Below are 144,179 nucleotides of genomic sequence, written 5' to 3' on the forward strand. Positions count from 1 at the left end.
TGTCGATGTTGTGGTGCTGCATGCCTGCAATCCTAACATGTGGGAGGCAGACACACAGCAGGTATTCAAGGTCATCCCCAGGACACATGAAACCCTGTCTCAAAACTGCCATCACAACCAAACCGAAAGAATAAAAGCCATTTAAACCCCAAACAGAAGGGTGGCTGGCTAGCAAAGGATGAGGAGTTAGAGCAGGCAATGGCCACAGTGCACAGCCAGACGGAGAATGATGGGCATTATTATTATTATTTAAATATTTCACTCCATTGTAAGTACAGTAAATAATAACATATTATACATTTCAAAAATCACCAAATTTCAAACATCCTCATGAGACATCGATGACCATTTGAGGCAATAGTTATGTTAACTAGTTCCACCTTGGATTCATAAATCACATCACTCTGTGCTCTATATGCAGATTCAAGTATAATTTGTCAACTTAGGAAAAATGAAGAAGGGAACACCCACCTGCTGTAACGTCTGCTAGCTCATGGAAGAAGGAAGCCAGTGCTGAACGCTGTGGACTTGGGACGGTGAGTGACACCAGGACACATGCTCCTGTTCTTCTAACTGTTTTATTGCAGCAGGAGGAGAACCAGCACACTTTGCAGACTTAAAGGCTGCGACAAATCATAGACGCCCTTTGCAGATATCCCCATTCCCTAAAACCACAGTAAACATCCAGGACACAGCCAGGAGGTAATGTTACAATAGGTAGAAAGAGGTACCAGGCACAGTATCTGCAGTCACTCTAAATGCCATCCCACCCCACCCCATTTCTTTTTTCTTTCTTTCTTTTTTTTTTTAGGGTGGGGAGTGCTTGAGATCAAGCCTCCAGCCTAGAGCATGGCTAAGCAAGTACTCTGCCTTTGGGCCACAACCCAAGCCTTCTACATTTTTGAGAGAACAGTCCAAATTCAAGAACTGTTTTCACGTGGCTTAAACCCCTTGAGGGAATCCCAACAGGGCACAGCATCCTGGGAGACCGAGGAACTCAAACAACCTGCCAAGCTCCACAGCTTTAAGGCAACAGGCCTCTCTGTGGACCTGGAGAAGCACACAGAAGACTCAAGAACTTATAGATGACTTCATTTTGTATCAGAGGCCATGAATTCCCAGAACTGGACCCATGGCCACTAGGAGCCCAACTGGCCCTCTTTGAATAGCCCTGGACACACAGAGGTGAATTTCTGGACTCAGGAGGCACCAGAGTGGAGATGCTGTTTACACAAAAGTGGTAAGAATGGGCACAGAATGGCTGGCTACTGGCCCAGCTTATTCTCTCTGCCATTCAGTCCCAAGCAGGCCATCAGTAAAATCCCGACAGACACAGCACAACCACAGTGGTACTGTGGTGGGCTCGGTGCCTGAGGGGGTTCTGGGATTATGTCAAGTGCCGCCCTTCCAGAAAGCTCAGACCATGCCTATACTTCAAAGTGAGTGAGTGATGAAGACACTTTGTACTTCCAGGCGTTTCTGAAGTCCTGATGTGGGGTGGGGGTGGAGGTGATGGGAAGTGCTGGCAGCGCAGCCTGGGATGCTGCAGGCAACCGTTTGGAATCCTCACTCCCCATGTGCTGGGTGTTCTGTTACTTGAGGGAATATGTGGCTGAGAACGCTGGGAGGAGAAAGCTAGTCAGGCCCCATCTCCATGGCAGAGAAGGGGTGCCGTAGCCACAGTACGTGTTCTTCTGAGGCAGCCTCAGGATCTAGAACTACAGAGGCTGGGTTACAAGTACCCACCTGTTTGACCAATGGCCACTGCGGTCTTCAGGTGGTGAGTATGTGTGCATGTGTGTGTCGGGAGGAGGAAGCTGTGCATGTACATCATGTGGGCGGAAGAACATGGGGCTGGAGGGAAAGACGCATAAAGACCTTCGAGGAGAAAACTATTCTCATTGTATTAACACACTCTGCCAGCCCCTTTCTCCTCTGGGAGGCAGTCTGGATAGTAATATAAAAAGAACCGTTAAGGGACGACACAGCACCAGTTGATCTGCTCCCAGCTGCCCCCATCCATCCATTTCTCCTTCTGCACGCCAGAATCACCACAGTACGCTTCCCACTGGCACAGGGCAACGCTGTGCGTCTGTCTGCACGTGTCTGCTCTCACGCTCCCCGCACGCCAGCTAGCTTTCAGCTCGGAGCCTCTCCCTTGTCCCCCTCGCCATGTGGCTGCTGCTTACAGGTGAGCATGAGCAACAGGAGCAGGGGCAGGTGCCACAGGCTGCAGAAGAACAGTTTCCTCGAGCTCCGGCGGTCTGCGTCCACGTAGAAGCGGAAGCCGAGGTAGGAAATGTACAGGTTGATGGGGAGGGAGATGATGGGGAAGGCCCACGTGGTGATGTCCAGGGCGGGGGCAGCAGTCGACAGAGCAATCAGGGCCAGGCAATGGCGCAGCGCCACCCGCCGGCAGAGGGCTGGGTGGGTGACGGACATCATGCAGTAGCCTCCTCGGGAGTAGTCTTCACGGAGGCCCCAGCTCAGCGCATTGAAGTGGGGGAACTGCCAGGAGTACAGGATCCCTCCCAGAAGAAGTGCTCCTGTGCAGAGGTGTGGGGAGAAAAGGGGAACAGTCAGGCGCCAGCAGAGATTTCCAAAGGCAGGGTCTCCTGATCCTAAAGTCCTGCTGAACTTTGGAGGCCTGTATCCAAGTCACCAGCCACTCCTATCTCAGCCCTTCTAGCTTAGTGAGCTTCCGATTGCTGCGACAGGACATCAGGACCACAGACAGCATTAGGAGGAAAGAAAGGGCTTGTTTCTGCTCACAGTTCTCATGGACAGTCTGTCACTGGGGGAAGGTGGGGCAGGAACACAAGGAGGAGGAACCGGATGGAGCAGAGCCCACGGAGGAATGATGCTTAGTGGCTTACCCAGCCTGCTTTCTTCTATAATTCAGGACTACCTTCCCAGAGGTGGCACTGCTCCCTACCATGTGAATCATGAATAATAATAATAAAAAAGAAGCCCCAAGAGACCTGCCTACAGGCTAAACTGATAGAGTTATTTTCTCACTGTGGCGCCTCTTCCCAGATATCCTATCTTGTGCCAACTTGAAAGAAAACTATGCAGGACACCTTTGCTCTCCTGGGTCTCACTCAGCCTGGTAGGCAGGCCGGGAGGTGGGGGTCCTCTCAGACGCTCCTCTGCCTTAGGTGGGATGGGGAGGGAGGGCTGTGCTGCTGCCGGGCACTCAGTGGCTTAGTGCACGTGGTTCCTGACACCTCCTGCCCCTCATGCTTCCCAACACTGTGACATCAGGGAAGTCAGATCTGAGTCCAGTCCTGACTCTAGCTTGGAATCCATAGCCAGGACATGGCCATGGGAGCAGCGTCACCACATGGAGGCCACTCAGGCCTGCTGGCCTTTCCTCCTGGGTAAAGTTCACTTCCCTGTGTGGCAGCTAGAATGCCCTGTTGGCACCAATGCAGAACTGAGCATCTCTGACTTCTATCTGTGCACCTTCTTCAGCAGTGGACAACCCGGGCTTCCAGGACACTATTCCCCAGAGCCCAGCACAATGACATTAAGTAGGAGACACCAACATACAGTGTGTTAATGGGGCTTGAAATAGGACAATGCATACAGGTGAAGATGCAACTGTTCAGAGAGAGCCTTCCTCTGAGCAGATTCAGGCCATGACCCAGCTAGCTGGTGGCAAGCACCCTCTGGTCCTGGAATAGTCCCAGGGTATCTGGAACAGCAGAGGCGAGAGTGGGGAGAACAGAGCTGCAAGGGAGGGCTGGACAGGCATCTGGAACCTGGGATAAGGAGTGGGATCTCCCCACAGCACAGTAAGAATGGACTCAGGGGACTGTGAGGAAGCAGAGGGTTAGGAAGAGAGCAGGGTGCTGGACACCCGTGGATGTGTGCATGGCAGAGAAATGGAGTCCTATTCTTGGTCATTTTTAGGTTGGCCATGCTTATTTGACACCCTAGCCAGAATGCACTGTGGCTATTAGACCCAGGTACCATGGAGATGAACTACACATGCTCACCCAACCTACAAGTTATTACCATCACCTTACAAATGAGGAGGTTTATCACAGCTCCCTTTATCTAAGGCTTCAACTGCAGTACAGAAGTATTCAATGGAAAATTAGAGAAATAACTAGTTTATACGTTTTTTTATTATTTTATTTTATGTGTATGGGTGTTCTGTCTGTCTGTCTGTCTGCATGTATGTCTGTGTGCCACTGGCATGCCTGGTACCCATGGAGGCCAGAAGAAGTCATCAGAGCCCCTGGGGCTGGGGTTAGAGCTGATTGTGAGAAGTTCCAGATGGTTGTGAGCTGCTATGTGGGTGCTGGGAATCAAATTCAGGTCCTCTGAAAAAGTAGCCAGTGCTCTTAACTGTTGAGCCATGCCTGCAGCCCAATAATCACTCAGTTTTAAAGTGTGTGTGTCTCTGAGCAGTGTAATGAAGCCGTCTTGCACAGTCCGTTCGACCTTGCCTAGGATGTGAACCATCACTCCGTCCAGTGTGTCCACAATGTCTATGCTTCCTTCCCACTAAGCACTTAGCAGTTAATCTCAGCAGGTTTCCTGACAAGGGTATGGTAGGCATGCTCTGAGGCTTCAGACAGCAAGCAACCTGGGTTATTGGGGGTTCTTAGAAGCATTTCAAGGGGGGCAGGGGCAACTGGAATCAGTATGGCCCAGTGATTCTTGGCAGTACTGCATGCAACCAGATTGGGGTGGGGGTGGGCAGCTGGGATCGGTATGGCCTGGTGACTGATCCCTGGCACTACTGCATGCCATCAGATACATGCTTTAGGAAATTGATGCTATCCAGGATGCCCAGTAGCCCCCTTCCCACATGAGGGATACTGAGGGAGCAGGCTTGTTGGAAATAACCACAGAGGCACTTCCTAGTTCACTAAGAGTCTGGTACCTGTTTCGGTGACAGACATGGGCACGCACTTTAACAGGAAGTCCTCTTGGGAAAGTAGAAGGCAGGCTGGGAAGGCTGGGCCACCTCGAGGAGCAAATGGTGATGGACTTAGACGTCTTTGTGTTTTGATGGAAAATACAGCTGACTCTGTGACTGTTCGATGGAGAGATTCTCAGGGCGCAGGGTGACTTTAAGGCTCCTGAGTACCACACATGGGAAAGCCCTAGTAGAGCTCATGAGCTTCCTTGGACCTGAGTATGGTATGTAGTAACGACAGCCACAGCATGCGGTGTGGGTATGACAAGGGCATGAAGTGTCGGTCCTGTCAAGAAAAACTTACTGTGGCAAGAGACACAGGGAATGAGCAAGGAGAGGCAGGAGGATTCAGGGGAGGGACGGGAAAGCTCAGAGCTCCAGGTGGGTGTCATTCTAGAAATGACTGAAAAAGAACAAACTGGACGTGGTTAAAACGGCAGCTGCAATGGGGACTCTTTCTTCAAGCACTCCCCCTTGCCCCCCAACTTTGGTGTGCCAACTGCAGAAGTCTGTGTTGTGCAACAGAAAATTCTGGCTGTGCTTCTACTTAGAACAAGAGAGCTCAGGCAGAACCTCAGTTCTTGAAGGGCAGCAAGCGGTTGTTTTCGAGAGGAAACGGGTAGGGGTTTGGCTCCTGTCTCAAATGAAATCACTTTAGGATCCACAGCTTAATGGACTGCAGTCAGAAAACCACCCACAGTTCTGTCTGCTGTGCTTCAACTGCTTCTGCTCACAGAGGAGAAGGCAAACAAATCGCTTTCTTCATCAAGATAAGGTGAGTTGGGGCAGGAAGGCCTGAGTCAGCTCGGGGCTGTGGTGGGGCCCACCTTCCTGGTGGGGCGAACAAAGCACCAGGCTAGAGAATTCAAAGGCTCTCTCTGAACATCTCCTTGGCCTCACTCCCCCAAAGACACCCGTTTTTATTGGGCCTGTCTTTCCCATACCAAGTGCCTGACGGAGACTGTCTGCTCTTGGGGGCAGGGAAGTGGCGGAATCTTCCTCTGCTGGGCTCGGGCCAGGGAAGGAGACAACACAAACAGAGTTACAGTGTGTGCTAATACCTCAGGGACAGACAGGGATGCATGCCATACACAGAAGACACCTCACTTGGCCTAGGGGAGCACGGGATGGCCCTGGAAGAGGTACTTTACAGAGCAAGCTGTAACTCTCTGTAATTCTCTTCCTTTTCACCTTTTGGTTTTTGGAGACAGGGTCCGATTCTTAGCCCAGGCTAGGCTGGAGTTCTCTATGTAGCCCAGGGTGGCCTCAAACTCAAAGCAAACCTGCTTTAGCTCCTGAGTGTCAGGATTTCAAGCCACTACGCCTGGCCTTCGCTTCTTTTTATATGAGTGTTCTCATTTTCTTAGACCTCCCTGGAGAAACATCCACTCTCTTCCCTTTATCAGAGTAGAAATCTATGGGACAGCTGTGCATCTGTGGGCATGGTTCCCTAGGACAGTGACTCCTGAGACTGATGCTCAGTGCCGGCAGCACTAGAGTATATCCAGGCACCCAGCACATTACTAATCCCCTGCTTATGTGGAAGACAGAAGAGCATCAGCAGTGCGTGTATGGACAGAGGAGAGAATGCCGGCCCAACCAGAGTTCTGATCTCATCAGTGTCTTCCCAGTGACAGCTGAGGAGAGTTTTCAGCTCTCTTCAAAACTCCTATTTATTATTTCTACAAAAAAGAGAAGGGGAGCCTCTTCCTCATTTCTGCCTCTGCCCAAGTCCAGAAATGCTCTTCTATCATTGTTGACAAAGAAGGCTCAACAATCCAGCTGCACAGTACCTTCCTAGAAAGGAGAGGGATCCTCAAGTGGGAGCACTGATCTCAGGGATGATTCCTTTTGGGGATGCCTGGTGGGTACCTACTGTCCTTACTGAAGCCCATCACTGGCATTCCCTATCCACACATGGCCTTGGTAAGGATAGGAACCCCGCCGCAGTGCTGGTCGGGGTTGGGTTTGGTCCTCCAGGCTCCTTTCTAAATGTGGCCCATGAAGCTCCTCTGTTCCATGGCTGGTCAGACTGGTGCTTTCAGGGTCTGGCAGTTGCAGAAGCTGGCGGAAACAGAGCCGTCCAGAGCTTCATGCTCACAGGTTTTAAAGCCTTTCTTTTGAGGACTAACACAAAGGCGCTTGTGAAGTGGTCAGCCACACTGCAATAGACTTGTATGGAGAGGCAGATAAAGGGAGCAGGAAGTGAGGCCAGTTTATCAACTGCGAAGGAGAGACAAAAGGGCAGATTAAAGGTCCTCTGGAAACAGGAGGAAGAGTGGGCATTTGCAACTCGGAGAATTCTTTGCAAGGCACTTGGGAATGATGAAGAGGATGTGTGGCAGGAGTCTGAGGGTTCTCTCTAAACTTTTGTGCGTCCTACCTTCAAGCACAGACACCTGGAGAAGCTGCATTTGAAGGGGAAAAGTACAAAGCTTTGACCCTTCTCTAACCACCTCCCTAGAAGTTTGAGACGCACACAGATTCTCTCCGGAATTCAAACTCCCCTTAGCTCACATCCGCCAGTGTTCCCTGCCATCACCAATGCTGATTCTATGGGCATTCTGCACCAGGCGCTGTGTACATCTGAGGCTGGCCAGCCAAGGCCTGCTCCATCATCTCACCCAGGAGGCCCTGGCATGGCACCCTAAAAGCTAATACCACGCACAGTCAACGATGATATCAACAAGAGTTGAACCAACACAGCTAGTCTGCGATTACAATTGCAGATGCTGATGCTACAACATCAAAAACACACCTACAGCCACTTTCTTTCTCAGCCTTTTTCTGTTTTAATGTTGGACACTGCGTAAAGTATAGGGTTCTAAATATTGTTTGCTAGTATTTCCACAAAAGCCTTCCTTGTTTTGTCTTTTAAAGAGCATTTATCGATGGTTGTGGTGGTGCAAGCCTTTAAGCTCAGGACCCGGGAGAGAGAGGCTGGCAGATATCTGTGAGTTCAAGGCCAGTCTGGTCCACAAAGTGAGACTCTGTCCCACCTCCACCCTCCCACTAAAAGAAGGAAAAAGAGAAGCTGTTTATCTTAGTTTAAGTTGTGCTCTAGACCCCTTAAGGTAACATCTCACAGGAACAGACACTCATTTTTGAATCTGACTCAAGCACAGGCAGGATTTAAAGAAAATCTCTACAAATGCTTAGTTTCAACAGTACTGGGTATTTAGTCAACCTTTCATACATATTTGTTGAATAAACGAGTGAATGAATCCCCTCTGGCTCCGTTCTCTCATCTGGGACTAAAGGAGGTAAATAAAGTAGAAAGGGGGTTAAGGTTTTGCAGTTTACCAGGCGAGAGGCTAAAACAACTCACTCTTTTTGTTACTAAAGCCATCCATCTGCCAAGTGTCACCTCCTGATAAGAGCCCATTTCTGAGTCCTCATTTGTAACTGAATGTTGGCTGACATAATTAATGTTTACCACACAACACCTGAATTACAAACCAGACTGACAATCACCTCTAAAAGACTGTTCCGATCCTCAGGTCATCACCGAGGCAGAGACTGCAGTGAAGACCCCAAGACAAGGGGTTTCTTTAGAATCAGGAAGATGACAACACAGAATCCCAGCATCTCAAGGAAATGGGGCGATGCAGGGAGGTGGTGCTGGAGCCGGGGAGGGAAGGGGGCAGGGAGCAAGTCTGAGATAAACAGTCTCTGGAGATAAACATTGCTAAGAGGCCTAATGTGAATGGCTCCAGGCCGCTGGCTGGGGGCCGGAATGTCAGCTGCCAGCCACTTATCTGACCAGCCCCCCAGGGACTCCTTCACTGGGGTTCCAGCAGGTCACTTCTGTCCTGGCCACCCCTGCTCTGCTGTGCTTAGCTCCCAGGGCGGCAGCAGGCTAGCTCTACCAGCAGCCAGTGCAGAGCACTGATGATGTTTTCTGCTAACAGCACTTACCCTTTAAAAAGTTAATAAAATAAAGGCAGGATAATTAGGTAGGTGGGAGGAAAAGGCCACCTCTGAAGCCCAGAGGAGATCAGGCACAGGTAAATTCCCATCACAATAGCTCACTCTGTAGACAGAAGGGCTTTGTAAAAGGCAGGCATTTCCCGCGCACAGAAGCAGTTGGCTGCTGTGCCCTGACCGCGTTGATATGACAGCCACAAACAAAGCCCTGGGCCGTGTGACTGGGAGAGAGACGAGCGGTTTCCAGTCCTCCGTGCAGCTATAAAATAGCAAGTATCAAGAACAACTGACGTTTGTTCAGCTTTCACGATGCCTGCCTGCTAATGTGCTTAATCCTCTTCACCAGCCCCAAATCCCACCTCGCTTGTCCTGTGATGGACAACGGCTGGGCAGACCCAAAGCCTGCCAGGGACCTTCCTGACTGGGACACCCTCAACACAAATTCTTTTCCACCATCTGGTCCAAAAAAAAAAAAAAATCAAAGGACTTGTGGGAAAAGACTTGGCATCCCATGGGACACACTCCCTACAGGCGAGGAGGGAGGCCAGGGCCGCCCTTCAGTGCCCAGCAGCCTATGAAGGGCATCGCCCAGCCCTGTGGCCAGCACAGACTCTAGGGAGGAAGCAGGCTCCTGGACATGGTCCTTGCCCTTTCTCTGTGGGTTACTGTGACATACAGGCTCCTCACACCTGCTGTTTTCTGCATTTCTGCACTCCCTCCAGGTAGGGTCACAGGACTTACACATCCCCTACTGCTGAGAAGCTTCCTCTCCAATCTTGACCTCTAGCTACTGAGCCCAACTAAGCTTTCGCTGAGGGAGACATGGTCAGGGATCATGTTACTGCTGGCTACTGTGGGCAGTTTCCCTGGGAGGTGGGTGTGGGTGACAAAGGAATGGAAAATATTCAGTCAATCTGCCTCCCTTCAAACAGCCTCTGTCTATCCCCAACTTCTTGGTATTAACAAGTTGCTCTTTCAAAGGGTGATCAGACTGATGATGCACTAAAATACTTGTAAGATGAAATATTGGCCAGGGAGGATGAGGGGCAGGCCTAGGATGGGTAGAGCCTTGTAAGAAAGGGCAGAGTGTGAAGGGGAAGGTATCGGAGGAGAGAGAAGGCACATGGGCCTAGGGCAGCCCTGAAGGCAGGCTCTACAAACTCACTGATTTCCAGTACTGCGGGGGAACCTCCTGCACATCGCTATGTAGATAACCCCCACCTCCAGACCCTGGTGCTTTGGCTGGGTCAACCGCCCATGGTTCTTCACCATCTTTGACCGCAGTATCAATTCCTCTGTGGTTAGTCACTGTGAGTCCCATCTCTGCCCACACAGTATCACTCCAGCTGTCAACTAATACACACACACACACACACACACACACACCACATATATATATGGTGTGTGTGTGTGTGTTGTGGGGGGTGGTAAGTGGTGTGTGTGTGTAGTTTATGGTATGTGGTAAGTAGTATATAATGTGTGTATATATATATATATATATAGTGGTGGTGAGCCCACGCCCCAAGAAGACACTCTGCTAAGGCTTGTCCATCACTAAGTAATGTCTGCCTGCCTCTCCTAGGAGGTCAGATATGATTTCCATGAGGACAGGAGTTTTAGTCAGTTTTGTATCTCTCGAAGCCAAGCACACAGCAGGCCCTCAACACCTACACCATGAAGTGACTACGGGCACTCGTCTGTTAAGATGGCAGCCTGGCAGTGCCTGGTCTGGACTGTGCAGCTGGGTGAGTAGTCTTCCAGCTGCTCTTGCTTTATTGATGTGACATCCACTTCATCTCTAAATTCCTCTTCCGGTCACTCACAGCTTAGTGTGGTGTTCCAAAGCCTGCTATCCTGGCTTCTGAAGTCACTACTCTATGAGGTTCAAAGATCACATGGTCTGGAGAACTACAGAAGGAAAGTGTTTGCCACTTTTTCCCTCAGAAAAGCTTTCCCACCCATCCATATCTCCTAAGATGAGAACCTCGGCAGTCATCAGCCTCTGTAGACAGCACGCATTCCACTATTCGTACAGCCTGAACAAACATCAACCCCACTCTCTAGGTATTTCTGAGGTCCTTAAGGCTAGGACTCCTCTGGATTCTGTCTTTGTGAATTTGAAGAGTGTGGCTCCTGGAAACTTGTTACACGTGACATTCTCAGACTGTCCAAGCCCAGAACATGCTCAGAAGCCCAGCAACATCTGGGAAAAATGGATGGGCACTGAGCCTGTGAATCAGTGCTTTGGTTTAGCAAGACAGGAACAGGTCCACATTGCACCCATTATTAAAAGGGCACACACATCAAGGAGTGGACACAGCTTCAGAAAGAGAGTCTTTGCTTCTAGGCAGTGCTTTCTGGGTGAACTGCCTTGTTTTTTTGTTTGTTTGTTTGTTTGTTTTTTCGACACAGGGTTTCTCTGTGTAGTTTTGGTTAAAATGTCTTCCTTTTTTTTTTTTTTTTTTTTTTTCTGAGTGAACGTCCTACTGCCAGAATCTCTGTCACCTTCACACTGACGTGACACTGGAGATAAACAGAAGGTGTACTGTAATTCACAATTCAGACTGCAGTCTGCCGGTCACTTCCGACCCGGAGCAGGCCGTACGTACATCTGGGTGGCAGGCATGTGGCAGGGGAGGTTTCTCACTTAGAGCAGTCAGAGAGAAAAAGGAGGCCCTGGCCCCTGCAAGGATGTATTCCCAATGACCCACTTTATCCAACTCCGCTCCACTTTCTCTTAAAGCGCCCACCACATCTCAATGTTGCTGGCCACTGGCGCCCAAGCCTTCAGCCTTAAGCACTTTAAGGGACATGTCGGTCCAAACCTTTAACAAAACGCTCTGCTCTGTGCTGTCAGTATGGCAGCTGCGAACCAAATGTGGCTCTGGACAACTGAATGGATAGCTAGTGGGACTGAGACATTTAAGTTTATTTGATTTAAAAATTAAACAGCCACCCACGGCTAGGAGCTACCATCCTCAACAGGGCAGTTCTAGAAGATGATTAAACTACAGTAAGTTGCATGTGCAACTTCATCCCTAAGATGCCAGCAATAACTATTTTGTGACACATTCTCTTAGAGTCCGTCCTGTGAAAGAGGAGACAACTACTCATTGATTTGTTCATTCTGATCTTGGCTCTGTCTGATGAACACTGAACTTCCATATACAGGGCTATTGCTACCCTTTCTGTACAAACTCCTTGAGGGTTAGGTACACGATGTACCTTTCTCCTTTTTGAAAGTGTTTTGCTAAGGTTGGCCTCAAATGTGTGGTCCTTCTTGCCCAGTCCCCTGAGCAGAAGTCACTGTCGAGAGCTGACAGGGGAACTCCTCTGGGTGGTTTCAGAAATCTGTTTCATACCAGGCCCTGTATCATTTTCCAGACGGCTGCATACTCTTTCTCTGCGAACAAGGTGTGCCTGGCCCCTTGGCCACCCATCATTAACAAGTCTGTATATAAATGAACTTTGGGTTACAGAAAGAACATGTCGAACTCACATCACCAGGCTTGGTGGCAAACGCCTTTACCTGATGGCTCGGTTGCTGGGCTCTTAACTCTGGAGGCCCCGGCTCCTATAACTTCTTTCCCATACAAATGACCTAATCTGGTGTGGCAGCACAGGCCAGACTCCAGTCACAGCTCATCTGTCCTCAGAACTCCTCCACAGGAGAGTCCGTCATCAGATACAAGTGGGAGATGAAAAGCCCGGGAGAAAGGGCCAAGCTCAGGTCCGAAGTCCGCGGCCAACAGGGGCTCCGCTCTGGCTCTGAAGCCTTTTGCCTCTGTTGCCTCCCACGTGGACGAGGCTCAAGCTTCGTTTATCACAGAGCAAAGGAGCACACAAGCTTCAGAATGCTGTATTTGTATATTCATTAAAACCCACCACTTAAAGGATATTAAAACCATTCTAGGAGACGATTATGGCAAAGGTGTAATCACATTTGTGCGTTTGCCAAATCAGAGTGTGTGAGCTTTTATGAAAAGTTTCAGAAATGTGGCTTACAGGGCAACGGTTTATGGCCAACTGCCTTTTGATCTCTCATGTGAAAAATATGTACTTACATATATTGCAGGAAACCTCACCACTTCCTTCCTAAGTGTTGGTCAAAACACTAATTACTTGACTAATCAGACTGTGACGCTCCCCACACAGATGGTAAAATGAGCTATTTTCACCCCACAAATCTAGCTGTGACATACCACCAAAAAATGGAGGCCCACTGAATGGTTGTACTGTAGACAGCATGAACAATTTACGCAAATCACGTAAAAGTAAACGAGGAGCTAATGAAGATAATCTGTCCTTTCACAAGGGAAAATGAGCCTGTTCCAGGGGAAGGAAGGAGGCTTGTCAGCTAGGTGACATGTCTTTAACAGGGAACAGGAGGCCAGTTCCACATCCCTTCCCCACAGACTAGGCCTTTCATGTGAGCTGACTTGATCACTGTTTTCAGGGCCTTCCCTCACGTTACCTGCAGTCCCAGGCCCAGGAAGCACTGCCCTGTTTCCCCTTAGGCCTTCCCCATGTCTACCATGTCAGGATGACCCGGGGCCCCTTCAGCTCAGGACTGCCCCATCAACACATTTACCTTAGAGTAAAATGGAACTGCAAGAAGCCCCATGGAGCCCCTGAGGGGAGAGTGCTGAGTTCACTTGGAAGACTCACGAGTTCTGGCTTCTGGCACTCACAACCCTGTCTGCCGAGGAAAGCCACGGTGCTGCACCAGGAGACACTCACCAGCATCAAGGCTTCCAGTTGCGGCCGTCCAGCCCATGACAGGTGGGATGGCTCCAACCACGGCTCCAACCCAGGTGTTGGCGATGCTGATCCTCTTCAGCGGTGTGTAACAACAGGTATAGAGGAAAATGTTGAAGACGCCCAGAGCCCCTGTGAGGGGATTCACTCCCCAGGTCAGAAGGGCCACTCCTGGCACAGCGCAGCAGGTAGCAAAAGACACAGCTAGCAGCGGGCTGGAAGAGAGCAGAGGACATAGTGAACACGTTCGTTCCACTCAGCTCTGGCCCGCAGCCCAGGCCCGCAATAGTGAGCCAGCATCTCCGTCCACTGAAGGTGATGGGACCTTCTTCCCAGTTGTGGGCAGTCCTTCAGAGACTGTGAAGAAGCTCAGGGAGGAGGCGGACCCCCTTGCACTCGTTTGCAGGTCTCCGTCACTCATCTCTTCTTATAAGGTTGAAGGGAGGGCTTAGACAGGGCTGCTTTTCGGGGTTCTATTCTGTTGCTAAATAAGGGACAGATGTAAACAATAATACAAGTTGTGGACAAAAACAGGATCCCTTCTGGAAGCCACTCTACTCATTGGCTTGTACTTTAAAGTATCACCAAATCAATGATACCAAACAGCAATGTCTGCTCCAGGGAATCTGCATGACATGATCTTCAGTAAATTACAGGCTTAAGGCCCTGGAGTCCTGTGACAATAATCAACACCAGGGGGCTGGTGCAAACTGCCAATGATGTCACTTGGTTTGTGGCTTTGACTGTCAAGAAGACGTCACAGAGGGCTATGTGTGGAAAAGAACACTCTGCAATGTTAAAGACTGTTTGAGTTTAGAAAAGTATGACTTCCTGGTTCCTGCTTATATAGTTATTTTTTTCCTTAGGGAATCAATGTAGGTTACTCAAGACTATGCTTTCTCTGCAAAAGCTACAATTCAACTCCCAAGAAAAGCATGTTTGCAGTGTCCCAGACCCATTCAACTATAGGGTCTACAGAATGCTTCATGAGAAGTCCTAGTCTCCAGTCAGCAGCTTCTAGGGGGTTCTGGTTTTAAAAATGTCATTTCTCCAAGGGAGGCAATCACTTGAGATAACACCCTTCTATTGCCAAGGCTGTGGAGTGATCCACTGAGGAGAGGTGCTCTGGACTGTGAGGTGGGCCCTCTAAGGAGGACTAACTTGCAGAATGATGCTGAGTTTGAACTCAGCCTCCCCCAGCCCCAGAGCAGATGGCAGTGGAGAAGCAGGATAGCCCAGCAGCTCAAGTGTCTTGTGATACCAGAACCACAGAGCTGGGCACTCTGACTCTCACTTAGCTGGCCCTCTTTCCACCCAGGGGTTGTGGTCTGCCCTGCCTGGAAGGCGAAACAGAGCAGAATGGGGTTCTGAGGAAAGTGGGAACACACATGGACGTGTGGCCATTGCAAGGTGACAGAAGCACCATGGCTATCACTAAGACCTGAGTGCATGTGCAGCCCCCTGGCCACTCTTTGGAAGCCACAGCCAATGACTTCTGAAACACTCAGGCACCCTCCATCTTTTCTTCCATCTTGTCTGTCCATCACTCCCATCCCAACAATTCCCCTTTCTGTGACCTGTTGTTCCTGCCCCTGCTGGGAAAACACACAGGTCAGACCATTTCAAGATGGTTGACTATCGCAGCACCTGGCTAGACTTGATCTCTAGCCTGCGTCTCCTGTGACCTGGAACTCACTGCCCACTTTTAGCTCCCAGCCATGGAGACAGATGTCCCCCCTTGTCACCCAGTAGTGACAAAAGCTCAGGTTAACCCCCCCTCTATCCTCTTTCAGAACGGGCTGCCCTCTTGGGTCCTTAGAACCAGGCAGGGTCCTCAGCAAGAGCGCTGGCAGCTCATTTGTTAAATCTTACTGTCTCCCTACTCCATACATCCTCAAATAGATGTTGTTTCCGTCTCCTCAAGGAGATCCTGCCATGCACACCATCTTCAAGGGAAGAGCTGAATTGGACACACACCTCTACCTCCTCCACCCCATTCCCCATGTGCCTTTACCCCTCAGTTTCATTCCAGAAACAGACTTCTCTAAGGCTGGGACAAGCACTGACTGACTTGGAACCGTCTGGAATTCTCCAGATGAAAGATTAGGAAGCTGCCTAGGTGTTATCACACATGCCCAGAAAGGAGAACGGAGGCGGTACAAACCACATAAGCATTCAAACTGTAAAGTAGTTTCCAGTTTATGAGAACAGGTCTTCCCATACACGGGACTCCAAAAGGCTAGTTTTATTTGGGGTGGGAAAAAATGTGGCTCATAAACATATTTATTTTTCCTGAATTGGCCCTTGTGTTTAGAAGAAAAAAAAAAAAGGAAGAAGAAGAGGGTTGTTCCAGTCGCCAAGGGCCGGGAAGCAGTTGGGTTCAGGGTGTTAGTACTATGAAAAGCCCTTTCAGAGAAGCACACATGAATCTAATTTATTAAGATAGGCAATTTGGGGTGGAAGTTTAGTTTCTGACCTGTGTTAGAATCACAGAAAATCAGGAGGCTTGATCTTGGCATCTAAATCAATGTGCTCAGGGGCATGAATGAAAACCAAGCAGGCTGGCAGGCTTCACAAACAAGAATGAAGACATTTACCCAGAATGCCTCGGGAGCCCAGCACCAGGACAGAGTGCCTCAAGTGGCAAACTTCAGAGCGTCCTCAGGCTCATTAGCCTGTTGTGTTTCATTTTTGCTAAAATTCTTATTGCAAATGTAATACACATTCAATTCAGAAAATTTGCAACTATAAAAATAAAAAAGAAGAAATTCTAAATTACTCTGAGACAAATATGGTTTACGTTTCTCTGGCCTTTTCCTGTGCTAGAGTTACTTTAAAAGTAAATACATACTCAATTTTGGTCTGCTACATCTTTAATTTCCATAATATCTTCAGATTCCCCATGTCACTACTTGGTTTACATCATCATACACAGCTACAAAGTGGCTTATTCCATGGATATATGACAATTAACTTAATCAACATACCCTTTCTGGACACAATATTGTTACTGTTTTAAAAACTCAGATAATGCTGGGATGAATTTCTTATGGAGACTTCTGCTCATGGCTCCACTTAGGAGAAATTCCTAGACATGAACCTGCTGAGCTAGATGGTATGCACCACTCTGTTGTTTTAGGGCCACCAGGCTCTGCTGTTGATATGCACATCTTAAAGGTGCCAGTCTGGACTGCTCAGGTGCCACTCCCACCAGCGGCACAGAAGAGCATCCACTCTCATCTACACTAACACTGTGGAGATGGCACTAAAAATGAAGCAAAACCAAGCCAAAAATTGCCAACGGGATAGATGGAAAACAGTATCATATCTCCAAAACAAGCATCACATCCCTCCCTCAACAACAGCAGCAAACAACACCAACGTAACCACGAGTACATTATCTCTTCATTTTTCTGGTGGGAAACAGACTTAATGCAAGTAAAATCACTTGGCAGGTGGGCCTGGGCTGAGCTTTATAGGCTGGTTCATTAATCACTGGAATCCAGAGTTTTCCAAGCGGCATTTGGGACACACTGGTGGAATGCCCCTGCAGAGCCTCACATTTCCTGGGTCAGCTTAGGTCTGTGGGATCTGTCAGTGGGGAGCAGTCTCCTGTCTGAGTACCTGGGGTTTTCCTCATTGTTCACCTAGTGCACTTCCTTATAAGGAAGCATAGAGAACAGCTATGGCTGAAGTGCAGACCCAGGCTGTAACCCAGTGGGAGCTCGGAGAGAGTGTTCGCTCTCCTGCTCCACTGGCTGTAGGGACAGATGAAATGGGGTAACATGGGGTACCTATCTTAGTGAGCCATGATGGGAGGGCAGAGTGCAAATGTGTCAAGGAGGACGTGAATCTATCTTACATTATTTACTTAATTATTTAATTACTGTGAGGATTAAAGGTGTGTACTACCACATCTGACTGGAAGTGAAAGTTTATATTGAGAGCCGATGATGGATGAGTGGGAGAAGGACAGAAATGGCAGAGAGGGGTCTGTGAGATGACTAAGTGGGGAAAGAACTGTCTCAAAGCCTGATGACCTGAGTTTAGCTCCAGATCTCTCTTGGTGGAAGGAAAGAAACAACTCTTGAAAATTGTCCTCTGATTTCCACACCTGCCATCACACACACACACACACACACACACACACACACACACACACACACACACACACAAAACCAAAAAAAACCAAATGTAATTCTAAAAATTAAAAGAAATGTATCCAATGTAACTCCAGTACTAAAGGAAGCCAATGGTCTCTGAAACTTTTTGTACACTGTGAAGATGTGTCACTGTGACTGGTTTAATAAAAAGCTGAATGGCCAATAGCTAGGCAGGAGAGAAAAGGCAGGACTTCCAGAAAAAGAAAGGAAGTCAGAGGGATGAATTGAGGCATGAGAGATGCCAGTGAGACGTGGACCGAGTTGAACATGTAGTACAGAGGAGAGGTAACCGAGCCACGTAGTAGAACGTAGATTAAAAGAAGCAGATTAATTGAAGTTATAAGAGCTAGTTGAGGACAAGCCTAAGCTAAAAACCAAGTTTTCATAATTAATAAGTCTCTGTGTTGTTATTTGCAGGCTTGCAGTCCTGATGAGAAAGTACTACTATGAAGCACCATAAAAGAAGTTGAAGGGGTGGTAAAAGTACTGGCGACTGCCAAACCTGGGTTGGGGAGCCCTGGCTTCGTGCACTGATTCTGTTCTAGTACTTGTTAAACATTTTCATAACAAAATTATTTTAAAATCTTTTCATTTTATTATTATTGTCCGCTTCCCTGATGGCAGAATGGCCAAGCACACTGGCCAGGATGCACGTTTTCTGAGTCTAGGTCAGACCCGGAGGTTTAATCACTTATGAAACAGTGCAACTGTCTGGTTGAAGCTGTCTGGTCCTTGTTTCCTCAACAAAAAGATGGGGGAGATGTGAGGGCTTTTCCAGGGTTGTTACTGAAGTTCCAATAAGTCAAACTCATTTAGGTAAGAAGGCTCAAGAGCGAGACCACGAGGAAGGAATGGGTCTACCCCGCCCAGCTGTGGCACCCTGTAACTCCAAAGTTCTTCCCTCTAACTTCAGTTCAACCGGAAAGAGAAACCCTTCACAGAACCTCTTCCGGTTCTAGAGGACTCACTAGCTGCGCAGGGCTTCATTCGTTTGTTTACTCATTCATTCCCACTTCTCACTGCCTGGACAGTCAGTCACTACACTACACTGCTTGGCAACAGATTACACAGGGAAATAGGGACATTTTATTTAGAAAGGAAGACAGACATTAAACACACAGACACAGGTCCCAGGAGTTCTCACTGTAAAGTCAGCTACATGACAGAACACATGCAATGAGACAGCATTATTTAAATAGGGAGGACCCCTTGAGCAGAGCTGGATATGGGGGCGTTGAAAATGCAGAGGGATTCTCTCCTTAATTTATTTCTAAGCCTACAGACAAGGATTTTTTTTGGGGGGGGGGCAGGTATTTTATTTATATACAGGTATTTTTATGTACAGTTACAACTTGTATAGGAATTTAATTTTGTTCTATTAAATCACAAAAAAATGAACTAGCAATAGGCAAAACCTGACTGAGCTTCAAAATAATGTTGGTGTCCCCAACCTTCTACGACAGCAGCTGTGACAGTGTCTAGTTGGATCAGAGGCACTAGGGGCTCCGAATGGCTCTGGCTGGACTGAATTTGTATGGTAAAGACCAGAAATGAATATGCAGAGGGTATGACAATAAGTGACCAAATGTCAGTAACACAGGCAATAACTGCATGGTGATTTAAGGGTATGAGTACGTGTACAGACAAGGCAAACAACCCTGTCTGACAGTGTGGGAGGATGGGCAGACCAAGAGTGCTCCTTCACATTCAGCCACTCGTGTAAAGAGGTTCGTGGTTCATGGTTCACGATGAGGGCTTGAATGATTTACTTCAAAACTGACACACAAACTGAATTACATTTTAGATTACAGAATCTCTCTACTGCCTTTCTTGCCCAAGGCTACTACATGAGAGAAACTGACAGACCAAGACTGGGGGTTTACTCACACATTTCCATGGGTCAGACTACCCTCCCTTGGAATGGAACATGGCTTTGTTTACTAAATGCTAGTCCTGATATAGCTCCATTGAAGGAGAATTTTCTATAGATATTGGGAAGGAGGAGAAATACAAGCTTTAATTTTCTAATTTATTGCACTTAATAAATATGATTTATATTATTTGACTTTTAAATAACTTCCTGGGGAAACTGGGCCCTTCTGTTTAAGCAGTGTGTTGGGGGTCCAGGAAACACTACATTAAATTAAACTTTACATTATGAACACAGGTAATTGGCCTATACAAAATTTAATCTCACACTTCTTGGCCATCCTTCCCGAATAAATGATTTTTAAATTACAAAATAAAATTTCCTTTCTTCAAAAACAAAAGAAAAGCTTAAACCTTCACCAAATCAAACCAATCTAACTTTAATTTCCTGCATAAACCCCGCATTTGGGCTTTGAAATGAGTTTCTGGGGAACTGTTCTGAAAATGTCTTCCTTGAATCTTATTAGGAATTTTCTATTTCTGATAAGTCTCAACTGTAGATATGATAAAGCAGCAGAACACTGGTATAATTTCAGAACTTAAAGAAAATGAAAATATAAAGTCTATTTTAAAAGACTATATTTTAAACCACATTTAAGAGGAATGAAAGAAATGTAACAAACAACAGATATTTCTATTTACTATTGATTATACCCAGGACATGAGAGGCTGTATTATATGAAAAAAAGTTTTTGAAGGAAGAAAACAGTATATCTGATTAAATGAGTTTTAAAAAACTAGCCGAAAGACTCTTATTAATGTGGGAGGAAGATATGAGGATTCTTCTGTTTAAGATCAGGCAATAATAGAATATAATAAAACAGAAGTCCCATACCTAGTTGACCTCTGTGGAGCTGATGAAGATGTCGTGAGTGAATGTGTGCTGCCTTTCTTGGATGAGGATCAGAGAAAGCTTTCCACTGGTCTAATTATGACTGTTAACTAATGATTGGCCAGTGTGAGCTGACCAAACTAGCAACCATGACTTCCTGCTCCATGACTGTAGCTTCAGACTGCCCATAGCCTCCTCCTCCTCCATGACTGTAGTCTAAGACTGCCCACTGCCTCATCCTCCATGACTGTAGTCTAAGACTGCCCACAGCCTCCTCTTCCTCCATGACTGTAATCTAAGACTGCCCACTGCCTCCTCCTCCATAACTGTAGTCTAAGACTGCCCACAGCCTCCTCCTCCATGACTGTAGTCTAAGACTGCCCACAGCCTCCTCCATGACTGTAGTCTAAGACTGCCCACTGCCTCCTCCTCCTCCATGACTGTAGTCTAAGACTGCCCACTGCCTCTTCCTCCATGACTGTAGTCTAAGACTGCCCACAGCCTCCTCCTCCTCCATGACTGTAGTCTAAGACTGCCTACAGCCTCCTCCTCCATGACTGTAGTCTAAGACTGCCCACTGCCTCCTCCTCCTCCATGACTGTAGTCTAAGACTGCCCACTGCCTCTTCCTCCATGACTGTAGTCTAAGACTGCCCACAGCCTCCTCCTCCTCCATGACTGTAGTCTAAGACTGCCTACAGCCTCCTCCTCCATGACTGTAGTCTAAGACTGCCCACAGCCTCCTCCTCCTCCATGACTGTAATCTAAGACTGTCCACAGCCTCCTCCTCCATGACTGTAGTCTAAGACTGCCCACAGCCTCCTCCTCCTCCATGACTGTAGTCTAAGACTGCCTACAGCCTCCTCCTCCATGACTGTAGTCTAAGACTGCCCACAGCCTCCTCCTCCTCCATGACTGTAGTCTAAGACTGCCCACAGCCTCCTCCTCCTCCATGACTGTAATCTAAGACTGTCCACAGCCTCCTCCTCCATGACTGTAGTCTAAGACTGCCCACAGCCTCCTCCTCCTCCATGACTGTAGTCTAAGACTGCCCACAGCCTCCTCCTCCATGACTGTACTCTAAGACTGTCCACAGAGACCTTACTAAGCCCCTTCTGGTGTATGTAACACCGAGTTTCTGGGTTAAATAAACACCTGCAGCCCACCAGATCCTAGCTTTCTGTATGTGTGTCTATCTCTGTCCTTCCTTCACTCCCTTGTTAATCCAGTCAGGTTTCCAGGGCCAATGTGCAAGACACGGCAGGCTTCTGAGCTATCCTCCTCAGACAGGAAGAAGCAGCCAGAGACTCTTGAAGGGTGCCACACTTAACTCATCTAAATTACAGGAGACGCGTAATTTCTGCGGGGAAGTGGGGGAGGTAAACAGGTGGTTCCAAAGCTGTCTTAGTCACCGTTCTACTGCTGTGAAGAGACACCATGACCAATACAACTACAAAAGGAAGCATTTAATGGGGCCTTGCTTATAGTTCCTGAGGCTGGGTCCATAACCATCATGGCAGGAAGTGTGGTAGTGGTAGGTAGGCATGGCTCTGGAGCTAGGAGCTCACGACTGATCTACAAGCACAAGGCAGGGAGTGAGACTGGGGATAGCATGGGATTTAAAACCTCAAAGCTTCACCCCCCCTCCCCCTTCCCCCCACCCCCAGGACACAACTCCTCCAACAATGACCACACCTCCTAATTCTTCCTAAACAGTCCACCGACTGGGAACCAAACACTCAAATGTATGAGCATATGGGATCCATTCTTACTCAAACCATCACAAATGCTTTGATCCATTTATAAAAATCAGTTCCCAGTGCAGAAGTACAATCTCGGAATCTACTTAAACCCGTGGGCAGGGCTGCCCACCGAAACCCCTGTTCTTCCTCACCCTCTGACACCCAGTGCCCACTGCAAAGGAGACTCCTACTTTTCTTGTTTTTACTTGGGCCAGATGGTTTAACTTTCTAACTCTCCCTTTAGTTTTTAATTTATAGAACTTTAATCACTTATGCAAAAATGGATTTTGGAGTCTTTGCAAGGCTTCTTCATAAATACAACTTAAAAAGTGAAGGTGGGACTTCTCTCACTACAGGTTTAGACATGATGGGGAGCTGTGTGTGCACGCGTGTGCATGCCTGGTGGTGCGCATTACCCTGCCCCTGCTCCCTCCAGTCTGCATGCTTCATCTGGGATAGGGCTTGCAAATGAAGACACAGCAGGAACCAGGCTGCCAACAGGAAGGAGGCACATGGGTTTACTTAAAAGAAAGGGAGCGGTAGAGGCTGTGCTTGGCAGACAACACGTGGGGGTGCATCACCTTGATCTGGGAATGGAGAGTTTGATGTGAGTTTGTTCTGTTTTTAAATTCTGGCAACTAAGGCAAGTGGAGCAGACCCATAGCACATGGGCTTGCTCTGACAGCCACTTCACTGTCTGCTCTACTGGAGAGAAAGTGTCTGCTAACTTTATGAATACTGCTCCCCAGACTTCTCTCCATCTCATGGATCGACAAGAGCTAAGGGTAGAGCCAATGTAAGAATGCATCCCTAGCCTGCACGAAGCCCTAGCCCATCCCCAGCATTTCCAGAAAACAAATGCAATGGCATAGTAATACCAATAAAGATTTTCTAAGAACATTTTTCTTCACCTTTCTCTTCCTGAACCCCCCTACCAGTGGGAGGAGGACCTCCATGTCTGTTTGGGTCTCTTGCAACCCTTCCTGGGCCTTGTGTGAGTAGGGTCTACCCTCCTGCCTGTACATCTCCCAGGCCATACTTTTTGGTGCAGTGAGTCTGCAGTATTCAACTCGATGTTCTCTGTACCTAAAAGTGATGCCCAATAAAGTCCTACAAACCACAAAAAAGACAAGTTCTAAGCCTACACTCACACCCACCAACGGGAACAGCATTTGCGCATGTCCAGTCTTCAGAGGAAGGACATCAGCCTATGTGAACCTCGATTATTGTTAAAAATAAAACACACCAAAAACCAAAATACGATAGCTACCTCTTCAAGTGAATATTGGAATACCTGGATGTCTTACAGCAGTAAGAAGGGACATGGGACCTGAAGAGTCCATCACACAATAGGACCAACATCAACAAACATTCAGAACTCAGAGGGCTCAGTCATGCATGCTTTCCCTTTTCTCCTGACTACCAGGGAGACCGTGGCTTTCAGAGACTCCCACCATGCCCCTTGCTCACCCCAGCAATGATTAAGTGTGATGATATGTACATAGACTTTCTGCTGATTCCTCAACTCCATGGTTCATGATACTGAATGATCTTGTTTCTAGAACAATCTTCTCTACATTAACACCTCAGCAACTAAGTTGAGACCAAATTTGTTTTTCCTGCTGCTTCAAATCACTGGTTAATGTTACCAAAAGAAATTTCTATACTTCCCAAATGTTTATGTTCTTATTACATTAGCAGTATACACACACTGAGAGACTAATCATAACAAGCCTTCGAAGCTGTGCAGGCCTGTGCCTGGTCGGGGACGTGTCCACTAGAGCAGCGTGACTAGGTGGTGACTAATATTCACAGCTCCCCTGCAGCCCACACAATGTTTACATTTGCTTAAGTGCTTACTGGTAAAACCTTCAGTAAATTTGAAAAATGTCTTCTGTAAGTCTCTATAATACTTAGGCTAAACCCTGCTCTTTAAGTTATAATGCCAACTAAACAATCCATTCATTTCATTCCAAAACTCAATCTTTATCATTCATTTTCAAGACAAGTATGGCTGACCCCGATTCCAAGGGTTTCCATTTATCCTGTCCAAATAACCTTCCTCTCAGCTCTTATCAGGCAATCTCCCCTGCTTACAGCCCACACCTAAGCTTACACACCATGGATCACCCTCATCTGATCCATTAACTTGGAAAAACTAATGTTGACATCTATTATTTTTGTCAGCATCACCAAGCTGGAAAATGGAAAATTCAAAGGAGATGCAATCAAAATAAGATGCCTTTCAAAGGAACAGGAAGAAAGGCTTAGTCTAGGTCCCCTGGCCAGGAGGCATGCAATGTCTACTCTGTCTTTTTCTGTGTCTGCTATGACTTCTCAGAGACCTTCCTGTTCACTCCGATTTATTAATTTCATTGAGCAAGTACTCTGGGGCTGCTCAGCCCTGTCTGCTAAGCAATATGTACATCTAATTTTCTGACCCACTTTATAAAGTCTTCAGCATCACACAAACAAAACACACAGGCTGTTAACACCACAGGTAATCAACACATTCTTGGTAAGTGGAATAAAAGGGAGAATTCCTAAACATTTGGAAGAAACAATAGGCCTTGATGACATTAGGAAATATGAATTTAACAGGGCAGACCAGCAGCAGGGGTCATCACTGAACTACCATCCATATAGGCACATTGGAAATTTAAACTGGAAAACTTCCAAGTTTGAAGATAGTAGATTACAAGTGTCTACATCTCTCTGCACTCTTGAAACAACAAAGAACAATGAAACAATGCTGAGGAAGACCTGTCAGATGGAGGAGAAAGAGGGGAGAGGAGGCATGCCTCCACCTCCTAGGCAAAACAAATGCAATTATTTCTAAATTTAAGAATCTTCAGCCAAGTGTGGTGGAGCATGCCTTTAATTCTAATACTTGGGAGGCAGAGACTGGTAGATCTCTGAGTCTGAGGCCAGCCTGGTCTACAAAGTGAGTTCTAGGACAGTCAGGGCTATACAGCCTCAAAAATCCAAAACCAACCAACCAACCAACCAAACAACCCCCCTTTAAGTCTTGAGTATAAAGCGGTGCCTGGATTTGATGCAAGCATGTGCTGAGGGGGGAGAGATGGATTGCAGCTTCAAAGTTATCGTGTGGAACCAGGGCCTGAGGTGACCGTCAGACCAAGCATAAGCTGAAGTTAGGCTCAAGCTTCCTAGGCACAGGCAGCCTCAGTGTCCCCTGTCCATCTCTAATGTTTAACTGCCACTGTTTGCTTTTCTGCTGCCCCAGGAATCTGGATCAGGGGTGAACTACCAGGCTCATACTTGGGCTACCAGAGTTTTTCTCGTGAAGGTGGTGCTTTGTACTTGGAGAACTGAACTAAACTGAGGATTGAGGGCTGGGGCTGAGATAGTCATTTTGGGGATGCGTGAATTTAAGTGAGAAAGGGATGCAGAGGGTTGGTATTTGGAAAGCAAAATGCAGTGTGATGCAGAGAAAAGCAGAGGTGGCTGGAGACTAGAGGTCAGCCGCAACCAGCAAGTGCTAAGGGGGATGCTCTTCTCGAGGAGGAGAAACAGGAGTCAGTGCATGCAGCCGGCACAAGTCTGTGTAGGAGAGAAGACCCACACGTTCAAGTGCTAAGTTGGAAAAGAAACCCCAGGGTGGCACGGCTGGCAGAGTCTGGGGAGAGGTCCAGGGTGAGTCTGGGCAGAGTGACTGCTCTCAGCAGCACTGGGCAGAACTTGGAGGACTGTTAAGTTCCAACAACTCCTCCAACAGCGCCTAGGCATGGTAGCGCTAATCTGCTGTAGACAACTGCTTGTTCCTATTCTGCTAGGAACGGAAATAAATCTTGGAAAAAAAAAAAAACTGGGGCTTTTCACTTCAAACCACTCCTCCAGGTACCTCTGAACTCCTAAATTCATTTTATCCTATCAGGACCGGTGTGCAAGGAGATGGGCACCTAAGTGGGTGGGGCAGTTCAAGGACACTGGACACTTGTGTAGCATAAGGGGTCGGAAAAAATGATCTACTCCTGAGAATAGGAAAACAGAGTCCCACAGACCTTGGAAGCAAAGCACCTCTTAACTTTGTACATGACCAACTCCGATCGCCAACAGAAGCGGTCCATCTGAAGCGGGGATCCCGTGCTCCCAGAGGAACAGCTGCAGTGCTTTGGCTCCAGCCGGGCTCCGATCATGGGGGTGACAGCAAGGTTAAGACAGCTCCATTATGAAGCCCCTGGAGCACTTCTCTGCAGACTTCCTTCCAGGCAGATGCATGAGCTCTTTAGCCAAGAGCACTGTGGCTCTGGGAGGCTTCATGTGCATCTGGGACGCATCCTGAGTGACATGCTCATAGTCACATGGTGGCCCCCATGCCACTAAAGAGCCTGATAAATAATTCTGACACAATGGCCCCAGAGTTGAAGGAAAAAGCAGAAAGCCACAGGGTCAAGTGTTTCCACAGGAAAGACATAGAAGCTGTAAAGATGTTTCTAAGTACCTGTGTTATTGCGAGGCACCACAGGCCCAGGAAAGCTACGCAGGTGGCAGAGAACCATGCCTGTATGTTTTAGGATGGGTTCAGGCACCCTTTCCTTTACTAGTGCAGAAAACGGGAGCAGTATTTTCCAAATGGGGTGAGATGAACAAGTGCTTTTCAAAAACTTCTTTTGAAATTGTGAGTGCTAGCAGAGCAATACAGGAAGTGGCTTCTCTGGTGCCAGGAAACCCAGGGTCGAGCGCATGCTGAACACACACTGTACCGCTCAGCTAGAGCTCGAACCGGCATATTCTTGTATTAATTGCATTGTAAATACTTTGTTTTGCAATATGGTCAGTGTGTAGGCCAGGGTGCCTTCATGTCTGTGATCTTCCCACTTAGCCTTGTGAACCACCGGGATCCCAGGCACGGGCCACCATGCCTGACTGCAATTGGCATTTTATACAGGTCACTGGCAGATAATTAAAACGGAAGTACTGCCTCTGTACTTTCCTTGGAAAGGTGAGACAAAGACTATAATTTCGTTAAGTTTTATTCTCATTAGACTGTATTGTAGCTCTATTTCCCTCTTTGATTCTAATGAAAAAAATATAGAAAATTTCCATGTTTATAATATAAAGAGTATGTTTTCATTATTTTAAAAGGTGATAAATTAACTTACTATCCCTCACTTACCAGCTGTATCCAGTACCACCCTCTCCTCTTGGAAACAAGCTGTCTAAAAGGCAGCACATTATAAGGACCGGCGAGCAGCATGTGGGCTGCCAAGGCTGCCTCAGGCCTGAACCCACTTTAATCATGAAGCATGTGGAGCCCAGTCCCACAATGGACTCAGTTTATGAGGGTCAGGCAAAATGTACTAGACTCTAAATTATCCTTTAAAATCCCCTGAAGTCACCCATAAAGGACACATAAAGTTATGTCCACACAAGTCTAGGGAACAATGGCTGTGCTTACTAAAGTTGGAGACTGGCCTAGCGAAGCTGCAGGTGGACAAAAGCAAAGGCTGAGGGGGCTTAGCACTCAGAGCATTTGGCCAGCAGGAGGCCTGCAGAGAGGAAGGCTGCCCGTGGACTCCCTCCCGCCTTCAGGTCCAGCTCCAAGCGCTGGAGAAGAGCTAGTCTTTGGCTTGGTGGTGGTCTGAGGACTAGGCTCCACACTAGATCCACAAGGTCTCTACAGCTATGTTCTAATTCTTCTTGGCTCCTCCACCTTATGGATGACCTGAGACCTGGAGGCAATCGTGCTGGATGTGACAGAAGCAGAGTGCAGGACCATGTCAGAGAGAAGGGGTGTTTCTCAGTGGACAGGCGTTGTAGACGGGCTGAAAAGAGAGGGAGCCAAGGCAGGGATGTGGGGTGGGGAGAGTCCATCTGTGGAGACACGAGGGTCACACAGCAGGCAGAGGCTTGGAAGGCAGACGCCAGTCACCTGCCATCCGTCTAGTCAGAGATGCAGACAGCGTCAACATTACAACTCACTCCCCTCTGACCTTCCTGTCATTACGGTCCTATGGGACTTGAAACAGGTCTTCATTTTTTTCCCCTCACCCCCAAGGGGTTGTTTCAGTGGCTACTTGGCCCCAGTGTCCCACACTTCCCAGGTCACAGCGAATCTCAATCAGTTCTTGCCATGGTTTCTTCTAATTTCATGTCATATCACCCTGTTCCTTGTTCCTTAGCGGATCCATCTGCTTTACCCTGTCCATTATATCCAGTTCTGTCGTTGCTTAACACTCCGCAAATCGGAATTCTGTTGGTTTGTCAAGGTGCACTTCTCTTATTTGTTTCTAAAACACTGAAAATTCCATTTATTCATACACTTGCCGTTCATTATTTGTTACGTATGTGTGTACACATGCCACAGTGTGCTGGTGGAGGTCACAGGACAACTTGTGGGAATCAGTTCTCCCTGTCTACCACGTGGAACCAGGGGACTGAACTAAGGGGTTGTGCTTGGCAACAAGCACCTTTGCCCGCTTTACCACCCCATATGCTCACCCTCCTCTAATCTTAACGCTCATGTATTCACCCTTCACTCCCGATCTTCTTAGGGCTTTGGCAGTCTGTGTCATTTTTGTGTGCTTGCCTGACCGAAATGTTAGGAAATCAAGAAATATCTAGAATGCTGTATTTCCCTGGCATGGGAGACATTTCTGTTCTCTATTGCCTGTCCATCTCTGTCTACATGTTTGCACATCTGCTCATCATTGCTGTGCTGGTGTGCTTGCTAGTTTTAATATACTTCATGTAAGCTAGAGCCCTTTGGGAAGAAGTTGAGAAGTTGAGAAGATACTTCCATGGACTGGCCTGTAGGCAAGTCTGGGGAGCACTGTATGATTAATAATTGATGTGGGAGGGCCCAGCTCACTGGGAGTGGTGCTACACCTAGGCTGGTGGTCCTGGGTTGTCTACAAAAGCAGGCTGAGCAAGCTGTGAGGAGCAAGCCAGTAAGCAGTGTTCCCCCATGGCCTCTGCATCCGTTCCTGCCTTGAGTTCTTGCCTGGAGTGTGAGCTGCAAGTGTAAGATGAAATAAGGCCCTTCCTCTCAAAGTTGTTTTAGGTCATGGTGTTTCATCGCAGCCAAAGAATCCCCAATGAAGACAACCACCACAGCATGTGGCCGCATGTGCTATGCTCTGCCTCTGCCGTCTGTGTTCACTGGCCCGTCACACTGTGGTCTCACAGTGCAGTAGAAAGGCCCTGGGAAGCAGGAGGAGACAGTACTGAGCAGTGCCGTGACAGCAGCACAACACAGCCTCCAGCCTCAGAGACAGGGTTCCCAGGCCACCGCAGGCACAGCCGGCATGACTGACAGACAGGGGAGTGTGGCATGGGAGAGAGGGCAATGAAAACCAGAGAACACAGCACTCAGGATGGGGCTGGAGGCCTGCAGGGAAGTCACTAAGACCTTGCGGAACACAGTAAAGAAACAAAACATTTTCCTAATTACATTTTGTAAAAAGGTTTTCGGCCAGAACCAACGTGACCATTTAAGTGAGATGCATCTGCCAGCTGAGTGGAAGCCAGATAAAAGGAGAATAAAGGCAGGGAAGGCAGCCAGGCTGCTGAGCAACCTGCACCGACCAGAAGGTGGCCCTCGGTCAAAGCCATGGGCAACAGGACAGAGTCCAGGACAGTCCAGGAGGCTGAAAGGCCAGGAAATAGTAAACAATAAAGAGGGGGTAACAGAGAGGCCAAGGCTGCCTCCAGTTGCCTGGTTTTAGAAAACAAATGAAAAAATGTAAGGAAAAGGGGGGAGATGGGGACACACAGCCTGCCACATCTGCAGGGCACTCAACATGGATCTCCAAAGCCTCTGGGCTCAGAACAGGGATCCACACTAGAAGAATAAACAGGGTGGATGGGACAAGAGAAGCGGGAGATCTTGTGTTTGGGCTAGATACTCCTTTGTGTGTTTACATATCACCTAGAATTGGTCCCTATGTAGTATCTGGCACATTCTATAAGACACTTAAGAAACTGGTATCTTGTAAAACACAGAACTGTTACCTTGGTCATCACTGTCCTCAGAGTCTACGACAGTGCCTGTCTGGTAAGTGCATTAAACAAACAAACAACAACAATAAAACCAAACCATTTTCTGGGGATCTTCCATGGAAGGGGAAATACACTGTTATAAAGGGGTAAATGGGAAATTAGGAGGATTAAATGGGGAAGAAGACGGGAGGGCAGAGTAGAGGAGGAAATATGAGAGGGAGAACTAACACTAAAGGCCTTTGGAAAGCCATACTGAAACGTACTGCTGTAGAAGCTTCCTAAAATATATACATGTATAAATAGAATTTAAATGGACTTAACATATAATGGGGAAGACAATGTCCCAACTAGACATATTATACAACCAAGTAAAACCCTCAGTACCATTAATGAGTTACATCTTTCTGAGTCTTTGACCAAAAGAGTCCCAATAGAGCCCCCAAAACTCTAAACTGCCAATGTTATTGGTTACCCTCTACAACCTGTGGGGAAGACCCCACTGCTGAAGACACCACTTATGGCCTAGAACATGAAGAAATCTAGCTGGTACTCAACTGGATGCTTCCTCTCTACTGACTAACATTGTTCATAGTGCTGGAAGGTTCTATACATGCTACTGGAGGAGGAAAGCAATCATCAGTCTCACCCAGCGGCGAACCCTGAGAGCTCCATCAGTGGCCTGCCTGCAAGGTATTCGGACAACAGTGGCACAAACATTATGGGGTTAGCCAACCTTTTTGATTGGACTTGAGGCCCACTGTATGAGTGAACTCATATCTGATACTGTTCATGAGGCCAAGAACCTGACACTAGATAGGTGGTGGGACATAGGGGAAAACTTACTATAATTATTCAACTAAATGGACATAACAATACAACAAGTTTCAGGATGAATAAGTCAATGAATGTTCTAAAATGTAAAAGAGGATTAGTCATGATTTACCTGATCTGTCCACGAACCAGAGGCCTGTTTTTGGTTCTATTCATGTTCGAGTCAAATGGCACTTCAAAAAACTGTAAAAAGAAAGAGAAGCCAGAAAGTATTAAATACCATTCAAAACAATTCTGCTTCAGTATTGAAGCTTTTCCATGGTAAACTTTGCCCTCTTCCCTTCTTTTTTGGTGGTGGTCATGCTCCTCGAGATACGATCCAGGACCTCCCACCCATCATGAAGATGTCCCTGCTTCTCATCTCAATTTTGATACCATCAGTTAATACTTTGTCATTTCTTAGAGAAAAATTCTCTAGGAGAGATGTATTATTTTAAAAATGTACTGTCAAGAATATGTATTTTTTCATTCTCTTTGAAAACTGTTTGCTAAATACACAGTTACAATCACTAAAGCCACTGTTGAAGGTTTAAAGCAGTAGTATCCTTCATACGTCAGAGTCCTTCACACACCCCAGAGCCTGTGCACCAGCCATCAGCACTGGGCTACTAGATCAGGGGTAATTAAGTGCCCAGAGAAAGAGCTGAGGCGAGACGATGACTTTGGACACCTTGCTCTGCCTGGCCCAGGTTGGATTTCATGTGTTACAATATGGCCATGATCATAAAGCTTGCAGCGTACCAGCCTAGACAACACATTCAACAACCTCCCATATGCTAAGGTGCAAAATTGCTGTTTACCTGTCAAAGGCAATGCCCAAGAAATTGTTATGACTCATTTTCCAAACCCCCGATAAACTGCATAAATAGGTTCTATAATTTGTTAACAGTGCCAACTTCTTTAGGGTATAACAGTAATCCAAAATCTGATCAGGCTAAAGAAAATCTCTGACTAAATGGGCTGGAGGCAAATCAGTAGAAGAAACAGTAACTCAATAGAAGTTAGTCTGTCTCCTGCCATGTTCCTTAAGTAACTCTGGGCGCTGCTCCCACAATGACTTAATGGTCAAATCATATTAGTGTGATAAGGGCTCTGAAAATACTAACATGGATAAATCTAATTAATGCTGCTTACTCAGTGTTTCCAAAACTTATTTGAGCATGAAATCTTTTTTTCAAGAAAAACATGTTTAATACATTTCAGAACTGTCTGCTTTGAGTCTATTTCAGTGATAGGAGTCACTTGAACATGTGTGTGCAAACTGTAGCTCCAAACGCTGGGCTCCGCACTCTGAGCTCTACACAGATCAGAGGAAAATCCTGCTGCTGAGGGCAGTGTAGGAAAGGCTGGGACTTACAGGAGCCACCTGATGCCACCTACTGACAAGCACACGTGTCTCAGTGTGCTTTCTATTGCTGTGATGAAACACCACGACCAAAAGCAACTTAGGAAAGAAAGGGTTTATTTTAGCTTACAACTCTTTATGGAGGGAAAGGAAGCCAAGGCAGGAGCTCAAGGCAGGAACTCGGACACAGGAACCCGGACATAGGAACCCATGGAGGGATGTTGCTTATTAGCTTGCTTCCCATGGCTTGCTCAATCTGCTTTCCTAAACTACACAGGACCACCAGTCCAGGGGTGACACTACCTACAGCACACTGCCCCCCTCCCACATCAATAATCCAAATGCCTTATAGATTTGCCTACAGGAAATCTGATGGGAGCATTTCTCAACTGAGGTTCTTCTTCCCGGATAACACTAGTTTGTGCTGGGTTGACCAAAAAACAACAAACAAACAAACAAAAAACAAAACAAACAAAAAACAAAACTCAAACACTTTAAAAGTTCAGCCTCTCTAATATCTCTTTAAAATCCAAAGTCTCTCAAGTGTTCCTGTAAACTCCAAACTGAGTTACATACTTCTTACTCCAAGAAGGAATAACCAGGGCATGGTTACAAACAAATCAAATGAAAACTAATCTCCAACAGTGTAAATTAAATCCTGCAGCTCAATGTCTTGCACCTGGGATTCACTCATAATGTTCTGGGCTCCAAAAGGCTTGGGCAGCTCAACCCCCTCAGGCTCTACCATCCTTAGCTCACAAAGCTTGTCTCATGGGCCCAGGCCAGCTCCAGGCCAGCTCCATACCATACCTGCCACTGTCCTTGGCAATCTTCCCATAGCTCTGTTGTCTGCAGTGTGCCCGGGTCTCCACAAGCTGCAACTGCATCAGCAACCTCTTCTGGGACACTGACCTTGCTACACAGTGTCAAGCCTCAATTTCTCTCCATGACCCCCTCAATCCTAGTGTTTCCACTGTGACTCAGGCTGCACCTTTACCAACAGCCTCTCCTGGCTTCTCACAGGTCCAAGTCTCTGCCACTGTCCATGACCCCTTCTTGCTTTCGAAATCCACCACCCACAGACCAAGTTTAGCTGCCAATATGAGATGCAGCCTTGTCCCTCCGTCCCATAGTATCTGTGTGCTGAACTTGAGAAAATACCCCAGAAGATTTTACCTCAACGATGATTGTCTCTTATAATCAAAGCTGTTTTTTCAGCCCAGCTAATCACCATTTACTGTCCCAGTAAAGCAAAGGTTTCATTGCCACAAATTCTTAGTCAACAATCTCAACAACAGTCTTGATAGTCTTTGCTTCCTCCTGAAATATCTCATCAGTATTCAGATCTTCTGAGTTCCCACAACAGCTGATTAAGCTCTGAGCACTCAATGGCCTTTCCAGCCCAAAGTTCCAAACACTTCCACCATCCCCCCCAAAGTCCCACGGTCAGGTCTGTTATAGCAATACTCTACTGGTACACATTTCTGTCTTAGTTTGCTTTCTATTGCTGAGACCAAACACCACTGGCCAAAAACAGCTTTATAGAGGAAAAGGTTTATTTCATTTTTCAGCTCTTGGTTTATTCTCCACCACTGCGGGAAGCTGAGGCAGGAACTCAAGTCAGCAACCTGGAGACAGGAAATGAAGTACAGATCGTACTTCAGGAACACTGATTCCTGACTTGCTCCCCTGGCTCTTACTAAGCTTTCTTTCTTATTAACACCCAGGGGTACTGCTTAGGGAGGGCACCATCTCCAATGGGTGGGGCCCTCTCGAATCAATAATTAATCAAGAAAATTCTCTACAGATTTGCTTAGAGGCCAATCTGATGGGGGCATTTTCTCAACGGAGGTTCATCTTTGAGATAACTAGTATTAAGATAACAAAAAACCAGGACACACATATTAGGAATCAAGCAAAGGCCAGGTGGCGGTGGTGCACGCCTTTAATCTCAGCACTTGGGTGGCAGAGGGAGCTGGATCTCTATGAGTTTGAGGCCAGCCTGGTCCAAAGAGTTCCAGGACAGCCAAAGCTACACAGAGAAATCCTGTCTCAAAAAACCAAAAAAGAACCATGCAAAATTATATTCTGAGCTATTTAGGAAATCTAGAAAGTCCCACAGTCTTTAAAAATTCAAACATTGTAAAAGTTCATTCTCTTTAAAATATCTGACATCTCTTTAAAAATTCAGTCTCTTCAAGTGTTGGTTCCTGGCTTGCTTCTCACAGCTTACTCACTGTAAGTTACACAGTGTCAAGAAGACAAAAGGCTTGAAGACAACGGATAGCATCCAAAGACAAAGAACGGCTTTCTCCTTTGGGGGGACAGTAGTGCTTTTGTGTGGTGAATGTAGGAACATAAATGGTATTTTGCTGTGGTCTACTTGCATCTGAGTGTCACGCTCAGAGAGATGAACTCTACTGTCGGTTTGCTTATACCGGAACTACATCGCTCAACTGTCCCTGCATAGCTGTAGTTTAGAGACTGCTACAGGGTTTGAGTGAGATTTAGAAGCAGTAGCCATGCTGATTCTTGGAAAGCTGGTATGGTGTCAGGTGCTGTTTGTAGCTCACACTCAGTTGTGGATCTGCTGGCCAAACTGTAGCTTTCCAGCAGCACCAGGCAGGCTGCAGCTTCTTCAGTTCCTGCCAGATCTCCTCAGGCTGCGGCTGGTTTCTGAGTTCTTCCAGCTACTGAAGATCTTGGGCCAACTTTGTTTGCTGCTCTCTGGCAAAATGTACCAGCTCTTCTGCAGGACACCCGGAGCACCAATGGCAGACGCTTGCAAGAGTTCAGATGGTCCAGTTTGACCTCACCTGTCGCTATGTTCCAGAATCCATGCTGCTCCTCCGCTCCTCTGCTTATGGACCTAGCACTACACACAAGCAAAATAGTCCTACAGGCTCTGATCAACACCCAGACTGCAGAAGAGCGGATCCCTTTGTATCCCTTATTTTACTCACAGTGGGTCTGACATTCTGATCAAATTATCATTGACTCAGGTGTCTGCTCTTGTTTTCAACATAGCTACTATGTAAATGTGCTTGACTTGGAAGTGAAGAGGTGATTTAGTGGTTAAGTACATGTACCAGTCTTGCAGAGGAACCAAGTTCAAGTCTTAGCACCTGTATCAAATGGCTCACAACCACCTGGCTCTATGGGGCTGACACTTTTGACCTCCATAGGTACTGCATATACCATGCACATACATGTAATTAAAAATTGTTTTAAAGAGTCTTTGACTTTTCATTACTTATTAATCCAAGTGGCAGACTTCTTGAGATGTGAATATAAAATTTAAAAAAAAAATAAAGAGAAACAGGATAATTCCATGCAAATGAGTACTCAATGAACATTCCATGAGCCATCAGTGCAAATAATGGTTATAAGCACGGACTGTTATCTTCAGTCAAAAGTGATGGATAATTTGTAAGCTTTAACAATGCTCTGCCTATCAGAACCCACATTCCATATAGAATTAGCTGAAGTTGCATGTTAAAAGGTTCTATTGTAAATGTTCATACCAGCCCCCCCCTCCAAATTTTCAAATATATTCTTTAGGCATTTGAAAGGTTTTCTCTTTTTGAAACTGAAGTATGTATATTAATTTCATTCCATGGGACTAATGAGGATTTCAATCATAAATTATGTTATGTAAATATATGTAAGGTATTATTCTAACATGATACAGAAACTGGTGGTATTTTGGGGACCTGAGCTCTGTGCACGGGTGTAGACACATGTGTTTGCTCATAATGCAGGAATTTTCACAAATCAGTTCATCTGGGTAGGGGAGATGGAATGGTTTCTATATTTTTGAGGAGTCAGCCATCCAAAGATGATGGACAACTGGGTCCAGAAAGAAGCAGGGAACTCCATGAAGGCCGCAATTTCTCAGGACAGGCAACATCTGGGCAGGAATTCCATACTAACCAAGTCTGAGGGTTTATTTCAGCGAAGGCATGCCACCCCTTCGGCACACCAAGGGATCAGAACTCAAACTGCTTGATTCTGTTTTCCATGCATTTCCTAGAGTGTCTTTCAGTTAAGTCGCTGCTCTGGTTTAGATATTCACAGCAGAGTCTGTTCAGATGGAAGTCTACACGCTTTCGCAGTCAGACTGTAGACCTGACATACAGCAGCCGCTGTCTACTCATGTTTCCCTGGGCTTTATAACTTTTTGTCTATAATGTTATCATTTAACTTGGCTTTAACTATTTCTGAAGCAGTCAACTTGAATTCTTGAAACTTGTGTTGAATATAATAAGACAAATGTGACATAAATGCTCAGAACATACAGTTTCCTCGACACCCAAGGGAGACTGGTTTCAAGATGCTGTGGATATGAGTCCCATATATGGAATGGGAAGTATGGCATACAGAGTATGGTCCCACTCCCACACGCTCTATGTCACCACCAGATGTCTTGCTCCACCCACTACAACATAAATGCTGCAGAAGTGGCTGTTGTACCGTATGGCTCCACCAGAGCAACAGGGATGAGCTCGCTGATTCAGCACAGGCACAGCTCCTGTAGCCCAACATCTCTGACTTGGAAGCTTAGATTTATGGACCATGCAATAAAAAACAATGAGATGAACTGTAACCAGGAGAGTTCAAAGCACACCGAGAATGACACGCTGGAGAGAGCACACTCCAGAGAGCTGCACTGGTCTCCTAGGGTCCAGTCCTGGGCCTGAGATGCTCCGGATTTGTGTGGCCACAGGATCAGTCACTGTGTTGGGAAGTGAGGTGAAGTGACTGGTCCCGAGAGCTTATCTGACCTGAACTGGACCAGCAGAGACGCTTTCCCTGGGACAGTACAAGGCCGTGAGTGCCCAGGGAAACAGGACTGGTTCCCTTCTCATTGCCAGTGGCCACAGAATGACAGGTAGGAAAAATAAAATGAGAGGAGAGACCAATCCAGGGAGCGGTGATCTGCAAGGCCCTCACCTCTCCCTTTTCCAGTTTAACTGAAAGCTTCATGTGTCTGCACTCGGGTGTCCTGGGAGCATGAGGACGGAGAATTCAAGACACTGGAGCAATGGCTGCCTCACTTTCCCTCTCAGCAAACAACTTACCTTCTGTCTAGGTGAAATTCTCAGGAGGTTTTCCTTCTCAGTCTGTGCCCCCGCCATCCCCCAAGCCCCAGGAGAAATCCACCAATCGCTTGGTCATTTTTCATTTTGAACTTTTCCTTTCGTCCTCAAGCTCATGTGCTCTCTTGTCACACCCCTCGGCCATAGGCTCCCTGACCTCCAGCAACCCCAAGATCAGCTGTAGTGCTCGCACTTCCGGAGTGAACAGCAGGAGAAACAAAAGTCAGCCGAGCCGAGAGGACAGGGGCCTCGCTGCCTCTTGCACCTGTGTAGGTGTCTCACAGGAACGGCAGATTCACCTTCAGATGACGTCAGCCATCACTGTTCTGGCTCAAGTCTGCTTTGTCTAGTCCTGCATTTAGACTCAGTCTAGGAAGCAGGAAGTAGACTCCCTGCTCATCTCAAGATAAATGTTCAGAACCAACAGGCCCTGGGAAGTATCCTCCAAGCACAGGGAGGGTGCTGGTGGAGACAAAGTGACATACTGCTCCCACTCAAACCACAAGTGCTAATTTTCTATGTAGAAAAGAAAACGTCCAAAGCGCTAGGCAGAGAGATACCTTAAAGCTATTTACAATATAGTAAAGCTAATAACCAAATCATTTGGTTTTGTGTGCACTATACCTACAAAATCTCTTGCCTCCAGGAGGAAGCATCTGATGTAATTTAAGCATCTGATGGGTTTCAGTACATTTCTAAGAATGTTTACGCTGTAATCTGTTTGGGAGCCAACAGTTCTAGAGCAGTCAAGGCACCATTTCATCTTCTTGCAGTTGCACAATGATAACTATTAGAAGTTGATAGTGATGTTCGTGCGTTTCTGTTACACCATGGTTCCACATTAGTGCCGAATTTCTGTTAATCTACACAGTTGATGCTCAGAGACACAATACACTTACTAACTAACCCTTCTTACAGACAACACATCCTATGGTATTCCTGAACCTTGTGAGTAGAAATCATATAGACACAGAATAAGACAGAAATAGAGCTTGGTCCAACTGATAAAGCATTTGGTTATAATTATCTATTTGGCTATGATTAATAATATCCTACACGCAAGAGAGACCTTTATTCTAGAGATGTTTGTAAGCCTGGCTAGGGAAAATATCCAACTAGAGAACAGAAACAACTCTTCTCCCCCTGTACTAACATTCCTCCAAAGGGCCACAGAAGGACAGAGCCTGCAGCCTGCTGGAGTTGAGAGCTTGTTTCTCCATCCATCTTCTCAAAAGCTGTCAATGTGTGTTTGTCATTCCAATCTAGCTCACAGCTTTTTACAGCCCGAGATAATATCTCCATCAATCTTGGACCAGATTAAAAGGGATGTTATAAAAAAGAAGTTCAGGGAGGGGCACCTTGCCCAGCAGGACCCACATACCATTTCTTCTTACAAGCCAGTTAAGATGCCCAGTCAGCCCTCACTCTTCCCTTGTTACCAATGTCCTACTGGTCTACCTTCAGTAAACAAACTAAGATTCATTCCCATTGAGGTGTTTTTTTTTTTTTTTTTTTTTTCTTTTCCCCACTAGGAATTTGGAATAGCAAATGTGGGCAATCTGGCATTTATCGAAAGTGGCTTTCACGCAAATGGTCACTGGGCAATGTTCTGGGAACAGGTCATATGGGTCATCTCTCATGAAAGCTTCATCTTCAAAATAAATAAATAAATAAATAAAAAGGTGCAAAAGGTAACCTGGCCCATATTAAAGGCCAAGTACTGTGTCCTAGAGCAAAAGCAGCAGGGACAGCCCAGGCATGCCTAGCCTCCAGAGCCTCTGCTGTAAAGTGACCTTTGTTCCTGCCAGAGGGAATCTCAATTTGTAAACACTGCTTTCGGACAAAAGATGGAAAGAAATGGAAATATTTATAATACCTGTCTCTGAGTAGTGAGAGAGGATGATTTATTACTCTTATCTTTTCTATTTTTCAGTGTCTATAAAGACTATGCATTTTCTATTTCGGGAAAAGAAAGGTAACTGAAAATAAACCCAGGCCAGGTGTGGTGGTGCACATCTTTAATTCCAGCCTTGCGGGGTATCAGGGAGACAGCAAGTTAGGACTACCCTGACTGCATGACCAAACCCTGTCTTAAAACTCAAACCAAACATTCCTACCTAACTGATACCTAGACACCTAGACAGCTCCTCTCTAGGTTAACCAAATAAAATAATTACTAAGCTCATCTAATACAAAACCAGCATGAAGGGAAACCTAGTCAATCATAGCCTGTTCTTCCCTCCGAGTCACTTAAGACCAAACTGGTCTCAACTAAGTCAAATACAGTCACCATCCCATCCCCAGGGTACTCCATGCTCAGCCTTCCTAGCCACTTGCCTGCCACCACTCTCTCCCCAACTCCGCCCCCTTTCAGGACCCCTGCTTCCTTTTGTTATGCAGGCAGCAGTCAGTGATCTTTCTAGAAGCAAAGCAGGACTTGTTGTTTTCCAGCATAAGACCCTCTGCCCTGTCCACCACCCAGGGAGTGAAGTGAATACTCCAAGGGCTGGCCAAGGTCTCACTGCCATCCACATCTCTGGACTCGTTCGTCTCTACCTCTTACGTGGCACTTTCTTTCTTCTTTCTTTCTTTCTTTCTTTCTTTCTTTCTTTCTTTCTTTCTTTCTTTCTTTCTTTCTTTCTTTCTTTCTTTCTTTCTTTCTTTCTTTCTTTTTTTTGGTTTTTCGAGACAGGGTTTCTCTGTGTACCTTTGTGCCTTTCCTGGATCTCACTCTGTAGACCAGGCTGGCCTCGATCCGCCTGGCTCTGCCTCCCGAGTGCTGTGATTAAAGACATGTGCCACCACTGCCCAGCTTACGTGGCACTTTCTAAGCAACCCACCAGTTCTTCAAAGGCATGCCACACTTTCAGCAGTACACACACCATGTCCCTGCCTGTGGGGACCCGCTTACCTATCATAGGACCGGTTAGATTTCCCTAGATTCCACATTCTGAGCTGTGGCCGTGCAGGAGCACTTCACTGGAAAAAGCTGCCGTGTGTGTGTGTGTGTGTGTGTGTGTGTGTGTGTGTGTGTAGAATCACCATTCTAAGGGCACTTGCCAGCGTCCACTGGGTCCTCACTGTTCACTGGCAACAGCACTACCCCTCCATTCAAGCCCAGTGCTCCAGCCTGTAAGGTCTTTCATCACTCCCCAGCCACACTCAGGCACCTGCTGCTTTTCCTCTTCCTCACCTCCAACCTAGCCAGGGCTTTCTCTGTTACCAAGCACTGCCCTCTCACAGGACAAACTCCTTTTCCTCCTCTTGCCCTACAGCATGTGTAACTTCCTCTCCCAGTGCCACGAACCCGAGGCTGGTGTCCCTGTTGGAGCGGCACTCCCATTTCCTACCTTCCAGGAAACTCAGTGCATCAATGATCCCTTCAGCATATTCAGTTTGTGTCTTTCAGCAATGCATTATTCGCCTGCACCTCTAAACGAGCTCAACTGTTCCCAGCCCAACCTTCCCCCAGGCTTCCCTTCCAAAGGCATCATCTACTTCAGCACAAGGTGAACTCTTGAGAGCGGGGGAAATGAGTGGAGTTCACATCTCAGCATGTTTCGTCAATGGGGGAGTTCAAGGTTAGTTAAAAGCCTTCTAAAATCTCTAAGAAAGCTCTAAGGAATTTCCATTCAAACAGCTGCCAAAGGCTGTAATTCCTCAAAGTCTATTCTTAAAATAGTCAAGTCCAAAGACTGTTTTAAAAAGTAAATAAAAGAGCCAAAGTCTACTCAAAGTTGGTGGCACCAATAGAGACTGCAAAACAAAACAAAACAAAACAAAAAACCCTCAACTTTAAAAGACTAGAAAAACGATCAATTAGTACTACTCCAGTTGTAATTTAATATAGACATAAGACCTGAATAATTAATAAAATCCTTGCAGAGCTCTCTGCAACGATGATACCACACAGGCATCTTATGCATTGTAATGGGATTAAACACCAGAACAACATTTTGACTCTGAATTGGCTCCCTAAAACACAAAACATGTAAATGTCATCACTAAATAAAGGAAAGCTATGGCATAAGCTGTACAATGAAAGCGGCCAGCCTGTGGAGGTTCGAAGGCTGCGGTCGCACACATCTGGCCACAGTGGGTGTGGTGGGAGGCTAGAGAAATCATTAAGCAACCTGAGAACTTCCAAACAAAGACACTGTAAAATTCTGTACTATAAAGCAAAGGAAACACTTAATCCCCCAGGAGCTGCAGTATGTATTTCAACTGGGTTATCCCTTCCCGTGGAAGGACACGGCCATACACCAAAACCTGAGCGACACTGGATCTCCACCGCGTGCATGTGGCCCAAAGCCAGCTTGCCTCACTCTCCTGGCACCTGTTGTCTAATCATCTGGGAGAGATTATTCTAGGCAGCAGAAGAGGAGGGGCAGAAGGAAGAAGGGGAGGGGCAGAAGGAGGGAGGAGCTGGAGAGGGAAAATGAAAGTCTTTCTTCTATCAGCAAATACTGTGCTCCACACTGACCTTCTAAAAGATAATTGCATTTGCTTTCTATAAACTGCCTCAAACATTACAGTCTATTTTTGGATCTCAGAGCTCATGAAGCTGTAGAGGGAAATGACCTGGTAGTTAGGAGACACCAACATTTTACTATATTCCTCATGCGTCTGAGAGGCTGTCCTGGGGCAATCATATCACATTTCAACCTCAACAAAATTTCTCTGCTATCCATTTCCTCCACAATACTGAAATATTCCTTTCCCAACCCCCTAACAGTATTTTGAAATAACTACAATATATGTTTAAAGAACAAGCAGTTTCAAGAGTGTATTATAAAATGTGTTTCCTTGTGAATCTTAGTGGAAAACTACAATAGTAAATAAAGCAGCAAATATTCCCTTGAAACAGTAAATAAAAATAAAATAACACTTGCATTAAAGGAGAAAAGAAAATATGAGGCCTTTCTGAATGTCTAGGAGGTAAGAGGGCAGTCACTGACGGCAATACTCGACCAGGTTTTAACACCCACCCCTGTCCTGGGTTCTCTGAAACTGCCTTCGCTGTGGCTGGTAAGTTGAGCACATATGAGTGGTGTGCTGGGCCGCCCATGTGTGAGAACAGGGTGGCAGTTCCTACTGAAAGATGCGGGAAAGCTGGAAATTCCTACCACCGGGCAAGATATTTGTCATGCACAATGGGTAGGAATGCTGGGCAACTGCCCAGAACCCTCAAAGTTTAAGCACACCATCGCCTTTTTTCTCAGAGGCCACAGAGAATCCTTCGATGAGTGTGAGGTTGTCCTGGAGAGCACCGAGTGTATTGACCACCTGACCGAAAGGCCTGCAGACCACAGCATGGCCAATCTACCGGGGCAAAGCACGAATCCACACCAAGTATTTCCAAGCCTTGTGCTAACAGTAAATGGTGCAAATGTTTGCTTTGTTTCCAATATGTGGATAAAAACAAAACATTAGGTGTTGCTAGGAAAGATTAAGCCATGATAAGGATCAAAGTTCACAATCAGTTTTTCAATGATTCTTTAACTTTAAATAAGTTTTAACTCAGCTTGACAAAATGGCATATTAGGAATTTATTTCCAAGTTTCTGCTAAATAGCAATTTAACTCCGTAAAACAAACACACATTTTTAAGATTTTTTTTTTTTTAATAAGTATGAGTGCATTGCCTGTATGTGTAAGTATACCATGAGTAAGTGCCCATGGAGGCCAGAAAAGGGCCTCAGAAACCAGGGAACTGGAGTTTCGGATGGATGTGGGGCTTGGAACTGAACCCAGGTCCTTCCTTTGCAAGAGCAGCAGGTACTCAAGTATTGAGTCATCTCTCTGTGCCCCAGGTAAACATGTTAAAATGCCCATAAAGTATGTATGACAGCAGTTTTTATTAGTATGAACCTCTGTAGAGCTTATGTAGGTTGTATTTGGTCATCAAACCCCAATATTAACAGAATCACAATAGGTTTCATATTTCTTTGTTACCTATCTGATACAAATCTTTTTTTTTTTTTTTTTTTTTTTTTTGAGACAGGGTTTCTCTGTGTAGCCCTGGCTGTCCTGGAACCCACTCTGTAGCCCTGGCTGTCCTCTGCCTCTCAAGTGCTAGAATTAAAGGTGTGTGCCACCACTACCCAGTCTCCCATACAATTCTTAAGATACAAGCAATAGATATGGTGTTCCTTCTTAGGTATCTGTGTAAAATGGGAACCAAATTTCATGACAAATACAAATTAAAGGTAAATATAAGGTAAGATTTGTGTCATCACTAAATATTCTGTCAAAGGAAAGGTTTTCATGAATAGATAAATGTCTTTTGAATCATGATTTTAATTTTTGAGAAACGAATTTAGTCCTCCGAAGGGGTGCACCATTTCCGGAGGGACTGCAACACGTAGTGTACAGAGTTGATGGAACAAGCCTCCATTCCAGCTGCCTGCTCCCAAAATCCACTTATACAGTCCTCAAAGAGAGGCCGTCTAAGACATTAAACTTATTAAACCAGATACTAGATCTTAGCTAAAGGGCCAGGAAGCAATAACTATTTCGAATTGTGAATACTGGGTTTCAGTTAACTGGAAGATGCCCCTTGGTCCCAGCTGGAGGTTGCACCTGGAGCCTTGTGCATTCTCTAGATAAATACTCTACCAAAAAGCTATGTGCCCAGTCTGCTTTGAATTTTTATTTTAAGACAGGCTCTCAGAAGTGACTCAGGGCGGTCTTGAAGTTGCCCTTTAGCCCAAGCAGACCTTGAAAGCAGAATCCTCCTGTGTTTCTCCTCCCATGTACCTGGGATTACAGGCACGCACCACCAGGCCCAGCTGGGAAAGACGGTTTCCTAAGAGACGCCCTTGTTTCTTTTTCTCCCTTGTAGTGAGGGAACATTGAAGGAGAGAAGGCTAGATTATGAGAAGAAGGTTTATTAAAATAAGAAATGATAAAAAGCTGGCCCCAAAGTTACATGTTAAATGATAACCTAGTACCAAACAATACAGATAAAACATTTTGAAACATATGAAAGTACATTTACATCAGAGACTTTACTTTAGAAATGTCACATGAACTGCAAGGCTCATTCTGATGGAATCATATACATATATATTTACTTTAAAAAATAATCTTAACGCTTGGAGGCAAAGACAGGCAAATCTCTCTGAGTCTCAGGCCAGGCAGGGCTACATGATGAGAATCTGTCTCATAAACAAAATGAAACAAAAGAAAACTGTAGTCACATTTTATTGATTTCTCTGTGTGCATTTGTGGGCACACGCATGCCATGGCACATGTGTGGCAGTACCATGTGGGTTCCTGAGATCAAACTCAGGTCATCAGGCTTGGTGGAAGGTGTCTTTACCCATGAAGCCATGTCACAGACCCTGAAATCCTATACTTAAAAATCTTCCATGTTATATATTGTTTCTCTTTGTGCAGGGTTGAAATTCTCTTCTATTTATTTATTGAAAGTGTATATATGTGGGCATGTGTGTGCCATGTGGCCCATGTGGCTGTCATAGGATAAGCTCTCTCTACCATGTGGGTCTTGGAGCAAATTCCGGTCATCAGGCTTGGTGACAAGCACCTTTACCAACTGAGCTGTCTCCCTGGATGTGAGACAATGGAATTCTAAGTTAAACATGCCAGAATAGAATATTACCAAAAACCATGACAATGATCACAAAATATAAAAGAATGAAATAAATGTAAATAAATAGATGAATTAGCTATAATATGGCATATAAGGTGACATTAGAAAATAAATGTCTTATTAGAGAGTAGTCCATGATGCCAAATTCTGTAATAACTACCATGCTAATTCAGATTTTAGTGGCTTTGATTCCATAAGGAGAATGAACTAAAATGGTCTCTATTGCTACAAGGGGGGCAGTCTCTAGATGTAAAATACACATGTCAACTGACATTTAATAATAATTACTTTTAAACAATCTAATATAAAAGTGTGATCTACAACAGATAAATTTTTTATTTTTATTTTTTTTAAATTTTAAACAGTAAAATATTTTCTCTGTAGAAAATAGTATAAATGCTAACATTTCCCAATAAGCCCTTTTAAGCCAAATGATAGCTGAATTACACATATAAATACTGATTAGATTCTGGGATACTGAAGAAACCTATCTTCATCTGTTCTGAGAGCTATGTTTTACTTAAGTAATCACTGTTTGATTTATGGTAGACATTTTTTCTATAGGCTAATCCATATTCTAAAAAGATTTTAGCCTCCCCTCCTGAAAGTACAGCCAGCATATTCTTCCATTAGCTTGATCCAGTACAAATTCTTATCCTAATAGAGAAATGTTGCACTAAAGTTTGCCCAGTGATTGGGTAAAACCAAAACTTATTATAAGCCACAGTCATCCTAGGGTCTCCCCTGCTAGGCAGCCTCCTTGGATCTGTGGGTTGCAGTCTGATTTTGGACAGATAAATTAACACTACACGTTATAGCTAGTCAGAAAGTCCCAGACAATATTCATGGATAAAAATTTAAATAATATATGACTAGCAGTCTTTAGAGAGACCCTAGTGTAAACGAATGTGATTTTTCAAAATGATGGTTCTAATGAGTAACTATATTTGAGGCATCATTTCCTTTACCATTTATCATCATGGTGTGACATTCACTCGGCCAAAAGTTATTTTTAAAGGAAATGTGCTACTCCATGATATATTGCACAGCATGGTGGCAATTATTAGTAACATGTTAACTATTTCAAGAAGCTAAGAGTGGACTGAAGTGCTCTCGTCACAAAGAAAGGGTAAGTATCTGTGGTAAAGATATGTTAATGAGACCAGTTTGGTCATTTCACAATGTATACATATATAAAAATATCAATTGCACAACGAAATATGCTATTATTAATGTTATTAGAAATAACATTAAAGTTAAGAAATAAGAAAATTATCACAAGTCCAATAACTGAAAGCTACACAGCAAAGAACTCAGACGTAACAATGAATTAAATGAAGAAACACACTGAAGATTACTGACTGGAGACAAAACACGTACAGCACATGGTAGTTAATAATCCAAATTTTGTATTGCTTCCTAACTGGCCAAATAGATTACTATTAAAAATACAAAGTCCTTTACAATGAACCAAGATTATGGAAATAAGAGTATCACTCAGGAATGAATGGGAAGCACACAGATGGAGAAGAGGGATAATGGACTTAGAGTGTTGCTAGAGATCCTACTTCTGAAGCTACACAGGAGGAAAAACCCACCCAGAGGACGCTGCACAGGGCAGGAGGAGGCGCGTGCCAGATAAAAAGCGTCCAGTGCCGCACCTCTTCGAGCAGGTGAAAACGGGAAGAAAACCTTGAGGAACAGGCAAAATGTGAGGAAACGACTTAGAACACCAGAAGACTAAAACCAACTGGGGGCTTTAATAATGGGAAGACGGCAAACTAAGGCTGCATTTACTCGGTGCTGGGTTCAGAGCGGAGGGCTGGGGTGTTTCTGTTTGTTTTCAAATTTTCCTTTATTATAATGAACTGGAGACAGGCCATAAACAGAATAAACAGCACAGACAGATGTGGCCATGTGCTTCTTAGAAAGGATTTGGAGATGGTGTGGTGTGGAAAGTTTTTTAAAAGTTCAACATTACATTTTTAAAGCCACATTAAATCTAGATTTTCCAAAACACATTAGACATGTAAAAGTTTCCTCACAAACCCCTTTGAAGGTTAGTGTGAGGAGGGTCTTTACACAGATGGCTACTCAAGCTGACTTGGAGAAGGCGCTCCCGTCTGAAAGTGTCTCTACTTTTCAGGGCTGTTCCCGAAGCACTTTCCACAGCTCTGTGCCCTTAACCCTGGCCGCAGCTCTCACGTCTGTGCTGTTCGGAACCTTGGCTCCTACCATCATTATTATTTCTCACTCTTAATTTGTTCAAGTTATGCAGCACAGCAAAACAGACGGACAAACACTGCAAGCAAGCAGTTTCTATGTGCTCCCTGCCTTTTCATTTAAACTGTGATGTTTATGAGTGAAATGTCCAAGTGTTCGGACAAGGCGAGATTGTGCGGGCCTGTCTGTACACCTGTGGGTGTCCGTGTATGAGGGTGTTAGAGGTCAGACAACCATCAGGGGCCGTCTACTTCAGTTTGAAATGAGGTCTTTCACGGGTCTGGAACCTGCCAAGCAGGCTGAGCTGTGTGCTCGGCAGTCTCAAAAGTGTGTCTGCCTCCACCTCCTCATGCCTGGAGTGCGCATCACTGCACTCCCCTTTTCTGTCACGTGGGCTCTGCATAGCAAACACAAGCCCTTTATTGAACCAACTGTCCACCAGTTCCACGATGTAAGTTTTATGTGTTTAATTGCTAAGGAATATTATGTTTGTTTAAACAAGAATGTGGTGAGATTACTTCTTTAATTTTTAAAGATTATGTTTTATTTTTATCTGTGGATATGTGAGTGCCTGAGGCGGCCAGAACAGGATGTCAGATGCCCTGGAACTGGAGTGACTGGAAGGTGTGAGCCCAGGGGTGCTGGGAACTGAACTCAGGCTCTCTGGAGGAGCAAGCAATCCTCTCCTAGGCTGAGGGTATTTCATTTGAAAGTCCCCCGCCCCCCAGCTGAGGACCGAACCCAGGGCCTTGGGCTTGCTAGGCAAGCGCTTTACCACTGAGTTAAATCCCCGACCCCTCATTTGAAAGTCTTAAAGGAAAATTTCACTAATAATCAGGGGTGCCAACATGCCCGCCCAAATCTTTTATTTTAATCAACTTTCCACATATATTCTCAGCTATGGATATACAACTAAAGAAATAGTTCCCGCGAGTCAAGTGGCAGGTTTGTTTTGAACAAATAATGGATTCAAAGTACAAGCTGACCTCATGAGGGTTAATAGGCTAACAGGATACACATCCACAGCGACGACATCAAAGCGGTGAGAACTCAGCCCACTGAGTCCTGGAGCAAACAGGAGTAAAGCTGAGTAAACCGAGGCACCAGTGGTAGCCTGCTCTGCCTGTACACTGACCAGCTGCAGCAAGGCGCTGGCTCGCACTTTCTTTTTTTACAAATAAAGTCCCATTTTTATTTTTTATTATTACAAATAAAGTAATAGGAGTAAGACTTTAACATATAAATGTCATTAATGGGGCATAATTTATCATTTAATACACAGTAACTGAAATTTGTGTATATATGATTTGCACAAAGAGAATAGTTTGTGTTTATCAAAATTTGCCCTAAGAGACAATAGCTAAAATTCGAATTTTAGAGGTAACTTAAAAATTTTTAATGGGAGAACTTTGCATTAGTTTGTCTCCCCCCGCCCCCCCCCCATTTTTCTTTATTAAGAAATTTTCTACTCACTCTACATGCCTCCCACTCCCAGCCCTCCCAAAGCAACCCCACATCCCCACAACCCCCAAATCAAGGTCTCCCATGGGGAGTCAGCGGAGCCCGGCACACTGAGCCTAGGCAGGACCAAGCCCCTCCCCACTGCACTAAGGCTGTGCAAGGCATCACACCACAGGCACTGGACTCCCAAAAGCCTGCCCATGCACCAGGGATGGATCCTGATCCCCGTCTGGGTGCCCCCCAAACAGTTAGAGTGGCTCACACTTTCCATCAGAAATCATTTCCTGTGCTATCACCACTCCCTGAGGGCGCACTACCACCAAGGATGAGGAGAAGCTTTGGAGTATTATGTCAGGTAACCCTCCCTCCAGCCCTATCTGGCACGATCGTTACTTCACTTTAAAGATGAAGACAACACTGGGGCCCAGACAACCTGACCAGCCGAGGCCACAGCACTCACACCTGCCCCTCCCAGGCACTTCGGTTCCCAGTTTCTGTTCCTCATCACTGCTCGCTCTGAGCATCAGGAACACCGTGCATCGTGACCCCATGTCGGATTGCACAAGAGAATTCTGGCAACGGTAGAAGGCTCTAAACAGGCAACAACCAAAATCAAACACAAGATGAATCTGGTGTCTTCTGGCAGCGTGCGCCCATAGTTTATCAAGTGACTTCATTGAAGACTTATTTCTGAACTGGTAACACAAGTGCTTTGTGCTGCACACCCAGCTCCCCACACCGCACTAACGCTACACCACACCTGCGAATAGCCCTGAGACCCCGTCCACTACATAGGATTTTGCTCTTATTGAATCATACTGGTATAGTTACAGGAAACAAACGCCTTTTAGCGTTGTATTTTCCTAATGGCATTTCTTTGTTTAGTTCTAGGCCAATGCTTCCTTCTTCTCTACCTCCATCTATCTATTAGCTATCTTACTATTTTAAATTGTCTCTGTTACTTAAAAGAGAAAAAAATAAAAGCTAGGTGAAACCAATCAATCAGCTCCAACAATCAGAATTCTGTTTGATTACATGCACGATGGACAGGATTGCTTTTGGTAGCTCTGAACGTCTGGTCCACTCTCTGCTGCTCAGATGCCTTTGACTCTCCTGAATTCCTGGCCATGGGTTTGAAAACGATGTCAGATAAACCACACAGGTGTTAGGTTCAAATCTAAAACTTCCCATGATTTAAAGATGAAGACTATGAAAGACAGTGTTTCATATCTGAATGAAAATCTGGGAACAAGATGATGTTCTTTATACATACAATCGCATCAGTATTCTGTTTCTTCACAACACAAGGGCAGCAAGCCTCAGATCTAGTGAGCTACTCCTCACAGTCTAGCTCTTCAAGGAGACACAGCAGCAGGTTCTTCTGCAGCACTCAGTGACCCAGGTGGGTCCCAGGGTGCATTCCCAGACTTCTAAAACAGAGCAACTCAGGGCAGAGGAGGGGGTCTGCACTTTCAGACAGCTGCACTGCAAGGGATTCCTTCTGTATAGCAAAACAGGAGCGCTTTTAATCCAGCCTAAAATAAGTGATCAGTTTGCTAACACAACAAGTCCATTAATATAAAATTAGCTAGCTAAAGTACCGACAGATATCAATTTTATAACATCTACACACAACTGATACAGAAAGAGATTCTAATAGAGTCTGTCAAAAGAACAAACAAAGTAAAAAGCACTCCACTGTGTAATTATACTATTTACCTATTCAGAAACAAACAGCTTTGTAGTATGGGTTTGTTTTGTATTTATGCCTAATGGCGATGGTAATCCAACTGTATATTTATTAATTTTAAAGATGATTTTTCATGAAGTTATGTACTGCTATCCCATAATCAGAAGGAAATAAAAACAACAAACAAATACAAAAACCAGTGCCATTTGGACAGACTAAAGACCATTTTCAGGATGCAGCAAGTCTTCACACTGCTGGAGGTATTATCCAAAGGTTCTGGTGACATCATCACTGGGGAACCGTGGACAAACAGCACAGGGGAGCGCCCGTTTTCTTACAGCTGCACATGACTCTATGATGCTCTCAAATAAGTATTTTAATTGAAAATACTGAGGCAATATAGTATGTCCATATCTAGCCCAAACTCCAGAAGCAGGCTCATCCCACGAGTTTCAACAACACTGCTGTCCTGTAGCTGCTCTCTTCAGTGGTGTTCTACAGTGCATGCAGTTGTGGAGACCAGGCTCAGTCTCTCCCACGTGCATGCGGGGCCTTTCTGGAGGTAAAAACATCAGTGGCACAAACACACAGTCAGGCATCTTACAGGCTTGTTCAGGGCTCTGAAACAATCCCTGACAAGGGTGGATGCACTTCATCTTCCAGTATGAACAGCCATTAAAATACCCCAGAATCCAGTTAATTTTTTTTCAGAAACAAATACTTTCGAGCGTAAGTTGCTTACCAAATTTCTTGATAATTTTTTCAGTACAGAAGAAACCTTGTATCTTTGTCTCTTCATTCTTTAAGAATGCTTTCGTATGCATGTAAGCACATCCTGATGAATATTCCTAAGGACCACATGTATGAAGCAACTAGATAAAGCTTGAATCACTGTATTCTTTAAGATTGATATGGATTTTTAACAATTCTGAAGCATCAGTCTGTTTTTCTTCAGTTAGTCACACTTGCTGAACTCAAAGACATTATGGAATCTCTATCATCAAACAGTTTAGTGAAGAAACTAAAAATATTATTTATGAACTAAAAAGAAATTCCCTAGTAACAAAGCAAAAAGCATACAGAATCCACAACACTGACTGAAAGGGCCCCGTGACCACAGGGCCATTCTGTAAACAGCAACTCGGCTTCACAGACTTGGCTTCGCCTGACGGAAACGTGCTATGTAAAACTGAAGGACTCTGTGTGTAACACTGAACTCCGTGTGTCCTAGAACATCAGTCCCACAAAGCCTCACTGAGATTATTTTGAAGCAAATGAGAAATCTGAATCAAAGACAAGTTGGAAACAAAAGATATTTCCTTCATTTCAATTATAATAAAAGTCTCTCAATCTACACTTCATAGTGATTTTTTTGACTATTCATAGTGAAGGCAGGATGTAAAGGACCCCGACTTAGCATTGTTTTTTTTTTAATTAGACAGATACAATTTCACAGTTTTAACCTATCTGGTATCAGTGATGGGAGACATTTGAAAGGCTTGATCATCAACTGTGTATCTTGAGTATAACAAGTACCTTACATCACATATTGAATGCAATTATAATTTATAATTTGTTAATTCAACAAAATCAGGCATACAAAAATAGATACAAGACCCACACTCAGGGATTACTCTTGAAAGTAAGAAATTCTTCAAGGATTATCGTTTTAATTCAATTTTAAAATAACAATATATATATTTTTTTTTTCAGAAATAGTCTATGGCTGAACTTCTAATAAGCACTGACAGTCTAAATGTGTGTAATTTGGTTACAGCTGGGACAGAGTACCAGAGAGCCAGAAGGCCTCAAAGCTTCCTTAGAAAATGGATGGTGGGAACAGTTAGCTAACAATTCCCTTGTTTCAATTGAAGTGTGCACTTGTAGGGCACTCTCAATAACTTGAAAATAGGTTGCTCATGGTCTCCACATTTTGTTTTCACAGGACATACAGAAACTGCTTGTATCTCAATCTAACTGGATGAGAACACAGATTTCCACACATTACCACATCACTTCTGATAAAGTAAGAAGTGGCTTGTTTAAATACACGTGATCTATTTTTTAATAACTCTAAGGGGTATTCCAAAGAATTCTACTAAATCAACTAAGCCAAGGGTTGCCACCATCTGTCTTGGGGAACTTCACAAATGCCCCACGCCACACATCGTCTCAAATACACATGCCCCACATGGTGCAACTCATCATGTTACAAAGCTAAACAGTTCAACAAGCCCAAATTGACTGAGTTGTATTCTTTCTTTCAGAATTGCATAAATCTAAATGAACTAAACTCAAAACAATACTTAACTTTCTGACACAATCCCTTCCACATTATTTGACAATTAAATTTCTGACAGTAACAATGCATACTTTTTCTTTCGTATTTTATTTTTAAATCGAATACACCAAGCTATGATACAGCTTCAAAATGGATACAGGATAATTAAAGAAAGCCAGGAATCCTCTATGGTACAGGCATTCCTCTTGCTATGAAGAGATTCCTCTCTCCCCTTCTAGGAACCTACTGCTTAGAAGTTCAACTAATGACTGTATACTACAGAAAATTAGTATTTCGTAAGGACGTTCGAGTGAGAGTCATCTATTTGTAAGACTGAAATGCACGCTTTTATGACTAGGAAAAGATTACAGACAGAAAGTTTAAGAGCAGAAATTCCTGTGCCGCCACTAGTACAGGTCTCCATCCTCGAAGCCCAGAGAAGAGAGCAGAGACAGACAAGAGGGCTTAGTTAGACTGAACAGATCATACCTCCAGGCTGCAGCAGCTGAAAGGTGCGTTGTTTCATTCCAGACAAGGCTTACTAAAGTAATATATTTGACCATCTCCACATCTTATCTTTCTCCAGAATGTCAAGCGACAACGTCACGGCACCTGGCTTCTATGCGAATCCCAGGCCCAAGTGACTGCACAGCTGTGGAAAGCTAGAGCTCAAATATCAAAAATCCCTGATATAATAAAACGGTGTAAACTTAAACCACCCATTTCTAATCCAATTACTTTATCTCCTCACCTCATCGACAATGATTTCATGATGTTTGGCTGAAGAGTGATGTGGTATTTGGTTTGTGATTAAATTCTATCACGATCTATAGGAATATGATGGGCATTAAAACCCAAACAAAAGCAAATGTAAGTATTTTTAACATAGGCATAAAGGATGAAAAGGTCCACTATTTAGGGAAACTTCTCATTAGGTAAAATGATCCAAGAAACCGTTAGTGTTTGCCCCCACCTTGTGACTTAACCTCAGTGTCTTGCTTTCCGTAGGAAAGTACCCTAGGATGAGGAGATGTCAGTCAGTCTCTACATAGCTCCTCCAAGAACGACACGGTATGGTGTTTCTCACAGCGAATGTAGTTCCACAACACCCCTCGATATGTGTATCACCACATGGCAACCAGACAAGCTACAGTATGGTTTTTTTTAAGGAGAAATACCTGCTTTATAACATTTCTGAAATCTGCTTTTTCAATTAGTGCCACCAGGACACAGGGTATAAAGTTTTTGCCTGTTTCTGGCCCATTCTTCATGGTGCCCTGTGATTGCCCAGGCCCACCCATTACATAAAACACTCCCATCATGCAAAGCCAAGGGCAGAGCAAATCTCACAAGGTCTCACCAATCTCAGTGGAAGCGAGGGGGTGGCTGGAACCTGCCCTTCCCTATTCCTATAATTCTTGCTGAGGGGTTCTGGCAGACATGGGGGAGGTTTCACCATCTTCCCTCATTTCCCTAGAGAGAAATCAGGAGGCTGTGGCTCCTCGACCCTTAAGAATTCAGCCTGAGAATTGAAGGCCCAATCGAACCCTGGGGCTTCTGGGCTTTGCCTAATTTGTTTTGTTGGCTCTAGAAAGAGAATTCCTGTCCCTTAAGACGGTTACAGAGACAAAGGTATGTTGGCAATCAGCACATGCTAAGCGCTCAGTGAGCACTGGCCCTGCCACTGTGCAGTGTGTATAGGGGAGTGCATTCGGTCATGGGGGGGGGGTGTCAAAGAGGATATTGGGTACCCTGATCTCTGCAATCTCGGATTCCCTTGGTCTAGCCACTATACTCGAAGCTCCTCCATTTTGGTTAGGCTGGCTCATCCAGCTACCTCCTGGGTTCCGCCTGTTTCCACCCCTTAATGCTGAGGTCACACGCACGTGGAGCCACGCAGGATCTTGTTTTTTACAAGCATGCCAGAGATCCGAACCCAGACTATCAGACTTGTGCAGGAAGCTCCTTTACTCACCCACTCACTTCCCCTGGCCGCTGCAATCTATTTTTATAAAGCATCATCAGTCTTTTCGCAGAATTATTAAGGAGTTAGTTGAACTGTCATTTCACAGCTTCCATAATGAAAACACACACATGAATCTGAAATGATCTTCACTAGTGAGATGGATAAGCTTAAGCTACTGTTTGTATCTGGGTATTTCATCTCATGCTGCTTTTACATTTTCTTCTGCATTAAGACTTGAGTACACAGAACTTTCTGAGTGGGGCATTAAATGCCTCTTTTACAATAGGTAAATGGATTCACTTTATGCTATATAATAAAAAACAGTTTACTTTGCTTTTTAAAGTTATATACTATTTTTTGATAGCAAAACCAGGAAACACAGGAAAAAATAAATAGAAGCCTTAGTACTGAAATTCACACGTTTTTGATGTAAAAACAATAAACTAAACACTTAAATGTGGTCTTTCAAATTGTAATGTAAAAGCAACAGATAGTAGGAACAATCCAAAATATTGAATCCTCAAATAAAAGCAAAGCAAGCTGGGTGTGGTGATGCACACTCTTAATCCTAGCACTCAGGAGGCAGAGGCAGGTAACTAGCTCTCGGTGCATTTGGCTTTGAGCTCAGCCTGGCTATAGTGAATTCCAGGACAGTCAGGGCTACAAAGTGAGAACTGTTCTCAAACCACCACCAGCAGCACAAAAAACATAAAAGAACACAGAACAAAGCTCAAATACTTGGCCAAGGTTTATGGCCTGGGTAGGGGACACTGGAGGTCTCAGTGGCCTGGAGGAGACAGAAGGGGACTGGGGCATCAGCTACTTTCTACATACCCACTTTTCATCTGCAGGACTCCAACTCCAACCTGCACACAGGCTTGTGTCCCTGACTGGAACACTGCAGTATATTCAAGTTCTCCGTGTTCCTCGTAGATGATACACTTTAAATACCCCAAATGGCCTTCTCTGCCAGTGGTATCTTTTACACATCAGTTCCCAAACAAAACTCTGGGCATTACAATGTGGTTTTGTACTTCCTTACAGCTGGATTCAGTAGCACTATATATACCATCTTGTTCTTAACAACAGGATTAATAAAATTAAATACTTCATTGAGTCCTCTCTCAAATTTACAAAATGAGTAGAAAATGGAGATGTAAAAGTGTAAGTATTATTTACCAGAGACACTGCTAAGGAAAACCTGTGCTCGGAGCAACTCCTTAGCTTTCATTTCATCTGTCAGGTTAAGCTGGGACAAGGTAGGAAACTTGATTGTGAAGGACATAACTCAAAATTTTTAGACAGAGGAAACTCCAGAAGTGGATCACTGAGAAACTTAGAAACTCTGTTTTCATGGTCATTTCAAGCTGGGCAGGCTCCTCAGAGCCTCTCTTACCATACTTAAGTGGAACCATTTATGGAATTTAATACAGACAACTGTCTTTGTTGGTTTTTTAATGTTATATGCTATTTTCTGCTAACAAAATTAGGGAACACAACAAAAGATAGAAGCCTGAAATTCACACAAAAATTAGTTTGATCAACATCTTCATATGTACTGCTTTCTTTCATGTTCCTTTAATTTATGTGAACATAATATGTGTAAAAAAGCCGTCTGTGACCACCACTGAGAACGCTCTTCAGCGGATGCACCAGAATGTGCTTTCAACAACCTTCCCTGTCTTCTGGCTGCCGCTGCAACTGCCACTGCCACTGCCGGTGTTCTACATCACAGTAGCCATTGAGACAAGGCTTTCAACTTTCTCTAGATTAGTTGGCCACCCGAGTGAGTGAGTTGAATACATGCAAATCATACCCCATGGTGCATCTTCCATCTGAGAGGAACTTCTAGGAGCTTCTGGGGACACCAGGGTGGAGGCTCAGCAGCAGCAGCGCCACCGCCACCGCTCTGAGAGCTCAAGGGCTTGGAGCAGTGCTTGTAGAGTCAGAGTCACCCTGGAACTTCCTGAAAGGTTTTTCCGGGGCTGACACTGGGGAGAAGAGGAGCAGAGCAAGAGGGGGAAGATGGTGGGGGAGGGGAGCAACAGAGGAGGAGAACCAGACCACAAAAGAGGGAGAGAAGCAAAGATGGCGATGTGGAAGACAGCATGGCTGTGCAGTGGAGAGGAACTTCCTCGGAGGAGGCAGAACTCACTCACCCCGGAGATGTTCATGGCTCCCGTGTAACGCGGGGACACACTCCTCCTTTATGTCAAGAGGCCAGCTTTAGTCCTGGTGTCCCGCTGAAACCCAGCCTGGCACTGCTGGCCTCAGCACCTTCCTTCTACTGCCAGGGGGAGGAGAGGAGAGGACAAAGAGAGCTCACCAGACACCCAGGCTGGAAGAGCATAAGCAGCTCCTTCACTGGAGCTAGATTTAGTTCATGTGCACTGGTGTGAGGGTGTCGGGTCCCCTGGAACCAGAGTTACAGACAGGTGTGAGCCGCCATGTGGGTGCTGGGAGTTGAACCCGGGTCCTCTGGAAGAGCAGCCAGTGCTCCTAACTACTGGGTATACGTGGCTACAGTGCTATCTCCACAGGCCAGTGCCCAGGCTGAAGGAGGAGAAACGAACTTGGTTTCTGATTCTTCACTAAATACCGAGCACACTGCCAAGCACGCACGCTTGCTGCAGACTCTGCTTAGGCTGGCTTTTCCACAGGCCTGCTTTTCAGTACGGAGGCCTGCACCTTCCTACCTTCCGGTAAGGAGCACGCAGCTTAGAGAGCTTACAGAAGATGCTGAAAATGATGGTGGCCAGTTTTCTCTAGGGGTTTGGAAGCAAGTGTGCACACGAGAGTTGGAGGAGCTGTTCGTCCGGGGGCCCAAGTAGAACAGCGCACTGGAAAGCAAACACTGGAACCAGCAGGGGCGTGAGGACTGTTTACGGTGCTCAGTATATACGGAGGCAGCTCGGACACACACCTTGAAATATGAAGTGTTATTTAGGCAGAGAGAGGAAACTTCACTGTGAGATTTAAATACCACAGTAATATCTGAAAACCAAAAAGGAATACTTTTTTTTTTTAAATAAATAATACAAAATGAGTGTTTAAAAAAATAAAGAGAAATACAGGTTTAGAACTATAACTTGAGACGTGTCCTCTTAGGAGCTGAGCACTTCTGTTTGGGTCCAGCCTGTATGGTCATGAGTTCATTGATGATATATTTAACTTGTCCCTCTCAATGCACCTTGCTGCTTTCCCCCAGTATTCTTTTTATCTAATTATCTGAATATTTAGGGTGAAAGCATTTTTACAAGGATTCATACATGCAAATCACACAGTAACATCCTTGTTCTTTGTACACACACTTACTACAGAAATGCTGGCTAACCCACACTCTAAACCATTAAATTCTAATAGATGTTATGATCAAATGAACTGAACATGCAGGCATAGACAGCTCCTCTCCAGAAATGTGAGGGACTAGGAAGAGCGCAGACAGTCAGAGTGTAATAAAATAAGACAGCTATCTAGTAGTATTTAAAACTAATTATTGCAGGGAGACCCTTTTGTGACTTAACCTCGTTTCCAACATTCAAAAAAAAAGTTTTAATTTCATAAACGTAAGAAAAATAAAAACATATCACAGCTGAAAATGAAAATATTCCAAACTGCATCATTAAAATGTAAATCAAATAACATAGTTCTATAATCCATTCACATTTTAAGTCTATTTCTTTAATTAAGAATTCAGTTCAGTGAAACCTGTGGGTTAAACTATTAGAGGTAACAAAAAGTAAAATTAAACAAAGTGTCAATGCAGTAAAAAGAAAAATCAGATTCATAAACAGCACTACAACAAATCTCAGGTCTTGACTTGTGCGCGTGCGTGCATGTGCCTTCGAAGTTCTATGCTGTAACTTAAAAGCCACCCCCTCTCTCTAGAAAGATTCAAATTACTACTAAAAATACAACTCTCGGAAACAATTAAACACACACTTATGAAGGTAGTTAGACACACACACTTTGATGTGGCCACGTTACTGTTTTGGTACTTGAGGGCAAAGTAATAACTCTTCAGTAGCGCACAGTTATTATGCAGACATCTAAGTGTGCAGGAACAGTACCTTTTACTTTAAAGGTAGAAAGACAGTAACAAAATTAATATTGTAATTGGAAACAAAAAGCAAGTAGACAAACTGTCATGGTAACACATTTATATTAACACATGTAATACTTTTTTGATGAAAATCAGCAGTGTTCAATATTATTCATAGCTCTGATTCACAAATGTAAGTGGAAAGTATTTCCACATTTAGATTTTTTCGCATTGATCTTAAAAATTCTTATTTTACATCAAATATAGTCCGCTTGCCCCCAGCACATAAACCCATGCAAAGATGGAGGTAAGAACACACTGCATGCTTACGGCCCAGTGTGGCCAACCCCACTGGAACGGCACTCAGGGACAGCACCAGAAGAGACACAGGAAGAAGATTCTTCAGGAAGAATCCAGTCAAATCATTTAATTAAGAAAATGCCCACCCACAGTACAGAGGTTGGCTCAGTAAAGAAAACAGCTTAAGTTTACAAGTGCCTTCATAGCCTACTCCACAATAAACTCTTTAAAAGAGCCAAAATTGCCCGTCTTTTTAAATGAAATCATTTTCTTTCAAAATTTAAGTTCAAAGATTAAACATAACGCATAGGTTATTTAGTCCTTTGTCCAGAATTCATGATTTTATTTTACAAAGAAACAAAAATTACAGTTATTCACAGCCTTTTCCTAAAGTTAGAAACACATGTGAGACCAAATCAATTCAGCTTACCATATATTTCAGCAATGTTCACACTTATTAATACTGAAAGTATTTCCCCATAATCTTCAAACACTAAAAGAAGATTACACTAGAAATCATCATGGACACTAGTGCTTCATTACGAGAACCCAGTAAAACCCCAACTTCTGACAGGAACGAGATCAACTCCTCACTGTCATGGAACACTTGTGCATGCCCGGTCAGCAGACACCTCCCCAGGTCCCCACCCTCACACCAAGGAGCTCAACAAAAGGGGGTTTTCATGAAAAGAATAAGAAAAGCAGAACTGTGAGCACCGGCACCATGAGACACACACTATCCAATTAAACAGCGCAGAACACACACACGCAGAAACACAGGCCACTGAACAAAAACCTGAAACCACCACAAAAAGTATGAAATTTGCAAAAAAGAGAAAAGGGGGGGGGAGAAGGGGTTAGTTTTTGGTTGTTAATTAGCTGTGGAAACAGGATGTTTATTAATACTGAATTTATTTTTAAAATACATCTTTGAGACTGAAAAGAGGATTACAGAAATCAGAAACTTTTAAAAGTGTTTGAATGCAGTAATTCAAGAGTTTATACTGAACCTTTTATTCAATGGCTTGACTGAAGGAATTTAAATCAGTGAGACCCAAATGGCTTAAGTTTAAATGGATATTGATGGAGAAGTAAACATTTGGGTTCATTTTAAAATAAAGATGAAATGGTAAAGTGCCTTCAAGCTAAACATATTTAAAATAATAAATAGAAAGTAGTGAAAGGCGTGTCCTTATACGGAGCTGGGGGAGGTCCCAGCGATGAGTCAACCCAGTGCCCCTTATTAATCTCGATGTGTTGTTAGAAGCATTTTTCTAATTGACCCCGAATTAGCATTTACTATCCCAGAGAGAGTTCTCTGTGGCAAACACTTGAACGGAGGCTGTCAGGTGGCTTTGGCTTGTATTAGAGGTGTAAATAGATTCAGTGAGAAGAGTTAGCTGTGGTCGTACAGGCGGCACCGGAACCGCCCCGCTCCTCACCCACCACACAAGCAAGGCATGAAGCGCTCTCCCCCACTAATATATTAGGTCCTCTAAAACAATGCATTAATTATGCAGTCCCTGAGAGTCAGACACTGTGCTTAACATGATTAGTGCTGCTGTCTACCCCACTTAAGTCCTGACATGTATTTTAAAACCTGAAAGCGAACTGGATGCTTTCTAGTACCCAGAGCACTAGTTGTGGGCTTCTCGGGGCGCACAATAACCACGGGGCGCACAATAACCGCGAAGCACACAGGCGCGGATGCCGAGCAGGCGTCGGGCTCCTTGAACTCTGTCTTCCTTTGTGATATCACGTGTATCGGCCTCATGAAGAGCTGCATTCCATCTTTCACCTCTGTATGTTCTAAGCTGTACAGTGTGATTTGCAGTAAAAAGAAAAAAAATTTTTTTTGACTGTCAAGATTCTTTCCTCTCAGTTGCAAATGAACCCCTTGTGGAAAGGTTACCTTGGCAAAGCAAGAATTTAATGCTCTAAACATTACTGGAGACCCAAAGTCCACCCTCTTCCGTTACAGGGTTGCAGTGCATGTCTGTTAGTGAGACGACAACACTGGCTAGGGGTAAGCTCTTGCTCTATCAGCTGTGGGAGTGGGCCTGCTGTTTTCTGAGCATGTTGAGAACTACAGCCTCCGGGAAGGTTTCCACTGTTGGTGGCTGGATAAAAACATTCCTGCTTCCTTCACCCTTCTGCATTCATCAGTGACAACCTGTGTAAATATATTTAAAGACCAAGTTCGCATTTCATTGTTCACATTTCAGGGGGAAAGCCCAGCCAGCGTCTCATAAATCAATCTGTCACCTGCTTTTACTGGTCATTTTCTAGTGTTTTCAAACCAAAGCGAGACCTGGGAAAGTGATAGGAAGAAGAAAGAGTGAAATCACTTCATACAACAGGGACATTTCTTTCCAGTATAGCTTGTAACTGGCTCAGCATTACATAAGTAAGACCCATCATTTGCCACATTCATACAGTGCTCAAAGGCCAACTCTGCCATGGCCTCCTAGTGGGAAAGAACTGCATTCGCCAATGAGAAGCCCACAAGGAAAAGCAGACTGTGCCCGAAACCTGAATGGTTCTCCCAACCCTTACCAGCGTGGACCACCGATGGGGAGAGCACTGGCAGGCTGCTCCTCCTCAAGTAATTCCCACAGGTAATCACCTAACAAGCAGGTGTTATGAAATGACTACACCACCCTAATTACCAAGAGGCCCATTAACAAATTACACGGGCACCACCAAGAGCTGAGAAGACAAACACAGGCCAAGGAAGGACAAGGACACACCAGCTCTCCCCATAGCCATTCCCAATGAACGGAGCACGTAAAATGACCCATGTGGGGCGTCTTAGGGAATTTAATCTACTATTTGAATTTTATGCCAAAGGAAATTAGAAAAACAAAGAGAAACTTGTGTGGAATGTTCTTAGAATGCATCTCTCCTCACGGTAACTACCCCACTGCTCTAGCTGTAATGAAAAGGCAACAATAAAGTACAATGAACTCTAAATGCAAACCTCTCTAAAGTCCCTGACAGCAGTGCTTGGACTGAGTGCTGAGGGGAAAGGATTAAGCAATCTCTTCTTTAGTAAAAACACCGTCAAACCTAACGAGTGGTCACCCTGCAGTATTTGATGCAACCACTAACCTATTTATAGCTGAACGGAGCAGAACACAAGAGTCAGCTATCCTGATTTATTCTTCAGAGACCTGCCATCACCTTGACAGGAGGGAGAAACGGGAGACTAACCACCATGCAATCAACTGTAACTGCTGTACACATTTTATCTCCTCCGAAGGAACAAAAGAAGCCCAGTTTCGCAGCTGGCCACTGCTAAGACTGAGCAACAAGGAGAAGGGGGGTGCTTGACGCTGAAAGGGAAAATGTCTAGGTCTGCACATCATATGGTTTGACTTAGAGCGACTGATTAAAGATATTAAACGACTCAGAGCATAAATTGCATGCACCTGTTGTTCCCATGGTGGTAGCCCTCTCACAGCCCTGTGAGCATGAGAATTCTGCCATGGACAGAAAGCCCTGGCCGACTCCATCTCACGTTGCCCGGCACTGGAGGAGAGTGGATTTATTAATCAATTTCACAGTTTCTTTGGATACACTGTTTACATTAAGACGTGATACCAAATAGACCAGAGAAATAACATTGACATTTTCTAGTCAATGTCTTTCATTATAAGCTGCCTCTCTAATTTTATGATTTGTATACATTTTTTTTTTCAACCAGACAAATTAGTTTCATGTGTTTTCATCATGCTGCAGGCTACTTCATCCATACTGGGAAAATAAATTCCCCCTGAAAGTTTTCATTTTCACAGCTCAAATATTAATAGATTGCCTATGTGAGTCTTTGCGACTCTAATGGTCTTAAGAAAATGACCAAATTACTGCTGCTGGGAGATCCTTCCGATGGACTGGGAATAGGCCACTCAAAGTCACAAGCTCACTGTGTGCTGAGAGAAAAGCCTCAAGAGCGTGGACAGAGGTCTAGGATGCGGCGCTGAGGGGAGGTGCTGGACGCAGCCTCGGGGGCCTAATCTGGACTTAGAGAAGTCTGGGGAGATCAAAGGCCTGGCACCAAACAGTTCTCTACACAGTGCTTGACAAAGCAAGGCCACCTGTGATCACTGCACCTAACCACCTCAGAGTTGGGTCCTGTTTGGGCTTGGTTTCTGCTCAGAAGCTTTCTTTGAAGCAGGTGGACTCTTTGCAGGAGTGCCCACAAAGACAAGCTCTTGGTTCCATGGCTCCAGGTAGAATTGAGTTCCTTTCTGGGAGATGTGTAATTCTGAGCAGATATTAATGTAACGGGATTTACAGAAGCAATGGACTCTAGCACTGATGTTTGTCAGTAAAGATAGTGAGGTGCATTTAGTTGGCAGTGGGCATGCCAAGTGCCAGCAGTCACAGCATCACTTCCTGCAGATAGACAGGTGCTTTCATTTGGCCAAGAGTATCTTTTTATAGCCCCACAAGACCCAGCAATAACTGCCACTAATAAAGACTTCAGTCAGGCCTTCACGTAGAGCCTCAGATACAGCTAGGTTGAAATCCACTCCCAGAGCATCATGGAACCTGTTGGCAGCCAGAGAGAGGTAAGCGCCGGGGCACAGGTGTACTGTGTGTGGCAGGCCTGGAATCAGGTGGCTGAGACGGGTTGACTTCTAGCTCGGCACTTGGCCAAATGGCCTTAAGCAGTGTGTGTACCTCCTCTGAGCATCATTTCTCACCTGTCAGGTAGGTGATAAGAGTAGGGAGCACACAGTTTCTAGGAAGATAAAATCAGATGACAAATGTCAAGTTCTTGGTGACCTCCAGTGAGACCATTATTACTGTTATCACCATTTTTCCTTTGATTCCAATTATTTGCAAAGCGGCAAGTTAGAGTGAGAGCACACAGTGCCATCAAGGCACAGTTTGGGGGGTCAGAGGAGGGCACACAGCGTCATTAAGGCACAGTTTGAGGGGTTAGAGGAGAGCACACAGTGTCATCAAGGCACAGTTGGTGGGGGGGTGGGGGGTGGGGGGTGGGGGAGTTGCTCCTTGCAAGCTGGGCAAAGCAAGAAGTTGAAAGTTTACCTCATTTGAGCAAGAACCAGGAGGTACAAGGACTCAAAGGCAGGGAGAGACAGAACCTGTGCTCCCTTCCCTAGCCCTACAGTATTAACCCTAATAGACGCATGGGGACAGAGCACACCGAAGACGCAGACAGATTAGGGAAGTCCCCTTACTGAAGAGAATCACTGTAGACTGAGAAGCATCAGCAGCCTCTATTGGGGAAATTCTAGCCAGATGTTGATCTGCTAATGGTGCATCTACCTGGAAATTATTTTCCCAGCATGGGAAAATAAATTTGTCTAATGGAAAAAAAATTATACAAATCCCAACTGCTTATATGTACCCACAACAGCACATACTTCTCTTGGAACGGACACGCTTCTTACCGACTCCCCTTTCCTCCTGTATCCAACTGGCAGAGTGCTAACAAAGCACCTATGTGGGAGGAGCCAGGGGTCACAACAGTTAGTTGGGTTTGCTAGCCACTGGCTTGGCCCACTGACCTTAATCAACATGGAACACGCTCACAGTTCCACCCACACTATAACTTCCGGTTGGAGTAGGAATGTGTAAGAAATGACCATTACCAAGCAAATCTGCTTCACTGTAACAAGTACAACCTTTAATAGTCCTGAAATTCTGTAATGAATTTCTAAATAGTATTATTAAATAAAAAACACAAGCCAGAAATTTGGTTTAAAGCCTTAGAAAGATCAGGGAAATACGGAAAGCTATGAGCTAACCTCACCTCACCAATTCTGCAGCTTCCAAGAAGCATGACTTCCGTCTACCCAAGCTTATATGCATTGCTTTTCTGCCCTCTCATTAGCTCTTAGCTCAGCTATCTCACTTCCTCTTCCTACACAGCTCTGTCACTGTCTGTCTGTCTGTCTGTACAGACCTCCAAGTCTCTAGTTGGTACTGGGACTAAAGGTGTGTGTCACCATGCTTGGCTCTGTTCCCTAGTGTGGCCTTGAACACACAAAGATCCTGCCTGCTAAGGGATTAAGGGCGTGTGCTGCCTGACTTTGTCTACTTAAAATGGCTGCCCTTTCCCCTCTAATCTCCAGACAAGCTTTATTTATTAACGCACAGATAAAATATCACCACACACTAGTTTGTAGCAAAAGCTAGCAAAATATCATGGAAGCAATGATTTAAATGAAAAGCTCAGCATTTCCTTTTCAAAACCGGACTATTAGAGGGGGAGGGAAAGGGACACTTGGGGCTGGTGAGGCAGCTCAGTGGTGAAGGCCTTACCCACCGAGTCTGATGACCTGAATCTAATCCTTGGGCACCCAGACGGTAGAAGGAGAACCAGCTCCAGCAGGTTGTCCTCAGACACACCACACACACCCTACACACACGGCATATGCCCCTCACTCCAAATAAATGAACATAAAAAAAATTTAAAGGGCCGGGCGGTGGCTCACACCTTTAATCCCAGCACTTGGGAGGCAGAGGCAGGTGCATCTCTGTGAGTTTGAGGCCAGCCTGGGCTGCAAAGTGAGTTCCAGGAAAGGCTCAAAGCTACACAGAGAAACCATGTCAAAAAAAAAAAGAAAAAAAAAAAGAAAAAAAAAAAAGAAAAGAAAAAGGAATACATTTCAATTTCATGTAAAAGCATTGTTATTTATTTACTTGTAATTAGAAATACTGAGAACATTTTCTTTCTAACTGTGTTAAACATCTCTCATTTTTACTGTTTTTAAAGAAACGTGGCCGAAAAGCAGCATATATGAAGTAGCCAGGCAGGGTAGTTCTGTCAGGACCACAGAGCCTGACACCAACTCACTTAACTGGCCAACAGTGCCTTGCAGGGCATGCAGAAGATACCACTGGTACATGAGTTTTCCGAGGAAGAGACCTGAGTGCCCAATGCTCCAGGGCTGACATGAGTGTCTGCAACCTAATAAAGCTGTCCGAATTAAGTCAGCCTTTTCCGAGTGAAGGTCCCTCTCCTCTAATCCATTTCTATTGGAATTATCTCCACGGTTTTGCATTCTTTCTTGCCGTTGCTGGGCTGTGACGGTAATGTCCTAAAGTCAACATGCCTTAGGCTTGCCTTACTCTAGGCTCCGTATTTCCCACCGAATCAAACTGAGCTGTTAGCTTGGCAATTATAACATTCAAAGAGGAACAAGCGCACTGCTTCCTCCCTGGTATGTTAGAGACCTCTGCACACAACACACACATGGCATGCATGCTTTCCAGCTTCTCTTCCTGGCTGGATTATTTCTTGACCAAAACCCACTCCTCTCCATTTTTCAGTCATGAACATCCACACAGTCCAGCTAAATGGGTGGCCTAAGAATATCACCAACTCTTTCTACCTCAGAAGCTAGCTATAATCTTTTCTCTGTGATATCATACACCACTTTATTTCTCTTACATGTTTTCTACCCGGAGCTGCTGTTATCTGCAAACATTCCTTACATTGCCCACCCCGCTGTGCGAGGAGAGATAATGCCGCCACATGATACAGGTAGACTATACAATGGTGCCTCCCTTTCACAGACAAATCAAAACAAAGAGAAGTTACATCATCTGCCCCACACCACACAGCCGCTGACAGGACTCCAGGTTATGTTCTTAGGCATCATGGCATAGAGCAGGACGATGCAGCTGTTAACATGGTATTTTAGTCTTTGTTCCAACTATTAGTTTGTTCAAAGCCTCGGTGTCAAAGCTGTAGTCAGAATGGTAACAGGGAGAGGTAGAAGGGTCCATGTCCCTCCCACCACAGCCCTCCACATGTCTCTCCCACCACAGCCCTTCATCATTTCCCTCCACCAAGCCTGCTAGCAGCTTAAGTTTTCAGCACATTATTTTTTTTCCTTGCTGGTTTCTTTTTTTAAAGTAAACTTTGAATACAGATGTTTACTCCTTTACTCAAAAAAAAAAAAAAAAAAAAAACAAACTCAGGTAGCACATCCTGACATGAACGATGGATGAGGTGAGGCATGTGAGGGATAAAAATAAAGTTGGAAGATATGAGCAAATAACTTAAAAATAATTGTAGAATTGAGATCCAGACTAGAAATATTCAAGAACAAGACCCAATAAGAAGTAAGCCAGATAAAAACCAACATGTGGACCAATGGAATCGAATTGAAGACCCTGACATTAATCTGCACACCTATGAACATATCATTTTTGACAGAGAAGCCAAAAGTGTACAATGGAAAAAAGAAAGCATCTTCAACAAATGGTGCTGGCATAACTGGATATCAACGTGTAGAAGGCTGCAAATAGATCCATATCTGTCACCATGCACAAAACTTAAGTCCAAGTGGATCAAAGACCTCAACATAAATCCAGCTACTCTGAACCTGCTAGAAGAGAAAGTAGGAAGTAGTCTTGAATGCATTGGCATAGGAGATCACTTCCTAAATATAACACTAGTAGCACAGACACTGAGAGAAACAATCAATCAATGGGACCTCTTGAAACTGAGAAGCTTTTGTAGAGCAAAGGACACGGTCAACAAGGCAAAGCGACAGCCTACAGAATGGGAAAAGGTATTCACCAACCCCACATCTGATGGAGGACTGATATCTAGAATATATAAGGAACTCAAGAAATTAGACATCAAAACGACCAACAGTCCAATTAAGAAATGGGCTATAGAACTAAACAGAGAATTCTCAACAGAGGAAACTCAAATGGCTGAAAGACATTTAAGGAATTGCTCAACATCCCTAATCATTAAGGAAATGCAAATCAAAACAACTCTGAGATACCACCTTACGCCTGTCAGAATGGCTAAGATCAAAAACACTGAAGACACTTTATGCTGGAGAGGATGTGGAACTAGGGGAACTCTTCTCCACTGCTGGTGGGAATGCAAGCTTGTACAACCACTTTGGAAATCAATATGGCGCTTTCTTAGAAAACTGGGAATCAATCTCCCCCAAGATCCAGCTATACCACTCTTGGGCATATACCCAAGGAATGCTCAATCATACCACAAGGGCACTTGCTCAGCTATGTTCATATAAGCATTGTTTGTAATAGCCAGAACCTGGAAACAACCTAGATGCCCTTCAACTGAAGAATGGATTAAGAAAATGTGGTACATATACACAATGAAATACTACTCAGCAGAGAAAAACAATGACATCATGAGGTTTGCAGGCAAATGGATGGATCTAGGAAAAAATCATCCTGAGTGAGGTGACCCAGACTCAGAAAGACAAACATGGTATGTACTCACTCATAGGAGGATACTAGATGTGGAACAAGGATGACTGGACTGCTACTCACAACACCAGAGAGGTTACCTGGAAAACAGGACCCCAAGAAAGACACGGGGATTGCCCAATGATGGAGAAATGGATGAGATCTACATGAACAGTCTGGACGTGAGTTGGGGTAATGAAGAGCGAGGGTCGAGGGAAAGAGAGTTTGGGGGAGCGGGAGATCCCAGCTGGATCAAGAACAGAGAGGGAGAACAAGGAATAGGAGACCATGGTAAATGAAGACCACATGAGAATAGGAAGAAGCAAAGTGCTAGAGAGGCCCACAGAAATCCACAAAGATGCCCCCACAATAGACTGCTGGCAATGGTCAAGAGACAGCTCAAACTGACCTACTCTGGTGATAGGATGGCCAAACACCCTAATTGTTGTGCTAGAAACCCCATCCAATGACTGAGGTAACCAGATGCAGAGATCCACGGCCAGGCCCTGGGTGGAGCTCCGGGAGTCCAATTGGTGAGAAAGAGGAGGGTTTATATGAGCAAGAATTGTTGAGACCAAGGTTGGATAAAGCACAGGGACAAATAGCCAAACAAATGGAAACACATGAACTATGAACCAATGGCTGAGGATCAGGCCCTCTGAATAGGTGAGACAGTTGATTGGCTTTATCTATTTGGGAGGCTTCCAGGCAGTGGGACTGGTTCCTGTACTCAGTGCATGAGTTGGCTGTTTGAAACCTGGGACTTATGCAGGGACGCTTGGCTCAGCCTGGGAGGAGGGGACTGGACCTGTCTGGACTGAGTCTACCAGGTTGATCTCAATCCTGGGGGAGTCTTTGCCCTGGAGGAGGTGGGAATGGGGGATGGGCTAGGGGGAAGGGGGGGGAGGGGGGGACGACGACGATGACAAGGGAATCCGTGGCTAATATGTAGAATTAAATTATATTGTAAAATAAAATAAAAGAAAGAAAGAAAAAAAAGAAAGAAAGAAAGAAAGAAGCCAGGCATCAAGTTAGGAATGGTCATGACTTCTTCATCCAGTCACAGAAGTAAGAGGAGAAGACAGAGTCAAGAAAAGAAATGGATGACATGGAAGACAGACAGAGAAGGAAAACGGAAACAATGCCAGAAGAGAAAAAATGTCAGACAGAAAACCCTGCATTTCTAGGGATCTACTGGTTTGTGTTTTGTTTTTAGAGACATGCTATCTCTCTGTGTAGCCCCAAGATGGCTTCAAACTCAAATCTTTCTGCTCAGTGTCCCAAGTAGCCACCAAATCTGGTCAAGTTTTAAGGTTAAAATGCTGAATTGGAAAGGCTAAACTTGGGATGCTCCAGGATAGTTCTCACATGAAACATTGGAAATGGTAAACCTGGGATGCTCTGGGACAGTTCTCACATGAAACATTGAAAAGGACAGACTTGGGGTGCTCCGGAATAGTTCTCACAGGAAACACTGGAAACACAGACCTGGGGTGCTCCGGGATGGTTCTCACAGGAAGCTGCTGGGGTTCCCTAACCCTGCTTCACCACCCTTCCCTGCCCTCTCCTTCTCGTGTCCCATGGCCCCGGTGTCATTCAACCCTTGGTCATGCCGGCACCAGGATTTCACTCTGGCGTCTCCTTGGCTCCTGGGTCCTTACAATCTCCATTGCAAGAATTCAGACAAGACACAGAGCATGGTGGAGAAGACAAGTAGTTTACTGTGGGGGTAAAGCAGAAGACTCTCAGGGGTGAGACTGGACAATGGTCATGGTACCACTGTGAAGAACATGCTAGAGGGGAAAGAGTAGCCAGAGACCACTGCGCCAACCTACAACTTTAGTGGGATTTATACTATCCCTAAAATCTCTAAAGGAAACAGCTTCTCTTGAACACCCTTCTGATCAGGTGACTAAAAAGCCTATTTGGAATAAATCTTAATAGATGAGCTCATAGTATGCCTTTCCTCATTACCACAAGGTCTCTGATTAGATAGTAATTTTATGACCTGGGCAGTTCAAATGGCACATCTTCATCCAGGGCCTGAGATGCAATTTGGATCCCATCCATTCTTTCCTGCTGATTATAGGGTTGGAGTAGGGTGAGGTGTTCCATCCCCAATTAGCTTCAAGCCTTCTAAACTTCTCTAGTCTTCAGCTAACAACACAATCCCCCTCACCTCTTTTTGAGGTAGGGGTTACTAGGTTGCTCTAGCTAGCCTAGAGCTTGCTATGTAGACTAGGCTGGCCTCAGAATCACATAGATCCACCTGCCTCCACCTCCTGAGTGCTTGGATTAAAGGTGTGCACCACCATGCTCAGTTCAGCTAACATAATCTTCAACAGCATCCTAATATACTTACTACCTCTTGTGGTAATATTTTATTTGTGTTCTAGCAAATAAAGCTTGTCTGGAAATCAGAGTGCAGAGCTAGCCACTAGAGGCCAGGCAGTGGTGGCATACACCTTTAATCCCAGCATTTGAGATCTCATGCCTTTGATCCTAGTACTTGGGAGACACACACCTTTAATCCCAGCACTTGGGAAGAGGAAACAGGAAGTAACATGGCTGGGTGGAGAGAGAAAGTGATAAGGTGGGGTAGAGATAGAAGCTCGCCCCTTTTCCGTCTGAGTATTCAGTAGAGGTAAGAAGTCTCTCTAGTGGCTGACTCCTTTACTTCTCTGATCTTTCATCATTTACCTAAATATCTGACTCTGGGTTTTTATTATTAAGACCAATTAGAGTTTGTGCTATAACCTCTGTTCCTTGAAATGTGTTCCTCTGTTTCCATCTTTTTGTCCTCTCCAAGGTCAACCTCTACCATCTGTTGAACACTTCAGTTCTCATGCCACAGGCCATTACATCCCAAAAATGCTCCCAATTAAAATTACTGTCTAAGCAGATGACTGTCTACCTATAACACTTTGGGGGTAAAAGAATTTCTTCTTGGCCTGCCTTGACCACCAGCCATCACGGAGCAGAGGTTAGTGTGGCCCATAGTCAGGACAGTGAAGTATGCACACTGCGGTCAAGTGGGCGGGTCTACAACAGCAGAAAGGAGGACTGTAACAAGCCCATGTGCACTGCAGAGCCAAGGGTGTCTCATAGGTGTGGTTTCTATGAGCAAAATCTGTGGACAGAGATGTTGCTCTTAGTCCACTAGGCAAAAAAGAGAAATAACAGCAGTGAAATGGTCACAACTCCCCAGGTAAGAGGAAGAGAACAAAAGGAGAATGGGCAGGCATTGGGAAGTCTGTTGGGGGGGGGGGGTTTAAAAAGCATTTGCTTTCTACTTCAACACCATAGAAGAAGAGCTAATGGAGGGCACAACACAGGCATGGGAGAAAGCTGCCCAAACACAGGCAGAAATAAGAAAAATTGGGGAGAGGGCTAGTGAGATGGCTCAGTGGATAAGAACACAAACACGAGATTTAAGGTTGAGTTCCCAGCAGCACACTGCTTTGGTGCTGGTAACTTCAATATGGAGAGATAGACAGATTCTGAGAACCTAATGGCCAGCTAATATCCAAAAAGCAAGCATGCCTTTAATCCCAGCACTTGGGAGGAAGAGCCAGGCGGATTTCTGTGAGTTCAAGGCCAGCCTGTTCTACCAGGACAGGTACCAAAAGTACACAGAAAAATCCTGTCTCTGGAAAAAAAAAAAAAGAAAAGAAAAGAAAGGAAAAAAAAAAAGAAAAGAAAAGGAAAAAAAGAAAAACCACAAGTCCTTTGCTCAAAGAGCCTGGGAGTCTCTGGGAGGTTGTGAGGGCCAAGCCTACAAGCTGAGAAGGTCCCCCTAGCATAAGCTGAGAATAGTGCAGGCCAGCTGAAGCAGCACCACCTCCCAGGAGACAGAAAACCCCAGGTAAGGAAGAGCCAAGACTATGTGGAGAACCCAACCATCTAGACATGTCTCAGAGGTCCCAACAAGCATGTGCATGTGTGTGCATGTCATTGGCAGGATGTCCTGATGACAGGGATGTAGACTTGAGAAAACCAGAATCCATCAGTAACCCCAAAGTTGACCTGAGCAACCAAGCGCTCAGCTGACAGCACCTGGGAAGGGTTTCTGGGCAGCTCAGAGAATGGGTCAGAAGCTGAGCTGTAAACATGGCGGTGGTATACTGCAAACCTGAATGCCTGGCTTCCTGATCAGCTACCAGAGTTTCAAAGGTTCTGAAGAGAAACTATTGCTGGGACGTTACAAGCAGTTTTGGATACGATCCCACTGAGCATGTTTGTAACTCATGCTGTTACCACCAAATCACTTTGGAATACCAATTAATAAAGAATAGTTTTTAAATTGTTTTATAACTATCACAGTGTTAACCTTTCAGAGATGACTAACAAAATCTGCACTCATGGTGCAGATTTAATCCCAGCACTTGAGAGGCAGAGGCAGGAGGACCTCTGTGAGTTCAAGGCCAACCTGGTCTACATAGTGAGTTCTAGGCCAGCCAGAGTGATATAGTGAGACACTTTCTCAAAACAAGTAATTTCATTTTAAAATGGCACTTTGGTAAGTTGAAGTTAGGCTTCTTTAACTGTAGAATTTACTCTTCTTCCGCTATTTCTCATCCATTCCAACCATTCATTGAGTTTCTTATTTGTCAAATAAATAAAACCAGCTCTTGTAGCTAGAGGGGTGCACAGGCTAGGGAGCCATTCAGATATGTCAAAACACAAAATGCAATTAAAGTGTAATGGAGTTATACGATCTCAGAAGAGAGCAAATTGAAATCCAGAATAAGTGAAATCATGCCCTAATTTAGGAGTTTATGAAAAACAAGAATGAAATATTGATTGAAAGGGATCTTAATGTAAAAGGTTAACTAAACTACCCCAGAAATGGTTTTGTGCTACCACACGGGAATCCTTAGCATAATTTAAGAGTACCTTTAAGGTGTTTTCATATAATCCCTAATTTCACCAAATAACCCCCACATACTCACCAGGTGCCTCTGCTGGCTTACTTTACAAAAGGTGTGATAGTAATGTTGCCCAAAAGCAACTGGGATGTTTTCTAGTACATCACCAATGACACAGCCAGAAAGCTCTCTTCAGCCACAAATGACTAAAAGTCAACACTGAGTTTTTACTATTAAACTAACCTACATTGGCATTTAGAAAGTGAGAATTCCATGTTCAATTATGACTGAGATTTCAATTTGAAAGAAAAGTTAAAAAGATAACAATAGGCCAGGCATGGTGGTGCACAACTTTAATCCCAGCACTTGGGAGGCAGAGGCAGGTGGATCTGTGAGTTTGAGACCAGCCTGGTCTACACAGTGAGTTCCAGGATAGCCAGGGATACACAGAGAAACCCTGCCTCGAAAAACAAAACCAACCAACCACCAAACAAACAAACAAAAAAGATAACAATGAAGGGTGACAATGAAAATCAGGATGATGGGTTTAGAGATGTGAATTTCTCTTTCTGTAAAGAGCAGTGGGGTTGAATGGCTGAATGCCCGCTCCAGTGCTTCCATGAGGACTTTTAAAATCATGATTAGAAAACAATGAAGACACCTGGAGTGCCACATTTAATGTATATGAGGACATTTTGGGGGGGGGGGTGGAATAACTGGAGGATACTGATGAAATGTGGAGAATACTGTAAATGCTGAAGTCAGGAAACACTCGCCCATGGAGTGACATGAAATGTAAATCAGCGTCAGGACCCAGGGTTTTAATCCCACAGCTGTTTGACAAGTGCCAAATGGAAAACCGACCTCAGACAACTGCCTACAGGCCGGAGAGCTTACGCTCCAGGATCTCTCATGGAGCGGTGCATGCATGCTGCAGTAACTCCTCACATGGGAACAGACACATGCAGGCTGGAATTTTATTGTCTTTGAAGGTGCTGATATTCAACGGACTTAAATTTCACAGAGAGCTCCATATGACTCTCCCACAATTAATGGCTCTCTCTGAAACATGATGCCGTCAGTAGTGAAATAATTGTAAACACATCTGCAATTTCCAGGTGTTTCTTGAAACAATTTTGAGTTGACCCTCTTTGACTTTACCTTTAGAGTGCTACAATACTAATATACTAATACTAATATACCCCTCCCCTTACAATTTAAAAATAACATAGCCTTCTCTGGTATGGCTACAGCAGACCAGCAGCTCAACCTATAAGCCGAGGCTCAGTGCCACACCTCTGCTCTCACAAATTACTGAGATACTTTGCCTGTTGTTTTTAATCAACACGAAATGGGGGGGGGGGTGTCTATTATTTTGTTATAAATTTTTTTTTCAGAATGCAGATCTTTCCCCTCTTTGGTAAACGATAATATAAAAACGGCCTGTCTCATTTCAAAAGAGTAAAATTGGGGGTAGGAGCCCCAAGTCACCAATAGGGGCTGTTTAGTACAGTGTGTGGAAAAACTGTGCTAAGTAGAAAATCATCAGACTTTAGAGGAAAACCAAATGCCTAGTTCTTGTTGAAAGCTGGGCCTTCATTTGCCGAGGCCAGTCATGACAGCCGCTTCCTCTGGTTAGGGCTCCGGTATGCCAACCCACCACAGCCCTAAAACAAGAGATCATGACTAGAAGCTGAAGATCTTGTCTTCTGATTTTCTGAGAATTAAAGTGTCACTGTGGGAACTGAGACAGGTTCCTTGAGACCAAGGAACGACTATAAAAAACAAAACATATAATCTTATTTCTGAAGGTCGTCAATATTGGTTCCCAGCAAGACTTCATTGAATGATACTCTTTCCATATACTTAATCATGACAGAAATAAAAAAGCTACTTTATAGTCCTTTCTTTTCCCACAAGGCCATGCAATCAGTGACACTCCTTCCAGCTCAGCTTCCCCACTAACAATGATCCTTCAGGATCATATGACATCAACTACTTTCTAACACGAAGTCTATCTCCCCATCTCATTCCCCCTATTAAATATTTTTCATGGTAAATAGTAGCAATAATTAACACGAATCACATTCTTATTAATACCAGGCTCTTACCTCAGACCTACAGAGGACTTTAGACTCTTAGGTTCAGAACTGTGGTCCTGTATATAGCACCAACAGTAGGTTAATAGATAAGAACACAAATGAATTTATTCCTTTGTTTATTTAAGACAAGGCTCCATTACATAGACCAGGCTGGTCTTGAGCTCACTCTACAGCCTGGGCTGGACTCACTCACTAACCTCCTCAGCTTCTCAGGGCTGGGGTCACAGGCCGTGTTAGCACCCCAGCTCTGCCTGAGCCCCCTTCCCAGCCTTCTGCACATGCACATGGGCATCCCACGGGGGGGGGGGGGGAACAAATACCCAAAGGGCTGCGAATCTGGAGAGTGTGAACACCACCTCAGCAGAGGAGGAAGAGAGCAAACACTAGCGGGGAAGGAGAGGAAGCTGAAGGAAGAGAAGTGGACCTTTAGGAGAAAATGGGCGAGAGGATGGCTTGTGTCAAAGTCTGGCCCCGTGTGCTGCCAGCTCCAGTGAGATTAGAACAGCTGGGGAGGAGACCTGTGAGAACTGAGCTCCTCTGGGAGGCTCTGAGTTTAGGCAGGCAGGGAATTTCAGGAGCTCAAATGCTTGTGTGTGTGTGTGTGTGTGTGTGTGTGTGTGTGTGTGTGTGTGTGTGTTGGGGGGTAATTCCTAGACCAAAGTGGTCACAAGCACCATATCCTGGCATTAAAAGTACTGAGTTCATTCTATCAACAGCCTTATCTATTTGCAGAGGAGAAAAATGCAGGTTCAGAAAGGTTATGTCAACAGCCCAAAGCCACAGAGCTAACAAGCGGCAGGTAGAGGCTTGCTGCCAGGTGGCCTGGCTCTGATTGAGTCATCAGATGTCACTGAGCATCTCATGGACCAGGGACGCATGACCCTCTCAGCAATCACAGGCCCAGACAGTTCTGCCCTCACTGAGCTCACAGGCAAATGGAGAAGACAGCAGCAGCCGTGAGCTCAAGCTTTTCGAGCTTATAAACTGAAGGAGAGTTGTAGTGCTTGACTTGAGGAAGGGCTGACCACGAAGTGGGGTGTGTGTCAGGGATGTCTCCTGAGGACCCCAGAGTGTTGTTACTTTTGCTGATTTTTTAAAAAAGATCTCTTTACGTTTATTTTCTATGTGTTTTGCCTGCATGTATGTATGTGTACTATGTGCATGCTTGGTGACCACAGAGACCAGAAGAGGGTGTGGGATCCACTGGAACTGGAGTTGAGCTAGCTGCCATGTGGGTGCTGGGAGCTGAACTCAAATCCTCTGAGTGTTCTTAGCCACTGAGCCATCACCCCAGCCTGATTCAGTCTCATTTACTGTATGGACCCTTGCCAGGCATTTTCTTATTAATATATCTATAGCTTATCTTTTCACTATAACAGTAGGAATTGCCTGTATCCCACCCGAATACTGTGCCTGGAAGAAAGGAGTTTAGGAAATGCCTGTTGAATGGATGACATGGAAGCTGTCACAGGCACAGGAGGTGAAGCATACAGTGGGGATTTTGTTTCTATCCACAGAGAACAGAGGGCGGTGCTTGTGTCAGGTGGTCACTTAAGCTTCCCAGTTTTGACCTGGCACACTGCGCAAACCCAGGTGCTTTGGTACATGAAGTTCTTCATGGTCTGGCCCTGCTGTGTCTTTTACCCACTCTCATAATACCTACCTACCTTGTACTTCAGGCTTCTACAGCAATGCCATGTTTGCAGTTTCCAGAATGTTCTTCCTGTATGTAAACAAAACTTCTCATCTCTAGTCTTCACCCACAACCTTCCCTCTGCCTCAGAAGCTGCCCTTACCTGTGCATACCTACAACAGCACACCTACTCAAATACACTGCCCGCTTCTCTTGAGCTTCCCTGGCCTGCCAGGTAGAAATGACCTCACTGATGGCTTCCTTTTTACACCTTACGCATTTCTTGGCTTTTCCCATGCCAGCACATTTTATTGTTTTACTGCACATCCCCTGTAAAGAAGGGAATAATCTTTTTATCTCTAGCAAAAGCAATCAATAGCTACCTAAGGGCAGGTTGAGACCACAGCAGCCAACAATGTAATACTCCTACTAGTTAAAGACACCCTGACTTCCAGTCCTAGAAGTCACAGGCCAGTGAGAGGGAGGAGACCGATGCCTTCCTTCTCCCAATCATTCTAGCCTGTACTGAAGAGAATAAAGGAAGTTCTGTGTGAGAAGAGTGCAGCCACATTTTCCTGCCTCTCAAAGGCACAAGGAAACTCTTAAAGCCTCGATGTTCACTGAGTGCTTACGAAGGGCCACTCTGAGGCACCCTGACTTTACTTAAGCCAGAGCCAAGGAGATGACTGGAGACTTGTAAGCAATTATTCCTCTCGTGGGAAAAACCACCAGACTTGGGGTTGGGGACTGTCTATAACTCCATGTTCAAATTTAACCACGTGCTTCCTAACATATGCTATTTAGCTATTAGGTTAGTCAGTCACTCAACAGCAAGCAAAATCATTGAGAGAATCCAGGCTCAGTAAATTCAGTTCCACACTCATTGACAATTCCATGAGCATTTTAATAACTGAGAGTCTGGTCTTATGACATGTTTATGTTTTTAAGGTCAGGAGTTGTACTTAATCCCCATTACTTTAAATTAGTAGATGACACAAATAGCATTAGGTGAAGACCTTTTCCATCTTAACTACAACGAACTGTTTAAGCAGTCTGTACACAGCACTTCGTAATCCTTTGTATTCTGCTCACCCAAGGGCAACGCATGCTTTGGTAAAAGCTCTAGGAGAACAACCATAATTTTACTCAGCTAATAGGAATGTTAGGACATTGGACAATGGTCAATGGTAGTTTCCTTTCTTAGGAGCAAAAAGATACATACCTTCTCCTATGGAAATCTCAATCAGGGTAAGAGCTAAAATGGCCTGTTTTCTTAGCATTTCAACAGTTTACACAGTAGATTTTAAGGTATAAACATACTCTAAGCATTTGGAAATTTTATTAACTATCCAAATTTCTCTTTGTTCCACTCTATCTCCACATTCCATCATTCAAATCCTTGGACTTTCTTTGTTCCCTGTGATCAGTGCTTCCGGGAGAAATCTGGCATAGGATCTGAAGGAAATGCCACAGTGAAAATTTCCTTAAGATTAATCACACAAGTAAGTAATTTCCCCTTCTTGCCAAACAATATTTTCTAAAACTTCTTAGAAAATTGGTAAGACAGGATTGAGTGGTCACAAAAATGTGAATCTTAAGACTGTCTTAAATCATTCATACTCACATTGTAAAGGTAAACAGCTTGCCCAACCCAGGCTGGGCAGCCTGGGCAGCCTGGGCATTCTGAGCTCTAGTACAAACCAGAAGCACCACAGATAATTCTCAAGGTAACCCGAGTGAAAGAGGCTCCACTGACTATCCTCCTGCCTCCAACACAATTCCTATTCCCATCCACATCTGGGGGCCCAGCAGAGCAGTAAGCATCACTTCGAGACTCCATTTTCAAAGAATAAATATACACGGAGGCATCAGCGCTTTTGCTTTGTGTTTTACATATTAAAACCTTAAAAGCCATGTCCACTAACGGAGTGTGGGGCAGTGATAAGGAGGCACAGTCTCCCAGCATCGGCCACACAGCTTGCCTCTCCATCAGCACCATCAGTCATCAGTAAAGCCAGAGTCAACCTCACAGAGAAAACAGCGAGGGGGATCTGTGGCTGAGAGCAGAGAACCACTGGCTAATGGGATTCAGAACAAACTGACAGGAAAGGGAAAACACAACCAAAGATCAAGAAAAGAAAGAAAGACATTCAAAAAGAACCTCAGTTTGACCTCTCCTATGTGGGGCTGACAGAGAGATAGGCAGGAAGGAAACAAGCCACCAGAGGCAGATTTTATCACACACAAGCCAAGAATTCTTAACTCCAAAAGTCATATGGCTACCATTTGCCATCATATCTCAACTAAATGTCTGCCTTAAAAAAAATGTGTGTGCGCATACGTGTGTGCGTGTGTGTGTGTGTGTGTGTGTGTGTGTATAAAAATATGTGTCCATGTGCGTACATGTGTGTTTGCTTGTACACAGATGTCTGCAGAGGCAAGAAGAAGGTATCAGATTCCCCTGGAGCTTCAGTTACAGGAGGTTGTGAGCTGGTCAACGTGAGTGCTGGGAAATGAACTCAGGTCCTCAGGAAGAGCAGCATGCGTTCTTAGCTCTGAACTACTGAGCCATCCCTCTACCCAGCCCCCATATCTACGTTTTCATCAACCTTTCCAAAACTATACATATAATTCAATAACAGCTATCCCTTCAGTCACATATGAATAACAAGCATACAAGTGCACACACTTGAAATAAATATATACATACATTCGCACACATATTATAGTTTGCGAGCACAGTTTGGCATCCCTAATCCAAAAATCCAAAAACTGAAACTTTTTGAGTGCTAACAATGAAAACTCTGCGCCCACTTGAGTAAAAATGTAAAATTTTAGGTAAAATTGTCTACAATTACCTTCAGACTAATAATATATAAATGCATATAAAACATTAATGAATTCATGTTTGACTTGTGCCCCTCCCCAAGATATCTTATTATATATACATGCAAACATAACAAAATCTGGAAAGATCTGAAGTTTCAAACACTTCTATAATCCCAAGCATTTCAGACAAGAGAGAACCCGTCCCCTGGTAAACCAAGGAAAAGCACATATGTCTTTCAATTCTCCAAGACCCGAAGTGGGGACAATTGGAAGACAGCGATTCTGGAAGCATGGAGGCTGTGGTCAAAACTGGAAAGCTTTTCTTGAAATAAAAGCAGCAACAGCTGACAGTGACAGCACTTGGTGTGGCTTAGGCATTGAGTGTTCTAATCTCCTTGATCACTCAAGATGGCTACCTGACTGGGCAACTCACCTGCCATATTCAAAAGCATGCTGTGAGCTATCCTGGGGGCAGTGAGACTTGCTAATGAGAACAGCCAGTCCTAAGGTGGTGACTAGACTGACACTCTGGCTGAGAAGATGAATGAAGCATTGAGGTGGGTCCACACGATCTAGTCCTAGTTTGGCCATTTTCAAAGGTGTCATCAACAACATCACTAAGCTTCATTTTATTTTTCTAAAACACAGAAGTAAAGTCGCCTCAAGATTCTTCACAAGAAGCAAATAAAATAACAACCAGTTGATGAGGCTGCAAATGACTTTAAAAACCTATCTACGAACATCATGTTCAAATCATCATCTCTGCATCTGCTGGCAGGACTTCACCTGGAATGATTTTGGCTATGAATGCCAGTGCCAAACTTATTCCACTTAGATCGATCATTCTAAACAAGAGAATCAAATGTAATTTAGGGGCTATTTAGGGTTATATAAATTCAGCAAAACAGACTGCATTTCAAATACACTTTCTTTTTGACGTTGTTCAGCAATGTTCATCATTTTCCTTATATATAAAACCGTACTTAGCTGGAGACTCTCCAACTATATTCAAAGATCCTCTCTGAAGCTGATGTGGCGCAGTGGCTTATCTGAGTAAGCCACAAGCTGGGACCTCCAGAGGCTGGATGACTGCAAGTTCAAAGTCAATGGACGTCTCATTGATTTGTCCTGCACAAACTATGTTAAACAAATCCTCTCACTGGCATTCCCTAACACAAGTCTTCTTCTGGAATACAACACTAAACTTTATGACTGCTTTTGTTCAACATGGAAGATGAAAGTGGATTGCTATTGCTTTGGGCAGACTGCACAGTCAAAACAAGAGACATCAGAGAAAGGGAAAATGCAAGGAGGCATTAGATATTAATCTCATATTCACCAAGAAAACAAACTTTTGCTTGGTTCTCCTTTCAGAGTTGAAAAGGCTACGAATTTTCTTTTGCTTTAACCACCCTATAATTCAGAGCTCTTTATCCAAAGCCCTTCCTTTTCGCCTCATTTCAGCCATGAAAGTCACTCAAGTATTGTTAGTATCAAACAAAAAACATGTTTCTTCATGACCCTATTTATTCACACCTCTTGATCTCTTTCATTTCCTTCATAAAAAATTGCCAACATCCACAGGTACACTAGATCCCAAAGATAACATTGCTTATCACACTTACCTTTCTAATTACAACCTACCACTCAGATCTGAGACTATTTATGTTTTATGTCTTTCTTGTAGTTTTCTCTAAAATAAAGTCTCTGAGAACATCAATGGTTTTCAAAAGACAAGCCCAAGTTACGAATTCACTCATCATTTATTTGATCTTTTAAAAGAGCCATTTCTTTGAAATCTTGTGAACATAGACTCAAATACAATCTAATTTGTATATGTTTAGAAAACTATTTGACACATAGCAAGTGCTAAATAAGGGCTACTATCTGTAATTATTATTGCACTCTTTCCCTACTCATCTCCCTCTACGTGTCTTCAAAATGGCACTATACTGGCCTCCTCCTGTGCTATCAGCAGAGGTGAGAGATGGATGAAATATGTAAGTCCCAATCATTCATTTCAAGGGAGTTACCAGCACGCTAAAGGAGAGAATGCAAATGAATAATTATATTGCAACACCCACAGGAACACCCAGATTCTCCAACAAGGAGAACTACGACCAACGGGTTGAAGATGTAAGGTGGCAGCTTAGGGCTTAACATGAGGAAAAGAGTTTGAATCTTAATGGTTGAGCACCTAGAGAGTCTTGGGATTCATTGTGCCACAGTAATCAAAAGACAATCTAAGCCGGGCGGTGGTGGCGCATGCCTTTAATCCCAGCACTAGGGAGGCAGAGGCAGGCGGATCTCTGTGAGTTCGAGCCAGCCTGGTCTACAAAGTGAGTTCCAGTAAAGGCTCCAAGCTACACAGAGAAACCCTGTCTCGAAAAACCAAAAAAAAAAAAAAAAAAAAAGAAGACAATCTACCAAGAACATTGTAAATAGAGATATAACACAATACACTTCAAAACTTTACAACACCTCACTGTTAGCAAAGTAGTTAGCACATGTAAAAGGGTCTTTAAAAGGAATGCGTGTGCGTGTGTGAACCCTGTAACGATGCCCACAGTTACAAAGTTTTGAAGACAAAGCTGCGGGCGGCAAGATAATGTAGACTGCTGTCCAATGGGCATAGCAGCAAACAGGAAGCGCGGCAGAACGGTACTTCTACACTGTGCTGTGAACAAGTGAAGGCCTAAGGGGGTTATGAATAGTCAAACTCTTCACTTTTTGTGCAAATTGAGACACTTGAGAATCAACTGCTGTAGAATACTATTTTAACTAGGCAAAAATGTGTTACACTTGTTTATGCTGCAGAATATTACTTTAACTGCGTAAGGTGTGTTACTTTTGTTTATGCTGCATTTATTTACAATGTAAGGATATGTTTAATTATATAAAGATATACTGCATCTGTTTCATCTTGCCTGTCTAAGGCACCTGATTGGTCTAATGAAGAGCTGATTGATCTAATAAAGAACTAAACGGCCAATAGCTAGGCAGAGAAAGGCTAGGCAGGGCTGGCAAGCAGAGAGAATAAATAAGAGAAATCTAGGCTCAAGAGGAAAAACAAAAAAGAATGACAAAAGAGGGGAGATGCCCAGGGCCAGCAGCCAGGTGGTCCCCAGCGACAAAGAGACAGCAAGAAAGTAAGAAAAGGTAAAAAGCCCCAAGGCAAAAGGTAGATAAAGAGAAACAGGTTAATTTAAGTTAAAAGAGCTAGCCAGAAACATGCCTAAGCTAGGCTGAGCATTTAAAATTAAAACTAGAAAAACAACAACAAACCAAATTGTACCAGTCTTTTTCTTTCAGGCCACCAACCAGCTCCCAAATCATGACACAGAGACTTACTTATTGTTATTGAATGCTCGGCCTAGATATCCACTTACATGTAAAAAGAATCCTTATTTTAGCCTTTTTATTTAAAAAACAACAAATCTTTGAATACACCGACTCACTTTTAGGAACCTAACAACACAAGCAAGGAAGTGTGCAAGACTTAATTGCAAGAATTTTAGCTCATTAGTGATAGCGGCACAGACCTTTATTCCAGCACTCTGGGGCAGAGGCAGGCGGGTCTCTGGGAGTTGGAGGACAGCCTGATCCACATAGGAAGTTCCAGAACAGTTAGGGGTACATAGTGAGACCTTGCTTCAAAAAGGTGTGTATGTGTGACACTTCAGTTCAGCATTTGAGTCTCCAAAACATCAAACAAAGAGAAATTGATTAAATAAAGCACACCCACATACAACAGTCATTCTCCACCATGTACTGAGGTGGAAGACTGTTTATGGTATAGTCTTAGGAAGGTTTTTGTTCATATGAAAAAATACATACGGACCATATGTGATATATTAAAAATTTGTTACTTTTGCTTACATTTTGTACTGATTCTCAATGAAACATTTCCTAAAAAAAAAAAATTTAACTGTTGCCTTAAAAAAAAGGTATCAACAGCAAAACAAAATGTTTTACAAATAGAATAGGAAATCATGCTTCCTACTCCAAAGGGCTGTTCAGAACTCCAGGAATGTAAGATTATCTTAAGATCATAATTCCAAAGTTAAAGTTTTAACATATTTGGCTGGTGGCCTTTCCTAAAAGCCATTGTGCTTCTAGAAACCTGTCATTTAAAGACAACGAGAACCATGTGCAGAGGGACATAAGAAGCAAACAGGACTGACAAGCTGTAGAAGCTGAGGCAGAGGCAGAAAGCAGAAGACCGTGTCATCGCTCAATTTACCATAGTAAATTGTAAACAAATAAACTCACAGACATACACTTTTATTGACACAACCTCTCCGAAAAAGCCATGTACGGCAGCCCACCACTCATCTGCAGGGAATATATTCTGAGACTCTTACTGATGCCTAAGAATCTGACAGACTCCTCTATACATCGTATTTATCCCCACACATATATACTTGTGATAAAGATTAATTTACAAATTAGGTACAGCAAAAGAGTAGCATCAGCAATATTGAAACAATATGTGATAAGCTATTTAAAATTTATTAATTGTTTATTTATGGAATTTTCCAGTTAATACCTTCAAAGTAGTTGATTGTGGTTAACTGAAACACAAAAGGAAAACTCCAGAAGAGACTACTGTACACATAAAATGAATAAAATAAAGAAAATAATCCCAATTACAGCTTATTACATTAAATACTGAAAATAATTCTAATTTTTCTGACAACTTTTTTTCGATTCTTAACTCACTCTACTTGAATTTATTTGGCTCTGTCCTCTCTCGAGAGCTGATCAGTTAAAGGCATCTGCAGCCTTCTGTCTTTCAGTTAAATTGAAAACACTTATGGCCTGCTTTCATCCTCTGAAGGCATGCCCACTTTAAAGCCACGCTTGGGTTTGAATGGCGTGTGTATACACACTACAGAACGTTCTAGTGCTTTGCTTTTACATGTCAGTGTCCGTGGTTCCTGCACACATCTCCTAAGTACCGCTCACTGCCTGTCACTCAGAAACTGAATCTCATTTTCTCTCCTTAAAACAAATGCAAGAATTGCTTCTCAAAGGTTTACTTTTTTCTTCTTTCACAAAGAGATCACAGAAGCAGGATGCAAAGAAGAAACAGGGCTAAATGAATAACAGCTCAAATACAGCACATAAAAATTAAAAATATGTGTAAGATGTTATTTGAATCTTTTTATAAATAGGGACAGATTTTTTTTTTCCCTCCCCTAGACCCTATGAGTAGCTGACACACTCTTTAACATGAACACTACCATTCAAAAAAAGAAATTATATCTTTACCTAACTGTTAACCCAAAACCCAGTTCAGGGGCCGGAAAGACGGCTCAGCATTTAAGAGCACTGGCTGCAGAGGAGCCAGGTTGGGGTCACATCACCCACCTAGTAGCTCACAACCATCTGTAACTCCAGTTCCAGGAAATCTACTTCCCTCTTCTGGCCTCCACAGGCACTAGGCATGCAAGTGTGCACAGACATACATGCAGACAGCAGTCATACACATAAAATAAAAACAATTAGTTTAGTGCCTACTGGGTTTGTTCTTTCTTCTGCTAAAACTATTTAAGACTGCTGGTAAAATGGCCCTCTACTCCTTCGTTTCTGAATTTTATGAGACTGCCTACTAATAATGAAAACAAGACACCAATACTGCACTACTGGAAAAATACTACAGCTTGGGAAGCTGGTAAAACCCTACTAACACTAGAATGCACAATGCTGAGACTCTCCACAAAGTTTGAAGTACTACAACACTTCCAAATGCAACCGGATCCCAGACAAACGGAAGAGGGCTCACAACAGATACAAGAAGCCTGTCTGTTGGCATGTGCTCACTGAGCACACACCACCACAGCACTGAAGAGGGCTGGCAGGGCCCAGTGACACATGGAGAAGAATGTGACAAAATGTCCCAGGAACGAGGGGAGCAAAGTGAGCGGGTACAGGACTGGAAAACAAAGTGAGAAGGAAAAATCAGCACGGGGCAGACACTGCACTTACCAAAAGATCCCCGTCATGAATTCTGTGGCCTTCCTCAGTGTTCTTAAAACTCATACAGAACCTAACCCATCCCTTGTAGCAAATACGCAGGGATGGACCTGGAAGTCCCAAGAGGCTAAACTTCAGTCCTGTAAAGCTTCTAGCACCTCAGCGGGGCCCAGTTCCTAACAGTTTCTGCCTAACTGACCGACATTCCCTCTTTCTTACAGACACCCCCTTGTAAAGACTAAAGGGGTTGTTTTTTGTGTGTGCGCGCACATGCACATTCATGGCAGTTAGAGGTCAACCTCAGGTGCTGCTCACCGGCCTGGAACTTGCTACATAGACTAGGCTGGTCAGCCACCTAGTTCCAGGGATCTGTCTGGCTCTGTCTCCCTAGCACCGGGATTACAAGCCTGCCATCATAATTGGCTCTTTTCACATGTTCAGGGGATCAAACACAGGGGATCCTCTCGCAAGCACTTTACCAACTAAACTATCTCCCCCACCCTTAAGAGAGTGTATTCATTAAAAAAAAATTAAATCCTTGAGCTAACATTTTTGGAGGGCAAGGGGTAGGAAATGTGGGTGAGAAAGTGGCTCCCAGTCAAATTAACATTTTTTAAAATCACGTTTTAATTATGAGTGTGTACGTCCCTCAGTGACTCTGCAGGAGTCAGTTCTCTCCTTCCACCATTATGTCTTGGTGACTGAACTCAGGTCATCAGGATTGGCAGCTAGCAGCCTTATCCACCGAGCCAGAATCTCATGGCTCACAGCTTTTTATATTTTATAATATTCCGAAATTTATAAACATCCTGATACCTTTTAGCTTTTTTTATTTTCCTCAATTTTCACACATTTATATTAAACATTTTCTTTAATTTATATAATTTAAACAGAAGACAATAAACATACATGCGGCTCCTAATTTACAAAAGGGAGGCTAGAAACTGACAGGTACCCCTGGCCTGTCCTTTTAGCTTGGACCTGCTACTACACGCAGGCAATGAGAACACAGGGAGACACGGACTCCAAGTGGAGCCACGTCAGGGAAAGTATCACAAACGGCCTCACTACAGCCGGCATTTTCGTTCTTCTCGTTTTGAGAGCCACTGCAGCCTCTCTAGGGCTGGCCTGGCTACGACACTGTTCTCGTCACAAGCAGCAGGCCAGTGTGTGCAGTATCACACGCCTTTAGTCCAAGCACTCCAGAAGCAGAGGCAAGCAGATCTCTGTGAGGTCTACACAGTGAGTTCCAGGTTAGCAGGACTACATAGTGAGGACTCTGTCTCAAAAGCAACAATAATAAGAAACCTTATTTGAAACAAATAACATCTTCCAAACAGCGGACAATACACTATGGAAGCACATGATTTTAAGCATTATCAAGTTACATCCCCAGATTTTACAGACTAGCTTCTTCTACATGGTGTCCTATGAACATTCAAGCTGGCTCCTGATGGTAACTTGGATTCCTCCTTGAAAACTGTGCCAACTCCTCCTGGGTGTTCTGGTGATGAGACAGTTTTCCTTAAGTTTTAGCCAAGGCTTTTTTGCTATAGTATCTTATGAAAAAACCACAACGTCGGGACACACCACAGTGGCCAAGCAAAGGAAAAAACTATTTCAGAGAATCATCTGGGTGCTTAAAATAGCAAGAAGAAAAATGATCCGTTAGAAATAGTTAGCAATTAATGCTATGACATAATCTGGCTGTACATACCATGTAAACAGTGGTGCTGAACTCCTGCATTGTTTATTTGTTTGTTTGTTTTTTAAAGCTGGATATGTTCCTTTAAAATATTCTGGGGCTGGAGAGATGGCTAAGAAGTTAAGAGCATATGCTGCTCTTCCAGAGGACCTGAGTTCAGTTCCTAGAACCCAGGTTAGGCAGATTACAACCACCTGTAACTCTAGCTCCTCAAGCTGTGACAATTTTGCCTTCCCTAGACACTTGTACTCACATGCAAATAGTCACATGCAGACACACACACCTACACATACTTTAAACTAATAAACATTAAATATTTAAAATTTTGCATTTTGCACAGTGGTGACTTAAAATGCAAACACTGTGCACAATGGCATAGTGCTATAATACTAGCACTCGAAAGGCAGTGGTAGGAGGGTCCTGCACAGTGTGTTTAAATCCCCCTTCGGTGACATAGCCAGACCTTGTAAAACATAGACAAACAAATAAAATAAAAAGTAAAATACAAAGAAATAAAACTACACCGACAGCATATAACCATGATGAACTCAAGGAAATGTATCTGCAATAAAGAGAACACAAAGTTCTGGCAGTTTTCAATGCTTTTTAACCCAAAGAATCCCAGCCACTTCAAGGACACATTCTGTTGCACTCTGAAAACCATTTGCCTCAAAAATCAAACCAAACCAAACAGAGATCTCCACAGGCAACCTCTGTGGGTTCAGGGTGCTCCTCCAGCAGGGCACAGGATCTGGGGAGTTCTTCAAACACAAGGCACAACCAGCCAGCAAGTGGCGAGAGCATCACCTGCTCAGGGAGAACTGACCTGGTTGATGGAGTTGGCAGCACAGGAGGCGAGGCCCGTTCCAAGGGAAGTAAGCAGGAAGCAGGGCCAGTCGAAGGGGCCCGGAGCCAGCGCGAAGCCTGCTGAAGTGGTGCTCACGACGAGGGCTGCAACACAGCGACAGACATGCTGGTCAGCTGGGCTTTCCAGGCTACGGCACAGCGCACAGGAGCGATCGGTCTCCCCCACACACCCGACGACGACCCTACAAACCCCGGTGGATGGCCTAACATCTAAAAAATCCACCTTCAAGGCCAGCCATATGACTCCGTGGGAAAAAGCTCCTGCCACCAAGCCTGATGACCTGAATTCAAACCTTAGGACCTACATGTTAGGAAAGAACTAACTCCTGTAAGTTGTCCTCTGACAGCCACATACACACCAGGGTACACATATATACACACATATATACACACACACACACACACACACACACACACACACACAAATCAAAATGTAATAATTTTTAAAAATCTGAATTTTCTGATTTTAAAATTCTATGTATAGATTATATAAAAATATTTTCTTTTAAATTCCATTAGACTCAGGGGTAAGAAAATAAAACAAGTTTTCCAAATTCATCATTCGGTTATTCATTCAACAAATATTTATGGACTACCAACTTGTGAGCAATACTGTGCCAGTGCTGGCAACTATTACAGATAAAGCTGTGCTCAGTGTCCTGAGGGCGGGGAGAGCCGCAGGACACCTTTAGTAACTGAACAACAACTGCCAGCAGCAAACAGAGAGGGAGGGAGGGCTTGAACTCTGCAGTCAGCTCCAGACAACAGTAATGGAGGCCTCGCCCGAACAGAGGAACTTCCTGGGGCCAGAATGGCATAGAACGTGGTTCTCAACCCGTGGATCAGGACCCCTTGGCGGGGGGTAGGGGGTGGGGGGATGTCGAACACCCCTTTCACATGGTCGCCTAAGAGCATCGGAAGACACAGAGATTTACAGTACGATTTGTAACAGCAGCAAAATTACTCTTATGAAGTGGCAATGACGTAATGTTATGGTTAGGGGTCACCACAACATGAGGAACTGCATTAAAGAGTCACACAATGAAAAGGTTGAGGACCACCAGAATAGAGGAAGATGGTGGTAGCCTCACAGCCACCAACGGGTACAAAACAAAGCCACATAACTCCCGCTAACACTGAGGCTGCTGCCCCTGGGGAGCCCTGGTGTGTCTTCCTTGGGTTTACAGAAGCTGACAGGGCGAAAACAGAGTCTATGCGGGGCATGGAGGTGAGCAGTAAGAATTCCCCAGAAAATCCTCCCGCATTTATGAGACAGTCAGGAAAGCTTCAAGACAGCACTGCCCTAGCCTTTGGGAGGGGGTGGAGAAGGGGAGAGCGTGATGGGTGTGCAACACCACAGGGGGATGGGAATGCTGTGTGCTCTCCCTGGACAATCTGCTTCAAACCAGCAGCTTTCAACGCTAAAACCATGACGGAACTTGAGGGAACACGCTGAGGTACATGTGCATATTCAGCCACAGGCGGTCCTCCTTACCTTCCCAGTTGCTCTCTCTACCCCTCCCGCTGCCGCCCTTTTCCGGAGCTAGGCTTTCTCATTTGACCTGGGGCTCACCATTCAGCTAGCAAGCAAGCCAAGATCTTCCTGTCTCTTCCTCCCAGCGTGAGGACCACAGGCATGTACCTACACAACCTTCTTCACGGGTGCCGGGGATCCACGTTCAGGCCCTCCTGTGCTCATGCAGCACATATCCATCCCCTCAGCCTGGCTTCTAGGATTCCTAATTTTCTTTAGCTGTGCTCCATGTCAATTTGAAAGGGGAAACTGGTGCATGTGTAAGAATACTGTTGACATTAGTCAGTACCTGAGATAATCAGCTTAAGAAAGGGTTTATTTACCCTCATAATCATGGAGATTTCAGTCCATGATCAGTTTCCCACTGCTCTGGGGCTTGAGACTGCAACTCATGGCCAGAATACAAGGAAGAGAGATGAAGAGCTGTGTTCCCACAAGTTTCCTCAGGGGCATAAACAGGTTGCCTCTCTTACAATCAAACTGCTTTCATCCATAGAGTAAGTCGGTCAACATAATTGGCGACTCTACTTTGGTGTAAGGCTTAAACTTTAAACCAAAAATAAACTACTCACAAATAAGAGTAGTTAAATGAAAATCCATTAGAACGTTATCAACATACAACTAATAAACTCTAGAAACACCAAAACCAGAAGAAATTTAGGGATCCGTAAATGTACAGTACAACCTTTTATACTGTGCATGGCAGCACAAGACTGGAATCCCAGCATTTGGGAGGCTGAGGCAAGAGAACCAAAGTTGGTTAGTAGTCAGTCTGGACTAAAGGAAGCCCCTATCTCAAAATGAAACAACAACCTAAGTCACTTTGCTATGGCTGACAAAGTGCTATAACCAATCAAGTGTCAAAAACGAAAAAAGCCTGAAGACCGCCTGAGCTAAAAGGGTAGACAATTAGAAGAAAACTTCACAGGGCAGTGGCGGCACACAACTTCAATCCCGGCACTCAGGAGGCAGAGGCAGATGGATTTCTGAGTTCAAGGCCAGCCTGGTCTACAGAGCGAGTTCCAGGACAGCAAAGACTACACAGAGAAACCCTGTCCTGGAAAAGAGAGAGAGAGGGGGAGAGATAGAGATAGAGAGATAGAGAGATAGAGATAGAGATAGATAGATAGATAGATAGATAGATAGATAGATAGATAGATAGATAGATAGATAGAAGAAAACTTAATCAGAGAAAGAAGTATCATAGTCTTTTTCATTCATCCCACTATTTGACTGGGTGGGGAACCACAGAAAAAATTTCAGATTTCTGACCCACAGGTCTAGCCAATAAGCTGAGAAGACATAGAAAATGGTTTGAAAAAAAAAAAAAACTAACAAAGGAAATGGGAAAGGTTTTAGAAAAAAGTAACAATGATAAGTTTACAGAATGGGCTTAAGTTTAGAATGTACAAATTATAAACGCTGACACACAGAGAAATGACAGCAAACACTCACTATTGTGGCAGAATTGGGATTTTTAAGACCTTCCTAGAAAGGATCACAAGCCAACAAAGAATGCATTTACTGACTTCATCAAAGCAATTAATTGAAGGAAAAAGGAATAGAGAGTTGATTAATTGTACAAGCAACACTGAGCAGAGCAATGTCCTTATACAACGCAGCTGCAATTAAACTTCACATTGATTTCCTGGGATTCATTACATGGAATCATTTTGCAACACCAGGATCTCATTAAAAGTGAATGTAATATATTCTTTCATTAATAACTCTTGAAATTATATTTTATTTGGTAATCTCAGATTCTGTCCCTTCACAAATAAACATAAAATCAATGCTGCCAACCAAGCATGGCCCATTCAATCCAGGCCCAGAGGTGCTGCATGGCAAGCCAGTGCCTGCCAGAGCCTGAGAGTAATATCCCCGCTCCCTGGAGCTTGACCCAGCCTTGCTCCGGAGTGGGTGGTCAGCCAGAGAACTCCATGCTTCCCCTTTCAGAGCGAGCAGCAGCTCCACTCAGCTGCCACCCGGAATACATGGCACCACTGAGGCCCAACTACAGCCCCATGAGTCAGTCTGTTCTGAACCAGCCACCAGACTAGCCTAAATGTGGCCTAGGCATCCTATTTCTAGGCTCATCACTCACAGGTTCACTTGTCTGCCTGCCTCCTCCGGGGAAAATTTCAATTTCTGTTCCCTATAATCTTCAAAATGTTTCCTCTTGTTAGACTTACAAGCACACCCTGACTGGCCTCAGGAAATAAACACCTTGCTCCAACTTGCCCTGAGAGCCACCTGCTGAAGCCTTCCAGGTGACTTCTGGAGTGGTACAGGTTGGAGGACATTCTACCAACAACCACTGAACCTGGACCCTGGGCTCCAAATGAAGATGATGGTCCTGACCAACAGATACCCTGATTTCAGCCCACGGAGACCCTGGCAGAGAACCTACCACATGAGGTCTGAACGGATCCCACTTAGAAAAACAGTGAAATAATAACTCTGTCTCGAGCTGTTAAGATGTGGCAAAGACAGTGCTTAGCGCAGCAGCAGAGAGCAGAGGGAAATATACTCAGGGACCACTTACAGGTCATTGCAGCCTGCAAGGTAGCAGACTCAAATGTCTGGGCCAGGTGGCAACCATGTCCACAGCTCTCAGGGCTTCATTTCTGCAGTGTGAGCAGTTAGAGGAGGTACAGGAAAGAAACAAAACTCCTGAGCTCAAAGAATGACAAAATGTTAAGAAGGGAAATTAGAAAATGTTAAAAGTTAAAAGTGAGTCAATGAGTCTGACCTCTCTCGGGAGAATGCTACCCCAAATCGGGTGACAAAAAGCTAACTTCTCCCGCCTGACCCCTCGGGGCTCTGAGAGCTATGCTACAGTAACCTCACACATCCCGTCCACAGCGACCTCCCTGGTACCCCTACCTATCGATGCAGCTCCTGTCTCTGCGACAATACTGGGGCATTTCTACTTTCCTGGTACAAAGCTCCAATTATGCACAAGTAACCGTGCCCCAGTCTCTCCTCCTCTCAGCGAAGTATCCGTGGTAACCAACCACACTCCGGCTCCTGTTACTGTTGATGCTGAGGACACTTTGTGGAGGCACAAAGGGTTTCACTTCATCAAAAGCACTCAGCACAATGACAGTGAATATCAAGGGCTTAATTAAGTGGTGCTTTGGTAACTATTAAAATGAGCTCCCTAGAATTCCAGAGCAGCACTCCTCAGGCCTCTCAGCTTGGACTTCACATACTAAAGCATCATGTAAAGGGGATGAAGGAAACGCACCAGCCAAACTCTGCTTACGGGGTGGGGGTAAAGAAATAGGGCAAACAATTGACAGTACCAGAGTCAAAGTGTCTTCACACGTGTTCAAGCACCACAACCACTGGGTTTCAACAGTGGCATGTGGCCACCCCATAGACAAGGTAAGAAATAAGACTTCCGCTTATATCTTATTCTCAGTCTCTCTCTCTCTTTGTCTGTCTCTGTGTCTCTGTCTGTCTCTCCTACCTGGGAACAGAACCCAGGGCCACATGCTTACGAAGCACAATCCCAATTCTTTTTTTTTTACAACTGGCATTTTGCACATCTTAAAGTGAATCTATCAGTATAAGAGTACATGAATTTCACTTAGAAATAACTGTCTTCAATGATATTTGTATATAATCCTTATGCATATATTCCCGTACAGTGACACTTTCCACACAAGGAAGGCGGGAGAAGCCTGCGTTATATAAGCTGCAAAGGGAGCTCTGGGCGTACGAGCGAGCGGTTGCTTTTATAAACAGGGAGCCGTGCAAGCAATTGGGGGATCAGCAGGAATCGTATGGTCGTGTATTTAGTTCTCTGCTTTATGGAAAATTCTCCAGTAAGTGCTCCAAAGATTCGTTTTCACAAAGATGGAAGTCTCACTAAATGAAGGGAAGACACCCACACACTTGACTAGCACATTACAAAATCATAAGCAGGCAGTCAAGCTTTAAGACCCCATTCCCTCTAGAGGGTTCACAAGAAATTCCACTGACGTGAGGAGTTTTAAAGGGTCACGGAGGAGAAACCCTAATACCAGCAGTGCATGTCAGGAGCCCCATGCACACACTGTTAGCTGCGAAAGAGGCAGTTTGATCTGTTGCTGGAAACGGACACTTTCAAGACTTTCGTGGCAGATTTTGCCAGCATCCCTAATTCCAGCCTCATAGGATATTTTCTAGAGGAGCTATTAATCCCTGGGAAGCTTTTCCCTTTTCTGATATACAAGAGGCATCCTTAGAAACTCAGATTTTATCAAAATGTTTAAAGGCTTTCTAGTCCGAGACTCTCTGGTCTCTGAACACATGCATAACCAATGCATGTCCTTTCCTTTCTCAGACTGTCAACTGGACTACACGGCTCACAGTCCACCTTGGTCATCTGCATACTGATTCCACACAAGCTCTGCCTCTTGATAAGAATTAAGTGAAAAGCCAAATGGTGACGAGCCACTCTGGACCACTGCTGATTCTGACACACTATCTGGTAGGAAGATTAAAGCCATTAGCTAAAGGGCACTTGGACATTTTCTACAGACTTCAACTTGCCCATAGATCTAACACATCTAACTGTCACTGATGGTAGACGCTGTGCAACGTCACAAGCCAAACTCCACAAACCTAAGCTGTGTTCTCATGAACACAGTGCTTTAAGGAGAAGCTGAGAGCAGGTAGCTAATGAGTTTGTGTGTGTGTCCCTGGGCAATGGTATGATGTTTGGGTAGTCGATCTGAAAGTCCACTGTGATAGAACTTAATTCAGAGGCAGGAGGTTGTCTCTTCTGGTTTGCTAGTGAGACTGTGTCTTTTACTAAGTAGCTGTTCTTTCCACAGCCATGTCTGTCTTTGTTTCTACTAACACCCTGTGCTTCAACTGGTTGACTTTCTAATTTAAGTGAGGATTTTAGGCTTCCCGGCTGGCAGCCTTCTTTGAACTTCCTGGTACAGTCTTCTCATCAGCATCTTTATCAAAGGAGTAATAATTCCTGGGGATATTGTTAAATCCTGATGAGAAGTCAACTGATGAGAGACAGGGTATCAATCAGAAGTAACGAATTATCTACATCCCTTTGGGTGAAAAGAAAAAGTGTTTCACAGAGATTTAAAATAACAGCTGCGGAACTTGCTAGGTCTCTCCCCACCCCTTTTCCTCTCCTATATACTTAATGACTACGTCTGGTCTGAAAGACCTAGGACAAAATTAAACCTCTTACCTTCAAATGTACTGAGTAATACTGCTGCGGGATGAAATGTTTCAGTATGGTTACCAAGGCAATTCACCAAGGAGCATTTGGTTTGCATTTAGATTTAGCATTCTGCAAAGGGCAATCAAGTGTTCCTCAGCCCTCATGAAAATAGAAGTAAGAGCTGTTTATACACTAAGCTAATGCCACCAACAAGTGAGACCGCCCAGATAATTCTTTCAATTACCATTTTTCTTTGAACCTGAGGCCTTTTCTGCTTTGATACCCTATTTGTAGGCTTTTTTCCCTCTCTTTTCAATAAAGAACTGTTTTTCCACAATATATTTCCTATACTCAATAACTTTACAACTTTCTTCTTTTCCTTTGAGATGTAATGGTCAGATACTTAACAACCTTTTCATAAAATGATCCTCTAAAGCCAAAGCTCAGTCATGAAGGTTAAACTTCAGACAAGTGGAGGCATGGCTCCCAAAGAGTTTGGCAAGAGGGAATTGTTAGTCAGGCAGGTTCTGCTAAAACAGTGACACTTCTACCTGGTCAGTGTGACCACCTAGAGCCAAGCATTGAAAAGGACAGGACTGAGTACTTCCCTCCATCTGACGACCGCCTCAGCACCGGCTCGGGGCTCTTTCTCTCCATGCCCAGCTCCACACACACTTAGCCGTTTCAGGGCTCTCAGTGAGCAGCTGTCATTCACTCCTCGTGATGAAGTGGCAGTGATGATGCAGTGATGCTAACTAACTGCATCATCACTCTAAGCAGCCAGCATGGCTTTCCAACGAGAACAATCTCCAGCATGCTGATGATGAACACTTGGAAGAATGCCCTCACGGACAACTGTCTTTAAGTAAACCTGGATGCCAACAGTTGCTGGCCAAGCCTAATGGGATTCCTTGGTAATATTTATGGTTATTACTTACCAAGTAAAAAAGAGGATTCTTAACTGAAGAATGATCATCATTTAGAATAAATCAAAGTCTGAGGATTCTGTGAGCTCAAAGGGCAGAGTTTTCACAAATGTGATGAACATTTAAGAGGAACGAAGTGGGACATCCTCAATACTCAAGAGATACACTGAGTAGAAAAACGTGTCAGACTATAGACAGACCGGGACACAGTGCCAGCAGCAGGCAAACTAAGGACCAAGAAACACAGCAGCCTAAGATCTCTTGGTTAGACACAGTGTTGCTTAGCTGCCCCTAAGCACTAAACCACTACAGTACAGTAAAAGACAGCCATGGACCACATTATAGACCTCAGACATAAACAGATCACATGTGCAATGGTAGGCCCACACGATGCTATCACCTAGTGACACTGTGCCCACTCTGATGTGTGTAATTAACACTCTGTGACGTCTGCACAACAAAGTCACCTACCAGAAAGGGTCCACCACTAAGCACTGTAATCTTATTATAGATTATTTGTCATTAAAAGGTGATCTGTGACAAAAACGGCGGAACAGAATCCATTACTCCACTTTCTTTCACTATTGAGTGGCTAATAGTTCCTGGTCACTGCCTTGTGTGCAAGGCACTAGACACTAGCCAAGTGAAAGGTGATGGTCAGGAAGGTTCAATCTAGAGAATATTCTACAAGTCATCCCCCCACACACTTCACACACTGGTAATAGAGCTTCACTGTGTAACGCCAAGAACTCTATAAAGAACAGAAGGGCTGCCCAGGCTACAGGGAGGAAGGTGGGGTGTATGTTCAAGAGGTCCAGGTGAGAGACTGGGCCAGCCTCTCCTACCCAGAACGAAGTCTCTCAGAAGATAACTATAGACCAAACTACACCTCTGTCTTTATAAAGTCAGTGGCCACACAACAGAACTTTTCTTTGTATTCCTGACATCCAAGTTTACTATTCCTTCACATTTGTGGTTTAAAAAAGACATTTGTAAATTTTCAACTGCAATAGAGCTTAGAAAGGTTTCCAAAGCAACGGTTGAACAAAATCTTTCTTCAGCACTTACAGCCTGGAGCATTCTTTTGATTCTTCTGTTAGTGTTTCATTCCTTAATCTTTAGAAAGAAAATTCTTCATTATTGTTGTTTATATGTGTACATGTGCACATGTGTGTGTATGATGTGTATGTGTGCATGTGCACACTGTGTGATGTGTGTGCACATGTGTGTGATGTGTGTGTGCATGTGCACATGTGTGTATGATGTGTGTGCATGTGCATATGTGTGTATGATGTGTATGTGCATATGCACATGTGTGTGTGATGTGTATGTGTGCTATGATACAAGAGTAAGAGGGAGGACAACCTTCCAGAGCTGGTTCTCTCATTCCACCTTTACATGGATTCTAGGAATCAAACTTAAGTTATCAAGCTTCAAAAAGAGCTTTTATCTACTGAACCATCTTACTGTATCTCTTAATCTTAATAGATGGGATGCAACCTTGTTCTGCTTTGAACTGTAAACTAAGGCCTCAATATTACTCCCAAAGGGTACTTATGCACCCAGCCAAGTCTAGCATGCAGACTGAGGAGCAATGCCTTGGTGCCCCCAGGAGTTTCAGACAGCCCCCTCCTAGACGGTGACCTGTCTGGAGCTGTAGACTCTAATAGAAACTCAGGTATCTAGAGTGACGGGTAGGGGCTGGGTAAACAGGCACAGAGATAGAGAAATAATGGCATGTGGAAATTCTCCTTTTGGACAGAAACTACTCCCATATGCTGTGTGGAATGAGAAACAAGACAGGCTTTTGAGAGTTAAGAGGGATCTGGAGAGAGGGAGCTTAGAGCTCTCCTCTCGAAGCATGGCATGGGAACCCCGTCTGTATCAGGGACACCAATTGAAATTCAGATTCCCAAGCTGCAACTCAGGCCAAGAGTGAAAGAATTTTAGAAGGACATGCTCAGAAACTTGCATGAAAACAAGACCCCGAAGATCCCAAAGGCATAAGAAGTTTGAGAAAAATGGGAGTGTTTATTAGGCTAGGATTTCGATGCTGGGGCTTTTTAAATGATGGATATCGGATTGGACCACACTTCACAACCTCCCTTGGGGTTGGCTGCATGCTACACAAACCTGGCCAAAGAGACAGCGGAGGCTCCTCTCAGGAGCCTCCCCTCCCTCTCAGGAGCCTCCCCCCTCTCTCAGGAGCCTCCCCTTTCTCTCAGGAGCCTCCCCTCCCTCTCAGGAGCCTCCCCTTTCTCTCAGGAGCCTCCCCTCTCTCTCAGGAGCCTCCCCCCTCTCTCAGGAGCCTCCCCTCTCTCTCAGGAGCCTCCCCTCTCTCTCAGGAGCCTCCCCTCTCTCTCAGGAGCCTCCCCTCTCTCTCAGGAGCCTCCCCTCTCTCTCAGGAGCCTCCCCTCTCTCAGGAGCCTCCCTTCCCCTTCTTGTAAGGTGGTTCCTGACCTTCTACCTTTGCCCATTTTCATGCTTCTGCCTAGAAGACGAGGAGGATGTAGAGGACATCTTGTGGTCTTAGGGTCACACATCATAAACCAGAGAGAGGGGGGGAGCAGGAGGGGGAGAGGGGGAGAGGAGAAGAGGGGGAGAGAGGGAGAGGGGGAGAGGGGGAGAGGGGGAGAGGGAAAGAGGGGAAGAGGGGAAGAGGGAGAGAGAGAGAGAGAGAAGGCATCATGGCAGTCTCGTGAAACACTAACTCTAGACTCCTCGACACAAGTGACAGAACTGCTGTTCTTTAGAATTCCCGTCCAGGCAGCTGAGCCCAATCTCAGTTCCTATTTCTCTCTCTCTCCTTTAAAGTTGCCAATACTGTTTGAAAGTGATTTTCATCCTCAGGAGAAATTTATTTTTACCTCTTTCTAGCATCAACCACAGCATTTTACACTTAACAACCAGTTCGATCAACATGAAATTGAATTTAAGACAAGTAAATCCCAAATTAATAATTATATGATGAAAAAACAAAGCAAGCTAGCTAAATATATTTTCATCCACGTAAAAAGAAACTGGTTAAGGGCTAGAGAGATGACTCAGTGGTTAAGAGCACTGGCTGCTTTTCCAAAGGCCTCCGATTCAATTCCCAGCACCCACATGGCAGCTCACACCCTCAGACAGACAGACATGCAGGCAAAACACAAAGGCACATAAAATAAAAATAAATCATTCAAAAAAAGACTTGTTTTCTTTCTTTCTTTTTTTTTAAAAGGCAGTGGTGATGGTGTATGCCTTTAATCCCAGCACTCAGGAAGCAGAGGCAGAGGCAGACAGATCTCTGATTTCGAGGCCAGCCTGGTCTATAGAGCCAGTTCCAGGACAGCCAGGGCTACACAGAGAAACCCTGTCATGAACGAACAAACAAAAAAAAAAAAAAAAAAAAAAAAAAATCCACAAAACAAACAGAAACTGGTTGGTTTTTGTCAGCTTTGCCTGTACACAAGTCTGTGGGGACACTGTCTTGACTGATGATTGATGTGGGGGAGCCCAACCCCCTGCAGGCCATGCCACCTCCCTAGCAGGTGGGCCTAGAATGTACTAAAAGGCAGGCTGAGCAAGCCATGGGGGGCGAGGCAGTAAGCAGTGTTCCGCCATGGTCTCTGCCTTATTTTCTGTCTCCCGGCTCCTACCCTGACTTCCCCTCTTGATGGACTATACGCTGTGAGATAAAAATAAAGCCTTTCCTCTGCAGGTTGCATTTGGTCAGGTCATGGTGTTTATTAGAGCAACAAAAGCCAAGCTAGGACAGAAACTGGTACTAGGAGTAGGGGGTTACTGTGACAGACCTGACCCTGTTGTTTTTTGGGAGAACTATAGAAGTGTTTGGGCTTCGGCCCGGAAGAGCCACTGGGTTCTCAGACCTGAGTGAGCTCTTCTGTAGAAACATGCAAGAGACTGCCCAGAGAAAGGCAGATGGCAGAGCCTGGCTTGAGAAGTTCCAGAGGGAAGCTGGGGATCCCTGAAACACTTCACAGGGATATTTGTCAGGGATTTTGTATTAAGAATCCGTGGTTTACGGTCAGGTGGGGCTGAAGAGTCCGCTTTGATCAACAAGAGACAGCAACATTGAGTAAACCTTTACGTTACTGGGAAAATTGATGCTGGACAGCTGGGACTGAAGAATCAGCCGTGGTTAACAACAGACCAGCATCACTCAGCTGAAATCTTCTGGGAAGTATTTTCCTCAAGGGCAGAGCTGTGGTCCAGAAGGGGCAAAGGTTGCATCACCAAGGTGGCAGCTGAACTTGGTAATGTGTGACTTCCCCACATCTTACTAGTTTGAGCAGCATGGGAGCTAAAGGCCTTTAGGGTCTTGGAGAGCAGCTGAGGCTTGGCACCATGAGGCAGGGTCAGAGTCACTAAACAGAGGCCACAAGAGGCTATTGGCAACCCCAGGATACTGGAGATGCCAGGGCTTGGGGATGACCACCATGGATATTGGCAGGTGTGAAATGGAGCTGGCCAGAGCTCACAAGGTAAGTTGTTTGTGCTCCAGATGGTAGAATTGGAGAGGTGGGCCTGCCCAAGGGCTTTGGGGCCCAGAAGATCGTGAGTGAGTCCCAGACAGCAGACACTGAGCCATTCACACTGCTGGATTTGGGTATGATAGAACTAACTGTGCACTGCTCTTTGCCATTGGAGTAAGAAGTATGTAACTTAGTTTTTGATTTTACAGGAGCCTACAGGTGAGAGATTTTGAATGTTTCAAGAGATGTTAGATATTTTAAAGTGCATAAATTTTTTAGACTGTGGGACTTCTAAAGTTATACTATGTTTTATAGAGTGATATTAACACCTTTTGAGGGACAAACAAGAATAGGAAGGTTATAGTTTAGTAGCGTTGTATTTGTGTGTCAAGTGGAAAGAGGTAACCTCATTTGAGAAAATGTCTCCACCAGAATGACCTGTAGGCAAGCCTAGGGGCATTTCTTGATTACTGACTGATGCGGGAAGGCCCAGCCAACTGTGGATGATGTTATCCCTGGGCAGGTGGTCCCAAGTTGTATAAAAAGCAAGTTGAGCAAGCCACGGGGAGCAAGGCAGGAAGCGGTGTTCCTCATGTGTTCCTCCATGGCCTCTCTCTGCTTCAGTTCCTGTCCTGAGTTCCCTGGATAATGGACTTCCAGCTGTGAGATGAAAGAAAACCTTTTTCCCCAAGTTGCTTATGGTCACGGTGTTTATAACAGCAATAGAAAGCCAAACGAGGACAGAAACAAACTAAATAAAAACAAAAACTGATTAAAAATAACACTGTATCTTCAGTAAATGGTGCAGAGAGGAAACCAAATGCCCCAGGAAGTATATTTTAAACATAGGTTATATGAAGCTTAAGGCAGTTACTGAGAGATGGATAACTACTCTCATTATTTGAAAAATGATGCATCTGTCTTGCTGGGGATAGAACCCAGGGCCTTGCATATGATGAGCAAATACCTAGGGGTGCACCCCTGTTCTCTATTTTCATTGTTTAAATAGAAAAAACATCTAAGTAAACAGTCACAGTAAGGAATTGATAAATACAAGAAACAGAGGCTATCCAGACAGTACCCTTTATTCCTTTTTCTTGAGGAACGAGGGAGGCCAAGTTGGATGACAGTTAAAGTTGGCAGACTCCAGGAGAAGTCCCCTTGCCACCATGGTCCACGAGTGTCTAGAGGCAGCTGCACTACAATAAGAAAGGCTGGCTAGGTCACTCTAAAGAGAGCAGGAGAGGGCCGTTCCTCAACATAGTTCTCTCTGTGACAAAGACCTCATCTACCACAGCAGGTCATCCGTGTCCACCACACCTTGGCACATGTGGAATCATCCAACTCAGCAGGCAGCAGCAGCAGCAGCAGCAGAGAAATGGCTGAACACAGACACCCATATTTCCTGAGTAAAGGAAGATTACACTAAAAACTAAGGCCAGGACACATGACACTGGCACTGTGGGTTCAGAAATATCAAGAAAGTATCTTTTGAGAAATGGTCCCCTTTCCAGATGCTGCTTCCTCATTTGCCTCCAGGCCACAGGAATGTTAGATCAAGGATGTGAACTGGTGGTCACTATTCCTCTAAGTTACTATGTGAGAGAAGTCCAACACTACAAAGAAACTGTTAAATGAGAAGGGAAAAATCCAGCATGCCTGCGCTCAGCTACCAGCTTAGTATATACATAGTATGTACAAAGTACATACACATAGTATATACATGCTTATGAAGTACACACTTATTAATAGGATCCACGAGGCAAGAATGTGTTCAGCATACCTCATTCTGTTGTTTAACATGCAGAAAAGTAAATACAGCAGTGCCCAGGGACTGTGAACTGACTAGTTAAGTGTGTACACTCCACAGAGAAGCACAAGAGCAGGTCAAAGCCTGGTGACGAAACATGGCTTGCCACAGCAGGATCATAAATGTTACGGAAGTAATGACACGGAGATGTAAGACTCAAACCGTCAGTGTACATAACACCCACAGGGCCTTCCCAAGAAGTGAGAAACAACAGACAGGAAAGCTACTGGATGGGGCCAACAAAGAGAAAATGGCTCAGAAAGTAAAATAACTCATATAGGTAGAAAAAGGAGATAAATCCGATCATTATTTGCATTGCTTTCCTGAAAAATTCAAGAAATAATCAACTGAAAAAAATATTTTAAGATACCCCACCCCAAGTCAATTTAGTACCAAATATTTTGACCTATTTAAAGAAAATTTAAAAAGAATAAACGAGGATTCAGATTAATGAAGATAATGCAATATGGTAAAGATCTCAATACATACCCGTTGTGGAATAATCTTTTGTATACTGTGAAAATGTGTCTTTGCCAAGGTGCCTTCTGACTGATTTAATAAAGAGCTGAATGGCCAATAGCTAGGCAGGAAGAGGTTAGATGGGACTTCTAGGCAGAGAGAAAAGAAGAGGAGATGAATCTAGGCAGGAGACAGATGCCAGAAGAGATGGAGAGGAAACAGGAGGTGCAAGATGGAAGAAAGGTAAAAATCCACAAGGCAAAATGTAGACTAATATAAATGGGTTAATTTAAGTTTTAAGAGGTGGTGAGACAAGCCTATGCTATAGGCCGAGCTTCCATAATTAGTAATGTCTCCATGCTGTTTTTTGTGAGCTGGCAGTCCAAAGAAAAATCTGTCTACACATACCTAAATTAACTGTGAACATACTGAAATTCCACTTAAGATACTAGCAGGATTTTGGGGTAGAAATAGGGAAGGACAGAAAACAGGAAGGGTTCCAGAGATAAGGCTTTATTAATTTTTAAACCTGTGAATATGATGCTGTAACATGGGGTAACAACTATAAACCCAGTTATAAGCCCATTACATACCACTATCCAAAATGCATATCTGAAAATAAAATATAGTACAAGTATAAAATTATAAAAATATGAAACTGACAAGGAGGTAAATACAATCTTCATATGAAAAAGCTTAATTATGGAAGAAAGTCAGAACCTCAGAAAATAGATTTGGTTATCACAAATTACCTTTCATACATCAAAATATTGGCAAATGAAAAGAAGCAAATCTCACACACACACACACACACACACACGCACACACACACACGTTCACACATGCATGCACACACATGTGCACACATGTACATGCACACGCACATGTGCACACACACAAACCAGGATTGACTATAATATATATAGAATCCTTGAAAACAGTGAGACAAATAGAAGAAAAGATGGAAGACAAGTGGATTATGATCAGTAAAAATACAAATCATCAATGAACATGAACAATCATCAGGAGCTTTAAATATAAAACAAGTTTATGTGCCAATTTTTATACATTATTTACAAAATTACAGCATTAGCCAGCAATAACTGCTGAAGGTGTGGTAGGCTGGTCACTTGGACCACAGCATCACCTGGTAAACATTTCTTCAGGGAAACCCACCAATCAAAAGCTCTGAAAGTATGGATATTTTATCCCAAAAGATATCTGCAAGTATCTGCCCTGGAGAATCATCATGGATAAAAAGACAAAGATTCTCCTTACAGCACTATCACCGCACTGATAACGACAAGCTGGGGCACAGCTATGCAGCGGCATCTGTCTGCTCTGTCTCACTCCAACGTGGGCTGAGGGAAGCAAGAGAGGCCAACCAGTGGGTGAATACATCCACAGTACATAATATGCACGTGAGATGCCACAACAAAGCCCATTAGTTAGAATAATTAATAAACGACAATAAACACATGAAAAGGGTTAATTTCTCGGGACCTAACTTCTCAGAAATAAACACAAAGATGTGTAAACATGATATTAAAAATTATCAAATGTTCTGCACATACATTAGCACAGTACAACAGTAGCTAACTTTCCTTGAACATTAACTAGGTGTAGTAGTAAAATGTTCTCTAAATTATTTCTTATAAATTTTACAATAGTCCTCTAAGATGGACTTGTTCCCATTTTATAGTTGAAACCAAGCCTTTAAGACATCAAAAAAAAAAAAGTGTCAATAATTGTACAGCCAATATATTATAAATGAGGGATTCCAGCTCTGTCAGTCTAACTCTATAGCCTGGACTGTTAACTTTAGACAGAGTGTGCACAGGTAAGGGCTAAAAACTGTCAACAGAGTTGCAAGATGACCCACATGGAGCTCTTTATATATTATTTTCTATCTTTTAAAATGGTTCATTGCTTTTTATTTGTGTGTATGTGTGTGTGTGTGTGTGTGTGTGTGTGTGTGTGTGAATGTATGCCATTTGAATGCTGGTGCCAACAGAGGCCAGAAGAGAACATTGACTGACCCCTTAGAACTGGAGCTACATGTAGGCAGTTGGGAGCTACCCAGTGTGGGTTCTAGGATTTGGTCTCAGGTCCTCTGAAACAGCAGCAAGTGCTCTTAACACCTGAGCCATTTGACCAGCCCTCTTATTTTAGATTTTTGTCTTAAGAAAACTAAAACACAACAAATAACAACTTAAGTCACCAAAATCAAAGTAAGTCTCATACAAAAAGATGAGTATGATATTAAATTCTATGAGCTAATTTACCAAAATCTATAAAATGAGTTATTTTGACATGGTAAAATTATAAAAGCATTTCAATCTTCTTTTTTTTTTAAACCTATTTGTGTTTTCTTAAAATAAATACTTGATAGTTACATAACTTAAAATACTACAGAAAGGGTTAGGAAGTATTATTACCCATTATTCAAAGTGTAAACCTCAAGAGATCCTCTAACTCTGCAAGTAGGATGTCTGTGAGAGCATGGGAGTTGCTTGGTACAACTAACACCAGAGACCCCAGTAAGCCACACAAAACCATCTAAAATGAGCCAGTGCCCTGTTTCTACTCTTCTTTGAATAAAAAGCAGCGTTAGGGACTGTGGGGAAGGTCTACCCACTGTGGTCTCAATCAGCTCTAGCAACAGCTTGAGCTATTGGTTCCAATAAACAATCTATTTAGTGTGCTGGCCTTGGGAAATGTAACTTTTCAGCACAGATGTTCATCAGGAAAGTCCTGCTTTTTATTGACCTATATTCAGTCTAAACCCAGTTGAGTCACTACAGCCTCTTATGATCCTAATCCAAATAAAATTTCCTCACCCTGGTGTGGTCCCTGCAACAAACTGCAAAAACATTATTGTAAATAGCTCAGCTGGCAGGGGGCTCAAGGGAGGCCTATTACTCCTTTATAAACTCAGTTTTACACACACACACACACACACACACACACACACACACACACACACACACACACACACACGTTTTCAAATGACATTCACACCAGCAAGGGTTTGGCCCACGTCCTGGTAGAAGTGCCTAGGATCTGGGCTGCAGCTAGTCTGCCCTCCTACAAAGGAAATCTGAAGTCTGATCAGTATACAGCCCTTCCTTGGCATATAGCTCTAGTGAAGCACAGAAAAGACTCGTTCTATAATGTGACTGCTGGCCCTCAAAAATTCCTGCCTCAGCTGCCATTAGCTAGAAATGAATTGTCGAAGATGTTAAAAGTCCAAGAGAAATCAATTTACATATATCAGGGATCTCCTTAAAGAAATATTCCTGCTGACTCCAGGCTGTATGAATTCAAGTAATAAACTAAAGAGGAAAGTACAAGGTCAGTCAGATGAGAGGGCTAAGGGTCACTAAACGGTGCTACTTCTTTAGATGAAATAAGCAGAAGGAAATGGCTTTAATTCAATTAGTCACATGGGATAAATAAAATCATATGGGGGAAATTTACGACCCCAGGTCTCTTCCATCTGTGGCTGTAGGTGAGGAGGAGGTAGTCCCCGTTCCTTGGAACATCTTGCTTTTGCATACCTCTCCTGTGTGGTCCAGGTTCTGCCCAGCTGCCTTTCCTGCGGCCAGCTGTCCTACCCGCCAGCTCTGGCTCTCAGTAAGCAAGCTCTCCCCAGCACCAGCCAGAGCAACATGTCTGGGAACGAGTTTGATGTCTGGGTCCTGACTCCGTCAGGTTTCTGAGATATGTTCTGATCACCCGGTATTACATATCAAACATTCAGATCTCTGAGTCGTGTCCTGGACCCAGAGAATCTAGTCCCCGACACAGTGGCAAGGAAGCACCATTTTAACTACCATGCCATCAGTGTTCTTTACCCTTTGACACACAGGAGTCAGCGCATCCATGCACACCGAAGAATAATTAAGATATTAAATTATTACTACCTGCTTTAGATTCCAGACTCAGCTTTTACATATTAAATCATGCTGTATCTGGAATGCCAACTCAGATATACAACCACATAAGCCACATAAAAGGAAAAACAGTACAATAGCCAAAATAAAAAAAGTTGTAGCAAAAAAATCCTGACCTTAAATTAGTCACCCTTTATTTGTTACTAATGAAATACTCATCAGATAAACTTTACAAATTGAAGTATATTACTCAAAGCAGCTCCTGGAAGCATTGAGAAGAAACTCTGCCTGCCATTTCCTGACTTCCAGGTAGTGGGCACCAACTTCCTGTACCTTTCCAGGCAGGCTTCTGAGTGGTCCTCCTGCATCTGCAGTGTGGTCCAAGTCCTTCCTGTGGAGAGGGGTCTGCATCTCTGCCTGTGACAGTCCTTTCTTGTTTCCCACTCCTGGACCATCTGTTTCCTCACAGGATTATTACAGGCATTTCGTAAGAACTAGAAGGAATGAGCTTAAGGAATTCTGTCCTGGGCCCTCTGCTCTGCTCACTTTACCTACCACCCCCAACACCTGTTCTTTTCTGTGACCACACTGCTAACTCCATCTGAAGAACCCCAGGTCTTCCAGAATAGAATTCCATCGGACCCCTGTCCTTTGAAGCGATTTACCCAAAGAATTTGCCAAGATCAAACTCATCTTTCCCTCATCCCTCTTTCTTTCTTTTTCCCTTCCTTTAGAAAGGGTCTCACTGTACAGCCCTGGCCAACCTTGATCTCAGAGATCAGTCAGCCTCAGCTTCTCAAGTACTGAGATTAAAGGTGCAACTGGGTGCCAATAAATTTAAGGATACAGGAGAACGCGGCTCAACAGGACTGTGAGCCATGTCACCTTACTCCATTTCTAGTGAAATTGATACTAGATGACACTAAATCCTTACAGACTGAACAAACATATACGCCTATCACAAGAGCCTTGAACTAGGACTTTATGGCATGTGGTAGTCAGGCCTTCCTAACTACGAGTAAGACAGGACCCATCCGAACTCACCAACGGGAAAAGGTAAGTGGGACAGAGTAAAAGAAACAAAGTGTCACAAACACTAACCAAGGAATGTAACAGAGACACTTTCAATGAGCATGGCTGCTGGTAAGAGGACACGGGACAAAGGGCTGCTGCGCTCAGGTCAGTGACAGAATCCTGGGCACAGCACTTTCGGGCAGAGAAGCTGCTTTGTTCCGTTTCGGGGGTTCTTTTAGCTCACAGTGTTGTGGCTAAAAAGGCAGGGCAGTGTTCATGATGGAAGTAACAGTGCAGGAGCCAGAGGCAGCTTGATTACATCCTAGGGCTAGTCAGCAAGCAGAGAGGACTCCAGCTATAACAGGCGAGGCTGTAACCCAGCGCCCATCCACAGCAACCCCCTTCCTTCAGCGAGGTCCACCTCCCAAAGGTCCCATAACCTCCCAAGTCGTGCCACTGGCTGGGGACAAATGATTGAAATAAATGAGCTTATGGGAATCATTTCACATCTAAACCATAACATTCCTTGCCCCATAGGCTCATGGCCATCTCATAATACAAAATATACTCAGTCCAACTTCCAAAGTCCAAAATTGGGAATGGGAAGCTTACTATAACACAGTTCACAGCAGCTGAGTTACATCAGCCTAGGTATCCATCAGTAGAAAAGCAGATAAAGAAAACGTGCTAAGTATACACACAATGGAGTCTTATTTAGCTATAAAGAAGAATGAAATCTTGTTGTTGTAGGAAAATGGATGGAACCAGAGATTGTGTTAACTGAAATAAGCCAGACTAAGAAAGACAAATGTCACGTTTTCGCTCATGAGATCTAGATACACACTGTATGTGAACAGAAGCAGAACTACTGGAGGTAAACCATAGAAGGGTGCAGGTGAGGGTAACAGGTGCATGAACATGGTCTGAGTTCACAAACCCACTGTTCTGTGCAGCTAGTGAGCTGCAAAGGCAAGCTTTTAGCTCAAGGTGCACACCTCAGCACTCTCTGAAGCTTGTTTTTGACTTAGCCTTCAGATTTAATGGCAACTAAGATACTTAAAGCAGAAAGAAATCACAAAGTGACCATCTTTCTCTAAGAAACCTTCTAGAACTTGTTACCACTGTGGTTTAACAGTGCAACTCTCCAACAGAGTAAGTGCCCATATGACAACACTAGCCCTTCCAGCACCTCCCCTACTCGACACCCGAGTCAGATCTCAATTTTCTGAATGTGCGGGATGCAGCAGGGTTCTTGGCCTGTTCCAGCTTCTGCTGCTGCTTGTGGTCCCCGTCATCTCCCTGCCTAGTAAACCCTTACCCACCTATGCAATCTGCATGGACAGAAACAAACCCGCTGGAAACACAACACCTAGCCAGTAGACGCTTAAATATTTACCCATAACTCTTTGCAAACCCACCTTTCAGCACCTCCCATTTGTAAGGAACATTGCTGGGTGGCTGTAATACATTATACAATTAAAATTCTGAAATGATGTATTTATTGTATTTCCTCCCTTACAGACGTGTAAACTATCTCAAAAAGGTGAAGAAAAACCACCTGAGACTTCACTGGTGAGTAAATGTCCAGCGAGGCTCTCAAGACGGGAACCCCATGCAGGCTTCCTGGAGAGACCCGGAAGATCTGACTAGAAGTGAGATGGGCAGGTCAGTCTCCCATGGTAGCAGGGAACAGGTAAGCTGAGAGGCAAGAACGGGCTGTCACTATAGTACATTGCCTTAGAAGCAGGCCGAGTCGGGGCAGAGGGTAATAGGTAGACACAACGGCCGATTGTGTAGGTTAGGAAAACAACAACTAGGGGTGGTATCTAGGGAAAGTATCTGGCAGCTCTGAGTGACATGAACTGCAGTGGAGGTGGAGGAAGACAAAGGGACAAATCGGAGCTGCAAACAAACAAACTAACTAACTAAATAAATAAATAAATAAACAAATAAATAACAGGGGGCTGGAGAGATGGCTCAGTGGTTAAGAGTACTGGCTGCTTTTCCAGAGGACCATGGTTCAGTTCCCAGCACCCATAAGGCTGCTCACAACCCTCTGTGACTCCAGGTGCATGGGTTCTGCCACCCTCTTCTGGCCTGTGAACACCAGGCATGCAAGTGGCACACAGACGTCCACACAGGTGAAACACCTATAGACATAAAATGAGAAATAAACAAATCTCAAAAAGCGGTGGCCCTGGATGTGCTCAGCCTGAATCAGAATAGCAGTTTTAGAGGGGAAGCACATTTTAGAGGCACTGCAGAAGAGTCTCTTGCTTACACTCAGATGCTTGACTAGTGCTGAAAGAGACTGGCCTCTCCCTGAGGACAGAATCCTCTACTGTTCCTGACAGGGACAGGATGATAAGAGAAGTGGACCCATCAGCAGACCAGACGTGTTCCATGACAGCGCACAAAGAAGAGCCTGCTGCTGACAGGGGCCACTTCTGAGGTGACCTCCTGAAAGGACCCACTCTTAGGTGACATCTGTATGGCTATAACTTACTGATACTTGTTCTTAATAGCATGACGCCCAGACCTCTTGCAAAAATCACAAGGCTTCAGAGATGTGGTGAGCTCTTGCTTAGCCGGAGCATGTCTCCACGCAGAATTAGACTCGTGCTGTTAGTTACACCACAGAATTCTTGCTAGACTCTACCACACTCACTATGTCCATTCGACACCCCACCCACTCCCACAAAAAGAGAATTTCCTTTAAGAGGATTTGGTCACTAAGGAAAGAAGTTGTCTAGTTCACATCCTTCACCCTAGATTTTTGGTGTCTGTACCTTTAGGGAGAAATGAAATCATTCTTTCCGCCATCCATCTCTATGCTTAGAGTCTTTATTTCTGTTCATCTGGTGAGACTCTATTTGCCACTTTTTGTCTTCAAAGGGCACCTGGGTTAGCCTGATCACAGCTTGCCATACTGTCCCTTCACTTCCACCCAAGAACAGGGTGCAGGTCTTCAGTTTGCAGGGGAACCAGAACACTCTTACACCAGCTGTCACACAGCTGTGTCTAACTCTAGCATCGGATGCTCACGGGGCAGTCCATACAATAAACATCACTATTATGGCCTAATACCCAACTGGATGCAAAAAGATTGATCTAATACTAGAATTAGAAGGAGAAACACTTCCAAATATCCTTGGAGCAATCTAGTCCAGAGCCCTGCACACACAGGATAACCCCAGAGGGACAGAACAGGGGACAGACACAGAGTAGCTGAAGTCTCCATGGTCATTGTGGACTTAGACTATGTAGCGCAGTGCAGTTTCCTGAACTCAGGTACTGCATTTTAAAAGCATGGTGGCTATAAACATAATAAGCATAAGGAAATAGGCAGGATAAAAATCTACTTTAATTCACATGAGATCAATTTTGCATAAAGGTTACAATGTAACACCATCCACAATTCTGTAGAAGCAGAATTCAGAATATCCCAGTGGGAATCCTAATAAGAGGAAAGGAAAATCTTGAATTTCAACGTTTGAGGGAGGTAATACATACAGCTCAGTAGAAATACAAAGCAGTCTCAGAAAACAAGGTACCTGTGAGTTTGATCTTGGACAGTCGAGCCAAAATGCCGGGCAGATCGTCAGTGTGAAGCTTCATCTCTTTCCACTGCTTTTCTTCCTTTGTCTCTTTGGCCGTGTCTAGAGAACGCTCCACTACGGAGGCGGCCTCCAGCGCCATCAGCTCCTCATTTGGCTTCGGGGACAGTGGCAGGCTGGGTGCTGAGAGAGATGGCAGCTCGTCCACCTCTGCCCTGGCCTGCCCTGAGGACGTGTGTTCAAGGAACGGAGAAGCCGCAGGTTCTGGCTTAGGTTTGACTCGCTGGCTAAGGCCTCTGTGCAGCTGTGTGACATACTAGATGGACAGACAAACAGCACGTGTTACTAAACACGACATTGGCACTGAAAGATATGGAGGAAAAATCAATGCACGGGCTATGCTTTTAAATTTGTGGTCTAGAAAAATCTAGGAATCTAAGTTCCTGCAAAGAAGATACTGTCGTTCACTGACCTTCCTGAAGGCTGGACTTTCTAATCTAACTACCACAAAACTGTCCACAGATAGCCAAGGTCAGCTATTGACTACCTGAGCTCTTAGACAAACAGCCTTGAGGGGAGCTCACTGGAAGGCTACAGGGCTAGTCGAGCTGCAGTCATGTGGCAGTGTGGGCTGAGGAAAGAACACATGTTAGAGTCAGCCCCTGTCACTGATGGACAAGAACTAGTAATTACTAGTAACGTTATGAGGGCCCTTATTTTTCATATTAATATATATTTCAGTTAACCTTCACAACAGTATTTAAAGACAGAACATTATTTATAACTGTTTTATTGATAGATGAGGACACCAAACTTCTAAAATTGACAAAACCAATACACTGAATTTTAGTAAGATTTTACATTAATTAAATTCTAAGTTAAAGCGGGTGTTTTAATGAAAGGGTGAGATGGTTCTAAATCACACTGGACTATGATTTGCTAGTCTTCCAGAGCAGCACTAGGAATTTCCAGCTGTATTACTATTCTACGACCCTTTTCTAGAAGATCGAGTCATCACGTTGCCACAATCTCATGGTGTATCAACATAGATACAGGCCTATAAGAAAACTAGACAATCGGGGCCACTGCAAAAGCACTGGAAAGCTACAAAATCTTTAGTCTGCTCAGGTGTGTGTGTGTGTGTGTTCACATGTAGTGAGGGTACAAACACAAGTCATAGGTCAGTCTTCAGTGTCTCTCCTCAGGAGCCATACATCTTTTTTTTTTTTTTTTAAGATTTATTTATTTATTTATTATATATACAGTGAGTGTTCTGTATGCATGTATAGCTGCATGTCAGAAGAGGGCATCAGATCTCATTATAGATGGTTCTAAGTCACCATGTAGTTGCTGGGAATTGAACTCAGGACCTCTGGAAATATAGCCAGTGCTCTTAACTTCTGAGCCATCTCTCCAGCCCAGTCCATCTTATTTTCTGAGACAGTCTCTTGCTGGGTTGTGGGGCTCATCAAATGGGCTGAGCTGGCTGGCCAGCAGACCCCAGGGCTCCTGTTTGCCTCATTGGAACTGAGGTAACAAGCGCTCACTACCACACCAGCTCTTTTATGTTGGCTGTGAGGATCGAACTCAGATCCTCATGGTGGCAAAGGAAGCGCTTTACTGACTGAGCCATTCTCCAGTCCCTCAGAAGTATTTTTAAAGACCTTTCAAATGCACCAGTGGTCGAAGGAAATAAGAGGATCACACTGTTAAACAAGAACTTCTGTCTTACGGACATATTCACATAACTTCAAAGAATGTATAAAGATGCATCACACAAGTTCAGCTTTTCCTAATTTTAGCCTAGTCGAAATATGTCATAAGTTTTCCATCTTTCTCCAAACTTAATAAATTCAAGATCACCTATTTAACCTCAAATCTCAGAATTATTCTGGTTTCAGTTAAGAATAATCAAAACAAGAGATTAAAGTTTTTGGATAAACTTAAGAGAACACTAAATAAAAGACCCCTTTCAAAGAGTACTTCCTAAAACTTTTCTTCTGACAGGAATCTCCGCAATTCCCTCACCCAGAGAAAAGCTGAGGTGCAGAGCCAGTGAAGGAAGGCGTCTACTTACCATGCGCTTGAGGAAGCTCCAGTGCTGGACCACGACCCACTGATGGTTGACACTCCTGAACAGATGCGTGACCCTGTGGGGCAAATCCCGTAGAGCTCTTCTCTCTAGATACCAGACACATCCTCCCACCGAGCCTGTGACACGGAGACAAAGAAGAAGGCGTGTTGAAATGGCGGCTGCTCACTCGATAGCACCTACATCAAAGCCAAGCAAGATGCTGCTGTGTGGGGCTGGTCTCCAAACCACCTGATTCCAACCTGGGAATAAATGGCACACATCAGCACTAGGCTTAGGTCAGGGATAGAAAACATCACTTCCACATCACTCTAGTTACAAGAATTCAGGAGACTACCACACTGTAGATGTTTCTGAGAAGAAAACACGACGCAATGAGTTCACTTTTCATAAAGTAGAAAAGGCAGTGCCCATCTTTTCTCACTGAACGCTGGTAAACTCAAATGAAGGTTTACATTTCCTTTGTATAGTTAAGATAACTACAAGGAAGGGAAAATGACTCCCAGTAAAATATGACTGTCAACCCAGTTAGGAATAAGCTGCTTCTCTGTTGCATCCAAATTTGAATTTTAATCACTTTATTAAACCTCTCAAATCAACAAATTCAGAGCTTGTCTCAGGCATCATCCTTGTCCAGCATGGGACAGCACAGACACTGCAGATCTCCCTCACTTACCCTCTAGGTCCCCAACTGATCTTTTTTAGAGTGGCTCCTCTCATGGCTTCCACAACCTAAAGTTTCTCTGTGCTGTTTTCTGCTTCTTAGTTTCCTAGTGTGCTTCAATTTTCTATGTATTGTGTAGTTTTTTCATTGAATTTAAGAATTCCCTCCTAGAGGAAGGCTTGTAATACTCAAGAACCTACCAAACCTACAGGGCTCTGGAAGCTGACAAAGTATTAGGATTGAGAAGGCCTCCTGCCTGGGGTTACATGGGCAGGAAAACAGACTCAAGGTAAGACAGTAAGACATGCAGGTCACACCCGCCCTCTCTTTCTATTCCTACTCAAAGACTCTGTGAGCTCAGATTGGAGCAGAGTCAAGCAGTCAGAGTGAAGACAGCCGCCCTGCTTCATGCACCTCCTCTTTCCCAAGCCATGTTTCACAGGTTGCACCCCTCAGGCCTCCCCAAACAGCACCACCTCTTGGGACCCAGTGTTCAAATGCCTGTGCCTACATTCAAACCACCACACCCAGCATATATTTCTAACACAAAGGTGCACATCTACTTTATCACAGCAATACGGCCTTATGACCTTCCAACTAAGCACACTACACACACCTGGATCAACTTTATTTCCACTGTTTCCTTGTATGCAATCTACTCTTTACCCATCAAATGTTCAGTCTCTTTCGCTATTCTATCATGTTATGTTATGTTTTATGATGACACTTTTTTATTATTTTTTAATTTTTTATTTAGTCTTCTCTCATATATTACATCCTGACCACAGTTTCCCCCTCCTTCTCCTCCTAGTGCCTCCCCCTCACTTCCCCTTTCCCCCATATCCACTCCCCCACTGTTTCCCTTCAGAAAAGAGCAGGCCTCCCAGAGATAGCAACCAAACATGGCATAACAAGTTACATTAAGATGAGGCACATCCCCTCATATAAGGCTGGATGAGGCAACCAAGTAAGAGGAAAAGGGTCCCAAGAGCAGGCAAAAGAGTCAGAGACAGCCTCTGCTCACACTGCTAGGAGTCCCACAAGAACACCAAGCTACACAACCATAATATATATGCAGAAGACCTAGGTCAGACCCATACAGGCTCCCTGATTGTTTAGTCTCTTGTGAGCCCTTGTGAGCCATGGTTGGTTGATTCTGTGGACTGTGTTCTTGTGGTGCCCTTGACCCTCTGGTTCCTACAATCCTTCCTCCCCTCTTCCAGAGGATTCTCCTAGTTCTGCCTGATGTTTGGCTGTGTGGATCTGCATGTGAAGACAGCACTTCCTTTTTTAAAAAAAAATGATTTATTTATTTTTCATGTCCACTGGTGTTTTCCCTGCATGTCTGTGTGAGAATGTCAGATCCCCTGGAGGTAGAGTTACAGGCAGTTGTGAGCTGCCATGTGGGTGCTGAGAATTGAACCCAGGTCCTCTGGAACAACAGTCGGTGCTCCTAACTGCTGACCCATCTCTCCAGCCCCATGACAGCACTTCTTAATGCACACTGTTCCCACGTGTTGTAGAATGCAGTCCTCTAAACAAAACAGCCTCCATCTGCACCAGACCAGCTTTGCCTGCTTGCAAAAGTGCATCAGGATTCAGTTTGCTAGTTGTTGACATTCCTTCATAGATGAAGGGTTGGGGAGGGCTTGGACTCTCACCTGAGATTCCAGCCACTCCTCACAACCATTTGTTTGCAATTATACCTTAATTGCACTGTGGCCTCGGGACTTAGAGGTGCTGGAGTAACAGGCTGGGAAAGGTTCACTGAAGGGACTCCATGTGGCTATGGAGAAGCCATCTTCCATACTGGGTACAAACTTGAAAGTGCAGCTGCTTTGAGGTCCCCCACTCCTGCCAGTAGCCCCTCAGCCATGCTCTACAAGCAACCCAATAAACACACTGGGTCCCTAGGTTGAACGCTGGTGGAATCATAATTTGGTTTTTCATTAGGACCTTATGATGAGGGAGTAGGCACTGCATCCGTCTCCCCAAGGAAAGAAAACACCGTCAACATAGTTTAGATCTTTGATGGCAGTCTCTCCTTTAGTCACCTCTGCTGCCACAGCTACAGGACACTTGCCAGATAATAAAGTGAAATGATGTTTGGTGACTGACAAGCCCACACAGCCTTCCTGAACTGTGAGAATAAGCTGCCTCTGGAAATACAAGGCCATTATCTCACAGTAGAGGGGAGCCAACTGGCACCGAAACCACATCCTCAAACCACAATTATGACACGCTCACTTTCAAATGGATGGAGACGTGTTTGCCTGGGAACCACTTGGGAAACTCTTCCAAGATTAGGTAGGCCAAGCTGAAATTCTGCAGAATGGCAGTAACAACAAGCACTGTGGGGGAGGGGGAGGGGGTGGGGACACAGCTTGGAAAACCCTATTTGTAAATGATGCCAGCACTTGGTCTAGTCAAAGTGTGTCACGTGTTCCTGAACAAAAACCTAGAAAAGGAAAGCTATTTCAGGCCTGGGTACGCACATGTACACTTTAAGATATCCAGGGCTTACATTAAAAATCTAGAGAGATGATCCTAACACCACTGTGCACTATTAACACTAGACTGCGTCTGCGGGGCTTTTTAAATTAGCTAAGGAGACCAGTGGCTTGAAAGTTCCTGAAGCTTAGTTAATGGAAATGAAAATAATCTGGGCTTTTATAAGCAAACTCGGAAGTAACTACTAAGGCACCTAACAACCCTAATGACCCTAACTGCCAGCTTTGCCCATCAAACCTCGGAGTGGGGTCTTTCATAGATTCACATGGAGCAGATTTCTCTGAAGGTATGCTCAATTTTAGAAACTAAGCTATTAGTTCCCACTCCTGGGACAAGAGGGTCATATGCAGCCTGTCTCCTACACGGTGGGACTCGGGAATCAAAATAGAATTGCCCTATAAGGAGCTGAAATATAGAACAGAAAGGTGGAAAGAAAGGCTTCTCTGAGGAAGATATATGGGAGAAGCTTCCATGCAGGGGATAGTCAAGCACTAAGAAGAGAGGAGCCCTCTGAAAATGAGGACCAAGAGTCAGGATCATGGAACACTAACAGGAGGGATTACAGAAAGTAATAAAGAAGTGACTCAAAAAAGACTCAGAACACCCCCGCCCCCCAAACAACAAAATACCCCACAAACTTTTCAGTATGGAAAATGGCAGTCATATAAAAACAGAGGTATCCAAGGGGTTCCCATTCTTACCCCCCAGCTTCAACAATTACCAAGTACTGCCCAACCTTCCCTCTTCTACCCTCCCTTCTACTTGCTGCCCCATTTTATGAGCCAGAAGGGACCTTTGAGATCATCTCGCTCAGTTACCTCATTTATAGACAAGTAAATGTTTCCTTACAGAAAAGTCAAAATATCTGCACTGAGATCACACAAACCCACAGGGGAAAAGAACTTCCTGGAAGCACTGTGATCAACACTGTTAGCCAGACACTGTGGGCAGCTTGTATGTGACAGCGAGGCCTACAAAATACTTCTGGGGTGTGAGAAGGTAGTTCTTGACTTCTACTATATTTTCTCTAATATGGACCAACTGGCCATCATCCACGGATACCAGCAACAAAACCAATCTCCTCCTAATATTTCTACCAGAACAATCTCATTCATTCAGAAATGACTATTGTTGATGTACACAGGAACTGTTCTGGACTGGACACGAGGGATACAATGGTGAACTAGAGAGACAGGCAATCTCTACCTTCACGAAGTATGCATCTAATTAGGAGAAACATACTAAAGTGTTGTACATCTGTATTGCATGTGTGAACCATTACAGCATGTGCTAACCATGATAAATTAATGTGATATGAGAATAGAAGGATGAAGGCTCCTAGTTTAGGTAGAGTGCAGAGGTTGGCCTCTCTGGAAAGGTTAAGACATGAGACCTGTTCAAGAATGTGTGATACATAAACATTTGTCAAAAGTCCTTTTAACGGAAAGAGCCATACTGATGGTACAGAGCTAAGTCTCAGTGGGATCCAGTCTGCAGTTATCATTATTATGGTTATCACCGTGACACTTCAAGCTGGAAGGCAGCTCCTTAATGGGGGCAGGGGCGTCTCTTGTCATTAGAAGGCAGTGGCTAGGAACCGCGGCTCTCACGTGCCCGAGAGGCTTGGGGAGACCCCCGGGTTTACCCGGCCCTCCAGCTTGCACTGTCCGACACCCCGAAGAAGCACGAGACCCCCATCGTTACGAACCACCTAGCCTACGGTACAAAACTGGCCCACATCTCCGTGGCCTCGTCCCTTCAGGTCACCTCCCCGGCAGGTGACAAGCCAAGGGCTTACAAGGTTGCAGCCAGCCGGAACCACGGTCTCGCGCGTGGCCAATAGGAAAGAATTCTCCCACGACCGTGCCCGGTGGGGTACAATACCTGTGAGGAGGCGCGAGGAAAGGGTGTGCGGGGACGCAGCCATAACGCACCGGTGCAGCTGTCCCCGGGAACCCCGCGTCCTCTCACCGGCTCCTGGGCGCCGCCATCTTGCTGGACCGCCCTATGAGTGAGGCGGGACTTCCTCTCCGTCACTTCCGGCTCCCCGCCGCCACTGAAGCTAGGCGGCGGGAGCTTGTGGAGGTGCAGAGCTGCTGCTTTCACCTGCCCCTCTGGTGCTCCGGGTCGAACCTGGGTGCTCCCGGGAGCCGAGTCCCCGGAGTGCGCGGGCGGAAGGGCGAGTTGTGGTGGGGTTAGGGCTGCGATTCGGTCCCGGCCGGGGCGTCCTCTGAGCTTGAAGCCTCATGAATTGTCAGCCAAGCTGATATTGCACAGCCTCCGGCTTCTCGGGTTGGGGTTTGGTAAGTAAAAGAACGAGGAAGACAGGAACTCCGTAACGGAAGAGCAGAATCTGTCTTACAAGGGCAGTTTGTGCCTGCTTTTGGCGATGAGGTGAGAGCTCTGTGGTTCACCTCAGGTGCTAGGCAAGGGGCACTGAGACAGGAGACTAGCCGATTGTGTAGGAGCACGCACTGTACCTCTGCGTTGAAGAGGTGGTCTTCTTGAGAGTCAGCCTGAGAGAGATAAGGTAGAAAGCGCCACAGAATGAGGTTAACATTCCTATGAGGTTAGCTTTCTGAAGGAAGGCTTTAGAGAGCCAGCTTGCTGCTCAGTGGGAGGAACTGTGTGGTTTTTCCAGCTTACAAGGAAGGCAGAGCCGAGAATGGGATTGTTCTCTGTGGCCAGTCACAGTTCCTCACTGTGTCCCCATCAAATTAATGCTAAACTAAGGAAGAAGAGAGTGGATTCCTGGATAGTAACTGAACAGTCAGTAACAACTTTGTGCATCCCACTGTTTTGCAAGCCCTTTGAACATGCCCTGTTCTGTGAAATATCATGAAGTGCAAGCCTTAAATACACAAGCCAAATGCACAATTGGGGGTTATATTCATACCAACAGTGTTTGTTTATTCTTAGATGAGTCAGGCCTTCTGCTTTGCAGCCATCTTGGCTAACTAGACCTAGGTTCCTGGACTGGTTGCCTTCAATGACATTGAAGGGTCTGCCTTTTTAATTATAAATTAGTAAGCCTTTTACAAACTAGGCCTCAGATGCCCAGTTGGATGGTTATGATATGGAACCCGAGGGCTAGAGAGATTGAATGATTTAAACAAAAGAATATACATTAGTGTTTCATATATATATATATAACATATATATCATATATATATTCTTAAAATTCATGTTATAAAACCGAAAATTGGTAGGCCTGCATACTCCCTAAGATGGCTATAAATTAAATCAAGCAATAGCAGGAATTGGCAAGTTTGTGAAGAAATCTGAATCCTGGTACATTGCCTATGGGAATATAAACTATTGTAGCCACTCTGGAAAACAGTTGAGATGTTCCTCAATAAGTTAAACACAGTGCTACCTCATGACCCAGCTGTGACTTTTCCAGGTATATGTCCAAGACAAATGACAGCATTTGTTCACTCATAATGTCCCCAAGTGGATAGAACCTAAGTGCTCATCAGCTGATTATACATATGCTGTGGTATATCCACATAGTGCCTCTGTTTGCCATAAAATGAAAATAAAGTACAACTACGTACTACAACCATGAAAACAATGCTAAATTAGAGAAGTCAATCACAAAAGACCACTTACTGGATGGTATCTATGTATATGAAAATTCCAGAATGCTTCAATCGCTAGAGAAAGAAACTAGGCAAGTAATTACCTAGGGCTAGTAGAAGGGGTAGGGAGAGAAGAGGGGTGGTTGTTAAAGGGTACAGAGATAATTGAATAGAGGGATGATGAAAATATTTTTAAGTCGATTGTGGTGGTAGTTGTACAACAACTCTGAATATACTTACAACAGTAGTGTAGACAGTTGATGCCAATTTGTCAGATGTAAAATCTTTTATGAAAATAATGGGTATTATTTTCATAGAAATATGCTAAAGACTGTCCAACTCCCTCAGTTTTTGTTGTTCATCATGCTAGCTTCTCATTAGTAAAGCGTTTCCCAGCCTCTGCTTGGTATTCCCTGGCAGAAGTATGTCTCCCGTCTGCGAAAAAGACTTACAATGGGGATAGTAAAGAACAACTGTATTGGTGGACATGAGTGGCAGTGGTTCCTTTGTTTTCCTGGTACTAAGGGTTTAACCAAGGTGAGCACTCCTGAGCTCTGCCTCCAGCCCCACACTGATTCCATGAACAATAAAAATAATGGCAACATCTTGGGGAGGTGCTTCCAGGAAGTACAGGCAGATGGGAAAGGAAGAGGAGAAGCCATGCCCTTCTCCCTGGGCCACTCTTGCTGCATCGTGCCCCTCACGGGCAGAGCTATGCTGGGCACCCGCAGCAATCTGGTTGACCTGTCCCCAGTTCTAGGCACAGTACGACATGGTAGCTTTGTAGATTACTAGTGGGAGTTCTTAGAGTAGGTGTTCTACTCTTAAGAGATTGGAATTTACAGCCTCCTGTGAACTCGACCACCCAACTCAGCTCCTCAGAGTTCCTCCTTGTTCCTCCAAGCTGATAGATCACATCAGGGTAGGATCATCCTCTGGGATCATTCCAGACAGATAACTTCAGTTGAAGTCTTCAAGCACCTTTTACTTTTCAGCTTTCCAGGGCCCAACTCCATATGTGAGTCTTAGGGTATTAAATGTGCAAATTACAGTTATTTAGAGTGGGTGGGTTGGTAGGAATATATACTGAGTAAGTTCTCTCCAACACCCTTACAATAAACTGACCCTGACTATATTGAGGGAAGCAAAATTCCCAGTACCAAAGAAGAATCACAATTGCTTTAAGACAGCACAGCTTTCTTCATCCTTACCTGTCAGTCAGTTTTCTATAGTTACCAACAGTAGGATGTCTGTGTCGCACAGATGGGAGAAAGAAAAAGAGAAGCCTGCTGGTGAAGCTTTGAGGAAAATTTTTGTTTACTGAACATGTAAAGGGGGGTGTTCTTTCCACCTTGCTTCTTTTATTCTCAGGAAGCAGGGTTGAGATTGAAAATTCCTGATGCCAAGACAGCCATCTTGAAGCTCTGCGGTCACAGCCTGAAAAGTATATAAACTTCAGTTTCTTGCATCCTGGGTTATGTGCTCAGTGAATGGCCAGCCTAGGGGCCTGAAAAACTTGCATTAGAGCTTGCTGAAGATGCGTGAGACAGAGACAACTGGGACTGTGACAGTGCTCCAGAAAGGAAGCCACACTTAGTGAAAATAAGACAAATTCAAATAGAGGGACTTCTTTTTAAAAGTTGTTATTATTATTATTATTATTATTATTTATTTTTGGAGATACAGTCTCAGTATGCAGCCCAGGGCTGACTTTAAACTGGTGCTTCTCCTGCCTGAGCCTTCTGAGCACTACGATTGCAGTTTGCACCACCAGGTTGTGGTGGTGCCTATTTCTAATATAAAATAAATCTCCAGTGCTCTTAGTATGCACCACCAGGTTGTGGTGGTAACTATTTCTAATATAAAATAAATCTCTAATGCTTTAAGTAACACTAAAAATAAAAGGTCATTTTGTACACATTTGTTTCCTGTTGTGTTTCTTGCTGTTTACTGTGTACCCAATCTCCTTTGGTGATGGTAAACATCTGGTTTACCACATCAGGAAGGCATTCCTCTCCTTGTTTGGTCCTTCTCAGCACCTTGGACCCCAGCGAAGTAGATAGTGAAACATTCTAAGCAGAGAAAACAAATCCTATGTTTGAGAAAATCATAACCTTAAGAGCATGCTTAAAGACTTAAGTTTTTTTTTTTAGCTGTGGGGAATTCTAAGAGAATGGTTATGTACTCTGGTAAGTGAACTGTCAGTATTAAATGCTGTAAAAGTCCAAAATACAAGGAGATGTGCAGAAGGCAAACCAGCAAGCAGCATCCCAGGTAAGTGCCTTCCAGGACAGGAATCTTTAAGAAACAACTAGAAATAGGTGGCCCTCCTTCTATCTTTTCTGGAAGCAGCTGCTACTTTTAATCAGTGAGCCCCTTCTTCTCTGCATTTGCAACTTTAGCCCAACAGCAAACAAAATTGATTTTATTTTTTTTTAAGTGTGTGTGTGTGCTTGTGTGCGTGTGTGTGTGTATACACGTGTGCCATGGCATATGTGTGAAGATCAGAAGACAACTTTCAGGGGTTGGTCCTCTCCTTCTACCATGGGTTCCTGCCAGGAGTTGAATTCAGGTTGTCAGGTGTGCAGGACAAGCACGTTACCAGCCGAGCCGTCTCGCCATACCCAGAGCCTATTTGCTATGACAACGCATTGCATTTTTTCCAAGCAGCATCCTTGGGCACCCACTGTGCTGCCCCCAGCACCTGGTCATGGCAGCCTTGTTCCTTTTTCTCAGGAACTCAGATACATTCATTGGCATTTCAGGTGTGTCATCCATTTCTCCAGATTCACATTCTAAAAGATGTCACAATTACATTTCAAGCCTGTCTAATACCAAGACGCATGTTTTCAATTCTCCTACTGTACTGTGCCATATTTTATGTATTGCTCAGTCTCTGTGATCTAGTATTTTTTCATTCTACTCTAGAATTTTTTATTTCACCAAACCAGTGAAGTTATTGAAGTTCAACATTAAAAAATTTGCTTGATTTTGCATTTGCTGCCTTGGGTTCAGCTTTCTTTGGCCCACTTTTGTATATGTATAGAACAGGATACTAATACAGTTCTACAACTTAAATTCCTTTAGACTGTGAGTGCTTAGTCCTTATTTGGACCTTTGCAAGAATACAAGTTTCTACCTAAGACCTCTTAAATCAAAAGCATTGATGGTGGACCTGGCAATTCAGCTTTAAAAATTACTGCAGTTTTCTGAAAGTCATATAAACTTTATATGAAAATAAGAGCCCACTTTTCAGAGCAAATCTGTTTGCTGTGATAAATTACCATTTCCAAAAGCAACTTACACAGAGTTTAAGCTTATGGTTCGGGAGGGATAGAGTGCATTGTGCTGGCGAAGGCTTGGCAGCAGGAGCAGGATTTTGAGAGCTCATCTCAACTGGACAGAAGAAGCAAAGAAAGAATGAGAGCAAGAAATGTGAGGATATAAGCTCTCAAAACTGGCTCCATGGCCAGTGACATTTCTTCCAGTAAGGCTCTACCTCCTAAGGGTTTCATAACTTCCCCAAACAGCACCACCAGCTTTTTGGCCCCTTGACCCCTATAAGCCATCGACAAAATGCATTTAGTATAACTTTGAAAGTCTCCACAGTCTTGACAGTCTTAACACTTGAGAAGTACTGAGCTCTTTTGAGCCTCAAGGCAATCTCTTAACTGTGACTCAGTTGGGAGGAGGAGGAGGCAGCACATTACATACTTTTAATATGCAGTGGCACAGGATAAAAGATTGGACCAAAATCCTACAGGACAAACACCAAATCCAAGTCCAGTCCATGTCCTGTATCTGGGGGTTCAGTTTCAAGGGGCTTAGATGGCTCTGCTCCTCCAGCTTTGCTCATAGTCTGGTTCCATTCCTTGTATGCAGCTCTCCTCGGCAGGTGTCTCATGGCTCTGGCATCTCCAAAATATTGATATCTCCACTGCACCCCAGTTTTCATTCTTACAGCTGCACACAGTAGTCCTCTAGGGCCTGGCAGGAACTCTAGCCTGCCACACATTGCCTAGATTCACTGGCTTTCTGAAACTTTTGAGGAAGAATCCATGACCCCCTCAGTCTTCTAACTTTCTTGTCATCAAAACCAGACACTGCCAAGTTCCGATGCCAACCTAGAATGGGCACTTACCTCCTTGGTCACGTTTGCAGCAACTTACTTCTGCATGCCATTTTTTGCAGGAGCAGGAAACCCCTTAGGTTCTCTTCTAAAAGTTGGAATCTTAGGGAGTTAGGTCTTGCCCTGAACACAGCTTTCCTGTCTTTCCAATGCAAACCAAGAGGCATCTCTTTAATTAAACTAATCTTAATAATCACAGCCTCTTTTCCAGTACACAACATAAGGCTGTTTTGGAATTTCCTCTGCCAAAGAAAAAGTCCATTACCATTAAATTTAGCCTCAGTCAAGTCCTTAGAATGGGACAGAATGCAGCCAGATTCTTTGTTAAAAATCACATGAATGACCTCCAGCCCACTTGCCAATAGAGTCCTCCTTCCTCTCTGACACCTCATGAGTTGGGTGTCGCCTGTTCGAATTACTCTTTGAACAACTGTCTCCCAGTCTCCCACTAGAGTGTCTTGTTAAGCTCTGCTTAAAGCATTCAATGGCTTTTCTAGTCCAAACTTTCCAAGTTTTCCATGTTCCTCAAATAACACGGTCAGGTGTCTCACAGCAGCAACCCCACTTCTGGTATCAGTTTCTCTGTTAGTTACTTCCCTGTTTCTGTGATAAAATCCCATGACCAGAATCAACTTAAGGAAGGAAGTTAATTTTGGGTTGTAGTTCCAGAGGGATAGAGAACCCATCACGACGGGGAAGGCGTGACACAGCGGCAGGAAAAGGAAGTGGAAAGATCTTAGCCACACACAGGGAGCAGAGCAGGAAGTGAGGTAAAACTATAAGCCTTCAAAGTCTACCCTCAGTGACACACCTCCTCCATCAAGGCTCCACCTCCTAAAGGTCCCATTACCTCCCCTAACAGCGCCACCAACTGGAGTTCAAGTGTTGAAATACCTGAGCCTGTGGGGGACATGACTTGTTCAACCCTCCACAGTGCAGAAAAATGCACCTGGGTGGAGCACACTGATGGGTGCTAGTGAGGGTGAAGACAGCAAAATGGCTTGTCTTTATTTGATAGGGTTTGCCACACTTGTACATCATGTTCCATTTAATAACATTTCATCTCAATAACCATGAATTTAGGTTGACTACATTTTATAAAGTAACAAGCTGACAGTGTTTGGGCAATCTTTCTTGGTTTCATAAGGCAGCTGTATGGATTCACAAGCACCATAGACTGGGTGACTTAAAGCAGCAGATGAGTATTGTCTCCCCATGATGGAGGTGAGAAATGCCTGTGGGGCCATGCCCTTTAATTGCTTCTAGGGGAGTAGACTTCATTTTCATTTCAGTCTTCTGGAAGTTCCCAGGCATTCCTTGACATAGAGCAGCAAATTCCAGCCTCAGGCCCCTCCTAAATGTGGTCATCTTTCCCCTGTGTGTCTTCATAAGGTATTCTTATCCGTCCAATTTTAATCACCTTTTTGTTGATTTGCATTTTTCAAACGGCAGAGTGATTTGAATGAGAAATATCCCTCATAGGCTCGTGTGTCTGAGCACGTGGTCCCCAGTTTGAGGCACTGTTTTGGGAGGTCCTGCAACCTTTAGAGCCTTGCTGTAAGAAGCATCAGTGGGGGCAGGCACTCGACTTCCTGCTTGCTCTCTTTTTCTGCTTCCTGCATGTAGATGAACATGCCATCAGCTAATTTCCCTGCCCTGCCTTCTCTGCCATGATAGACTGTAGCTAGAGTTTTTCTCCAGTTTTGCCTGGCCCATAGTCAGGACAAATCTCTCATCCACCAGTCCCACAGCCGCTTACATCCAACCAAGTAAACACACAGAGATTTATATTGCTTACAAACTGTATGGCCATGGCAGGCTTCTTGTTATCTAGTTCTTCTATCTTAAATTAACCCATTTCTATTAATCTATAAGTTGCCATGTGGCTCCTGGCTTACTGGTACCTTATATCTCACTTTTCATGGTGGCGACTGGCAGCGTCTCTCTGCCTCAGCCTTCTGCTTCCCAGAATTCTCCTCTCTCCTTGTCCCACCTATACTTCCTGCCTGGCTACTGGCCAATCAGTGTTTTGTTTATTAACATATCAGAGCAACACATTTAACATACAGAACATCCCACGCAATAGACTCCATTCTTCTGGAACCATAAACAGAAATCAACTCTTCCTTAAGCTCCTTTTGGTCATGGTGTTTTATCACAGCAACAGGAAAATGGCTAGCACACAGAGTAGCCCAGGCTGCTCTGGGGTTGAGTCCTTCTGCCTCAGTCTCCCAAGTGCTGGGAATTACAGGCATGCACCACCATGCCCAGCTTTAAATTTAACTTCTGGTCAAATCCCCTGCCATATTGATTTAGACTGCATCGTAACAACGTCAATTTGATTATATCTGCAAGACCCTGTTTCCAATTAAGATCACATCAGAAATGGGACGTGTCTACTGGGAAGACACACACCGGCCAGTAATTCTGCACAAAGGATACTGTGGATAGTACAGTGTAGAAACTGAGCCTGAACTCGGGAGGTGCTAGAAATGTTCTCAGTAGCATGTGCTTGGGAGGGATATGCACAATGTCTTCAGAAAGGGAGAAATGTAAATGCGGGGGTGAGGGAATCGAGTATTAGGTAGACATTTGTAAGAGAATAAAACTTCGGGTTGACCTCAGACATTTCCTCTCCAATAGTTACATGCCAAACGACTCCCCAGGGTTTTGAGGGGGGAGTTATGACCTAAGATCATTACACCCAGCAATTTGTCTTTCATCAGGACAGGCAGGCAGTCTCAGAAATGAAGGGCTTGCCAATGGCTTGTCTACTAATTGAAAAACTATTTGAAGATACGTTCTGGTGGCTCAGAGGGTTTGGGATTATTTAGAGCAGAAAACATTTCAAAAATAAATTTGAAACCAACACAGAGTTGCCAACTTCTAATGTTGTAAGAGTGTTTAAAGTAAATCAAACTATCATCTAACACTGTAGTCATTTTGTAAAAGACAAATCATTTTAATGTCAAAAATTATTCAAAGGATATAACCCAATAGCTATTTACATTGGATAATTTAGTTTTATGAAAAATATCTTTATTTAATATCTGCATGCCCCAGAAAAATAAAGAACTTTTTTCCATAGATAAGATCTCATCCATGAATGGAGGTTTGAAATTCAGGAACCGACAGGAACACGGGATAGCAACTGAAAATGAGCACTGTCTAGCACTCTGTGATTTATGCAACTGCAGGAAAAATAATATTCAAAACTAACTGTAATTGTTTCCATTTTCTAAGGAAAGTTTCAGTGGGAAAATAAATCTCCGAAAACTACTCCTTTCCACACACAGAGAGAGGATGGTGGGGGTCGAGAGATGGCAACTTCTTCCCTCAGCCCACATCTGGGTTTCCACTTCATGTTTTTCAAGTGCTCCTGGAAATATGTATGGATGGACCCATGTTTAAAATGATGTGGACATTTAGTTTGGACAATTAATTAATTCTCCGAAAGCGTGCATCTGCATCTAAAACTGGGTTATGACCATTTGGCTCTAATTTCTATAAGAATTTCTGAAAATTTGGTATATGTGAGATCACATCAAAAGAGTGGTCCATCACTCTATGATTCATGGCATATACAGGGTGAGATTTACCTATGGAGAAGGAAGAAAGGCCCGTGAGAAAAAAAAAAATCAAGAAGTACCTCTCTCCCTAGTCTCAGTGCAAGAGAGCCAAGAGCCAGGACAGCAGAACTGGAGTTGAGTGCAACGAGGCTAGGAAGCTTTCACTGGAGATGAGTTCCTTCCTCTCTGGAGAAAGGCGGGGTAGAGCACTAAACCGAGTTTAGTTCCCCAGCACTCAACTCAAGTGCCTCACTTGGTTTTACCTGTAACTCCAGCTCTGATGCCCTCTTTGGACACCTGAACACATGTGATAGATACACATAACTGAAACTAATAAAAATAGATCTTAGCAAACAAACAAACAAACAAACTAAGGAACAGGGTGGGCTTGGAAGATTTGCCAAGAAGCATTGGACTGAAGCTCTGGGAGTCAGAACCACAAGCAGGAATAGAAATTTCACTGGGCACAGCCAGAGTCCCTACCCCAAATGTTCACATTCTCTGGCATGTGGAATACTTCATTAAATCACACAGGACAAACCTCCATTTAAGACCACGACTTCTGAACCCTGCCTAGATTTAAATCCAAGCTCCTCCATTTATGAATTCTGTAACCTGCTGAGATGTTTAATCTCCTCTCTGTCCTTCAGCTATCTCGTCTGTTAGTGGAGACACAATAGGAAGTAATTGGAAAAGAGACGAAACTTGTTATACCCAGTATATTACTTATTTCTCTTGTACAGTTCAGTCACTATTAGTATTACTGATGTTTTCACCAATATCTATGTGAAATAGGTATTATTAGGCCCATTTTATATACAGTGAAACCAACATTCAGAGTGAGTCTTAAAAAGATATTTAATTTAAAAAAATGTTTCTTGATCATTTATTGATTCTCTCAGATGAAGAGTTGCACATAGCTTATTTTCTCACAGCTGACTGATCAAAACTAATCTGATGGCCCCATTATGATTGCAATACAAGAGAATCTGGCAAATACAAGTGAGTACTAGACTAGAAAGTGAGTACTTTTATGTCTTAGGGATAGAAAGAATAAAATAAAAGACATATTTCTGTATTCGTGGAGTGATATTGAATCATGTTAGTTTGTCCAATAAAGTGCACAATCTCAGACATTATCAATAAAATGATTCTAAAGATTTTTGTGTAAAATAAGTAAGCAAGGAAAAGTATAAGGCTGTTGTAGAGCATTGTATCTCCCTACCCACTCCCACTACTCCACCCCCAGCAAAGCAAACAGCCGATATCTTCATCAGCTGATCTTTCCTCTTCAGAATTGGGTCTGTGGACTGTGGAGATTGCCCCAGAAAAGGATGGGAGGCTCATCGGACCCTCACCAGGGTATCCAGCCACTCCTTCCATCCATTTGTGTGTAATTCTGCCCTAGTTGTGACCTTGAAGTCTTTGGGGGGGAGCTAGAGTGTATGAGCTAGGGAAGGTTAACTAAGGGGGAACTTCGTTTATACAGGTTCAGTGTTCACAAAGTTAAAGAACTGCTCATTAAACACTGAGAACAGGCTACGGGCAGGTGTGTTTGTGTGCACATGTGCGACAGGGAGAGAGAGACTAAGACCAATAATTGTTTCGCTGTTAGGACAGGATATCTTGAAGTCTAAGCTGGCCTAGAAATCGTTATGTAACCTAGGCTGGCCTCAAACTTGCAGTGATCTCCTGCCTCAGCCTTCTGAGTGCTAGGATTACAGGTCTGTGCCAATATGCCTGGCAAATATTATTGACGATTTTACCAGAAGAGATACAGATTCAAATAAGGTAATACATCACCTGTCCATTGAACCAGAAAAGATGCAATGGAGTGACGGTGAGCGTGAAGGGGTGAAAATTATATATGGTGTCTCTTGGAGGTAGTTTGTATGAAAAATCTCCAAAATTTCCTATCGGTGCATCCTACTTCTAAACATTTACAATAAGGGCATTAGAAAAATACTCACCTGTAAGATATGCTATTTATGCAAGTTCAGTCTGAAGGGCTGAAACTGAACATTTCTTGAACATAACAATAATTCTTGGTAAATGTCCAATAACATGTGTGTAGAGTGGGTAAGTGACATAGGCCCCATGTACAAGCACCGTGACTCCTGTGAAGGATGCCTGTAGGTGCTCAGAGTGCACGGGCCGTATTTGAATTAAGTTCCTTCCAATATGCTCCTATCTTAATGTTGAAGAGTATCTGCCTTAAAACGCGTAAAAGCATATATTCAGAATTATGTTGCTTGTTAGGATTAGTGCAGGTTTAACTTTCTTTTTTATTAGATTTTGACAAATACTGTACGATGAGCATGTCTTACTTGGTTGAAAAACGGAGAGAGTGGTAGACTGGAAGGCATGAGAGTCCTGCTGTACTCCTAGCCAAAACAAGAAGCCAAAACAGGAGAGAATGTCGTTTTGCCCCGTGGCTGCCTGAACACACACATGTATTTCAGAGCTGGCTGCATACTTTGTGGTGGCTTTGTATTCCAAGAGCTGACTTCGGCAAAGCTTAGCAAGTACAGCGTGTGCCCTTCAGGAGGTTTTGGGCTCATCAGGTATGAGTAACACTAGCTCATTCATCTTCGGATGAATTTGTGTGGCATGCTGGGGTGTTGACAGAACCTGAGCTGAGAACAATGTTTATTTATATCTGCACACAATAATTCAAGTCTCCTAAATCTCAGACTTTCTCCTAATTTGCTCACCGCTTGCAAACATTTGCAGTTCTTTCCACTGGTGATCCCTGGTTTGCTTTGGCTGGGTTTGGGTAAATGAAAAGGAACACAAGACAGTGAATGGTGCTGAGTGGTTTGGTTCACACATTGAACGGGAGCATTTGCTTATGTGATATGTCAGAAACACTGAGACTTCTAGGCTTCTGGTTTTTGCCTTCATGACTGATTAATACCATGTTTGCATTGTTGATGCTAGAAGATGCTTTAAACCATATGACTGCGTGCGTGTGTGTGTGTGTGTGTGTGTGTGTGTGTGTGACTGTGTGTGTCTGTGAGTCTCTCTCTCTCTCTCTCTCTCTGTGTGTGTGTGTGTGTGTCTGTGAGTCTCTCTCTCTCTCTCTCTCTCTCTCTCTCTCTCTCTCTCTCTCTCTCTCTGTGTGTGTGTGTGTGTAACCTTATCAGGCAGAACCTTTTGAAGTCCTGCTTAGATGCTGAACCATTCATTTTTGCTGTTTTGACTTGTTCCTTTTGGTGGTGCTGGGGATTGAACCCAGTGCCTTAAGCCAACACTGGACTGTCTGTAACTATTCAGTGCTTTTACGGAATATGAAAATTCCTGCCAGCTTCTGTTTGTCACAGAAGATTCAAATGTATAGAAAGCAGAGGTTAGTATAATGGCTCCCTCCCCATCTGAGTCAGTATAACTCCTGGTTAATTTGATTTTCTTTGTAGTGACAATCACTTTCCAGTATCAACTATTAGTCACCCCTAATGTCAGAAAACATGGAACTCAAGCATAAAACCTTAAGTTTTCATGTGTAATGGTGAATTGTATGGGGAAAGAAAAAAATAGATCAAGACTCAGGGAATCAAGCTGACCTGCCCTGAATCAAGCCTGACCATTGTATTTGATTGATCTTAGGCTAAGCAGCCTTTCTGAGTGACATCTACAAAATAAAAATTTTAGAGGGTAAATTATAGAATTATAATTTAAAATTAGAAATTGAACCCAGGGCTCCCCTAAAGCACCAAGTACTATTCTTTATATCTATATGGAGCTTCATCATATTTAGTTGCTGTTTTAGCTTCTCTGCTCAAAATTGCAAGTCTTTTTTTTTTTTTTTTTTTTTTTTTTTTTTTTTTTTTTGGTTTTTCGAGACAGGGTTTCTCTGTGTAGCTTTGTGCCTGGAACTCACTCTGTAGCCCAGGCTGGCCTTGAACTCACAGAGATCCACCTTACTCTGCCTCCCAAGTGCTGGGATTAAAGGCGTGCGCCACCAACGCCCGGCAAAATCGCAACTCTTAAACACAGAATGGCATTGTATTCCAGAATGGTAACCAACTAAACTGGTTGTTAAATATGATTTACTCATGTGTAGAGGACTTTGTTTGGGAGCAAGCACCTACTAAAGATAAGATCTGCAGTTGCAAATTTATTATCCACTAGAGGCTATTGCCTGACCTGCTCAGGGACAAATAGACATCCTTCAACTGAATGTTCACCAATACTGCCTTGAGGATCGTTAAAATCCCCTCACTGGCCAGCCATTATTTGGGTTAAGTTTTGAATATGCAAATCAGGTGATCATTTTGTGTTCATCAGTTGTTTTCAATTAGCTGCTCAGCGAAGTAAGTTATCCACTTGCTAAGGAACTAGAAAACAGAGGGGATCAAGGTGTTGCAGAAGCCAGGAAGCCAGGGGGTTCAGGGACAGGCAGAACTGAGGTAGTGTGAGAAGGCTGGACCGGTGGGTGCTGTGCAACCCTGGGAAAATCTGAATGCAAGATTGCTCTGGATGGCATGTGCCCTGACTGAGTCTGCAGTGATGAGCACTGTGAATAAATGTCCCATCTGCTTCGGGGTGGGTGTGAACTCAGAAACTTCCAACTGAACAACAAAAAAGTAAAACTTTTTTTGAAAGATAATAATAGTTAATAGATAATAATAAATACTTAGTTATTAACTAATTAATAACTCTTTGACTTATTTTAAGTTGAGAAATAAAAGTTGTGAATATTTATAGGATGCAATGTTTTGAATTATGACTATAGCAAACTGCCTGAGTTAAGTAAATTAAAGTAGGTACACACTACACGTGCCTGTTGTTAAAACACAATCAACTTTTTTGGCTTCTTTTCTTTTTGGTTTTTCAAGACAGGGTGTTTCTGGGTAACTTCAGCTGCCTTGGAACTTGCTCTGTAGACCAAGTTAGCCTCAGACTCAGAGACCCGCCTGCCTCTGCCTCCCCAGTGCTGGGATTAAAGGTATGTACCACTGCCTGCTTTTTTTTTTTTTTTTTTTTTTTGCTGTTGTCAACACTATTATTGACTCTAATGACCATGCTCTACAATAGGTATCTTGGAGTTATTGCTCCTGTCTAAACTGAATTTCTATCATTTAATCCACCTCTCCCTCAATTGAGTTTTTAGTCATGCTTTCTAAATAATTTAAACCTTGGGTCTAGTCATTCTGCCCTAGTGCCTTTTCTTATCAGTTTGGCTTTGCAAAGCATGTCTGTCATGCTGACAGAGCATAACTTGTATCAACTGTGCTTGCAACAGTTACAGACTCCCATTTTGCCTCCTCCAAGGAGATCCCTGATGCCTACCTGCAGCCAGGGCAGCTCACTGAGTGGTTCCCTCTCCCAGGTGACTATAGTGTATGTCAAATTGACAAGAACTAACCAGCACATTATACCAAGCATAAAAGCAATCATATTTTTAAATGTTATGTCATCATGATACTATTCTTTTATCTTGGAATGACTTCCAGAATTTTAAACACCAGCTCATATTTCCCTTGGCCCGGTCTTTTAGGAGTGGAGGTACTGTTCTTGGCTATTGATAGGTAACATATGACTATAAAGGAGGAATACCTACTGCTATTATCCTGACAAAGGAATGTAGCAATAAAATGATTCCTAATGACACACTGTTGTATCCACAGCTAAGTGCCTCACTGAGAAGGAACCAGTAGAGAGTGGGAGACTTGGGAGCACTCAGCCCTACATGGGATGTCTTTATCAATCCTCTCCCTCTGCTCTCTGAGGCTCAGGCAGCTGTGAGGAGGCAGAGGCAGAAAGTTTATAAAAGCCCAAAGTGGTGGATGACTCCAAGAAAACATTCTAAAATTACAGGACTGAAGTGGTGGAAGACTCCAAGAAAACATTCTAGAAATAACCGGACTGATGTGCATCTGAATTCACGGAGACTGTGGCAGCGCACGCAACACCTGCTTGGGTTCAAATCACACAAAACTCCAGAACTGAGAGTGGGAAGGGGAGAGGGGGCCCCACTCCTAGCTAAGAAGCTATGTGCAATTGATTCCTGCTGGAAGAGGGGAAGTCAGTGTTCTCCAATGGAATGCCACTGGGTAATATCACCCACACTCCAGAGCAGGCTCCAGGCCCAGGAGTAGGTGGCCAACAGGAAAACAAAGCCAAAAGCACTCCATGCTTTCTGTGTGCTGTTTGTTTTGTCTTAGTATTTTTTTTTTTTTGTCTTTCGGGTTTTTTTTATTTGTTTGGATTGCCTGGGGGAAGATTGAGAAAAAGAATGAGAGAAATAACATGGAGGTAGGGAGGGAGGGAGGAAAGGAAGGAGGGATGGAGGGAGGATCTGGTAGGAGCTGGGGAAGGGGAACAAACATGATCAGAATATAATGTAAAGCCAATGGGTAAAAAAAAATGATAACTCTCAAGAAAGTAATATTAAAATATAATGAATTAATAATTATAAAATGAAATACATGTATTCCCCCAAAGACTAGGAAGGGATATAAAAGTCTCGCACTCTCCATACATGGTCTAGCTGTGGGCCTCTGTGTTATCTGATATCTATTGAAAGAAGCATCTCCAATGTGAATTGAGCAAGGCACTGATCTGTGGGTACAGAAGTATGTCATTAGGGGTTATTTTTATTGCTATGTTCCTCTAGCAGAATAATAGTAGTAGATTTTCTCCATTTATAGTCATATGTTACTTATCAATAGTCAAGAAAAGTCCCCATGTTATCTAGCAGCTGAGCAAATTCATCAATTCATGTAGCAACCAAAGCCAGTGCCCAGTAGCTGTTAGGAATTTCACTTGGTTGCCAATTATAAACACAGTTTCAAATGAAGTAACTTAGAGAAAAGACAATTTAATGAGATTCAAATTATAGTGGCTTTGCGGTCTTAAACTACCTGTCCCAGAATGTGCACTTCTAATTAGAGTGAGTCATAGAGATTTGGGAGGTTTGAAGGTATCAGTGCAGTCATCACAATGGTATAACCTGCACATGCTCACCACTACTCTATAACCTGCACATACATCACCACAGTATAATCACACATGCTCATCACCACCATTGTATAAATTGCACATGCTCACCACTACTGTATAACCCACACATGCTCATCACCACCACTGTATAAATTGCACATGCTCATTACCACCACTGTATAACCCGCACATATGAAAGTGATCAGCTTGTGGGCACTGTACAGTGCAGATATACTGGACCAAGGGGTGACTCATGCAGGACAGTGTGGGATTGCATCATGCTTCTTCCAACTTAAAACTGGAATTTTCCACTTGATACTTTCAGATCCTTGTTTGCTATGGGTAACCGAAATGGCCAAAATCAACACCCCAGATAATGGAGACTCTGTACTGCACACCCAGGGGCAGTTTTCTGGAAGAGCCTGTCTTACATGCTGATTTCAGGGTGAAGGGCACAGCACAACGGAAAAGATGTAGAGGTTGGTAAGAATATCGCAGAGGTGTGGGCAGGGAAACTGGGAAGGAGAAGAAAACTGAAATGTCTCTGAAGGTGTGAAGTGGTGCTCATAGCTACAGCTAGCGACAAAGTTGGTGAATATGTGACCTGCAGATTTTAGAACTTAAGTCCTATGTCTCAATTTTTGTGAGATGGAAAGTTAAGAAAAATGTAGTGTCCTTTATTTTCACTTGTGAAGAGGAAAGATGCTTTCTGTGTACAAACAACCCAAGACACAGACATCCAAGCACAGAGAACATCAGGACCATCCACATTACAGAGGAAAGCATGTCTTAATTAGATGTGTCACTGCATACCTCTAAGTCCCTGCCCCTCACATGATACCTAAGGCAAGCCGACATAAATGCCTGAGAGCTGAAAGTGGTGAGAAAGAGCCAAGTGGAAAATTACTGGCTCCAAACAGTTTTTATTCATCCCCAATCACCGCTTCATAGAGAATACAGCCAGAGACCTGTATTTACCAAGCCTGTGTGGACTTACCAAGTGGCTACTTCAAACTAGGTCAAAATGTCCTATTTGTTTTGAACATTTTTTTGTCCATAAAACTTTTCGTTTGGTCTCACAACTAATTTGTCCTTTAAAAATGGAAAGACAGAGCCATGGTGCTTAGATAAACAAGTTAATGTCTTTTAAACATTGACAGAATAAGCAGTACTTAATATTGATTATTTTACCAAGAAATATGAAATATTTGTCCCATTAGAAAGTGTTGTCTTCTTAGTACACAAGATCCCAGAGTACTTCCCTACTTTTGGTTCAGGCATTTGAATTTTCTTGAGAATGTCCAATGAATTGGTTTTAAGAACTATGCCATGCAAAAGAAAACAAGAAACAATATCAACAAAAAAGCCTCATTTCTAATGAATTACATCATTTGCAAAGTTAAAACAAAAGTAAGGAGCTAATGTTGTTTTTGAAAGGATGATGTAAGGTCTGCTGATGGTTCAGTGGATAAAGGCACTTGACACCAAGCCTGAAGACCTGAGTTCAATCCCCAGGACCCACATGGTGGAAGGAAAGAACTGATGTCTGAAAGTTGTCCTCTTCTGTCTGTGTGCTCACTGCCCCCAATAAGTAAGAAAGTATAGATAGTATAATTAAGTACCTAAAAGCATGATGGGACTCGGCAGTGGAGTGCCTGCCTCACAGCTATGAGGCCCCAGGTTCAATCCTAGTACTGAACTAAAACAAAACAAATGAAAAGGACCACACTGTTGAATAGTCATAGGCATTTCTGCTATGCGTGAGTCTCAACTTAGAAATACCAGAACGAGCCCCCTGCCCCTCCCAGACAGCCTGTTTGCTTGGATGTCCCAAGTTTCTCCTCCACCATGTTGGAGGAAGTCTCAGCTTAGTTGGTCGTCTTACAGTTAACTGCCCTTTGCATGGTCCTACCTCACTGCTAATAAAATAAGGTGTTCCTTTACGGGGGAAGAGAGTCTGGGGCACAGGTGAGAAAGCACAAGTCTTGGTAATTTTCCCATCATCCTCTGCTTTTACCCCTCTTTACATTATCCCCTTGTCCTTGAGTGTCACAGCTAAGTCCTGCTTCTGTCCTTTGCTAAGGACCCTCTAGGTCTGCTGTTCTCAATCCTCAATCTCTTTGAGGGTCACAGAAGCTTTCACAAGGGTCACCTAAGACCATTAGAAAACACAGATATTTACATTATGATTCATAGTACCAAAATTACAGTATGAAGTAGCAACAAAAATAATTTTATGGTTGGGGGTCACCACAACATGAGGAACTGTATTAAAGGGTCACATCACAGCATTAGGAAGGTTTTCTGATAGTTTTAGGTGACCCATGTGAAATGGTCTATGCCCCCCCCAAAAGGGTTGTGACCCACAGGTTGAGAAGCTGGCCTAAGCGGTGGCTGCTCAAGTCTGCTCTGTGTTACTATAAGAGGTCTGATGCTAAGCAGTGTGTAAAAGGAGAAGTTGGTGTGGCTAATGATTCCAATAGATGGAAAGTTGCAAAACCATGACCTCAACATCTCTGACAAACGTCCTCTGGGTCATGACATAGAGGGTGGCCTTAAATGATAACAGTATATGGAAGAGGGATGAACAAGTGCGTGGAGAAGAAATAGTTGGAGCAATGGGAGGCTTTGTTATGGCAACTAGCTCCTGCTGGGACAGGGCTGTCCTCTTGGAGAGAGGTTCCAGTGAAAAGGCCTGGAGGGATGTGGAAGTTCACACTTGGGTTTAAGCTGGCAAAGGAAAAAGGGTGTGTGAACACGAGGACATAGGAGTCTAGGGGCATCTGTGGAGGTTGAGAAGGAGCTCCTGGGAGTGGGAAGTGGGAAGAAGCAGCAGAGAAGCAAGTGTGGACAGGAAAGGGTCCAGGTTCTGAAGAGCTGCATGAGTGTTGCATGAGCAATGGGGAGCAGGAGAAGGTTTCTAAGAGAAAAGTGTGATCAGATTTGTTCTAAAGAAAGCTGCTAACTGCAAAATGGAAAACCAACTAAGTAGGATAATGGTGGCGGGAAAACAAGAGTTTGTGAAAGCAATTCAGGTGAGAGACACTAGGGATATCAGTAACAAGACAGATGTGTGTGGATGAGGTTCTTCTCATTCGATTGGTGGCAGCTGGACTGAGTAGATGTAAAGGATACAGGATGAGAAGTCAAACACATTGCTGCATTTCCAACGGGGATCTCCAGTGCAGACTGTGGTTCATTCACTGAAGAGAAAGGAACATAGAGAGGGACGGAGCGTTTTTTAGCAGGAGGAGTCTCAAAGCCATGATGCCAACATCTGGCAAAAGCCCTCTGTTCCGGCAACATGGAGATGGCAGACCTGGGAGGTAGCTGTGCTGTCTAATGGCAGTTTCTTCCAGACATCTGGCTGTCACATGACCACAGTAAAGCTGTCATGATGAGTAAGATCACTGCTGGGCCTGAGCAGAAGCCCATGTGCTGTTTCAGGAAGTCTCAGCAGACAGGAGGATAAGGTAAAGGAAACTATCATCGAAACACAGACAGGCAAAACTCTGGACAGTGGGATGTCCATCACAAAGGGACAACTCATCCCTGTTGGATTACACAGTAATCAAGAGACACTTGCAAGGCATAGTCCTTATTCAAACAAATTGTGAAAAGTAAAGTATCATGACAATTTCAACACGTCCTGGGCGCTCGATGGGGAAGCATAATTGTTAATTTCTTGGGGCTGATAATGCTGTTGTAGTTGCATTTTAAACAACTGCAATCTCTTTTAGAGATACATAAGGAAATATTTACAAACAGATGATGCAACATCTGGGACTAACTGCAAGATATTCTCGTGGGAGCAATTACGGTGTGGACTGAGCAGGAGTGACCACGAGATGGTAATTATGGAAGTGAGATGATGAATGAATGGGGATACATGGAGTCACTCCATTCTGCAGATATTTCAAGTTTCCTACAGGAAAAATTAAAGGACAACAAAACAGAGCCCCTCCCTGCACTCTACAGACAGAGTTGGGCAAAGGAACACTTTCTACCAAATAAGGTCTTGTGCAAGAATTCAATCTATAAAGAACAAGTTGAATGGCGGATGCTCTGCACAAGGCTGAGAAGCCAAGGCCCATGGCTCTCACTACCTAGTGAGTTCCCTGCCTGCTGCTAGGATTCCTCACACTCTAGTTCTTTCCCAGGAGACAGTTGTTCAATAGATCAACCTTGAAATACAGTCAATCGTTCTGTAACTAGCCTCAGTTTCTCTCTGGAGAAAGCCATGCTGCAGTTTTTGTCCCACAGAAAATGGTTTCTTGAAAGTTTTTACTTTTAAATCTCATCTTATATGGCAAGTTTGGACTGTCCTGAAAAATGTATTGTAAATATACACTGAACATCTGATGTGTGCTACACCCTCCTGGTCAGACCGTGCATAACCCTGGTACATTCACGGAAACGGAAATGAACGGGTATCATGGTGTCAGCGACATCTCACACGGTGTTTGGATTTCTGCAGGCCTTCTGCTCATGCTCCTTTTCTGCTCTGGAACTCAACCAGGATATCACATCGTGTTTATTCAGGGTGTGCATCCACTGGTCCTCCATCTTCTCCAGTTGCCACAGTTTCTCCTTCTGCCCCAGTTTCTCCTAACCGTGACATGAATTTGTACTCATCTAAGTATCTGTGTGATGTTACTATTCTGCAGGATCTCAGGACTCTGCCAGAAGTGAGGTGGGAAGCAGGCAGTCTGTAGGAGCAAATGGCCTAATGAGGAGGAAGATTTAGAAGCTGAAATACCTACTTGGTCCTTTGAAGCTCATACTATCTTCTACCTGACTTCCCCACATGTATTAGTCAGGGGTCTCTAAAGCAGTGATTCTCAACCTGTGGATAGGGATCCCATGGAGTAATTGACCCTTGCACAGGAGTCACATATCAGATATATCTGCATATCAGACATTTACATTATGATTCACAACAGTAGTAAAATTACAGTGATGAAATAACAATGAAATAATTTTATGGTTGGGGGATCACCATAACATGAGGAACTGTATTAAAGGGTCTCAGCACTAGGACAGTTGGGAATAACTGCTAAAGGTCTAAAGTGATAGAATTGATGTTAGAAGGAACAGACTTACAGGATACAGTCTGGGTAGTCCCATAATGTCTGTCTCACAATGGTGAGGCAGAGAATCTAGCTGTTGTTCAGTCCACAAGGTTGGATCTTACAGCAATCCCAGTGTGGTGCTGGAGTCCTGGAGGATCCCCGGACAGCTGCTGGTTTTCATCCTACTTTGGAATCCCGAAGAAGGTCGATTTAGTACCCACCACAGTAACAGGGTTGATTTGCCAATGTTTGTGTTTCTTCTTCCGCGAGGAAGAAAACTCTGCCATTTGCAAAAACTTGGGTAAACTTGAAGGGTGTTATGCTAAGTGAAGTAATAGAGGCCGGGGTGGTAAATGATGAGCTCACTGCTATGTAGACTCTAAAAATGTTAAAGCCATAGAGCAAGGTGTGCACAGCAGTTACCCAGGGCTGGGGAGGTAGGGAACGCTGAGAGGTTACCCCAAGGATCAGGCTTTCAGCCATAAGATGAGTGAGCTTGGACACTCTACTGCATACATGGCCATTATAGCTGATAACACTTCATTATTTACTTGAACTCTGATAAGCTTATGTGCAAGCACACACAAATAATACCCGGTGGTGATGGCTCTGTGTGACTATATTTGGTCAATTAAGTATTTTAAAATAAAAAAGGCCAACTTGGTTAAGCAATTTCCACCTTTCCATCTTTCTTTCTTTCTTTCTTTCTTTCTTTCTTTCTTTCTTTCTTTCTTTCTTTCTTTCTTTCTTTCTTTCTTTCTTTCTTTCTTTCTTTCTTCCTTCCTTCCTTCCTTCCTTCCTTTCTTTCTTTCTTTCTTTCTTTCTTTCCTTCCTTCCTTCTCTCTCTCTCTCTCTCTCTCTCTCTCTCTCTCTCTCTTTCTCCCTCCCTCCCTCCCTCCCTCCCTTCCTTCCTCTCTCTCTCTCTCTCTCTCTCTCTCTCTCTCTCTCTCTCTCTCTCTCTCTCTCTCTCCTTTCCTTTCCTTCCCTTCCCTTCCCCTTCCTTCTTTCCTTCCTCCTTTCCTTCCTTCCTTCCTTCCTTCCTTCCTTCCTTCCTTCCTTCCTTCCTTCCTTCCTTCCTTCCTTCCTCCCTAAAGAACCCTACAACAAAAGAGAGACCACACCTGTCCCAGCTAGGACTGGTGGCAGTGTTAGTGCATTTCTTAAAGGACTGATGTGGAGTTTTAATAAATTTACACTCCACTAGAAACACATAAAACTGAAGTCATTCCTTCCTGGGATGCTGTCTTCCAGTTGTGTCTCGAAGTTCCTCATCTCTCTTGGGGTCCCCATGCAAGCAGAGTGCCTGCTAACCACAGGTGCTCCTTGCCTGGGGCACTTTTCTTGCAAACAAGATGCTCACTCACACCTGGAGTGAGTAGGTCAGCTGCTCTGGTCCATCTCCGCGTTCGCTCCTAACAGGAAATTTAAAGATAAATTGTCCAATCAGAAATAAGCCCACTCAAATGCAAATACATCAAGGACTCATTACTTTAGCCTCACTAATTATGAGTCCATGGTGATTATTCATAAGTGGTAAAATGATTTAAGGAAAGAAACGGACCTTATAACTTTTGCCTGAATTTTCAGTTTGCTCAGGGGAAAAGTAAATCTATTCAGTTGTCAGGAGCAATTTCAAAAGAAAGATTAAACTATGAAATTGAAGATTTGCCTGCTACACGTTAGGATCCAGTGAGCTGTGTAGTGAGGGCTTCTGCTATTTGCTGAATTTCAGGCACCACAGCCTAATTTGTTACTTGGTTGGCAGGATGTGATAGTATGTACCACCCCAGAGAGCAGGGGAGCCACTTCTTTAGAACTGATGGAAACATTTCAAATTTCACTGTCAACTAAGTTTTTTAACTCCTTGACTTCAAGAATCATTCATCCTCTTGTGTTCAATGCTCTGCCAGCCTCTGCCTTCTCTTGGGGTCCGCAAAAGTCTCTTACTCATATGAATTGTATTACTGGGGTTTCATTTCCTAGCACATGAAGTTTGGAGACTATGTTCAGATGACGAGAGTTGGAAAAGGCTGTTCAGTACAGCCGCCGGGGTCTGCTCCAAGCAATGCCTTTCAAAGCCTTTGTTGGAATTATATTATTATTTTTACGCATATAGGTGTTTTGTCTGTATCTATGTCTGTACACCACGTGTGAGCCTGGTGCCTTGGAGTTCAGAAAAGGGTATTGGATCCTCTGGAACCAGAGTTACAGACAGTTGTGAGCTGTTGTGTCGTGCTGGGAATTGAATCCAGGTCCTCTGGATGAGCAGCCAGCGCTGTTAACCACAGAGTCATCTCTCCAGCCTTTAAGAAATGTCTTACTGGAGAAAAGAGAGTAGATGTGATATAACTTTGTTATTTCTCTATTTTCTGCCTTAGCCTTTTCCATGGGAGACCAGTCTGTGTTTTTCTTTGCGGCTCCAAAATTCCTCTGTGATGACACATACAGATGTGTTTAAAGGTTCATTTTATTATTTATGTATTTGCATGTCTATGTGGACATGGGTGCAGTGTGTCAGGAGGCCAGAAGTAAGTGTCAGATCTCCTAGAACTGGAGTTGCAAGGCCTTTATGAGGTCTAGACATGGGTGCTGGGAACCAAACCCTGGTCCTCTAAAAGATGACCTCTCCTCACAGATACGCCATCTCTCTAGCTCTACACTCAACTTCTGTTTCAGATGAAGGTGGCAACACACTAAAAGAAGATGATCCAGGGTCCAGGGATGCATCTGAACTAGGATTTGGTTGTGTTTCCTGTGGTGATATTTTGTTTGTGCAAGAGAGCTTGCCTGGAGATCAGAGTGCGGGGCTAGCCACTAGAGGCCAGGCCATGGTGGCACACACCTTTCATCCTAGCACTTGGGAGGAGGAAACAGGAAGTGATAAGGCAGGGTGGAAACAGGTACTGTGCCCTTCCAGGCTGAAATAAGAAGTCTCTCTAGTAACTGGCTCCTTTACTGATCTTTCAGCATTTACCCCAATATCCAGCTCGGAGTTTTTATTTTTAAGACCAATTAGGATTTGTGCTACAGTTTTGAAAAAAGCACGTGTTGGAAAATCAATCTTCAGTGGCAACAGGGTGAGGAGATGGAACCAAATGGAAGACGTTTGGGTCATGAGGACTCCACCTACAAATGGCCTGAAGCTGTGAACTCACCCACGTGATGCCTTCTGCCCTGTAAGACAAGTGAGTCCTCCACAGGTGTAGCTATGTCTTCAGGGTTGAGAAGAAACGATAAACACCCATTGTTTGAGGTTTTGATGCATGCTGCTAGGCAAAATGTTGTGATAGATGACCGCTGTAGGAATACAGCCACTAGGTGCTTTACCGTGGTATATGCATGAAAAAGGATACATAGTTCCTTATTATGTTAAAATAATAGCTGAAGTCTGCCTCAGGCAAAAAGACAAATAGAACACTCATGTATAAAAAACTCAGCTTCAATAAAGATCCATTCAAAAATGAGTACCTTTTTATAGGTTACTAAGCAGTTCTCCTATGGAACGCTTGTCTCTTTAGCTATCTGTGCCCGCAAAGTATCCCCGCCCCCATACTGTCACACCTTTATGTGTGATTGGTCCTTCCTGGGAACCGTTTCTGTATATTGTTCCATTGCTTGGGGCTCAGCTTTTCCTAGAAAGGACTTTTTTTTTTTTTTTTAAAGATTTGTTTTATTTTGGGGGCTGGAGAGATGGCAGAGTGGTTAAGATCATTGATCCTCTGGAGGACCCTGGTTCAGTTCCTTTCACCCACATGGTGAACTCTCTGTAACTCCAGTCCTAGGAGGTCCAACGCCCTCTGTTTGCCTTTGAAGGCATTGTATGCACTCCTTGCATAGAGACACATGCAGGCAACACACCCATACACATAAAATAAAAACAAAAATCTAAAGTCATCTTAAAGATGTATTTTAATTTTAATTATATGTATGTATATGTTTGTTTGAGTATGTGCATTTGGAGGCCAGAAGAGAAAGTTGGATCCCCTGGAACTGGAGTTGCAGGAGGTTGTGCGCAGCCTGACGTAGGTGCCTGGGTCTCAGCTTGGGTCCTCTCCAAGAGCAATGCATGCTCTTAAACACTGAACCATCTCTCAATCCTGAGATTATTATTATTATTATTATTATTATTATTATTATTATTATTAAACTTTCCTTGCTTTGTAACTAGGTAGCTACCAAGCATTTGCACAAAAGTATGTTTCCACAGTCCCTTGTGCTCGGTCGTTCAAGATACAGTACAGTTTCCCAACATACTACACAGACCACCTTTTTTGATGAAAAAACTCTTTCCATCTAGGAAGTATTCAAAACACACCACGAAGCTCAGGGAGTTCTTTGTAAAAGCCATGCTCTCAGAAATTCTGCAGTGTGCTAAAACCCAGGGTTAATGTACGATAACGAGCATCTGTATTATAGATGAGACTGTGGCTTTGCCTCATCCCCTTTACCTGGTGACAATGTTGA

The 144,179-nt window shown here is 44.1% G+C and overlaps 1 protein-coding gene and 1 pseudogene across 1 annotated transcript; both read right to left on the reverse strand.

Annotated features, from left to right (window-relative positions):
- Positions 1-779: 779 nt before the first annotated feature.
- Positions 780-118,451, reverse strand: Cox10 (cytochrome c oxidase assembly factor heme A:farnesyltransferase COX10). The gene is made up of 7 exons (XM_006973526.4): positions 118,304-118,451; positions 113,230-113,363; positions 111,150-111,468; positions 88,262-88,386; positions 31,192-31,262; positions 13,601-13,833; positions 780-2,546 (listed from the first exon to the last, which is right to left on the reverse strand). Exons 1-7 carry the CDS (start codon positions 118,344-118,346, stop codon positions 2,140-2,142), a joined length of 1,332 nt encoding a protein of 443 aa, XP_006973588.1. The 5' UTR covers positions 118,347-118,451; the 3' UTR covers positions 780-2,139.
- LOC121831964 (U2 spliceosomal RNA) lies at positions 43,853-44,031 on the reverse strand (annotated as a pseudogene).
- Positions 118,452-144,179: the final 25,728 nt, after the last annotated feature.

Source organism: Peromyscus maniculatus, chromosome 8 (assembly GCF_049852395.1).
Source record: "Peromyscus maniculatus bairdii isolate BWxNUB_F1_BW_parent chromosome 8, HU_Pman_BW_mat_3.1, whole genome shotgun sequence".
Lineage (NCBI taxonomy): Eukaryota > Metazoa > Chordata > Mammalia > Rodentia > Cricetidae > Peromyscus > Peromyscus maniculatus.

What these genes read in the sequence shown, in the direction of transcription:
- Cox10 (XM_006973526.4), bottom strand. Translation starts at nt 118,346, where the DNA reads ATGGCTGCGTCCCCGCACACCCTTTCCTCGCGCCTCCTCACAG. An exon ending in TTCCTCGCGCCTCCTCACAG is followed by an intron (nt 113,364 to 118,303) that starts GTATTGTACCCC and finishes TCCGTGTCACAG; the next exon opens with GCTCGGTGGGAGGATGTGTC. An exon ending in AACTGGAAGCCTTGATGCTG is followed by an intron (nt 2,547 to 13,600) that starts GTGAGTGTCTCC and finishes ACCTCTGCACAG; the next exon opens with GAGCACTTCTTCTGGGAGGG.